The sequence below is a fragment of the Patella vulgata genome, chromosome 9 (genome assembly GCF_932274485.2).
Source record: "Patella vulgata chromosome 9, xgPatVulg1.2, whole genome shotgun sequence".
NCBI classification, from domain to species: Eukaryota; Metazoa; Mollusca; class Gastropoda; family Patellidae; genus Patella; species Patella vulgata.
This window is the reverse complement of record NC_065887.2, coordinates 7,925,837-8,062,455: the sequence shown is the minus strand read 5'-3', so window position 1 is coordinate 8,062,455 and position 136,619 is coordinate 7,925,837. Positions and strand designations below refer to the sequence as shown.

General features: G+C 35.9%; 2 protein-coding genes and 2 long non-coding RNA genes across 11 annotated transcripts; all 4 read left to right on the top strand.

Moving 5' to 3' along the window:
- The first annotated feature begins 14,997 nt into the window (after nucleotides 1-14,997).
- On the top strand, nucleotides 14,998-114,357 carry LOC126831682 (uncharacterized). 8 transcript variants are annotated; one of them, XM_050562314.2, is made up of 8 exons: nucleotides 14,998-15,177; nucleotides 33,996-34,059; nucleotides 76,909-77,050; nucleotides 104,683-104,792; nucleotides 107,507-107,608; nucleotides 108,480-110,423; nucleotides 111,408-111,524; nucleotides 112,456-114,357. In XM_050562314.2, exons 1-8 carry the CDS (start codon nucleotides 15,164-15,166, stop codon nucleotides 112,681-112,683), a joined length of 2,721 nt encoding a protein of 906 aa, XP_050418271.2. In that variant the 5' UTR covers nucleotides 14,998-15,163; the 3' UTR covers nucleotides 112,684-114,357. The 8 variants fall into 8 exon arrangements, with proteins under 8 accessions (XP_050418271.2, XP_055959189.1, XP_050418272.2 ...); XM_050562313.2 differs by lacking the exons at nucleotides 14,998-15,177; nucleotides 33,996-34,059 and adding exons at nucleotides 63,061-63,249; nucleotides 72,866-73,282; XM_050562312.2 differs by lacking the exons at nucleotides 14,998-15,177; nucleotides 33,996-34,059 and adding exons at nucleotides 63,061-63,371; nucleotides 72,866-73,282.
- On the top strand, nucleotides 53,929-55,154 carry LOC130014260 (uncharacterized). The gene is made up of 2 exons (XR_008789246.1): nucleotides 53,929-54,036; nucleotides 54,827-55,154. It is a non-coding gene; the product is annotated as an uncharacterized LOC130014260 (long non-coding RNA).
- Nucleotides 114,358-119,294: 4,937 nt separating the features above from the next.
- LOC126831702 (uncharacterized) lies at nucleotides 119,295-122,962 on the top strand. Its single transcript, XR_007684263.2, has 4 exons — nucleotides 119,295-119,504; nucleotides 120,268-120,421; nucleotides 120,813-120,921; nucleotides 121,575-122,962. It is a non-coding gene; the product is annotated as an uncharacterized LOC126831702 (long non-coding RNA).
- Nucleotides 122,963-125,644: 2,682 nt separating this feature from the next.
- Nucleotides 125,645-128,528, top strand: LOC130014380 (uncharacterized). Its single transcript, XM_056103495.1, has 2 exons — nucleotides 125,645-127,268; nucleotides 128,447-128,528. The coding sequence occupies exons 1-2, from the start codon at nucleotides 126,075-126,077 to the stop codon at nucleotides 128,453-128,455; spliced, it is 1,203 nt and encodes a 400-aa protein (XP_055959470.1). The 5' UTR covers nucleotides 125,645-126,074; the 3' UTR covers nucleotides 128,456-128,528.
- Nucleotides 128,529-136,619: the final 8,091 nt, after the last annotated feature.

Genomic DNA, 136,619 nt, shown 5'->3' with positions numbered 1-136,619 from the left:
GTTGGTGACTTGGTTGATTGCCCGTCAGTCTGCCCACTGAAGGCCGGGCTTCACACTCCCAAGTGGGGGGAACATGACCCCCCGCTTCTGAAAATCCTGGATCCACCCCTGGGTTTTACATGACAAGGAGTAGGGTCGCCTGTCCATCCTTGTGGGTTTTCCCCGGGTCCTCCGGTTTCCTCCCACTGCTAAAGTAAAGACCCATATGCGCAAGCGAATTATTGAAATAAAATTGAACCATTTGTTAGACCCGAAATGACCTAGTTTATGCAAATGGATGTTAAACCCCATTTCTCACTCTCTCTTCAAAGTAATGTACTACAAATTTTACCAAACAAACTCCAGTCCGTACGATTCCTATAATTTAATACACACCAGATGATTACAGAAAATGTGTCTAGTTGTTCGCATGGTACGAAAAGAAGTACATTGTCCATGCATGTACACATGATAGAATCCTTTACTGTTGGAATTCAAGCAGAAACCTTACTGTCCAGGCATACTTCAACATTCCAATTTCTTTTAGATATAGATATGTTTTAATGCAGTTTAATCTGTAGTATGAATGGGAGCAAATTAATGATTCTTTTTCATACGTCCACATTCATAATGCCGGCACCCCTGTCTACGGGGGTTGTGTTTGGGGGTGTCTGTGCAATTCTTAACGCGTCGTCTTGAAACTTTGCATACGTATTACTTATACCCTAAGGATGATATCTATTGTTTTTGGTGCATGGCCGATCCCCAGGGACACTGCCACGCCCCCATTTTTTTACATGTGTCTGTTACCTACAGCCTGCAATTCTTAACGGATCGCCTTGAATCATTGCACACTTATTCCTTTTATCCTAAGTATGATCCCTGTAGTTTTTAGTGTCCGACCCACAGGGGCAAAGCGAAGCACAATTTTTATATGTCTGTTTGCCACCTATATATGTAGACAACAATTCTTTAATGGATGGTCTTGAAAACTGTGTGTTGTCTACAGACTGCAATTCTTAGTGGATCGTCTCGGAACTTGGCATATGTATTTCTTATGTCACATCCACCTGTTTGTTAATATTTAGTCTGTAAATTTGGCAAAACAAACCCAACACTTAGCCTTCTTTGCCTCTTGTCATATCACAGTCATTGCAGACCTTTTTTTATTTTATTCTCTTCATTTTATAAAGTACGATATCAATTAAAGCAGGAATGTGGACGTATACAATGTATTGCAGCGGCGACAATGCTCTTGCTAAATTGAGGAAGTGCATGTGCTCAAAAACTGCAGAAGGGCAATTTGGCCTGGACAGCAGTGCTTTTGCCTATTTTTATATCAAATTCCACCTGCCAAGGGTTCTTTTACATCCCATCCGAACGACTATACATTGTAACTTGCCAGGCCCTCTGAAACTTTCCCAGGCCAGCACCGGGATTGAAATGAAATGGAGTTTAACGTCCTACTGTTTTGCTGCAAACTGGGCTAATGAAGACAGGCATACGCCATACAGAGTGCTATGAGGGAAATTTGGCCCGGACAGCGGCACTACAGCCTACTCGAATTCCAACTGTCAAGTGATCTTTTACGTGCACACCAATGTGTACATGGGACCTCGTTTTTTTGTCTCACCAGAATGACTAGACAGCTGTCCTTGTCAAGCCCTCCGTCCTGCATCACTGACAAGGGGGAACCATGCCACAAAATCTGGATATACTTTCTCGGCCAATGCAAGGATCCAACACCCGACCTCCAGGCTAGCGAGCCAGCGTCTTACCCACTTAGCCACCGGGATCGAACATCGGACCTCCAGGTTAGTAAGCCGACGGCTTACTCACTTAGCAACAGTGGCTCCGTCTATCTTGTACATATTTATTCACATATTTTCACTAATCTATGAGATGCATTTTACCCCTTGTTATCTTTTTAATCCTATATTTTTTATTTCTATTCCAGTCTGGAAATTAACATCTGAACTTAGAGGAACTTGTGTCTTGGTTGTAAAATGACCAAGAACTGTTTACAAAACTGCTGGAATCTGATTATGAAGGGAATGATGCTAAATGCCACATAAATGTTATATGCTAATTATGATGTAAAAGATATATGCTGGTTATAATTGAAATGTTAGATGCTATTACATGTTACATGTATAATGGAAATGTTATGTACTAAGTTAATATTTTAATTATGGGAGAAATGCTTTAAGTTAATATTCTAATTATAGAAGAAATGTTTTAAGTTAATATTTTAATAACAGTAGAAATGTTTTAAGTTAATATTCTTTTATGGTACATATGTTTTTAAGTTAATATTCTAATTATAGTAGAAATGTGTTAAGTTAATATTTTTAATTATGGGAGAAATGCTTTGAGTTAATATTCTAATTACAGAAGAAATGTGTTAAGTTAATATTTTTAATTATGGGAGAGATGCTTTAAGTTAATATTCTAATTATAGAAGAAATGTGTTAAGTTAATATTATATTTATGGTAGAAATGTTAAAAGTTACTTTTATATTTATGGTAGAAATGTTTTTAAGTTAATATTTTATTTATGGTGGAAATACTACAAGTTAATTTTATAATTATAGGTTTATAATTATAGTAGAATTGTTGTAAGTTAATTATATAATTATGGTAGAAATTATTTTACTATAAATCAATAAATCAGCATGTTTGAGTGTCCTTTCGCAAGTTTTAGCAAGTTTAGGAAATAAAAAACTATTAAATGGAAGAATTTTGCTGAATTTTTGACTTTGACTGGTATCCTGCTGGACAAAGTGTCTCTGATAGTTCGAAGTTGACATGCAGTTTATTACAAACAATTGCTATCCTTGTTGCCCAAAAACTGAAGTGTGTGTGTTTTCGGTAACTAAACTTGCAAATATGGGAATAAAAGTACTTTGATAAAACGAAGCTGATAGAATATAGACAAAATTCTGTATTTTGGCGACACAAATTAATGGTGGTCTACATCCATAGGGCCATGCGTTCTTATATCGAGTTACCTCCCTTCATTACTTGGTCCAATAACATGTGGCCTTACCAACCCGTTCCTTACTGATAAATAGAAAAATCATCATCTGAACGTTACTTGGCGGAAATCAATCAATTTCTTTCGTGAGAACACGGAATTCGAGACGATCATATTCACGTTAAAACTTTAATTCACAATTCTCCTATCAAGGCCAATCGGAGTTAAGCTGCATTTGACGCGTCGGGCATTTGTTGTGCTTCCCCCGATGTGGGAGCTATGGTGAGCCCGATGCCCGTGTCCCACTAATCTCGACCCGGTACTGGATCCGCTAATGATCGGATGTTTTCATAAAAGGGAGCCGCGGAAATCGAGTTGTTGGGCACTATAAAAAAAAACTTTCGACTAAAATGTTTCGGGTTCGAGTCCAAGCGAGGGCTGAGAATAATCTTTTGGAATTTGCTGACTACTAGAGTGACTCATATAGGCTACTGATAGGATCTTTATCTAAATGGGTAAGGGCTGTTTTGGGGGTGGGCGTCACTGTCCCGGTCCGCTACCGTTTTAAGTACCCATAAAAAAGATTTACACACAATGTTCAATGAAGTACGTGTATAATAGTCAACAATGGCTGAATTAGAAATGGATACGGTTCGTATTACATTCTCGGATAAAACGGGACATTAAAAACACGTAAAGATGTTTAAGACTGACAAGGGTTTAGTATCCTATGTTTATCTAATACTCTGTAACTCTTTGATTTCAGCTATAAACAAATCTATGAAGGATGTTTACAGTCGCGGATTTATTCTCCTGAGAGAGAGAGAGAGATTTAACGTCCACTCGACAGAAATTAAATCATTTCGGGAGTAACATATGGTTTAATTCTATTTCAATAATTCGCTAGGGATCTTTAGTACTGAGAGGAAACGCTACTCGAAATAAACTGCACGGGACCGAGTTTTCAAAACACCACACTTCAGAGTTGTCACCCATTTTAAATCTATCAAATTGAAGCAATTCGATTTTTCCTTTTGTTTAAGACCATTCATCATCAAAGTTACACTTACTAAAAAAACATTGATTCGCACCACACGTTTCTGAGGTATTTGAACAACCAATGCATGTAGTTAGCTTGCGTGTAGGGGTCTTTAGCAGTTGGAGGAAACCGGGGGACCCGGAGAAAACCCACGAGGTTGGACAGGCGACCCTACTTCTTGTCACGTACAACCGGGGATTCGAAACCACGCCAGTTGACTCAATGACAGACTTAGTGATACAGCGCGCACGTGCTACCCATTCAGCCATCCAACCCCATCTTAGCGCAATAGGAATCCATTGCAATATTGTGAAAGATGAATCTCTAATAGGATATCCAGTTCAATCCGGTTCAGTATTTACAAAGATATGTTAAACATTTTGATTTTCTTTTCTTAATTCATTGTTAAAAAATTTATCTGAGTACATTTTAGCGTGCGAATTTGATATTTTAGCGAAACACGCCAATAACACAGTGTTACTTTAATGGACCAGCGACATATTATACAGACCGATTGATTATACAGACCGACAGATTGTACCGATCGATATAGACCGATAGAGTATACATAATACAGACCGACAGATTATACAGACCGATAGACAGATTATATGGACCGACACATTAAATAGACCAATAGACAAACTACCGACAACAAGTGGTGATAAGTCACAAGACAAACTACACATTTTATGCATTATAAATGAAAACAAAAAAAAACCCATTAATTGTGGCATTTTGACACTTAGAGAAGTATGCATCTATCTTATTTTATGTACATGAGTGTCCATTATTGTCCATTTAACTTGGTTTTAATTTTTTATTTGAAAACAAGGGTCTGGGTGGCCGAATGGTTAAACGCGTGGTGTGGTTTAGCTCTTACATAGTGCATCTTTAAGGGAAGGCCATAGCCCGGGTGGGACAGACGAGTAGGAAGTTAAACCCTAGTTCATTTCATTTCATCCATACTACAATGTACATAATACTCGTTGGTGTGAATAATAATACGGAAATTTATAGCACACACAAACACTATAGCAGTGGTTCTCAACCTTTTTTTTTGACAACAGCACAATTTGGAACACATGATACAATAGCAGGACACCTGGCGTAATAAGCATGAAAAATATTTGAATTTTGGAAAATAAAAACATGGCAAGACCTATACGGTAGACAACCGTAGACAGAGACTAGTTATAGACATATAGAATGGTTCAAACTATGAACTTATCAGTGGACATTTAGTAAATATTCAATTAGGTTCACGTGGTTTTTTCGGATTTTTTTAGTGTGCCGTTCGAAATTTCGCGGCACACTTAGGAAGATCTCGCGGCACACCTGTTTGTCACGACACAGAGATTGAGAATCACTGCACGTTTGTAACAAGGTCCCTAGTGCTCTTGAAAAGTTTATGATTGATCTTCGGTTCCAAAGTGTAACAGGAACAGATATGTTTAAAGCCTACTTTTAAAAATGTCAGTTGATTTGGATTTTTTAAGGGGATGATTAGGATCGAACGTAAAAGAATCCTTAAAGAAACATTATGGGAGATTCGATAACGAGTTGGCAGTTCTCACTATAATAGTTAAAAACTAGATAACGTAAAGGCAATTTGCTGAAAATTTCATTTGAATTGATCCACTATGAGAACGTTAAACAGCATAGTCTCGATTATCTATTTAATCGTTTAATCGAGAAGGAAAGTTATGCAGTAAATCGGATCACAATCCACTTAAGATCGCAGGCTAGCGATGCCATCTAGATTAGATTATGGTCTGGATAAGTTAATTAATGTCTAATTAATAATTTAGATAACATTTCAGGCCTAAAGAAAGACCTGCAATAGACAGATTTAGCTCTTGCATAATGTATGTTTAATACTATGACATCATTATTAATGTGACGTCATAATGTATGTTTAATATTTGGGAAAACTGTATCTCATAGCTCACTGTATGACATATGCCCAACTTTTCTATAGCCTTGTCGGTGCAAAAAGGTAAGACGTTAAACCCCATATTTCATTTCTCTCCGTCAATAAACAACTTAAATTTGATATGAGTAGTGTAAAAACACGTGACCCTATAGACATGAGATAATTATGTATACCTGACCATCAATTACTATAGAGACATTTTAACACGAATCATAAAACTTAAAGGGTTAATTTAATATACTATTGATGGACAATTAACATTATCTATACATCAATCGAGATTATAGTCACTGTGAAATACCATCTCGCTTAACACGAACATCTTAATGTCGAATTTATTGTAACTTGAGTCGACAGAACAATGACCACCTCGAATCAAAATGGCGGTTTATGGCGACTATATATTTTAATTTTGTTTGGTTAACATGGATTCGCTTCGGTTAACTGCGATTTATTTTCTGATAAAATATTTCATCAATAGGACAATGTCAATGGCGGGTCATTTTCTCCATCCCACAAACACTGATTTCTGTGTCAACAGAAATATGAGGAGAGCCTTTAAATTGAAAGCGAGAGATAAAAGGCCCAGTTTAATCGCTGGGTAAATATTTTGACGAATAATTCAGTTAACCTATTTGAGAAAGGAAACGTGATACACGGTGGCTCGGTGAGTAAGACGTCGGCTCGCTAACATGGAGTTCCCCTGTTCGATCCCTGCGTTGGTGGTGCAGGAGAGCCGGACTGGCAAGAGACACCATATAGTCGTTCCGATGAGACGAAACGCCGAGGTCCCGTATGCACATTGGCGAGCACATAAAAGATCCCATGGCAGTTTAAATTCGATATAAGAGTAGGTTGTAGTGCCGCTGCCCGGGCAAAATTTCCCTCATCATATCATACTATATGGCGTATGCCCATGTGCATTATCCCAGTCGGCGCAGAAGAGCAGGACGTTAAGCTCCGTGTCATTACATTAAAGAAACGAAAAGATCCATTATTGGCCAGGGCGAACGTTGTGTGTGTTTTTGATAAAAATGTGTTATTTCTAAGAGGACTAGACTCTCTACCGAGAGGCACAAATATAAGGGGTAAAATGGAAGGCCAATATTCTAGTAAATTATAATATAGCTATCATATACCATGTTCACGGCGATTCTAAGTTTGTCCGTTCCCTGTACGGGACCATGGTGACTTGTGGCTCAGTGGTTAACGCGCTGGCTTACTATCCAGGACGTAAAGGGTTCGATCCCTGTGTTTACCAAAAAGTACCCCGGGTTCCCCCTTATCAGTCGTTCAGTACGGGGGCCTGGCAATTAACAATGTCTAGTCATTCGGACAGGACGAAAACCAAGGTCTCGTGATTGTGACGTGTTGGCGTGCACACGAGAGAGAGAGAGAAGGGGGGGGGGGGTAACGTCCACTCGACAAACTAGGTCATTTCGGGACTAACATATGGTTCAACTTATTTAAATAATTCGCTTCAGCGTAGGGGTCTTTAGCTGTGAGAGAACGCTAGATCGGCGACGGCCCTGCACATTTTAGCACATATGGCGTCATAAGTGGATTGTGGGTTAGGACCTGCAGATTTCGTCAAAGTCTCGAGATGGAAACAGGGCTAGCGCTAACCCTAACCCTGGGCGAAGTGCAATCCTTACCCTAACCCTATCGCACAATCCACATCATGACGTCATATGTGCAGGGCCGTCTTCGATCTAGCGCTCTCCAACCGTTTGACATGACTTGTGGAATATGTCTGACCACTTTCTTCGGGTCCCGTGTTACAAATAGCGCTGAAGGTGAAACGCAATATGGTACACGATTCGTGTACCAATGTTAAAATGTTTATTTTGTCTTAAATATTAGATATCAGAGGCCCATCTTTTCCAGGTAAGATCAACAGGTCAATGTTGATTTAAACTGACAAATAATTCCTGTTTTAAATGTCGAAGAATTTGGATGGTACAGAGTTAAAGACTTAGCTACTAGAAATCGACAAATACTTCGTATGTTCAATGTCAAAGACTTTGAATATGTTGAGTTAGAGACTTAGCTACTTTAAACATTCCCGTCTCCCACTTTAGTTGTTTACCCGACATAGTTCATGTTTCCTGGAAGATTGAGTAAAATGATGTCATAGGTTAAAACTGCTGTAATCAATCATCAGAACGACCCATTGTCCGTGACTTAATCTCTGATCAATTTCAGCGACTTAAAAACACACCGTGGAATGTCGCCCATTTATAATCGTCTCTGAACCACTTTTAAATCGCAGTCTTTTGTCGGAAAATCTGGGGATCGGGACGACCATTGACCCCGTGTAGAGACAATTTGTTTTTAATTAAACCCGACTCAACAACCATTGTTAAAAACAGCATGTCGGTCAACATGTGATTGTTATGTTTTAACGACCGATTCGATTCTCTCGCACGGCAGACATTGTTTAAAATGTTACAATTTGAATTGTTTGGACATGAATGTTACAATGATGCATCTGTTACCCAATGATTGATCCGCGCGTGATCTGGATTTTATTTTAGGGATAACAAATTTAAAAACACGTTCCATGTGCTTTGTAATTTCTCCATATTTCGTTTAATTGTGTTTTTTATCCTCTTTTTAATGTCTTCTGTAAAGAGACAAACAAGACAATAATTCATTTCGCGGTGAACTATTTGTATTAAAAGGGGCTAAATCGCTAATATTTGGGACCTAGAAATTGACACAAACGGGTAGCAACCCATATAATAATGTAATATGAATGTATATAAACTGATTTACATTCAATCGTTTCTGTTTCCACTGTAATACCTAATCAGTTATTTTCGGCGAAATACGCCAGAAGACTTAATCGAATGGCAATATCTAGTGTCTGGTTATTCCAGTCTACACCTTTACTATTTATTGCGAATGCTCTCCAGATAAGAATATGTGGAATATACCTAGCCTCGTTTTTTGATTCCCTTATTACAAATGGCGCTGAAACGCATAATGGTACACGATTCGTGTACCAATGGTAAAATGTTTATTTTTTCTTAAAATAAGACCACACCATCAAAGTTGATTTAAATTGACAAATAATTCGTGTTTTCAATGTCGAAGATTTTGGATGATATTTAGTTAGAGACTTAGCTACTTTAAAGAGACTGTTCAAAAGCACAAAAGGGGGGGGGGGTCAAGTAGTCTAGAGTGTCATTCTTCGACCTCTAGCTGGCTGGTCACCTCTGGCTTGCGGTTATGGTTTCGACCCCTGTCGTGATCGTATGTGGGTTGGAGATAGGGGCGCCTTCTCAACCGCGTGGGTTTACTCCGGGTACTCCCGTTTCCTCCCACAGAAAAGACCCCTGCGCGTGCGCTAAGATAATAAATATGAAAATAAGACAACTAATTGTCTGCGATATCATCTTCAGTGGAAGCAGAAGTTAAACACTAGGTACAACAACAACAACAAGCAGAAGAAGCAAGATGACTCGCATATATTCATGTATTTCAATGTCAACACTGTTACTATCATGTAATAAAGCAATTGCCACTATAATTAATACTATAACTTGCGCTTGAGGTCACAAGGTCTGTCATTCGGTCAAGTGGCGTGGTTTCGTTACCTCGTGGGTTTTCTCCGGGTCCTCCGGTTTCCTCCCACAGCTAAAGACATCTGCTCGCAAGCGAATTATGGAAATAAAATTTAACTATATGTTAGTCCCGAAATGTAGACCACTATAGCTCCCAACCCACTGCCTGTATACACTGTTTATTCTATTTTTTGCTGGGTATTTTATTTACTTAGTTTAGTAACCAATGTTTATTTCCTGGGAATTTGTTGAGTTGTCAGCTCGAGCTGTTACTGACGTAATGTTGTATAATACTGACAGTGGGTTACAGTCTAGTTCAACAAACATGTAAATAATCGTAATATGTCATAATGCTTTTAACATATTAACAATCACCGTCTTTATTCAACGATTTAACAGGTGACACTTCCGTCCCACGTATCTTTTCATCTTATGTGTCAACACAAACTCAGAGAATGAACTGGGGTTTAACGTCCATTCCACACAAACAAATTAAATTCGAGACTGGTACATTTGTATTTAAATAATTCGCTTCCGAGTTGGTGTCTTTAGCAGTGGGAGGATTGGAAACATGCGAGGGATCGACATCACGCCACTTGACACAATGTCAGATCTTAAGATCTAAAGCGAATGCGTTGGACCACTCGCCCCCCCCCTCCTACACACACAGAGATAACTCTTAAACGATTAGTGTTGGCTAACGCCACTGCCTTGGTAGAATTCCTTTACATTATTTTTGAGATATGCAAAAGGAAATTAAAGTGATTAGACGATATACAAAGCCTAAATAGTAATACATATACTTCAAAGATATATATTATCTGAAGATCATATTCTAAAACTATATCTTATCTGAAAACATTATTCTAAAACTATATCTTATCTGAAGACAATATTCTAAAACTATATCTTATCTGAAAACATTATTCTAAAACTATATCTTATCTGAAAACATTATTCTAAAACTATATCTTATCTGAAAACATTATTCTAAAACTATATCTTATCTGAAAACATTATTCTAAAACTATATCTTATCTGAAAACATTATTCTAAAACTATATCTTATCTGAAAACATTATTCTAAAACTATATCTTATCTGAAGACAACATTCTAAAACTATATCTTATCTGAAAACGATATTCTAAAACTATATCTTATCTGAAAACGATATTCTAAAACTATATCTTATTACCGCCGAATAACGAATGTCAACGACCGAAAGGGGAGGGGGTGAAGACTGGGGGAGGAAAACTATTATTGAAAGAATGATCTACATACAAGGGTACTAGCTGAGATAGGGAAAGTAATTGGTGGTCTGCTTCCATATATACTGAACTAAAGAGTGAAATGGGGTTTAACATCCACTCGACACAAAGTAGGTCATTTCGTGACTAACACATGGTTCAATTGTATTTCAATAATTCTCTTGCCTGTATGGGTCTTTAGCCGTGGCAGGAAACAGGAGGACTTGGACAAAACCCACGAGATTGGACAGGTGACCCTACACCTTGTCACGTACAAGCGGGGAATCTAATATATGTTAGCACTAAGCCATTATATAAATGACCTGCTGTATACGACCATAATATTTAACACATTATACAACGATTGTCTTTGTTCGATGTTGAAGGGTGTGAGATGGTCAAGGGGTTAACACTTCAATTTGACATCCGTGTTGTAATCGTCTGAAACCATTAACATGGCGATGTATAGGGTCGTCATTCCTGGCACGTGAACTTCCTTATATTAATTACTAACGTTAAGACAACAAGCGTTGGAGGGTTGGGATGGCCTATAGTGGTCTTAGAGTGTCGAGCTTCGAGAGAAATGGGGTTTAACGTCCACTCAACACAAACTAGGTCATTTCGGAACTAACATAATGCTTCAATTTTATTTCCATAATTCGCATGCGCGTAGGGGTCTTTAGCAGTGGGAGGAAACCGGAGGACCCGGAGAAAACACAGGAGGTTGGACAGGCGACCCTACTCCTTGTCACGTACAACAGGGGAATCGAAACCACGCCAGTTGACTTAATGACAGACTTTATGATACAGCGCGCACGTGCTAACCATTCGGCCATCCATGTGTTTGTGGTTTTATTTCTCCTTCATGCGTAATGAAAATGAAATAGGGTTTAACATCCTACTGTTCTGCTCCGACTGGGCTAATGAAGCCGGCCATACGCCATACAATGTGCTATGAGGGGCATTCTCCCCAGGCAGCGGCACTATGGCTTACTCTTATATCGATTTTCAACTGCCAAGATATATACGGGAATTTTTCACACCATCCGAAATACTAGACAGCTCTTCTTGTCAGGCCCTCCGTCCTCATTTGTAATGTATTGGACGTTAAAAACATACAAAAAAGTTCTTGTATGTTGAAATGTTACTTTAAAACACGGTATTAAAATTCGCTGTCGTGACAAGAGCTGGTGGGTCATCTTCTTTCCAGACGATTCACCATTTGACCATTTATGGAAATCGTCGGTTTCTATCTCCTCAACCCAATTATCAAGACCAGACAGAGTTAATTACATTATTTTATCGTAACTTAATTAACGCCTCCACTTAATCAATCATTCATTAGATCCATTAGGTTCACAGATTCGGTGCGAAATGTTTTCTCACTTTCTGATCGCCATTTTACCCCGATTCAATAACCGTGACAGTTATAAGCTGTTGTTTAACCAATGAACTGTTAATTGCCGACATATTGTGTGACAATAATCAGCGATATGGTTGACTTGTGGTTAGTGTTTGCACCTATCAAATCCTGTTCTTTGATCTTGAACTACGGTGCCCTTTTAATTAACAATAAGCTCTTTTATATGAATTCTTTATACGACCAGAGACCAGAAGTTTATCAAGTCAATGCATTTACCGGTAATAATAATAGAACAAAGGAGTGGTCTAACGTGTTGAATCGTGTCAAGTAGCATCGTTATGACCTAAAGCTTGTATGTGACAAAGAGGGTCGCCTTCCAAACTTCGTGGGTTCTTCTGGGTCCCCCAGATTCCTCTTAAAGCTAAAGTATCATGTCAATGCATTTAATAATAGAACAAAAGAGTGATCTAACGTGTTAAATCGTGTCAGATGGCATCGTTATGACCAGAAGTTTGTATGCAAGGAGGGTCACCTTCCAAACCTCGTGGGTTTTCTCCGGGTCCTACACTTTTCTCCTACAATTAACCGCCTCTTTACTCTATAAGTAGTCCCCTGATTTCTGTTCGTTACGGTCCGTCAAGTGTAACTGAGAAATGCGTCGTAGTTGGACGGCGAAATAACGTAAACATGAACACATGTCCAATTAGTTTTTCCCGATTTTACAAAAAGCTTTTCCATTTGTCAATGTTTATCTTCTTCAACCAATATACCTGGTGATTTAATAACCTGTCTATCTTCTACATATTCACTCAACCGCGACGTGAACAAAGCGGTTTACTTTGATCTTACCAATTACAGGTGAGATCGTATATAGGTGTGCTAAATGAAGTTTTTGTTTGCATGAAGGTAAGTAATGATTGTATACGTTGAAATCCCCCTCCTAGTCAAGAGGTTCAAAAGCATGATAGACGATCTTTGTTTGTTCACCTGGGTCACGAACGTCGGAGGAGCTGATATGGCTGAAGTTTAGTTTAATGTAAAATTAGCTCAGGTAAACGCAGGTAAAGTACGTGGGTGTGGGTCAATATTTAGACAACATTCATCCACAGCGGTTATTAAAAAACATTCCCGTGTAAAGTGAAAATAAAAAAAAAAGACGTAAATATAGTCAAAGTAATTCTTTAAGGCAAGAATTGGCCAGAAATGTGTATATAAAGATTTATATATTAATATAAAATAATTAGCATTAGAACTTATAGAAGCGTATATATTGGAACGTGTGAACACAATGTTCTAATCTTAGTCACAGGTTTCGTATAAATCCCACACATCTACCCTACCCCACCCCACCCCTCCTCCGAGAAAACAATATAACCAATATATATTAGAATAAAACGTTGGGTGTCGGAGGTGAGGTTATCTCGATATATAGAGGATATTTGTCGTTTTAGAGTGAATAACATATTTTATTTCATCGAGAAGCAAGAAAACTTATATTTTCACGAATGCGTAACATGAGTGAAAATATAAACGTTTTCTTGCTTAGAGATGAAATAAAATATGTTATTCACTCTAAAACGACAAATGTTCTATTTATTTTATGATTTTACAATCATTTTAGGTAAAAACAACATGGACTACTGCTAGCCAGTGGAATAACACTTTTATTTCACTGATAAAACGCGGTATTCCACTACTGATCATAAAATAAAAACGAATATACTCTTCAGCAGGATGATTTAGCCTCAAAATATTAGTAAGGCCAAGTTCCCACTATTACAATTCGTGGTACGATTGAAATCGTGGTTTTAATCGTGGAGTACTCGTGGTGATCCTATCATGTCTTATCATATAAATTATTGAGGTCAGTCCTAGCAATCTTGTTGATCGTATCGAAACGTATCCGAACGCATCTGCACGTAGCAGATCGTGGACTCAATACATAGAATGGAGACAATCCTATCGTAACGCATAGCACGACAGTGGGAATCTAGCATAAGTTTTAAAAACGAGGTGTGTGACATAGATAGCATATTTTACCTTCTCATCAGATGTGACTACCATGGTAATTTACTTACTAGATTTCAAACCACCTACACGGTTTAATTTTATGCGAAGGGCATATGGGCCATGAGGGGTCGCAATGAAATGACATGGGGTTCATCGTCCTACGTACGTTTCTAAACCAAGTAGACCAGGTCATGCAACGTGTTATGGGGAAAATTTACCCAGACAGTGGAGCTACAGCCTACTCTTATTTCGATTTGCAACTTCCATGGGATCGTTAACGTGCTGTTAAAGGTATACACACAGATGCTCCATATTTTGTCCCATCCTAACGACTAGACAGCTGGCCAACACCCGGATCGACCACATAGCTAACCTTTATATTTGTTTCACGGAGGGCGCCGGGGGTGGGGGGGGGGGGTAATTGTTATTTAAAATAGAACAATCGTTTATTAATATAATATGTACTTTTAATGGGTAATACAGAACTGTAAACGCAACAATCACAGCCATAACGAGCAACAAAATGAAATACGGTGTATTTATGTTAAATAAAGATTCATTGTTTGTAACTCTTCACCTGGGTTAAAAAGCAAAATGACAACATGTACATGTATGTCGAAACAGACATCAAGGCGTCGCTTTAAAACCATCAAAAATTTGAACCAAGACGATACTTCTCCTTGGCATATATGTCAGATCGTCATCACGTGTGCCGTTATGGACGACTTCAGACCGTATATTCGCTTGGTCAACGTGGGGATGCTCTGTTATCCAGCCATATCAAATTACCTGTCGTAATTAAACGGTGAATATTTATTAGGTCCTGTAACCGGTGTCTACTTTCAGATGTCAGTGTCGAAGCAAGCGCGCGAAGCTTAGAACGTGACAGAATTGTGTTGTGAATTGAGTGAGTGGTGTGTGTATATCGGTGTTGTGGTGAATACTATCAAGGGATATATACCTGTATACCGTGCTTTAAACGTGAACTATGTTATAATTTAATGTTATTAATACCAGGGAGTAATGAACGGAGAGTGTTTAAATGGACAGAATGTTGTAAGTATGATTTTATTTCACGTTTTAAATACAGGTGAAGTCTTGCAGGTAAATCTATATACAACCGAAGGTCTATCAGGTGGTTTGACTTGCACGTGTAAGAACCGTTATTTTCAGAGGGCAGCCTTTTCAAAGATCAGTTTTAGAATACAGCTATACGAAAACATGTATTGCTAATATTTTCAATTAACTGTTTTAAAACGTTTAAAGACTCAATACCACTCTTGTTGTAACTGAATAATATGTCCCAATCTTTATTCTGGTCAACAAATTGTACCATTTTAGAATATTTCAATTAATTGATGATACAAATTTCATCTTAACACACCTTATTTAAAAATTTTGAAAAATTCAACATAATGGTTTGAAACGTCTAACGTAAACCTTTTCAAATGAAACTTTGATTTAAAAATATTTTCGAACCCTCTGGACAAGTAAAATAGTATGTAATGGATAATTTACACAACAGGTAGGACACTTAAACATCTAGTGCTTAGATAGAGATATTATTTATTTTCTGGAGCTTTCAAGCCAGCAAGAGTGTTATTGTCCCTTTAATTCAACAATACTTTTTTTGTATTAATTTGTAGGCCTGTCTTTAACTTAACTATACAACTGCATTTCTCAAATAGGCCTGTATGTAATTGAAATCGGGTTTGACGACCGTACATGTATGTACCGGAATATATACTAGTTTACATAATACATACATACATTTTATATCATGTTTAAAAGACGGATGTGTATTATATAATTAATATTCAACACTTTATACAATGTATATCATAGTTTAAAATATATAAACCAGAGGATATGTCACAATAACACAGATATTATTTATGGTTTAAATGGAAAATGTGTTTTAACCAAGTGAACAGAAAACATTAATATCTATGTTTATAAGTAAAGACTCATTCATGGTCAATAGTTATTGACAAACTTAATGGATATGTTTATAATACTATATGATATGTACCATGCTACATCATGGATATGTTTATAATATATGTGATATTTACCATGTTTATAATATTAGTGATTTTTACTATGCTAATGGTATATCATGGATGTGATATTTGCGGTGGTATATCATGGATGTGATATTTACCATGGTATATCAAGGATATGTTTATAATATATGTGATATTTACCATGGTATATCAAGGATATGTTTATATGTGATATTTACCATGGCACATCATGGATATGTTGATAATATATGTGATATTTACCATGGAATATCACAGAGATGATTTATAATAACATTTTGTCTTCATTGACCCAATCTTTCGAAGAATGCTGGGGACTGTAAAAATAGGTTTGACTGTCGGTATGTCTGTCTTTTATAATGATTTCAAGACTGGGTTTGATTGTTGATCATAGTTTATTTGTAAGGCCAAGTACAGATTCACAATTTAATAGGTGGTAAGATAAGAAATTTGATTGGCCTTGATTGTAGAATACAATACCACCTTTGCAGTGGGAGAGGTGGGGGGGGGGAGAGATTGGATGATTGATTGGGTCAGGTGGTGTGGTTTCAATTCTCCGCTTGTACGTGACAAGGAGTATGGGTCACCTGTCCAATCTCTTGGGTTTTCTCCGTATCCTCCAGTTTCCTCCCACTGCTAAAGACCCCTACACGCATCCAAATCGTTGAATTCAAATTTAATCATTGGTTAGTCCCAAAATGACCTAGTTTGTGTCAAATGGATGTTAAACTCTCTCAGTCTCTCTCTGTGTGTGTCTCTCTCTCTCTCTCTCTCTCTCTCTCTCTCTCTCTCTCTCAGCATACTGGTAGTGTAAAATGCTATACATGTATATAAAAATATTTATAAATGAGGGGAAGTAATTAATGAATGTCATCTATTTATTTTGGGATTGAGACAGGTGACATCAGCCCCACTGATTATCTCGTTCCCGAACAATTTTATAGAATTTTAAATGTTGTCATGTAAGGAATGTACAGTTTACGTTGAATGTATGTTTTGTGACATAAAGTAAATAATTGTGAATGTTTTCAATTAAACTTGATTAGTATAAAATGGTGGTAAATAGGCAAGATTAGGTAAAATCAGGTAAATACTGGTGTAAGTTTGTAAACAGGTAATTTAAATAAATACAAGCTGGTATAAAAAGAATAACTGTGACAAATGAAATAAATGGGGTTTAGAATCACACGTTTCTGCACCAATTGCGCATATGGAGACGGGCAGGCTAGATAAAGGGAAGGGGCTGACTGGGCTACAGCCAGGGGCTCCGATAGTAAAGGGACCCTCACCCTGTAGTCCCAAAGAAAGGTTTTATTTATAATTTTATCTATGTATGTTTTTGCCAAATAAATCTGTCTATATCTACCTGCAATTACTCACATGCAAATTGCATTTTTATGAGTGTGACGGACATTAACTAGAATATGTCTCCTTTTCACTGTTGATGCAAGTGCCTCATTGACATTTTCAGCCAGGGACCCCATGGAAGCTTAATCCAGCCCTGCGCATACACCCTACAGAGAGTGTTTTTCCCTGATAGCGGCACCTCTGCTTTTCTCTCAGCCAACACTACATTGGTGGTTACAGTAATGTGTCAACATCATATTGAGCCACTATGTGTACTTGGCTTATACTAATGGATTAGGCCCATGACAAGGTTGGACCGACGACCCTTCCCCTTGTCACACACAAACTGGGAATGCATACTAGGAAATCAGAGGATCATTGCTTAATTTAAGGAAATGAAATTTGTTTTGTAAAATGGTGTCATTATGAAAATGAAATGAAATGGGGTTACTGTTCTGATCTGACTGGGCTAATGCCATACATTGTGCTATCAGGGAAAATTTTGCCCGGACAGCGGCACTACGGCCTACTCTTATATCGAATTCCAACTTCTAAGGGATCTTTTACGTGCACGTCAGTGTGTACACAGGACCTCAGTTTTTCATCCAATATTAACGTTGTCAGACCCTCTCTCCTGCACCACAAATGCAGGGATTGAACAAGGAGACCTCCAGGTTAGTGAGCCAACATCTTACTCACCGAGCCACCGTGGCTCCCCAGTTTCATTTTCACAAAACTCATGAAAATATTAAAATTTGTCTATGAAATTAATTGAAGTTGATTGTGTCCTTTAAAATCACCTGTTTATAAATTACAGGTAGATGTAGGATGCACCTATATATATATATATATATATATATATATATATATATATATATATACCTGTATGCTTTACCTTGTGTTTATTTTGTAGCCAATCAGTATTTTACCTGGTATATGTAATATTTGTATAAATGCACTAACAGAAGACCTTTATGTATAAATTATAAAGATGTACCAGTTTTTATTTTTTATCTTATATTTATATATCATCAACAGGTGCTTGTATTCACACAGTTCTTGTTGTATAATATATTATGGTGTCTGTCATACATGTAATGAGTGTATATTGACCCAGTAGACTGTGGTATATAGTGATAGTATATTCACCCAGTAGACTGTGGTATATAGTGGTAGTATATTCACCCAGTAGATTGTGGTATATAGCGATAGTATATTCACCCAGTAGACTGTGGTATATAGTGGTAGACTGTGGTATATAGTGGTAGTATATTCACCCAGTAGACTGTGGTATATAGTGGTAGTATATTCACCCAGTAGACTGTAATCACTTGTGTCAACTGGCGTGGTTTCGATTCCCTGGTTGTAAGTGACAAGGAGTAGGTATGTGGGTTTTCTCTGTGTTCTTCGGTTTCCTCCCACTGCTAAAGACCCCTTTGTGCAAGCGAATTATTGAAATAAAATTCAACAATATGTTAGTCCCGAATTGACCTAGTTTGTGTTGAGTGGACATTAAACCCAATCTCTTGGGTTTTCTCCGTATCCTCCAGTTTCCTCCCACTGCTAAAGACCCCTACGTGCAACCAAATCGTTGAATTCAAATTTAATCATTGGTTAGTCCCAAAATGACCCAGTTTGCGTCAAATGGATTTTAAATCCTCTCTCTCTCTCTCTCTCTCTCCCACAGGAATAACTTGTATTATATATACCCACAGTATAGTCATATAAAAGCTGCCCATCACTTGTAAATTGTGAAAGTTGAATCTCTTAAAGTAATATCAGTTCTGTTCAATATTTACAAAGATTATCTACGTTGATATTGTTTTTTTATTATTCAATGTTATATAATCAAATACAGTACTTTATTAAATGTTATATAATCAAATACAGTATTTTATTAAATGTTATATAATCAAATACAGTATTTTATTAAATGTTATATAATCAAATACAGTATTTTATTAAATTTTATATAATCAAATACAGTATTTTATTAAATTTTATATAATCAAATACAGTATTTTATAGCATGGATTAGACCATGAAGAATTAGATATTTTTTGAACAATGAAAATGACAATCTGTGGCTTTAAGAGAACAGCAGGTATTTTTGATCAAACATCATACATGTGTTTTAAGTAAAGAATGTACACGAATAAACAGTGAATATAATGATAAAAGGGAATTAGTTTTCTGGCTGTCTGTGTTGACGGGAGAAGATTAACCTTTCCTTATCTATAGAGATTAGGATTTGATCTGGATTATCTTTATCCCTAAGGTACATAGTAGCGATGAGATGGTATTACTGTAGGACCGATTGTTTGACTTGGCAACATAACTTTAATGTTAGTTTGTCTATTGTTATTTATTCTATCAATATCTATTGACCTGTTCCAAGTTTATTTGATTTTTCGGCGTGGTTCCCCAGATGGCACGAAAAACTGAGGTCCTGAGTACACATTAGTGTGCACGTAAAAGAACCCTTGATTAACAGTTGGAATTCGAAATAAGAGTAGGCCATAGCGTGTATGCTGGGTCTTCAATAGCCCAATAGGAGTAGGACATGAAATCCCATTTCATTTTGGGGGGTTGGATGGCCGAATGGTTAGCGTGTGTGCATCGTATCATAAGGTCTGTCATTGAGAGTCAACTGGCATTGTTTCGATTCCCCAGTTGTATGCGATAAGCAGTATGGTTGTCTGTCCAACCTTGTGGGTTTTCTCTAGGTCGTCAGGTTTCCTCCCACTGCTAAAGACCCCTACACGAAAGTGAATTATGGAAATAAATTTGAACCATATGTTGGTCCCAAAATAACCTAGTTTGTCTGGAGTGGAGTTAAACCTCTCTCTCTGAGTTAAACCTCTCTCTCTCTCTCTCTATCTCTCTCTCTCTATCTCTCTCTCTAATTAGCCCTGATGATACAGACAAGTAGGACATGAAAACCCCCTGTTCCATTTCATTTCATTTCATTTCATTTCATTTCATTTCATTTCATTTCATTTCAAACTAGATAGGATTCATCACTTCTTGGTAATGTGTCTTCTTTAAAGTAGGTAAATCGCTAATATTTGGGACCTAGAAATTGACACAAATCGCACGCAACGCCTATTATAATGTATTATGAATGTATATAAACTGATACTCTAATTTCAAATCACTTATGATCGGTGAAATACACCAGAAGTTTCAATCGAATGGCAATCTCTAGCGTCTGGTTATTCCAGTCTACACCGATAGTATTTATTACGCAAGCTCTCCAGACAAGAATATGGCGTCCCCGTTTGACATGACTTGTGGAATATATCTAGCCTCGTTCTTCGAGTCCCTTGTTACAATTGGCGCTGAAACACACTATGGTACACAATTCCTGTACCAATGTTTATTTTGTTTTAAATATTGGATATCAGAAGCCCATCTTTTCTCATCACCAATGTTGATTTCAATTGACAAATAATTTGTGTTTTCAATGTTGAAAACTTTGGATGATATTGAGTTAGAGACTTAGCTCCTTTAAGATAAGTTGTTATTATCATCATGAAATGCTGTTAGATGATACAGGTACATGTACCTGAGGTCTTTTACCTATTGTTCATTTTCAAGGTTTTTTATTACACATATCATAAAACCCCCTCCGTTTGTTCGTGAACTCCTACAATAAGGTTTATATTATCTATGATAGATAAACGATGGGGGTTATAATAAGTAGGAGATTATCTTTCTAAAATATACTTCCATCATTCATCTCGTGTCAGGATTAAAATACGTCATCCTACATCGGGTTCTCCAGTATTATCATTGACAAATATGTAAAGAATTTTTTATATTAGATTCGGAGATTAAAAAGATTAAAAGATACAAATTTGTGTGTACCGAAAGACCTGAAAATATTTCTATAGACATGTATTTTAATCCTCGGGTTAATCATGCCATTGATTATAAGGGGCACATTCTTACCTGTACGTGCTTTAAAGTTTGTGATCGTCATTTGAGTGATTGTTAAAGATACATTATTTAAACATACATTATGCAAGAGCTAAATCTGTCTATTGCAGGTCTTTCTTTAGGCCTGAAATGTTATCTAAATTATTAATTAGACATTAATTAACTTAACATGACCATAATTTACTCTAGATGGCATCCCTAGCCTGCGATCTTAAGTGGATTGTGAGCCGATTTACTTTCCTTCTCGATTAAACGATTAAATAGATAATCGAGACCATGCTGTTTATCGTACTGACTTTAGTAATGATTACCGAGGCTAGGCATAAATTTCATTTGCTTAGTTTTCGGTTCATAGTGGATCAATTTGAATGAAATTTTCAGCAAATTGCCTTTACATTATCTAGTTTTGAACTATTATAGTGAGAACTGCCAACTCGTTATCGAATCTCCCATAATGTATCTTTAGTTAAGAGATTAATAAAGAGTTGGTCATTCTTGCCATAACAATTCAAAAATAGATGATAAAAAAAAGAAAATATTTAAGATTTCAGTCAAATTACTGTACATGTACATGGAGGTACAATAACGCACATATTTAGCATATACATACAATAAAAACGGAAAATCTGCATCTAAATATATTAATGTCATTTCCTGATTCATCAAGTTTTATTTTGTTTTATTTTCATTTTACACATTCATGTTGTTTATGACAAGATATATTTTTTGTTCTCTGTCTCACTGAACAATAAGAATAATGACGTCTGTTTGAAATATGAAAATATTTAAATGACGCTGGATTGTTCGTACTTGGTTTTATTTTATTTAATCCTAATTTTCTGCTACAACCAGAACCCCCCCCCCCCCACTGACAATTCATCCCCCGGACAATTCATATCAGGACTAATCGTCCTCTAGGGTTATTGGTCCCTGGACAATTTGTCCCCATGCACAATATGTCTCTGGACAATTTGTCCCTATGGACAATATGTCTCTGGACAATTTGTCCCCATGGACAATATGTCTCTGGACAATTTATCCCCATGGACAATATGTCTCTGGACCAGACTATCCCCAGACTATACGTCCACTAGGACATTTCATCCCCTAGGACAATTCATCCCCTAGACAACAATAATAGTAGTTCCATTATCAAAAACTGAATTAATCTTTACTTTTTATCCTAAATCTCAGTTTTGATGCTAGTTTTACTTCGTTTTACATTTAGTATTAAATCTAGGCCTTAACTTAATGGTTCCTGAAGTTTTTTCTGGCTAATTGATATGCATGTAGTAATCAGCTATGATCATTGACACCTTTTGTGAGTTAGAGAATCCATTTATCCCTTCACTATGGGTATTGTCCATTTTCAATACTGCATTTGACTTATAATCAAAATGCATTATTGTGTATGATAAAACAATGTAGACCAGACATCAGTTAGTTTCAACTTCTTCAATTTCTTTAGAATTAGCTGCTGATCATAATTAGGGGACGAATAGACCTAGGGGATGAATTGTCCTCGGGGACGAATTGTACTCGTAATTCTTCCTCGGGGAAGAATATTCCTAGGGGACGAATAGTTCTAGGGGACAAATTGTCTGGGGACGAATTATCGGGTGACGATTAGTCCCAGGGGATGAATTGTCCGAGGCTATAATAGTTAAAAACTAGATAATGAAAAATGAATATTGAAAATTTCAGTCAAATTACTTCATTTTGAGCTTTATAGGGCTGTTTGCTACTGTTGTTACGATAGTAAATAAATGAAATAAAACCAAGTACGAAGAATCCAAACCAATAATCAAAAATTTGAAGTCCTAAGAAAAACGTTATACGCAATCAGCTTCAATTTAACTGCCAATCCTGTTTACATCAGTTGAAAAAATAGAGAATTCAGTGACCTGGATAATTTAATTAATGTCTAATTAATGATTTAGATAACATTTCAAGCCTAAAGAAAGACCTGCAATAGGCAGATTTAGCTCTTGTATAATGTATGTTTAAGCTAATATCTAATATTTCAGTTTTAAAACTGCAGATCATCGTGTTTAATATTAAAATTACAATCAAAAAAATTTAAGATGGGGGGAAAAAAACAGATCCTATTTTGTTTCGTTTTTTTATAGTTCAAAATTTTGTTTTACTTGTCTTCACAACACTAGGATCTGGAAGAGTTGTTATATTACTAGTGGTCTGGATAGCATGAGGAATTAGCCAATGAATCGGTCTGTTAAGGTGGGTTCTTGGCATGCTCTGCACGGAACTGTAGGTAAACCACTAGAAACGTTGGTGCTGATTGATTAATCAATGTCTGATGTCATAGGGTCAAAAGCCGCTCGTATGATCCCTGATGCGTTTCTGGTCAGATCTTCATGTAGTGTAGGCCATTGAAACCGAAGGACCCAGAGAAAACCCATGAGGTTGGACAGGCGACCCTACTCCTTGTCATGTACAACTGGGGAATCGAAACCACACCAGTTAAATCAATGACAGACCTTATGATACAATGCGCATGCGATAACCATTCAGCCATCCAACCCCCTAAAGAACCAGGAAGCAACCATGACATTATTGCAGCCAACTTGGAATTATGACGTCACATCAAAAATCAAATACCTTTAATCGATGGACAACGATTGATTGTAAACCATACGCTTTCTTTAAGGTCATCGCCCCAAGAACATGAAGAAGAACAAGAAGAAGAAGAATAGGTTCTCTGCTGGGTTGAACCACCACATGCTTTATTTCAGTCAAAGAAGATTATATAATAAACATTTTACAAACTTAACACTATTATGTGTTTTGTTAGGCTTTTTATGTGTTTTTATGACCAGAACTCAAATTACAAAGAACAAGGATGGATTACTAGTTATCTTTCTATTAAAAAAACAACAAAGAAAATTTAGTTATCGTTTGAAAAAAGTAATAAAAAAATCACACACTAAAAACATGACAAAGCAGTAAACTTGAGTGATCTAAACTTTTTCATAAATGATAGAATTAATTATAATCTTAGAACGTCACACGTGGTGGAGGGAATTGAAGGCCTTGACATAAGATATATTATCACAGAATATAAATTTTAAGGATGAATTTGAATTAATATCTGTCAAGGTCAGAATATTTAATGGTCACAGTGCCAGATTTGTGGTCTACGTATATTTTCATGCCTGGGTCTTCACTTGTCATAGGTGGTATGTGCAGGGGTGACAAGGATAACATGAAAACAACAAGGTCTTCATGTGCACGGCTGACAAGGATCAAGGATAGTATGAAAACAACAAGATCTTCATGTTTATAATTGGCGTGCTCTTAAAGGAAACCTTGACAGTTAGAAATCTAAGAAAATTTGTCGGAATTGAAGACACCAAACAAAGAAATAAAAATGACTGTGTGTTTGTTTCAAAATCAAAAAAGGTTTGTGCTGACATGACATTAAACTCCATTCCATTTGGCCTATAGAGTGCTCCAACCTCTTTTTCATGAGTGATATAATCCAATAGTAAATCATTTATCAACGTTGTTCAAAGATGATGATTATACTATTATTATATGTTTTATCATGTTAAAATGATTCATTAGGAAGTGACAGGTCACTGAATCAATACATACATGTACATTGAACAGAACAAAGAAATCACATAGATGTACTGATAAACCACACGGATCAGATTCTCGATAACGGAATGACAAATATTTGACCTTTAAATAAAAAGACGTTTTTGTTCTTCATGGAATGCAGTGTTAATTCAAATATTTCTTTCAATGTATAGTCACTGAAATAAATAATAAATTAATGTTTTCTTTGTGATTGGTTGATTGAGCAAAAATTTTGTAATCCGTACAAATCAGAACCATAATTTAATTAACTATTAAAAGAGCACATAAACATGATCATAACAAAATTGGTATGTACTTAAAGTTAGTGTTTATTACATGTATATACACTTACTGCAGTTTAATTCAAATCCATTCATAATGAATTGAGACATCAAAGTTGCAAATATAGACCTCCCCGATAAATGATTTTGCCAATTATCGAAAACACTGTTAGTTCCATAATACTCGCCCCCCCCCCTCCCCATGGGATCCTTCAAAAAGTTAAAGTAGTTTGTGATGTCTTGGTGACTGTACTTGCATGTATAGGGTGCATCTCGCTATTCTAGGCCTGCGATCTGTCATTGAGTCAACTGACGTGGTTTTGATTCCCCAGTTGTATGTGACAAGGAGTAGGGTCTCCTGTCCAACCTCATGGGTTTTCTCTGGGTCCTCCGGTTTCCTCCCACTGCTAAAGACCCCTACATGCAGGCGAATTATTAAAATAAAATTTAACCATCTGTTAGTCTCAAAATGACCTAGTGTGTGTCAGGGGACATTAAACCCCATTTCTCTCTCTCTATCTCTCATTTAAGATATTTTTTATACCCATCACATCAGAAATGAAATGAAATGGAGTTTAACGGAAATTTTGCTTGGACAGCGATACATGTACAACATGTACATTGTATATCGAATTGCAACTGCCAATGTGTACACAGGACCTTGGTTTTTCGTTCCAATCGGAACAGTTATATATTGGAGAAAAGCCATGAGGTTGAACAGACGACCCTACTCCTTGTCATGTACAAGTGTGGGCTCGAAACCACGCCACATGTTCAGACCATTCAGCTACCCAGCCCTCCCAAAATTGTTCTGAAAATGTAGTGTTCAATTCAGGTGCCTTCAACATAGGTATTTTTCAATTTTAGGGTTTCTGAAAACTTGCAAGGTCATCTAGATCTATCAACACTAGTTTTAAATATCTAGGGAGTAACATTCTCCGCAGGTTCATCATGTCATGACTAACTTTCAAAAACAACTAATATGTATGGCATGTGCCCTTTAAGGTATACTACTATGGTATATTTCCTGGTGTATATTCAATATACCACAACGGATGACATACTAATCTTGATCATTATCATATACAAGTTGATCCTGACTAATCTTGTCCGACAGGGAAATACGACTTGTATATACCCTCTAGGTATTGACCATTGTGTGTGGTCAGTCATGTATATATAGTAGAAGTATATCAGGGATTTAAAGGGGTGATATTCACCAGGTATATAATGTGATCTGTTATTACCTATATTCTATAGATCTACTGTGGTATATAGACCGGGATTATACAAATACTGAATAAACCAGAATTAATTAAATCTTCTCTAACATACTATAACCTGTAGATTTGTTGGTACAAGTTTCATGTTATCTCCACCAAATATTATCCTCTATGCTCAACCTTCCCTCCAGATTTTACACAGTTTCATCTCCACTAAATATCCTCTATGGCAAATCTTCCCTCCAGATGTCACCATTCTCTCCATGCCATACATGTATACTGACCCATCAAATCTCCCAATCATTCTATCAGTTCTTTCCCAGACATCTCCATATCTGTTGCTACCACCCCCCCATTTTCCCAGGATCTCCTCTCCTTTCTTTTCCTCCAGTCTTCCTTCTTTCATACTAATCTCCCTATATTTTGCCCCAACTGCCCTATCTTTCCCCCCCCCCCCCAATCTCCCTATCTTTCCCCCCAGTCTCCTATCTTTCCCCCCAATCTCCCTGTCTCCCCCCCCCCCCCAATCTCCCTTTCTTTCACCCCCTTTTCCCAATCTTTCCCTCCAATCTCCCTATCTTTCCGGCCAGTTTCTCTATCTTTCCTTAACTACCCATCTCCCTATCTTTCCTACCAATCTCCCTATCTTTCCTACCAATCTCCCTATCTTTCCCCCCCAGTTTCCCTATCTGTTACCTCCAATCACCCTATCTTTCTTCACCCGTCTCCCTGTCTTTCCTTTTGATATCTCTGTCTTTCCCCCCAGTTTCCCTCCCTCACATACCGGTATTCATCACACTGATCCACAGTGAATATTCGCTAGGCCGCGACAATCACTGATAAGGTTGACATCGATGCAACTTAATAAGGCTGACCTTAAAAATATCTTTGTTTCGCCTAACGCGACCGACTAACTAAAACCACCCCCGACTTAAATTATTTTATTGCACTTTTCCGCGATCTTTTTATTTTATTTTATTTTGTGTGTCAACCTGAAATATATCACGAGAGTTATTTCCCTTTACTATGGCTATGGTTTGATTCATTATTGAAACTGGTTGATCAAGACGAAAGCGTCATAGGTGTCGCTTCTCAACAAAATGGTTGCAGACGAAAGCACGTCCATTCCCACGAAATGATTCTGCCTCTATGTCTGTGGGGCGTCGTTTTAAACATGACGACGATATTTTCAATATCCGTTTTCGAGAAAAATAAAGGCACAACCCGCACGATCGTTAAAAACGTGTTGAGGGAGTTTCAAACGTGAGTTTGTCGCAATTTGTGTGCGAGTCGTGCATCAAGAAAAATCCCGATGTCATTGATTTGTTTGCCAATAAAAGAAGACGAATGTTTGCACCCGGAAAATTATCAAGCTGTCAAATTAGCTCTTAAAAAAAAAAATCTGAAAAAAACCCGACCTACCGACCCTTCTCCTCGATTGTGGGTCGGGTTTGGTGAAACAAAGATATTTTTAAGGTCAGCCTAAGCCACAAATATTAACTTTTTTCCTCCGACAAATTAAATTCTAAAACATGTTTTTTATGTATTAGAAAAATAAATAAAGACGTTTGAAGTATTTGTAGGTAAAAATGATTTTCTATTTTAGTGTAAATGGGAATTAAAATGAGTAAAAAGCACCATTCTGCTCGAATCAGTAACGTTTTATGTAAACAGCGCACGCGTCATTGAGCCAATGATTGACGCCACGTGATATGATGTCATGTGTTGAAGGCAGTCATCTTTTACAGAGATATTAGAAGACTTTCGTAATACTCTGTAAAGCAGATTGGGTATTCATATGTTAATAGGGGGTGATTTATTTTCCATCAATTTACCATATGACAGCTGTAACAAGCACCCATCTTTAATCATTGGACATTTAAATTTTATGATGTGAAATGTTCTATTCTATATCACTTGTTTATGATAAATGGTCGGACATCATGCTGAGTTATAGTCTGCGTACCATCTTGAAATGTAGACCTTAGATAGAGAAATAACTGTTATCATTACAATGATTGAGTGATAGAGAAATGAGGTTAAAAGTCCACTTGACACAAACAAGGTCACTTCAGGACTAACATATGGTTGAGAATCTTATTTCAATAATTCGCTTGCGCGTAGGGGTCTTAGCATGAAATATAAATACACATTGGTAGAATGTCTAGTTATATATATACACTAAACATGGTAGAATGTCTAGTTATCTACCATAAACATGGTAGAATGTTTAGCTATATATATATACATTAAGGAATGGTAGAATGTCTAGCTATATATAAAAACTGAACATTGGTAGAATGTCTAGCTATATATAAAAACTGAACATTGGTAGAATGTCTAGCTATATATATACATTAAACATGCATTATGCAAGAGCTAAATCTGCCTATTGCAGGTCTTTCTTGAGGCCTGAATGTTTTCTAAAGTATTAATTAGACATTAATTAACTGATCCAGGCCTTAATTAATCAACTCTCAATGGCATCAGATTTCTCCGATATTAAATAGATTAGAATGGTTCAGCGATACTTTGATTTAATCAAATATGGAGGACCGAGACTTAGCTTCGATCAACCAGTACGATGGATGAAATTATTGCACACGTCTGTCAAACCTTCATAGGCTAATATCTTCTCTTGCAATAGGGTAACTTGAATGAAATTTTCAAATTATTCATTTTACATCATCTACTTTCGAACTATTATAGCAAGAATGGCTAGCTCTTTATCTAAATCTTACATAATGTATCTTTAAGGAATGGTAGAATGTCTAGATATATACACCAAACAATGGAATGTATTTTATGATGTGAGATATATTACAGATATATGTTCTCAGGTACTTTACCTGTACTTCATATTTTATAGTTAACACTTAAACTCTGTTTAAAACTTTTAATAGGTCATATTTAAAACTGAATTTGAAACTTCTCATTTTATGACACTTGACTTTGATATAATTATAACCCACCCCATACTTGAGATGATTTGACAAGATTCTATAGTTTGTGGTGAGAAATTGTACACTCATGTCTTTTCTTGGGGGATTGGATGGCTGAATGGTTAGCACATGCGCACCGCTGTTATTGAGTAAACTGGTGTAGTTTTGATTCCCTGGTTGTATGTGACAAGGAGGAGGGTTGCCTGTCCAATCTTGTTGGTTTTCTCCGGGTCCTCCGGTTTCCTCCTCCTGCTAAAGACCCCTACACGGAAGCGAATTATTGAAATAAAATTAAACCATATGTTAGTCCTGAAATGACCTAGTTTGTGTTGAGTGGATGTTAAACCCAATTTCGCTCTCTCACTCTTTAATTGTAAGAATAATTTGTGTATCGCCTGTTTAATGTTGGTTGAGGAAGTTCCTCATGGGCAGTATTAGACAGTCACCCATTATCATCTGTGCAGGACAGAGGGCCTGACAAGGACAGAGGGCCTGACAAGGACAGAGGGCCTGACAAGGACAGAGGTTAGTTGTCTGGATGAGACATTAAAACAAGGGGTCTCGCTTACACATTGGTGTGCATGTAAATGAACCCTTGACAGTTGGAATTTGAAATAAGAGTAGGTCGTAGTGCCGAATGAAATGTCCCACATTATAGCACACTGTATGGCGTATGCCTGTCTTTTTTAGCCTGGATGGAGCAGAAAAGTAGGGTTTGTAAAACCACCAACGGGCAGATTTAACTTTACATTATGTATTTTTAAGACCAAACATAACAAAAACCTTTGCCCAAGAAAAAAGTTTTTATTTATTTTTTGTCAAGTACATGTGTCAGAGGTTTGATGAATTCAAGTCAGGAAGGGAGTGGGTCGATGGGTTGGACATTAAGTGGACAGTATGGGTTAGGGTATGATAATTAAAGAATGAGTTTTTTTAGACAGGTATTATATAGACTGAGTTTATATTTACCTGTGATATATAACATACAGGTGAGAATTACATACTACTCTAAAATCTCTTTATAGATATACAACACTTGACCTCTTTTATATACAGACTTCAATAAAAACACTTAGTTGTACTAATAAACATCACTTATAACACAATGAATGGATGAATGAATGAATGAATGAATGAATGAAATTAGGAGATGGCTGGCAGTGGCATATTTAAGGGGAAGAAAGTTGTGCCATTATAAAATATATTTGACCAAACAGAGGAGTTTTTAATCTCTGACAGAATACAGTATGGTGAAAGTTGAATCTCTTAAAGTTGAATCAGTCCATGTATGGTTCAATTCTGTTCAATATGATCGAAACAAGCCGACTATAATCTTCGCTATAATCTGTTGCTGATCCTACTAAATCCAGGAGATTATATACCATTGATAATCTGATATATTTTTAAGTTAAAGATACATTATGTAAGATTTAGATAAAGAGCTGACCATTCTTGCTATAATAGCTCAAAAATAGATACATGTAAAATGAAAATATTGAAAATGTTATTCAAATTACTTCCTTTTGAGCCAAGTTATCACTGTTTGTAGTTTTGACAAGATGTGTGCATTGTGGTAACCAGGGCAACAGACTTAGCCTCGCTTTCCCATTTGTAAATTAAATTTTTAAATTGCGAACCATTCTAATCTAGTTAAAATCTTGAGTATCCTATACCATCTAGAGTTGATTATGGTCTTGTTTTGTTAATAAATACCTAATTAATAGTTTATAGAACATTTAAGGCCCAAAGAAAGACCCGCAATAGGCAGATTTAGCTCTGACATAATGTATGTTTAAATGTTAAATAATCAATCTGAGTATGTATTAGTGTGGATTATAAATCAAGAGATGTTAAATATTGTCTTAAAAATGATGAGAAAGTTGGAGTTTATAGTCCACTCAACATACAACACAAACTAGGTTATTTCGGGACTAACACAGTCATTTTTTTTATTTCAATAACTTGGTTGTGCGTAGACGTCTTAAGCAGTAGGAGGAACCGAAGCACATGGAGGAGAGCTTTGGAAGTTGTACCACGCCACTATACTCATTGATAGAGTGGGAGAGAAATGCGGTTTAACCTCCACTTGACACAAACTAGGTCATTTCATTTCGGGACTAACATATGACTCAATTCCATTTCAATAATTCGCTTGTACGTAAGGGTCTTTAGCAGTGGGAGGAGACCGGAGGACCCGGAGAAACCCACAAAGTTGGACACGTGACTTACTCCTTGATAGACCTTGTGATTTAAAGTGCATGCATTAGCCCACTCGACCACCCACCACCCTGAATATGTGTGTAATGTTTGAGAAACTTGTTGGAATGATGCCATTACGATCTGAGCTGATATTTTAATGAATAACAGGTCGGGCCACGCCTAAATCATTGTCTTCTGATGGAATGAGAAACAGATTCTTTTAGTAAATTATCACCCATTTAATCTCTTGTAGAAGTTCAGCATACCAGATAATTATATAATGAAGATGATTGTTGTCTGTTTTCTTGATTTTACTAAGATAATCCTAATGATTTAGACAGAATTATCTCCATATACTATTGATTTAGTACATTTTGTATAATATACTATTCAAAAAAAGTAGGGGATATTTGATTTTGGGGGCATAATACTAAAATATGCAAATGACTACGAAAAAAGTCACTATAGAACCTAACAGAAGAAACATTTCCAGTTACATGTAATGCACCAATAGCTACCACATGGAATGCAGGTGATGCTTGGGATCATCATGGGGGTCCAACCCAAGATTTGCACGACTCTGACTTTGAATGTTACAGTCATTGTGGCATTGAATTCCAGGGTGGAAACATCAGTTTAATTGTTTTAGTGACCAGAAAACAAATTTTGATATGCGTCGGCTTACCCAAAATGAAAGGTTACGTGCCCTTGGCATGCTACAGATCGGCACAACACAGGCGGTTGTGGCGCGGACGATGAATGTTTCTCAGTCTGTCATAAGCAGGCTATGGTCCAGATACCGTGATACACAATCTGTACAGGACAGACCACGCTCAGGTCGACCAAGGGCGACAACTCAAGCCCAGGATCGATTTATCCGTACCTTGGCCTTGAGAAATCGTGTCATCACAGCAAATCAGATCAGCGCTCGTCTTCAAACAGACACTGGTGTGAGAGTGAGTGGCCAGACGATTTGGAATCAACTGCATAGGGGTCACCTTCGCGCCCGACGTCCTCGCGTGATCCCTTGTTTGAGAGATCATCACATTCAGGCAAGACGTCGTTGGTGTAGGGATCGTCAACACTGGGATAATCGACGCTGGAGCAATGTGATGTTTTCAGATGAGTCAAGGTTCACTGTTGATTTTTTGGACAGACGTAGGAGGGTGTGGCGTCGTCGAAACGAGCGCTTCCAAGACGTTAACGTCATCAGACATGATCGATTTGGGGGTGGTTCTGTTATGGTGTGGGGAGGCATCACTGTTGCTGGAAGAACGGCTTTACATGTTGTTGCAGGGCGTGTTACAGGCCAGTACTACCGGGACAACATCTTGGCAGTCCATGTTGTGCCGTTCGCACGACGTCATGGCCGCCGTTTCATCTTCCAGGATGACAACGCAAGATGTCACAGGGCCAGGATCGTTACAGGTTACCTCCAACAACAGAACATCACCACATTACCTTGGCCAGCACTGAGTCCCGACCTCTCCCCCATCGAGCATGTCTGGGACATGCTTGGACAGAGGTTACGTCAATGTCAACAACGTCCTGCCAATGTCCAAGAACAGGAATGGGACAATCTGGAGCAAAATGACCTTAGACGTCTCATTAGGAGTATGCCACGTCGGATCAATGCTTGTTTGGCAAACAGAGGAGGATTTACCCGTTACTGACTTGGTTGTGATGCTGTGGTAACTTTGCTGTTTGACCCCGGGTATCATTTTACCCTTATAATGGTCAGTCTGTGCCTTACTTAGTCTAACGATCATTTGGAATAAATCGATGAATGTGAACTTCATTTCATTTTGTCATTTCTTTCTTCGTCAGTTTCATTAGGTGACTTTAATAACACTTAAAAATCAAATATCCCCTACTTTTTTTGAATAGTATAGAAAGGCTATAAAGTTTAAAGTTTATAAATGAGAGAGAGAGAGAGAGTCCACTGGGCACAAAGGAGGTCATGTCCGCCTATGGGGAAACATAAATACATGTATGATACAATTTTATTTCAATAATAATCTAGCGCTTAGGAGTATTTAACAACAGTGGACAGAGACCAGAGGACCCAGAGAAAATCCACGAGATTGGGCAGGCGACCCTAACTCCTTGTCGAGAACAATGTTCACTAAACACAAACTACAGAGAGAAAGTGGGAGAGAAATGGGGTTTAACGTCCACTCGACACAGGATAGTTTATGTTTCAATTTTATTTCAATAATTCGCGGGTGGGGAGTTAACCAATTTTTGTTAAACTGATGTTTTGGTACATTTTTCATTTTGTCTTTTTTCCAGGTTGAGTTTAAGACATCGTAGGTCAAAGGTCGTGGTAGTCTACGATGGAAGAACCTGGCCAGTGGTGAGTTTCTTTCCTTTCTTAACAAAAAAACAAAACAACAGAACATGATTTTAGTTTTTCTAGACAAAAGATTGGACACCATAACCAACTGGTATATGAGAATTTTCAAATCTGTCCCAAAATATCAATTATAAAATTGTGCGGTAAAAAAAAGTGGCAGGCGTCTGTGGGATTGTGCCTGACAAAGAATGGATATTGTGCCTGGCATTGTCTTTTTTCACCGTGATTCTTTTTTTTTTTTCACCGAAAGAAATCATTTTTTGCCACATCTGACACAATCAACACTATTTTCAAGTAGAATTTTGCAGTCTGAGCATTATTCGAGTCTTGTAATAGCTGATCAGTTCAAACATATTTTGTGTATGTTTTTTAATTGCCAAATTCTACTTGCAAATAGTGTTGACCCATAGAGACCCACTCCTAAAGGAACTACTGCAGATACACCCTAGGATGCCGCTGGGATTCCTTATATGGGTGTTTAATAAGTTACGGCTGCCTACTGGATATATTACATGTATAATATGGTCTTCAAATCAGGGCTCTGAATCCATTTGAAACGAACAGGCGATAATTGGGTCAAAAGCGGCCCCAGTAAGAAATAGGGTAATTAAGCTCCCATTGCCTTTAATATAACCAGACTTAAAAAAAAAAAAATTCTTGGAAATTTTTATGTAGAAATGGGTAATATATGATTGTGGTTTTGATTCCCTGGTTGTGCATGTCAAGGAGTAGAGTTGCCCGTCCTACCTCGTGGGTTTTCTCCGGGTCCTTCGTTTTCCTCCCACTGCTAAAGACCCCTATGCATAAGCGAATTATAGAAATAAAGTTAAAACATATGTTAGTCCCGATATGACCTAGTATGACACGAGTGGACGAGTGACGTTAAATCTCGTCTCTCTCTCTCTCTCTCTCTCTCTCTCTCTGTGCTAATCTGCACAGTATTACTTAATTCAGTATTGGGTCGAAATTCACCCTATGCAATAAGAAAGTACATCAAATGTATGTTGAACACTAATGAATAAAATTGCGTCGCATTTTAATTAAAACAAATAATTCAAAACATTCCGCACTCCAGATATTTCCGCGTAAAACCATAAAAAGAATGTAACGTCATGAAGCCATCACGAACATTTTACTGACTTTTTAAACCATTGTGTCAATTCCACTTGACTCTTGATAACATTTGTTTTTCTTTGACCAGCCGAGGCGGACGTCATGAAACAAATTCACACGTTCTTCTCAAAGATGTCGTACAAATAAAGTGACCAACCTAAGTCAACTTACATTCCTCCAACATCAACTTTACTTGGGTTGAAAGTCGACAAGATTTGAAGTTGCTTTTACAGTCTTAAGGCTAATCTGTTGACAAGAGTTTTACTCCCCAAAAAACAGCCAATGTCAATTTTAAATTGTGTGTTAAAAATAATCTTATAAAGATTGTATCAGTTTTAAACTTCTTTGTCTTAGTTTGTTGATCAGAGCAGACGGACATCAAAAGCATTTAGAAGGATTTAAACAACTTTTTGTCCAATAAAAAGACGAAGTTTTGTTTATTTTTTGATTTTTTAGAATGGTAAAGCTTTTCTAAAAAAATGTATCTGAAAGCAGGCTATGTGAAATTGTTTATGGTTATTTTTTTAAAAGATTAAAACGTTTTTAAAACAAGTACAGATGTATGAACCAGGAAACAAGTTTGACATCATCATAGCCATCTTTCAGGGTTTGGGTGGCCAAATGGTTAACATGTGCGCGTTGCATCATAAGGTCTGTCATTGAGGCAAGTGGCAGGGTTTTGATTCCCCACTTGTACTTGACATGGAGTAGGGTCGCCTGTACAACCTCATGGGTTTTCTCCGGGTACTCTGGTTTCCTCCCACTGCTACAAGACCCCTGCTACAAGCGATTGATTAGAATACAACTGATTTTTATGTACTTTTCCACCAAAGTTAGGTACCGGTATATCTAATTCTCAACCTTTCTGATCGATGCTTAGCGCCTAGGAGATCATTGACATCGTTTATATAAAATTCAGTGTAGAGAGTGATAGGGTTATAATATTATGAATGGCTCTGTTTATAATTATTTGTGCTTATGACGTTCCTTATCCATAACTTACCCCAAATTACTGGGAATTTTTGAAAATTTTCCTAATGAACCATACTGTACATCAGGGGCTGGCCAAGTTTTTGTTGAGTGAATATTAAACTCTGTTTATCTCCCTTTAGATAGGTTAACTGAGGATGGACAAATGTGAGATTGAACCCATGACTTGCATAGATGACAAACATGTAAAACAGAGTTGCTTATTAATAAAGTTACTTTGACATGGAGCAATGCCTTTAGGGACGAACATATGCTTCAATATTTTTTCAGTAATAATAATTCACTTGCGAGGAGGGGTCTTTAGCAGTGGGAGGAAACCAGAGGATCTGGAGAAAACCCATGTGGTTGGACAGGCAACCTTACTTCTCGTCATGTACAAGCTTAGGCAACGAAACCACAATACTTGAGAATCACGAGAAAACACACAAAACTTGACTCAATGACAAACCTTATGATCTAAAAAACACCAGGTGGACCATTAGACCCTCTGTATGTTTTTTTTTTTTTTAGAATAAATAAATAAAATAATATCATTTACAATGTTATATTTAAAAAAATAGATAAATGAAAAAAAAAAAACAACCCAAAACTCCTATAATTTTTTTTTTTTTAGAATAAATAGAATATACAAAATAATATTTAACAATGTTATATTACAAAAAATAAATAAATAAATAAATAATAATTTTTTATTTTTTTTTTAGAATAAATGAAATATAGAAAAAGATATCATTGTTATATTAGAAAATAGATAAAAAAAAGAAAACCCTCCTATGTCTTTGTCATTCTGTTTGAATGAATAGTTCACAGTAAAAAAAATCTGACAGTATATTTTGTATCGACTTTCTATTTTGATGTGGAGATAGCGAAAAATAAAATTAAAAGGAGTAAAGAAAAGAAAGTCCCTATTCATATATTTCTTTCAAGCTTGGAAGAAATGATAAATAACATCACTTTTTACTGCAAATTTTTAAATTATTTAAAAAAATATTAAAATAAAAAACATCAAACCTTTGGTTTAAACATATTTTGTTACTATAAAGTAAAAGGATTGGAAAAAAGTTACTTAAAGTAAGAAATAATATCTGAGGAATATTTCAATGAGTCCAAAAATCTTGAATTTAGAATGGCCAAGTCTTTAACTCAATATCATCCACAGTCTTCGACATTGCAAACATGAATTATTTGTCAATTTAAATCAACATTGATGTTGCTATCTTACCGTGAGTAGATGGGCTTCTGATATCCAATATTTAAGACACAATGAAAGTTTTATCATTGACACACGAATCATGTGCCAGAATGCATGAGAGCGCCATTTGTAATGAGCGACTCGATGATCGAGGCTAAACATATCCCACAAGGGAAGACTACTGGAGTACACTCTAATAACCAGACGCGAAAGACTGCCATTACATTTGCACTCTTCCCCGAACAAACTGATTAGAAATTACACGAAAAAAAAAAAGAAACTGTAGAATGTAAATCATTTTCTATTCATGATTCATATTACATTACATGTATATATATGTGAGAGAGAGAGAGAGAGAGAGAGAGAGAGGGTTTAACGTCCACTCAACACAAACTAGATCATTTCGGGACTAACATATGGTTCAATTTTATTTCAATAATTTGCTTGCGCATAGGAGTCTTTAGCAGTGGTAGGAAACCGGAGGACCCGGAGAAAACCCACGAGGTTGGACAGGAGACCCCTTCTCCTAGTCACGTACAACCAGGGAATCGAAACCACGCCATCTGACTCAATGATAGACCTTTTTGTGTCCATTGCTACATGCCAAAGAATGGGGATTTAGCTACTCTACTAACCCTTTCTTTATCCAGGTTCCTTAACAATTTTTTGAGAAAAGTGATATAGTTCATACAATTAGTGTGGAGGTCGGGAGACGGAGGGCCTGACAGGGACAGCTGTCTAGTCATTCGGATGGGACAAAAACCCAAGGTCTCATTTATACAATGGCGTACACGTAAAAGATCTCTTGCCAATTGGAATTTGATATAAGAGTAGGCCATAGTGTTGCTGTTCGGGCAAAATTTCCCTCATAGCACACTGTACGGCATATACCCATCTTTATTATCCCAGTCGGAGCAGAACAGTAGGATGTTAAACCTCATTTCATTTCACTTCATTTCAAATACTGCTTTCTAGAACACCTCAGATCACTTGATTCACATGAATTAATAGCTCCTCTTGCCTGTGCCATAGTTATTCACATTAGGGATGGTCCAAGTGTGACAGGGTTGAATCATTGTAATATATCAACTTGTGTTTTTTATTGATATTATTAATACATGTCTGGCACTAAGTTGAAAATGTCAGGTACTATTTCATTAGTGTTGACATTTTGTCAGGTACATGTACATGTAAAATTGTTATTTCCAGGCCTAGATATAAGTAAAACAAATCTTATTAATATACACCTGTATTATGAAACCATGCATGTCCTGTGATATATATGCTTGATCGATCACGTTAAACCTGAAAATATTGTTAATTTTTTTTTTTTTTTAAAGTTGAGTGTTGTTGAGAAAGAAAGTTGCAGGTCTAACAACCAATGGGCCATTTTACGCCCAGTTTTTAATTTATGTTAAAGGGTGTACTGCTCTATTCTTTGGAACCTTAAATGGGTCTAAAAGTAAACATTAAAGAAACATTATGGGAGATTAGATAAAGAACTGACAGTTCTCACTATAATAATTAAAAACTAGATAATGTAATGGGAATATGCTGAAATTTCAGTCAAATTGATCCACTCTGAACCGAGAATAAAGAGATTGAAATTTTCGGTTTGCCTCGATCATCAGTACTAAAGTCGGTAGGATAAAAAACATAGTCTTGATTATTCATTTCATGATTAAATCATGAATGGAAGTCGAGCAGCAAATCGAATCATAAGAGTTGATTATGGTTTTGATAAGTTAATTAATGTCCAATTAATAAATTAGAAAACATTTCAGGCCTAAAGGAAGACTTGCAATAGGCAGATTTAGCTCTTGCATAATGTATGTTTAAAATGGACGAAAATGGGTCTAAATTAATGCACATATTAATGTCAAGTAAAGATTTGTCTGATTCTTTTCAATTATTCTCAGATTCTTGATCATATGATTAGATTATAGTCTGGATTATATTATAGATTATATTTCGGGACTAACACATGGTTCAATTTTATTTCAATATTTCGCTCCCGCGTAGGGGTCTTTAGCAGTGGGAGGGAACTGGAGGACCCGGAGAAAACCCACGAGGTTGGACATTAAAACCTTGTGGGTTTTCTCCGGGTCCTCCGGTTTCCTCCCACTGCTTAAGACCCCTACGCGCGAACGAAAATATTGAAATAAAATTGAACCATGTGTTAGTCCCAAAATGACCTAGTTTGTGTCTTGGACATTAAACTCTCTCTCTCTAAATATTGAATATCAGGATCCCATATCTTAAGAGGAAGATAACAAGATTAAAATTAAATTCAAATGCATGTTTTTAATTTTAAATTTAGCCCCTTTAAAGATATGTCGCTTGAGAAATATGTAACTGGTACAACACACCCTTGATCGCGGCTGTTAAAAGGTGTGCAGTGGATGATTAATCACGACAGTCTGTATCAATATTAATCAATATTGTATTCTATGGCCGACTTGCTGTATTCTATGGTCGACCTGAATCATATCTTCCCCAAAAATATGTTTATGATTTATTAATTTTATGAAATATTTGAAATAAACTTCATGGGGTGCCTGTCGCACACACACGCACCGAAAGTCATCTGTTTTTTTTTTCTTTGTTAGTAAATTGATCATTTATAACAATTTTGAGAGACAAAATGCCGTCTAACAATCAATGTGGATCACAGATTCGTTAAAGGCGCTGATCCCGATTTTCCATTTTTTGGACCATATCTAATTTATCAAATGTACTCAGATTGATTATTTAAAGTAGCGGAGTCCGTAACTCAATATCATCCAAAATCTTCGCCATTGAAAACACAAATTTTTTTGCAATTTAAATCGTCATTGGTGTTGTGATCTTACCTGGAAAAGATGGGCTTCTGATATCCAATATTTAAGACAAAATAAACATTTTACTATAGGTACACCATAATGCGTTTCAGCGCCATTTGTAACAAGGTGCTCAAAGAATGAGCTTAGACATATTCCACAAGTCATGTCAAATGGTGATATCATGTTCTTTTTTGGAGAGCCTGCGGAATAAATAATATCGGTGTTGACTGGAATAACCAGACGCTAGAAACTTCTGGTGTATTTTGCCGAACATAACTGATGCCAATTCACAGTAACACGGACACGATTGAATGTAAAACAGTTTATATAAATTCATATTACATTATTATATGTGTTGCGACCCATTTGTGCCAATTTCTAGGTCCAAAATATTAGCGATTAAGCTCCTTTAACTTTTAATGAAGAAAACAAAACAAAAATCATACTAAACTTTTGCTGTCTGTCTACAGTGACAGTAACTCCGCTTGAGAACAGACTTTAAGCTAGTTGACCGACATTTTAAGTCCTGAATTGGGGATTTTAGTCGAAAAGACTAAGTATATTTTGAGAATTTTGAGAAGTATAATATTCTGCTTTCATTTGATAAAATTGAAAAGGTATAATTAGTCTTTTTGTGTATAACAAAACAGTGTACTAATTGTTGGATATGGCGGCCAGTTAGGGTAGAGGTCTGTTCTGGAAGTAGAGGAGATAATCTGCTTAGATTCAATCGGAATCAAGAGCAGTCTGTTAAAAGATTTTACCAAACACTTATTATTGAAATAAAACTGAACAATATGTAAGTCCTGAAATGACTTAGTGGACTTAGACCCTCCCTCTCTCTCTCTCTCTCTCTCTCGCTCTCTCTCTCTCTATAAATATATAATAGTACAGCCAGTGAGGTGTTAAACCTACATCAAAGTTCTGTGTATGGTGTAACTTTACTGAATGGCTGTGGTGTTTTCATTGATCAATGAAAAGCTTAAGAGAGCTGCGAAATAACTGCAGCTTGTGAAATATGTCATGCATGGATGACAAATAGGGCAAGGTCAGGATAACTATAAGGGGTCACAAAGAACAAAGCACATGGGAATAACTGTTGGAGAGGATGCTGTACATGTCGAAGATCCTGAATTCACGGATAGGATTGAATTTCATAATTTAGTTTGTATTTCATTTCGAAAGTTTAAAGTGTGAGTATTTTTGTTATTTAAGTGGTTTTTTTCCCTAACATTCTTTAACTTTTTAACTGAGTTGTTTTCATTGATGTAAACTAATATGTCTATTCTATTTATAGACGTAAACATCATGGTGTTATAACATATCAATGAAAACTTGTTAACCAAGACTTAAATATTATAACACATCATGGTGTTACGACATCTTCAATGAAAACCATGATTTGGCATTAGATTTCACACTTCCAAGGCTAATTGATTTAAAAATAAAACATTGAACTACAAGTAGGCCCAACAACACAAAAATTGTATTAAATTTTTAAATACCGTAATTAGTTTAAATGGGTTATAGCTATAAAATAAAACCAAGAAATGGTAACCATATAAAAATTATCTAATTAATCAGATGAATATGCTTTTCAAATTGAATATGTAGCCTACGGAAAGAAATAATTTCAAACATTATTATAATTGCCAAGCATGATTATTGTCAATATTGTTTTATATATGATAATTGTTATGCTTAACAGATTTTATAGTATTTTTACATCAGTAAGACCACTAGAAGAAACCGTAAACAACTAATATTGGCATCGATCATGACCTGTTTTGTTTACATGCAAAGAGTTGTGTCCCTTAGTTCCATAGCTTTGCCGAGAATATTGAATATTTGTTTGAAAATGCAGTAGAAAACTATTACCGTGCAGTAGAGCGGCACATAAGGCCTTTTCATGGCACTCTACAGCGTCAAGCGCTAGAGATGACAGGTCTTGGCAACGTTTCGACATTGGTTCTGTCGTCTTTATCAAGCAAAGAATATTCTCATTCAGTTATTAAATAAATGCCGCTTAAGTCATATATATATATATATTAGTTATTTCTTCCAATATTGCAATATTGTTACAGTTTACTGTTCTTCCCAGAAAAAATATTACATTTTTTTAAAAAATTTTTTGGGCGGGGTGGATGGCCGAATGGTTAGCACGCGAGCACTGTATGACGAGGCCTGTCATTGAGTCAACTGGCGTGGTTTCGAATCCCCGGTTGTATGTGGCAAGGAGTAGGGTTGCCTGTCCAACCTCGTGGGTTTTCTCCGGGTCCTCCGTAAAGGCCCTTACACGTAAGCGAATTATTGAAATAAAAATTAACCATGCGTTAGTCCCGAAATGACATAGTCTGTGTCGAGTGGACATTAAACCCCATTTCTCTCTCTCTCTCTCACATTTTTTTTTACATAGATTATAATCCCCAAGCGAACAAACTCGACAAGATGGTATATAAAATAGCAGGCCTTGACATAAGGTTAAATAAGGGGATCAACGAATCGTTCTCCTGGTTTTTCAATGAGGTGATCAGTTTTATGATCGCCTCAAGACACAAGGAGATCAATTGATCTCCTAAAATGATCACCAATCGTGCAGTCCACCTGCCTTGATATGACGGAATAAATTTCCACGCTGCACACACTCGACACCGTCTGCAAGGTTAACAATTCCCTTGAAGGCGATACCTTTGACATATCTCCGACCGGCTTCAACACGTATCACTGACAGATGACTTGAACATATTTTGCACTGAAGTTTGGTTATATTACCGTCATTATCCAGTTGTAAAATTGTGAATTCGTTTTTAAAAGGCAACTTATTGAAAGTTTTCAGATGCACAGTTTAAGGCTTTTTCGTAGCCATATTTGGCGGACTTCGCAAAGTGTAAAAACGTGATATTTCATTGGCCATGTGTATTCCAGCTGGCCAATCAAACGCTTTATAACTTACGGGTCACTCTGACTTCGGCTCCGCGAAGCTCGTAGTTCTTGCGGAAAAACCTGATTGAGACCGAACCATGAATTTTTATACTATAGATATCTATGGATCGAACACGATTCGGCTAATTACTTTCAATCTTATGTACACGAAAATTGAATGCTGAATTTTGTTTTGAATAACACAGGAATTGATGTAAAATAAGGTGAACTATTCGTCACTATCCGTTCGCCTGCTGTTCATATCGTGATCGAAATTTTGATCCCCCTTATTTAGATTTTGGTGATCGGCAGGCGATCGACCGGTTCGATCTCCTCTTATGTCGAGGCCTGAAATAGAGTAGTTTTAATCCTCTACTTAATCCTTTGATCAACTCGTTATAGAAATAATCAGTCAAATGACATTAAAATTTGAAAATTTGGGATGGAGGTAAACGTATTAAGCCTCTCCTAAAGCTAATGTGTGTGAGATGACAAGCCGATATCCTCACAGTAAATATGCTATAAACACATGAATTTGAAGGAGCTGCAATGGCTCAGTGAGTAATGCACTGGCTCGCTAACCTGGAGGTCCAGGGTTTGATCCTGGTGTTGGCATTTTCCTGCGTGGTTTCCGTACGGAGTGTCTGGCAAGGAAAAGCATCCAGTTGTTTGCATGGAACTAAAAAAAATAGTCCTGTGTACATGTTGGCATGCTCGTTGGCATGCAATTGCTGTCCGGGCAAAATTCCCCTGTTTTCAAATCTGATCATAAATGATAGAAAATTAGTTTTATATCGGTGCAAATCTTAATCTGATTTGTCTGCCATCTATAAATCAGAAGACTGGAATTTGATTTAAGAAATTAAAGGACCAAAGAGGTCAAATATTTTGGATTCTTTTCTTCAATCGTAATTTTGAGAGCTAGACAAATATTGTTTTATTTATTTAATACATGTAAGTACTCAGTGTCCAGCAGTATGAGATTAAAGGGAAATAACTCCTCCTGTCTTGTTTATTTTATTTCACTTGACTATCTTTAATCAGTGTTAGCAGATACATTTAGCTAAACCCAACGCAAATTTGGAGCTGGTCGAAAAGACATTAATGTCAATATGGAAATGAAGATCGGTGATCTGGGGTTTTTTCCGTGTCTTGCCACTGCTTTATACCTCAACATTTGTCCCAAAATAACGTTTCTTCTTACAATATTAGTTGATTGCCTTGAAATAAAATAGAATATTTTCCTACTGGAGACAAAGAAATGAAATGAAATGGGGTTTAACGTCCTACTGTTCTGCTGCGAACTGGGCTAATGAAGACTGGCATACGCCATACAGTGTGCTATGAGGGAAATTTTGCCCAGACAGCAGCACTACGGCCTACTCTTATATCGAATTCCAACTGTCAAGGGATCTTTTACGTGCACACCAATGTGTACACAAGACCTCGGTTTTTCGTCCCATAAGAACGACTAGACAGCTGTCCTTGTCAGGCCCTCCGTCCTGCATCACTGACAAGGGGGAACCACGCCGGAAAATCTGGATGAACTTTCTCGGCCAATGCAGGGATTGAACACCTGACCTCCAGGCTAGCGAGCCAGCGTCTTACCCACATGATCCCCCTACTGGAGACAAATAAAACAGATAACATTACTCAAGTTTTAACTGATATGGAGCCATGGTGGCTCAGTGAGTAAGATGTTGACTCGTTAACCCGGAGGTTGCGTGTTCAATCCCATCCTTGGTCGAGAAAGTTCATCAGGAATTTCTGACATGGTTCCCCCCCTTTTCTGTGGTGCAGGACGGAGGGCCTGGCAAGGTTGAACGTGTAGTTGTAAAGATGGGACGAAAAACTGATGTCCCATGTACACATTAGCTTGCACATGTTTAGTTTTTGATTGTTTAATTTTTGTTAATGAAGCTGATTCTTTTAAACTTCGTTTTTTTATTTTTGAACTCTACTTGGTGTAGGTGTTCATCAGGTAATACCTCGACTGAGTTCAATATAGAGATTAGCCGGTTGATTTGTTGGATATAAACCTTTGAATAATAGCGCCTAACAGGCAGCTGTGTTTAATTATGTTCTCCTGATTTTGATTGTTTCTGTGTGTTTGAAATATATGTTTGTGATATGCGCTTAGAAACACTTCACGTGTAATGAAGCGCTATATAAATCGAACAATAATAATAAAAGATCCCTTGACAGTTGGAAATCGACATAAGAGTACAGTTGCTGTCCAGGCACAATTTCCCTGATAGAACACTGTATGCCATATGCCCGTCTTCATTAGCCCAGTTGGAGCAGAACAGTAAGACATTAAACACCATTTGTTTCATTTAATTGATACTCGATATCAAATTATTGAAATAAAAATTGTACCATATATTTAGTCCCGAAATGAATTAGTTTTTGTGGAGTGGATGTTAATACCTCTCTCTTGTCTGGAGAAGACATATACTTAAATTAATCTTTTAACTCATTTTTATATTTTTTTTTTTTTCTCTATTGTAAATTATTGTGTGTGTGTTATTTAATTTATTAGCTATATCTTTAGTATTATTATATTTTCTAGAAGGGCAGGATGTTAGAAAGTCTATTATAGCCTACTCTTCAACCCTTCTTAAATAAAGTCATTATTATCTCTCTCTCTCTCTCTCTCTCTCTCTCTCTCTCTCTCTCTCGGGGGGGGGGGGGGTGGGTGGGTGGATGGCCGAATGGTTAGCAAGTGTGCGCTGTATAGGCCTGTCATTGAGTCAACTGGCGTGGTTTCGAATCCCCGGTAGTACTTGACAAGGAGTAGGGTCGAACCTCGTGGGTTTTCTCTGGGTTCTCCGATTTCCTCCCACTGCTAAAGACCCCTACGCGCAAGTGAATTATTAAAATAAAAAATTTAAAAAACATGTGTTAGTCCCGAAATGACCTAGTTTGTGTCGAGTGGACGTTAAACCCCATCTCACCCGCTCTCGCGTTCTCTCTCTCTCTCTCTCTCTTTCTCTCTCTCTGGAGAAGACCTAGTTTGTGTCTTATTATAGTGTGTCTCGGCTTGAATCAAATGTTGGCAAGACTGTAAACATTTTGTTTATTTGAAAAAAATGTAAAACAAATGTTGTAACGACAACAAAATGAAATGGGTGAAGATTTAAGCGACTTAACCGAGTGTAGGAAAACAAATAAACATCTTCCTTGGTCGCCAAACTTTGTTTATTCTCACTTTGAATTTTTTGAATATCCTTCTCTTTTTATTTTTTAAAATGCGTCATCAATATCAGACCAAAATTCTGTGATTCTTTCATGTACATGATGTTGATTTGTAGACATTTAATGACAGTTGTCACGGTTACGAAAGAGGCATTGACTTAACACAGGGAATAAAACCTTAAACAAAGTTTTCGCATCGATTTTCAAACTTTGCATGTCTGCCTTTTCGAAAAAAAAAATTAACTCAAATCCTTTAACATATTGTAAGTTTGAGAGTTAGCAGGAGTGTCAGAATATTATACGATGTACGATAAACACGTAGCAAGAGGCTTAGCGAGTGTTTCATCCATTTTGTTGACAACATTTTGTAGTTTAAAACCATTCGTGTATGGAACTTTCTGAATACACAAGTTTATATACATCATATTATTGTGTATGGAACTTTCTGAATACACTCGCATGTTATTTGCCGTATAACACCAGAAGGATAAGCATCTCAAGTTTTCCGTACTTGTAAAACAAGTCTACTAACTTCCAGTGCGTATTATGGATATAAATATAAAAGACGAGCAATGATAGGATATAAAATGGCTGCTCGTAAGTTTAGTGTGGTTCTACACAAAGGGCCAGCAGAGGTTTGTATTTTGTTTTAATCAATTTAATTAATTACAAAATGCCGGTAATTGAAGGGAGTCACAGTGATTCAGTGAGTAAGGTTCTGGATCACTAATATGGATTCCATGTCGGCCGTATATTCTGGTCATGACCGACGGCTATGGAAAATGACTGAAATTAGATCTGACCCATTGCCAGAAACATAGTATATTTTTCAAAACCCAATTTTCAAACATGGCTACGATTGGTGTCCCCCATGTAACTAAAAGATTCTATGGCCTGTACAGAATAATGCACACGTATATAGAGAGAGAAATGGGGTTTAACGTCTACTCGACACAATCTAGGTCATTTCGGGACTAACATATGGTTTAATTTTATTTACATAATTCGCTTGCACGTAGGGTTCTTTAGCAGTGGGAGGAATTAAACCGGGGGCCCCGGAGAAAACCCACGAGGTTGGACAGGCGACCCAACTCCTTGTCACGTACAACCGGGGATTCGAAAACACGCCAGTCGACTCAATGACAGACTTTATGATACAGCGCGCGCACGCTAACCATTCAGCCATCCAACCCCCCCCCACACACACACGTATAGAAGCAACATAGTCACATGATTGGTGTTGTATACATAGTCGTCAAGAGAATATACTGAGTGTTGTGTTGATAATTAATGATGAATGTCTGGTACAGTAGAACAATAAAAGTTCAATGTTATGTGAGAATCTTATCAAGTCACTAAGATCTCGGGTTCAATCCTGGTGTCGGCCGAGAAACTTCCGCAGGATTTTCTAGCACGGAGCAAGAAGGAGGGCCTGGAAAGAGAAAAATGGGATGAAAAATGGAGATCTCATGCATTGATGAGCACGTTAATAAACCCTTGGCAGTTGTAATTTGATGAAGTGGAAACGTCGCTGTCATGACCAAGATACCCACAGTCATAGTATACTGCATGGTGTACTGGCCCCAAGTTCATAAAGCATTCTCAGACTTAAGATAAGAATTTACTCAACTTTCAATCACTGTTTATGAGAAACTTCTTTGATCCAGAAACACAAAACTTTAGTTTCTTATTGATGTATTTGATACATTAAAACGACAAAAGTTTTATAAAAGGGCTATATTTTAGTTAAAATAAGGCGAATAATTTTGAGTAAATTCTTAACTTCAGTCTGAGAATGCTTTGTGAACTCGGGGCTAGTATGTCCATCTTCTGTTGACCAGTTGGTGCAGAAATGTAGGACGTTAAATTCCATTTCATTATATTACATAATTTATAAGTGGTATCAGTTGTTCTAGGCAATATAAGAATACTCTGCCTTATGCAAGTACTTGTGACTACATATAGAAATATACATACATGCTTTTATCACATACAGGGGGGTTGGATGGCCGAATAGTTAGGGTGTGCGCACTGTTCTAAGGTCTGTCATTAAGTCAACTGCCGTGGTTTTGATTCCCCGGTTGTACGTGACAAGGAATATAGTCGCCTGTCCAACCTTGCAGGTATTCTCCAGGTCCTCCAGTTTTCTCCGACTGCTAAAGACCCCTATGCTCAAACGAATTATTGATTGAAATAAAATTGAACCATATGTTAGTCCCGAAATGACCTAGTTTGTATTTCAATAATCATCAGCTGTAGTTGAAGCCAGACAACTCGGAAATCCTGCCACAAGGTCCGACAGGATACTCCGATCCTTAACCATAGGATGGAAATCACAACACTTGCATCTATGACAGACCTTATGATCTAAAGCACACGCTTTAACAGTTAAACCTCAGGTGTTCCCAACACATGTTTAGACTTCGGGGTGAGACCACTGTTGTTAAAGTAGATTAATGGCCGAAGAAAAACACATTTTATTCTCTTCTCTTGTAACAGATATGATTTTGTATTTGCCGTGGGTAGTGTGATTCTTGTGGAGAATAAATTGTTCTTTTATAAGGTACGATGTCTAAGCCTTCTCAAACATCCTAAACCCTTGTTAAAACAGCCTGGACAATGAAACATTAATAACATAACATGCCCCGTTATTGACTGGATAAACATTACTGTAACATTTTATACTGGATAAACAAGTACAACACAGCAGAGGGCACAACCAGTCTGTTCTTGAATATAACAGGTATGCGATACTCTTAATTCCGGGTTCTAATACTTCACATAGCTATAGCTAGAAGAATAGTTTCTGTCATAGTTTAAAGTAGCTAAGTCCGTAACTCAATATCATCCAAAATCTTCGACATTGAAAACACAAATTTTTTTGCAATTTAAATCAGCATTGGTGTTGTGATCTTACCTGGAAAAGATGGGCTTCTGATATTCAATATTTAAGACAAAATAAACATTTTACCATTGGCGTTCCAGCGCCATTTGTAACAAGGTGCTCAAAGACTGAGGCTAGACATATTCCACAATTCATGTCAAACGGTGATATCATATTCTTATTTGGAGAGCATGCACAATAAATAATATCGGTGTTGACAGGAATAACCAGATGCTAGAAAATGACTTGCGATTGAGACTTCTGGCGTATTTCGCCAAACATAACTGATGACAATTCACAGTAAAACGGACACGATTGAATGTAAAACAGTTTATATAAATTCATATTACATTATTATATGTGTTGCGACCCATTTGTGCCAATTTCTAGGTCCAAAATATTAGCGATTTAGCTCCTTTTAATAATGAAATGAAATGGGGTTTAGCATCTTAGGTTTCTGCACCAACTGGGCTAATAGAGAAAGCCATATGTCATCAGTGTGTTATGAGGGAAAATTTGTCTTGACAATGGTGTCTATTTCCAACTGTCCAAGGAACTATAATGCGCTTTCCTATTGTATACACATTCCCAGCCCTAAGGGTTACTTTATATGCACGTCAGTGTGTACAAGGCACCACGTTTTTATGTCCCACCCGAACATTTAGACACTGCCAAGGGGAAACTATTCCAGAAAATCCTGAGAAATTTTTTCGGCCTACACCAGGCATGGACCCGAGACCACCTGGTTAGCAAACCAGCATCTTATTCACTGAGCCACCACGGACTTTATTCTCTAAGTAGCATACGTAATTACACAGTGACTTTTTAACTTCTCTAATAAAATACGGAAATTATGGGGATTCATTTTTTTATCCAGATTAATGTGCTCGATAGCACTAAAAATGGGGTTTAGCGTCCTACTGTTTTGCTCCGAACTGGGCTAATGAAGACAGGCATACGCCATACAGTGTGCTATGAGGGAAATTTTGGCTGGACAGCGGCACTACGGCCTACTCTTATATCAAATTCCAACTGTCAAGGGATCTTTTACGTGCATACCAATGTGTACACGGGGCCTCGGTTTTTCGTACCATCCGCACAACTAGACAGCTGTCCTTGTCAGGTCCTCCTCGAGTTTGTTCAAGCACCTTAAAAAGCTAATGACTGTGAGTGAAACACCCCAGAAAATATGCGCTAGTTGAACGGTGCTGTATATAGAAATCAAGAGACACACCAGACAGTATATTTATACAGTTGAAATCATTTACACCTGTTGGTTTATTGGCACAGGGAATAAAACACGGACTTTGTTTTATTTGGCATAATTATTGGTTGAGGTTGTGAAATCAACATGGACTCTTTGTCTTGATGTTTAAAAGGTTATTTATTTTGGCCGACTGTGGTATACGGACTGTGGTATACGGGTGTGATGTATATACAACAGGAAATGGTTTAACCTAACAATCTTACTCTTCTCATCTATACCCTTTTAACTTTCTACTTTATATTTACAGAGAGAGAGAGAGAGATCCATTCAAAACACAAACTAGGTTATTTTGGGACTGGTGTAGGGGCAATTTCATTTTTCATTTCAATAATTTACTGGCCGATATGTCTGTAGCAATGGGAGAATCAGGAGAGAGCCCAGGGGATTAGGCAGGCAACCATGTTTTATTATACTGTTTCATACAGCAGGCTATGCTTACACTTTCTAGAACACCTGATACCACTTGGTCACATGGCTAACAATTTCTTTTGTATATTTTGAAGAAGATCTATCCAAATATTGATATATTAATATAATGATTGAATAATTGCTTAAAGAGGAGTCAGAATGTGAAATTGTGCAGTGTGTACACAAAAAGTTCACAAGTCACAATTCTATGGAATACAATTACAGCTTAATACTGAGCGACATTTCGACTAGTCAAACAATGGTCAGCCTAGTCGAAACGTCACTCAGTAATAAGCAGTAATTGTATTCCATAGAAATGTGACCTGTATACTCCAGTTCAATTACTAAATGCCATTGAAACAGTTTAAGAAGTTACACAAAACAAGAAAATCCAGCAAATTAAAATTTAAAACTTCTTTTAAAGAGAAGTTGAATTAAAATTCCAATTGAATGATTTTCTTCAAGTTTTTCTGCCTTTTATCCAAGATAATTAATTAATTCCTGATCAATTTTTTATTTTTTATTTTTTATCTCTTTCTTTAAGTACGTTAGCTTACCAACAAAAGATCAAATCTGTTTGAAACATTCCCAAGGGAAACTTTTCAATTCTTTTTAAAAGATTTTTAAACAAATAGAAGAAACTATTGATAGAATGTTACAACTGTACAAACAATGTTTGAGTTTACTTGTCATTTCAAAAGAAATGTTTTTTAGCTGCTAACTGCTCATAAAGTTTATTTATACAGATTCTTGCAATATTTTCACAATGGTTTTGTAAGGATTGGATTAACGATTACGAATGAAATGAAATGAAATGGGGTTTAACTTCCCCGTTTCTGCACCGACTGGGTTAATGAAGACGACAATACATTGTGCTATATGGGGGCCATTTTGCCCAGGCAGCAGTCACTGTAACCCAGGTATCATTTAATCTTGTGTATCTACATGTAGCACTAATTTCTTTCACATTTGTTTAATATCAAAACTTTGTTTAAAAATTCGTAAAAATCGTTTAAAATCACCAAAAATCATCTAATTTGTACTTGTGTCCAGTTTAAAGCTGACTGATTAATTTTGATAATGAGTGTCCAGCTTATAAGGAATAACCTGTGAGCCATAACTGTGGCTCCCTAAGGAGTGACCTGTGAGCCAGAGCTGTGGCTCCCTAAGGAGTGACCTGTGAGCCAAAGCTGTGGCTCCCTAAGGAGTGCCCGTGAGCCAGAGCTGTGGCTCCCTAAGGAGTGCCCGTGAGCCAGAGCCATACTCACAGTGGCTCCCCAACTTAAAAGGAATGAACAGTAACAAAAATTTAACAAAAAGAGAAGTTTGTGAATTGTTGTTAAACATGTTTATTTGTTTTGTTAACAACATTCCTAATTGACTTTAATCTGGCATATCGTCATTTACTCAGACATCAAGTAGCTGGTAGGAAATCTGACAACCAACAGACAATAGAATAGGATATTGGTTTATAGATATTGTATCACGTTTTTGTATTAAAATATTTGTATAGTTCTTATACCAAGGTTACAAATTTGTTACAGAAGGATTGATATTTTTGTTGTTTGGAAACTTTTCTTAAATTGTATCCCTTCCTAGGATTCCTTTCATACCTCTAGCTATTTTTGTGTTTTTTCTTACAACCTCGTGGGTTTTCTCCAGGTCCTCCGGTTTCCTCCCACTGCTAAAGACCCCTACACGCAAGCGAATTATTGAAATAAAATTAAACTATATGTTAGTCCCGAAATGATCTAGTTTGTGTTGAGTGGATGTTAAACCCTATTTCTCTCTCTCTTGTGTTTTGTTTTGTGTTTAGTTTCTTTTTAGTATAGCTTTCAATAATAAATCAGGAGATCACGTGGCTAAGTGGGTAAGACGCTAGCTCGCTAGCCTGGAGGTTGGGTGTTCGATCCCTGCATTGGCCGAGAAAGTTCATCCAGATTTTCCGGCGTGGTTTTCCCTTGTCAGTGATGCAGGACGGAGGGCCTGACAAGGAAAGCTGTCTCGTTGTTCGGATGGTACGAAAAACCGAGGTCCCGTGTACACATTGGCGTGCACGTAAAAGATCCCTTGGCAGTTGGAATTCGATATAAGAGTAGGCCGTAGTGCCGCTGTCCGGGCAAAATTTCCCTCATAGCACACTGTATGGCGTATGCCCGTCTTTATTAGCCCAGGTTAGGAGCAGAACAGTAGGACGTTAAACTCCATTTCATTTCATTTCATTTTCAATAATAAATCAATGTTTTGTATGACTTAATGTAATTCTAAGATATGATATTACACATGATATTACAAATAAATAACAGTAAATCCCCCCCCCCCCCCCCCGCGCCAAATAATAGCTGTGTTTACGGCTACATGACCCCGCAAAATGGGGCTGCTCAGTGGGAAGATTTTCTAGCTTAATTACAGAGGATGATTCTTGATAATAAAGCTGATTAAGACTTAAGTGTTGAAATTTATGTCCAGAAATCCACACCAAGGCTGGTTTATATATATAAGACCTGGGAAGTAAGAACATTTTTTAGGGTCAAGGATTTTGATAAATAAAAGTTAGGGTTATTCAGGAAACTGTAATCGTGGGTATTATTAGATTAAGTTGCTGAATTTTTGAGAGAAACATTTATCCATTGTGTCCTGATTTAATAAGAGAGAGAGAGAGAGAGAGAGAGAGGGAGAGATATGGGGTTTAAGGTCCACTCAATAGAAACTAGATCATTTCGGGACTAACATATGATTCAATTTTATTTCAATAATTCACTCAGGCATAGGGGTCTTTAGCAGTGGGAGGAAACCGGAGGACCCAGAGAAAACCCATAAGGTTAGACCATAGAACTAAATACACTGGAACGCCAACGAGCGTCTACTTCTGGTAAAATTTGTGGCTTGTGGCTTCGAAAAAGTGCCCAGTTTACTTCCAGTATATTGTTATTATCACGTAATTTTGTTAGCCTGATAATGTTGAAAGCAAGCGAGTGAATTGGATTAAATATTTATTCATTTGTGCCTCACTTTAAACAAATGTTGTGATCTTCGCTCATCATTTATTATTGATATAAAAAAAAATGTCATAAATAATGCAACAGGGAGAGTTGTAAAATGACGAAGAACTGGAAGCGATGACGTCGACTGGCTGCCAGCACAGTACAATTTACAAACTGCGCACTGTCTTTATAAACAGGTATGTTGAAAATTCACTAATGTCATTAGGCCTATAATTCATACAATCAAGTCATCGTTTTTTTTTTGAGAAAACATAAATGAATCGATTTACAAAATAATAATGTAATGACTGGTTTAAGTCGGGGACGGAATTACGTACCAAACCCTTTTGTTTACTATAGACTTATAGGCCTGTCAGGAATGTGAATGAATTTCAAAAAGTTGATTTAGTAATATTTCAGTGAGCACAACCATACTTCTAATTTTACAATATTGGGAAACTAATAAAATAAAAGTACAAAAAAATGAATACTGGTATTTTGTTTTTAAATTTAAATTATTTGATCTAATTCAAAGAAAAATGTACAAATGGAATTTTCCTTTTGAATATTATTTCTTTGTGAAAAAATTCACATGATAATCAAGAAGAAAAGGATATCAGATTTGTGTCATTGAAGGAGTGGATTTGTATATAAATTAAGGCCTTGTTTGAGTAAAATTAAAAGAGCTATCAAGTGAATAATGCTGATTGAAGAAAGTTTTTCTTGTGCCAATTCCCATGGCATTACCTGAAATCGGTGGTACTTTCTTGGTATTGAGTCTGATTTGAATATAAACCCATCTGTAAAGGCTGACACCAACTGCCTTTTTAATTTATGCATAAATTATATTAGTATAACTAAAACTGCATTTCTCTTTATTCAACTGTAAAATTTATTTGTAATTTGTAGACACAGAAATCCCTGAAGAAACTCTATTTTATGTTCAAACATACTACTACTAATAATTAATACGTATTTTTTTTTCAGACCAATAATACAAAAGCTATTGTATTTAATTTTATGAAGAACTTTCATTTGATGTGAACAAGGAATTTCTAACATGGAAGAAGGACAATAAAATATAATTCCTAAATAACCACCCGCACTGAGTGTTGATTCATCCCTAAATCCTAACTTTAAAATAGTTGTTGCACTGAATGAAAAGCAGGCTGTTATGCGAGTGCCTGAAAGACTTTGAAATATATTTCTTGTGAAAAATTGGAATAGACTCAGCTATCAACTGACTGTACATTATACACTTTCAGTTACACATTCTATTTTTTGGAAATAATTTTAATAAATATAATGAATGAAATCATTGGATTATTGTGAATATTTTGAAAATGTACTAGGGATAGAGACTGTCTATCTTGTCCACTCAATGAAATTATGAATTCTCCTCAATGTGTTTAAAGTCAATTTCTATTCAGTTCATAAGATATGCAGCTCTTGTGTGTACTGGTACAGGTGTATTCAGTAAACTGTAAAATTTACCCACTCCCTCCTCTATGATTACATAAAACCATTTATTGTAACTTTGACACACGGATCACAATTTACAATAGGGTGAATGAAAATATGCATAAATCTGGTAACTTTTCTCTCTGATCAAATGTGTGAAATTGTCATAAATTTATACAAATTTAAGGTTCAATGTGAATGCAACTATGGTATATTTTCTTGGGCAAATTTTCGAGATCCTAAAAACATTAGCTTCACACAGTGTCTCTTCACTATAAGCATAGTTCAGAATAGTAATGTCTTTACATTTTGTGGGTCTCTATTATATTGCAAATACACATATTATAAACGTTTAAATCCACAACTTTTCATATTTCAAATTTATTATTTCCTTTTAATAAAGGGGGGTTGGATGGCCGAATGGTTAGCACGTGCGCGTTGTATCACGAGGCCTGTCATTGAGTCATCTGGCGTGGTTTCGAATCACCGGTTGTACGTGACAAGGAGTAGGGTTGCCGGTCCAACCTCGTGGGTTTTCTCCGGGTCCTCCAGTTTCCTCCCACTGCTAAAAAGACCCCTACGCGCAAGCAAATTATGGAAATAAAATTGAACCATATGTTAGTCCCGAAATGACCTAGTTTGTGTGGAGTGGACGTTAAACCCCATCTCTCTCTCTCTCTCTCCTTTTAATAAAAAAAAAATTATTTCATTCTGATCCACAGTACTTGGTGCCAATCCAAACTTAGTTTTGATATTTAATGCACTCCTTCATGCTTCCATAATACAGTATATGCAATGCTACCTGATGCACCACTGACAAAAAGGGAAAACAGGCAATTTTCTCAACGAACATCTGAATCAAAATCCAAATCTCCTTGATAGTGGGCAAACGCCTTCCTCCCTGTAAATGGCAATTTATTTTAATTTTATAAATCTTCATAACATGCTCAGAGAATTCTGTCTGATTTTGACTTTTTTTGACAGCTGATCACTGTTTTAGAAATAAGTAGGCCTATATAAAAATGAGGCCTAGTAGGCCTATATTATTTTAATTTTGCAAATCTTCACAAAATACAATGAAATTTTCTACCTGCATATTTTGACCTTTTTTTTGACAGTGTTTTAGAAATAGGTAGGCCTATATAAAAAATGAGCCCTAGTAGGCCTATATTATTTTAATTTTGCAAATCTTCACAAAATGCAATGAAATTTTCTGCCTGCTTATCATGACTTTTTTTTGACAGTTGATCACCATTTTTTTTAGAAATATGTAGGCCTATATTACAAGGCCTAGTAGTATTTTAATTTTACAAATCTTCATAACATGCTCAGAGAATTCTGCCTGCATATTTCGACCTTTTTTTGACAGCTGATCACTGTTTTAGAAATAGGTAGGCCTATATAAAAATGAGGCCTAGTAGGCCTATATTATTTTATATCATTTATATAAAGCGGCCATTTTGGTATCCGGAAACACCCGAACCTCCCCAACCGGCCTACAATTAGCATTTCCCAAAGCGTCAGGCCTACCGGAAGTAAACATGGCACTTTTATCTTCGCGCATGCGAGGACGAGCATAATTCGCTCTAACGGGCTCGTTGGCGTTCCAGTGTATTTAGTTCTATGGTTAGACAGGCGACGGTACTCCTTGTCATGTACAACTGGGAAATTGAAACTACACCAGCTGACTCAATGACAGAACTTATGATACAATGTGCACACGCTAACCATTCGGCCATCCACCCACCCCCCCATCCACCTCATATAAACAACTAAACAAAGTTTGAATATTCTAGATCAATTAGAACCAAAGTTATTGTGTCACAAATACTAGAGTACTGGGTACACTATAATCACTATATTCAACCGTAGCAGGCATGTATACATTGGGGTGCACGTAAAAGAACCCTTGACAGTTGTAATTAAAAATAGGAGTAGGCTGTATATATAGTGAAATAAAATGAAATGGGGTTTAACGTCCTACTGTTCTGCTCCTTACCTGGGCTAATAAAGAAGGGCATACGCCTTACATTGTGCTATGAGGGAAATTTTGCCCGGGCAGCGGCGCTACGGCCTACTCTTATATCGAATTCCAACTGCCAAGGGATCTTTTACGTGCACGCCAATGTTTACACAGGACCTCGGTTTTTCGTCCCATCCGAACGACTAGACAGCTGTCCTTGTCAGGCCCTCCGTCCTGCATCACTGACAAGGGGGAAACCACGCTGGAAAATCTGGATGAACTTTCTCAGCCAATGCAGGGATCGAACACCCGACCTCCAGGCTAGCGAGCCAGCGTCTTACCCACTTAGCCGCTGTCTTGGCAAAATTCCCACCATAATACATTACATGTAGGACATAAGAGATTTTAAAAAAAAAACAACATTTCATTTGCCCGCTACCTTAATATGATTGAAACAAAGGAGTGTTTGTTGATCAACAGGAGTTAAATAAGAATGTTAAGACTGGTCGTTATTTCCACCCAAGCCACGGAACGAGAGAATTTACAAGTGAAGGAATGCAGAGTAACGGTAGCAAAGAAAGACTGGTCGTTATTCCCACCCAAGCTACGGAACGAGAGAATTTACAAGTGAAGGAATGCGGAGTAACGTTAGCAAAGAAAAACAAAGAGGGGTGTTGTCTTGTTTATACAAGACAACAAGTGTAACTGGTATAAGATGTATGAAATGACCAGTGTGTGTAGTCCAGTACGTCATGATTTAGGTACTTGGTGTACAGGTTGACTATAAATCTGTGTGTCTTGTGTGTTAACGTGTTGTTTCGATTTGTTGGATTGTTAGTAAAGGTTTGTTACTGTTAGTACTATGTACGATAATACCAAGTGACAAGACTAAGACGGGATAGGTTCAAATCTGCACAGTAAGAATTGTGTCCATTTGTTGGATTTTTAGTAGATGTTTGTTTCTGTTGTTAGTACTGTGTACGATTATACCAAGCCATAATATTACTGTATCAATCAGTTACAAGACTAAGACGGAATAGGTTCAAATCTTCACAGTAAGAATTGTGTCTATTTGTTGGATTGTTAGTAGAGGTTTGTTACTGTTCGTACTGTGTACGATTATACCAAGCAATAATATTACTGTATCAAACGGTGACAAGACTAAGACGGGATAGGTTCAAATCTGCACAGTAAGAATTGTGTCCATATGTAGGATAATACCAAGCGATAATATCACTGTATCAACCAGTGACAAGACTAAGACGGGACAATTTCCAATCTTTACAGTAAGAATTGTATTCATTACTTTATTTATTAGATAATGTTGATAGTTTTGTTGTTTGTGAACTTATCAATTTGATTATATTTTACTGTTGAATAATTAAGCCATGAAAATTGAGGTATAGTCTTAAAAAATGCAAATGACAATTGTAGTGGCTTTAAAAGTGACGAAGGCTGTAAGATCTTTTATGTTGTTTTACACAGGGATCATTTTTTTGATAATTTTGATAGTTTGTGCAAAATTCATCTGTAACCGAGAATTTAGTAGTAAGAGCTTCCATTCCAGTGTAGTCTCATTCCAGTGTAGTCTCATTCCATTGTAGTCTCATTCCAGGTTAGTCTCATTCCAGTGTACCGGTAGTCTTATTTCATTGTAGTCTCATTCCAGTGTGTAGTCTCATTCCATGGTAGTCTCGTTCCATTGTAGTTTCGTTGGAGAATAGGCAATCCTGCTTTGATTTTTAAGACTTAAGATAGCGTGGAATCGATAGACTAATGATTATAGAATCATTTAATCGAATTTCACAAATTGCAGAATTTAATCCAGTTTCATGACCATTGCTTTGATGAAAATGTAATTTCATCCAACGGGCCTTTTAAATCAGATAAAAATTTAATTTCAATCATAGGTCAGATAAAAATCTATTTTCGTTTAAATTCCTTGATATTTTTATAACATATTATGATGTCAATGACATGACAAATGTATATTATAACACATAACAAGAATATACAATGTCAAAGGTCGGCGTCTACTGTGTCAATTTCTCCTTCAGAAGCTCATTATTATATATGATTGATATCTCTGTTATAACCTTACTGCCTTGGTGAAATCCCCTCAAGCTCTATTAGATAATTTGCACAGGTATCATAATGATATTTTCATACTATCAATCAAGATGTAATGAGTTTAGATCTTCAGGCTATATATGTTAAGTATATGTTTGTATATAAATGTTGTTCTTGCTGCCTTGGTTAAAATACCCTCTAGGTATATATATTACATAAATTACATAAGTATCATCATGATATGATCATACTCTTACCATCCCAAGGTGTAATGAGTTCAAATCTTTAGGCTTCAACAAGTTTAGCTAAATTAATTTTAAATCTTGAATATTGGTAATTTGCTTAATAAAAACCGCTTGCTGGTATAGTGTTAATTGTCTTTGGTTTAGAATCTTATTAGGGGATTCATATAAATTCAAACAGAACCATCAGAATTCTGTAGTTATGTTCAGGATTATTTCAAAATTAAATGGTTGTTTTGCTTTTCTTTACCCTTCATCAAATTGATGGATTAATGTGTCCACACATTTGATCGATAAAATCCCAATATTTTTTTTTAAGATGTATAAAATCACATTTGGAACACACTGTATTCTGTTTTATGAAGATTGTTTTGACTTTTTGACCACCATATTTGTTTAAGTCTATTAAATTGATTTTTATCAAGTAAATGTTTGAACTTGTCAACAGTTTTTTTTACAAATTAAGAATCGATAATAGAGTAAATGTGATTCTGGTCATTTGTAGATAAATAATAATGATTCTAATAATGGCCGTACTCTGCTGATGAATATCTGGTTATTTTTACATATTAAAACAAAAATGGTAGTGTGTGGAAGGGAGATTATAAGCTAGCCCAGTCGGAGCAGAACATTAGGACGTTTAACCCCATTTCATTTCAATTTTACCTTATGATTGAAAGATATACCTTTCATTGTATACCAAATGCCTCACCTGGTAGCTATGGCGATTGCTCACTATCTAGGAGGTCCCATGTTCGATCCCAGTGTTGGTCATTTTTCTCTCTCTCCCTCTAAATCTTGAATTTAGATTGAAGGATAATAAGGACTGGATGAATCTCTCTCTCTCTCTCTCTCTCTCTCATAATATATATATATAAAAGAGTAGGCTATAGTGCTGCTGCCCAGGCAAATTTCTCCTCATAGCTCAGTCGGAACAGAACAGTAGAACATTAAACCCCATTTCATTTCATTTCATTTTTCTCTCTCTCTTAAAGGTAAGATTGGCCATCTTGAACATTAATGTTGTTAATTAAACAGATAGTAATCCTACTAATGACTGCATTTCATTGATACTGGATGTTTTTCAGGGCGTGAGAAGTGATAATATTGTTTTAATTGGACCAAACATACCCTTTATGTTAAACCTATAATTTGTGGACATTAACGATTCGACTGCTGGCTATTTTCTTTGGCTAGTGAAGTAAAAAAGTGTTTGCCATTTTGGCCTGAGGCAATCAGGTGAACTTTTGTCTTTCAGTGAAAGGGATATTTTTTAGATTAAACATCCAAGAGTTTTTTCAGGTTGTTGTCCGAGACAGGATCATGATAATTTGATGATAAGTTGAGGAGCTTGTCAGAATGTCGTGGAGCTTGTCAGAATGTCGGTGTTTAGAATATAAAACCAATCAAGTCCAGGTGAACATAGGAAATGAGTCTGGTATAAGTGGAGAAGCTTAGAAATAAATATTTGCAATACATATTACCATAAAAATAAGCTATTACAAAATAATTTCTAAGGCTAATAAAATAGATTAATCAAACTCTGTTTCTTCAAATCTTCATTACGCATCTATCATAGCAATGCTCTCTGTGTTAAAATTATATTTGGAACGTGTTTGAGCGGTACGTTCTATCACATATGTGATAATGACTGACTCAATATTGTTCTTTCAAAAAGAATATTTTGGAATTTTGAATATTATTCACCATATCTTGATGTCCGAGTGGGCATATTCCTGGCCGGACAATTTTGGAAGTTCAGAAAATAGCGTCAGACATGTCCGGAATATACGGGCAAAATCCCATCACTGGTTTGTACCACCCTAGAATATGTCGAATTTGGCTAGTCATGCAGTGGCATCAAAGATTAAAGACCAAAGACAAAATTCATTTTGAACTTAAGGAATATATTTTTTTAAATCTTCTGGCTGTTAAGAATTTTTATTTTAATAGTATATTGGGAAGGAATGAAATAGAGATTATTGTGTTATTTTGTTCAGGATATCTGTTCAAAAGAAATAATAATTGAATATAATATGTAAATATTATTATTCGTGATAATCAAGTATGTTATAGAATTATACATGTAGAAGGTTAGAGTGAGTTAAGTATTTGTCAATATTAAATCAATTTAAAACTCATTAACTCACAGTTTATACAATAAAATACTGAACTAGTTGAACTTATATCTACTTACAAAATACACATGGATTGAACTATACAGGTACAAATACAGGTACAAATACAGGTAATAATAACTATGAGCAGTGATATCAGATGTTCTGTAAAAAGTAAGCTAACTCTGCGAAGTGTGTAACACTGATTGCTATGATGGAATAAGCTAACTCTGCCATGTGTATGACACTGATCACCATGATAGAATAAGCTTACTCTGCCCTGTATATGACATGGATCACCATGATAGAAGCTCTGCCCTGTGTATGACACTGATCACCATGATAGAATAAGCTTACTCTGCCCTGTATATGACATGGATCACCATGATAGAAGCTCTGCCCTATGTATGACACTGATCGCCATGATACAAACTCTGCCCTGTGTATGATACCAAGCACTGATAAATTATCGCCTGTGTGTAAATCACCATGTATTTTAAAATAGAAAGACTAATGAACCTCTTTTATTTGTGGCAACATTAAAGATTTTTTTTGATATTTTATGTTGATTTTTGTAGAATGAAAATCTCTCTTTGTTGACTAATTTTTTGTTCCACTGCCAAAAATTAAACTAAAATTTTTTAAAGATACATTATGTAAGATTTAGATAAAAAGCTATCCATTCTTGCTATACTAGTTCGAAAATAGATAATGTAAAATGAATAATTTGAAAATTTCATTCAATTTACTCTATTGCGAGTGAAGATATTAGCCTTTGAAGGTTTGACAAGACGTGTGCAATAATTTCAACCACCGTACTGGTTGTTCGAAGCTACGTCTCGCTCCTCCATTTTTAGCTTAAATCAAAATATGGCTTAACTGTTCTAATCGATTTAATATCGGAGAAATTCGTTGCCATTGAGAGTTGATTATGGCCTGGATAAGTTAATTAATGTCTAATTAATAATTTAGAAAACATTTCAGGCCTAAAGAAAGACCTGCAAGTCGACTTCTTTTTATTATTTCGAACTTTGTTTTAACTATACAGTGTTAGTCGACTGATACAAATAACATATCAACCCTATTCAATATTTTATTTCAACTTTAATTAAAGCAGTTTAGTAAAATATTTTTAACAAAAGGTTTAATCTAGATAATCCAAAGAATTTCATTATGAATCGGACATTTTTAACTATCTGTTAAAGGATATATGAATGTTATTATTGAGTATAATGTGGTAACTAATGAAGCATGCTAGGTATTTTTACCGGTGGTTGTTGATTGTACACCTGAGGGTAGATTTACCTGTACAGGTAAACACATTGATAAACCTATAGTGACTCACACACACGACATGACACAACAACTGGTGTACACGTTCGCTGGTCTTCAGCACACGTTTTGTTTGTAGCTGAGAATCACAGCTGAGTAATATCATACATGGCAGGGATACCTTGCTAAACTCACACTGTGTTTTTATTTTCTTTGACTGTGGCACAAGAAGAAGGAGTTAATGTGTGTAGAAATGTTTTCTTTTTTTAGTGCAAGAAACACAATGTGAGTAATGTCTTACACAGCGAACGGTTTGATGTGTACAGAGACCTTTACAACTGTTTTTGTTTTTTTTGTTTTACTGTGATACAAAACGAAAGAGTTGATGTTGAGACGTTTGTTTTAGAGTGAGTAATTTCTTACACAGAGAATGGTTTGATTGATTTGTAGATGATACCTTTCCAATTTTGTTTTAACTGTGACAAAAGATTAATGTGCTACAAGACCTTGACCAGTTACAAGTGTAGATATGTTTTTTAGTGTTAGAAGTAGAACAGTGTTATAGGAGGAGATATAGGGTACAATCGTGTGGGGATAAGTTTACAAATGTTTTCATTCATTGTGACAACCAGAGGATATTGGATATAGTATAGTTTGTAAGAATATGTATAGTTTTATCAGAACTGATGTTTTGGGTTTTTTTGCTACTTTTTTCATGACATGGATTATAAAATGTGATTTTTTTTGTTTATTTTAAATCTAGAAATTAGACGATCTTTAATTATCAAATGTTATATTTATTTATCAAATATTGTTTTTATAATATTATTTTGTGTTTTAAATCAAATATTGGAACCATGATAGTTTTAGTGTATAGCTCTTGCTGATATTAACCGGGTATTTTTGAGGAAGTTTCTCTGGATTTTCCGGGCTGGTTTCAAATTGGTCAGTAGGACAAGATGGACAAAGGGCCGGACTTGGAAAGAATATGGATAGATATTGGTGTGTAGTGGTGTTGTTCTGTTGTTGTGTAGGGATATTTTAACTGGATTTTTTTATATCTTGTTTGTCTTACAGTTTGTATTAATGAGCGTGGAGGGGGGGGCGGGATATTGTGTGTCTTGTCCACAACCTTGTCTAATGGATTTTGTTTGTGTGTGGTGTCGTCCTCCTGTACTTACTATATTATAACCAGTTTAAAAAACCCAGCTCGCAACCTGTCTTCAAGGAAGCTTTTTATTTTAACCTCTAACCGAAGAGATCAGAATAGTTAAACTGGTTTGGCTTATAGTATGTGTGAACGCAACACAATCCTGTCTTAAAAGACCCAACGATTTTGAACTGGTTTAAAAATAAGCGTCTGAACAGGGTATAAATTAGAATAGGAATTATACTGCTTCTTTTCACAATGCTATAGGGTTGCTGTTGTTATACATGTACTTTGAATAAAATTTGTGCTGGAGAGACAATATTTATAATGTCTGTGGTCATTAAATATATTAAAAAAAATTTGGTTTGGAGAGACGATATTTTAAATTTGTGTGGTCATTAAGTATATTTGGAGAGCCAATATTTTGAATTTGTATGGTCATTGAATATTTTGTTCTGGAGAGTAAGTTTTAAAGAAATTGTACACTTTTCATGAAATTGTTTGCTGTGAAATCCTTCTGCCAGTTGTTGTTCACATGGCAGGCCATGGTGGCTGCCAGTTTGGAAATTTTAGGTATAACTCTAAATCATATTAATAAATGATGAATACTGTTTGAATGGCATTTACTAATTTGGACATCATCAAATAAAACAATATTTATGAAAATATGCATCACTGTACAATACTCTTTTGCAGTACAACATTTCAACGACATTTCACATGAAATAGCTTGTGAAATTGTTATTCATAAATAATGTTTTATTTAAAAATGATGTATGTCGTGATTCCAAGATCAGATATTATATTTTAACACCTGTAAACATGATGAGGTATTAACATCTAATTAACATCTACCTGTCTCACACCTGAGTTTAACATGTTTCAATATTTAGTTGGTAAATAAGCATCTCCACCATCTTTAATATTAACATAATCAGATGTCTTGTGTTTTAATGTAAACAATGGGATGAGTTTAATGTGATTGTGATGGAGACTTCCACATAGGCTTTAACATCTAGATTCTGAGAAAAAAATAATTACCCAAAATTACAGATGATCCACTCTATTTTTGTATTTGGGAAAGAGAGAGAGAGAGAGAGAGAGAGAGAGAGAGAGAGAGAGCTACTTATAGCTACATACTCCACTTTTAAATTTCTTTTAGTTCGTTGTGATGGCTTAATGGCGCCCCACGATTTTTAAAACATGAGAGTTGTCATTAAGCCAGAGTGATGAAAATGACACAGAAAAAGGCACCAATATCATAAAGTAATCGGTGACCTTTTCGTTGTGCTGGTTTAACGACGACAACTCTCGCATTGTATCTAGAAACATGAAGATCTAAATGGGCGCTATCCGCCACCTTATTATATAGAATCATTTTATAAACCGCATGGTTATCTTGACTTGTCGATATATGAAATATTTGATCCATATTTTGTAAGGTATTATTTAGAGTGATATATATATATATATGTATATATATACATATATAACAAGATTAGACAGGATTATAGATTAATGAAGTCAAGTACTGATATACAGTTTATAATGTTATAGTATGTATCATAAGTTGGTCATATGGTATACAGTTTATAATGTTATAGTATATATGGTATACAGTTTATAATGTTATAGTATATATCATAAGTTGGTCATATGGTATACAGTTTATAATGTTATAGTATATATGGTATACAGTTTATAATATTATAGTATATATCATAAGTTGGTCATATGGTATACAGTTTATAATGTTATAGTATATATGGTATACAGTTTATAATATTATAGTATATATCATAAGTCGGTTGTATGTCCTGTATGTAGGTCTGTGTATGAAGATCAAAGAATAGTTATAATAGTAAAATGATAGAGTATATTAATTAGGTTATTAAAATATAAATCATATAATAATAATGGATGTGGATCAATATATTTATTAATACAAGGATGTCGATATATTTTTATATTACAGTTCATATTCACATGTATATTACCTGTAATATTAACACATCATAAAACCTGTCTTTATTAACCCTATAGGTATAAAATCAAATTTCATTCATTGAGCTCGTAAAATCATTGAAATTAGATATATATGTAGTTTACTCTGAGTAATTACCTAGATGTATGTGTTTATGAAATATTTTTATCTTTCAAATGATTTAAATGACTAATTCTGAGTTTGTGCAAACATAATTTTAGACAGTGTTTCAATCTCAGTTACTGTTTATTACAAAAACTTTACATCATTGTCATTTAATATTAATTACATACAGACATATATAAAATGTTGACAATTGGGGTCTTGAATGGTCACAATTAGGCCTTGCTAACTTAAATTTTTGTTTATCAGAATCAGCCCGTTTTTCATTTGTCAGTGGGTTAGCTCATTAATGGATAAACTCATCACTGTGTAGTATTTCAATATTACTCTTTGTAGAGGGAGTCACGGTGGCTTGGGGAGTAACTGAGGTCTCAGGTAGGATACCACTTTTACCTGAGAAAGTTTGTGGGTATTTTTCAGTCTCGTTTCCCAGTGGTGTAGAAAGGAGGACCTGGCAAGAAACAGTCAATGGCCCTGTGAATACATTGATATGCACATGGAATTTGGTTAAGAACTGTTGACAATACCGCTCCCTTGGCAATATTTCCCTCACACCACACTACATGGTATTAAAATCTCCAATTAATGGCCAAATGGTTAGCATGTGCAGGTTTCCTCCCACTGCTAAAGACCCCCTACACACAAGCGAATTATAGAAATAAGATTGAACCATATGTTAGTCCCAAAATAACCTAGTTTGTGTCGAGTGGACGTTGAACCCCACCCCCTCTCTCTCTCTCTCTCTCTCTCTCTCTCTCTCTCTCTGAGAACATCTGATACTTTAAGATGTTTGAGAAGTTCACATTTAACTACCAAATTATATTTTTGGGATCTGTTTATCATACAGTTTGGAATGTTAGAATCTATGGGATTTAAATGTCAGAAATTTATTTAATATCTTATGAATTTAATTTACTTATGTGTCAGGTTTTTTGTCTGAAGGTTTGTAACTTTTTTGTCTGTGAGTATGAAAGTATTATAGCTGAGTTTGGGGATTAGATGAAAAAATATAGGTACAAAAATGTGAACAATGTATATCTAAGTCAGATATATAGACTGGGTGGGTGTGATATATGAGCTATATTGCCCTGGGATTTTTTTTTCTCCAAAATGATGAAAATATAGTTATTTGCCCTTTGAATGAAATACCAAATGATATACCATACTATTTTTGCCTGTAGTCTTATATAAGTATGCAATATGATGTTTCAGTGGTGTGTTGTTTTAATTGACTTGTGATATATAAGAAATATATACCACAGTTCTACTTGATAAAGTGTGCATTACAGGTGATATTGACCAGTTTAGACTTGAAATGATGTAATACAATGTATCAGTTTCCACCACATGTCTATGATATATGTAATTGTTATACCACAGTTGTTATTCATGAAGTATGGAATATATACTATAATGCCTGGTTTTGAGTTTACAACTGTGCAATATAACCTGTTTTAGCCATGTGTTACAATGTATATACCAGATTGATGCATCATCACAGTTCTAAAGATTAGTATATTTGTTGTTTATAGCTTATAATATCTGTGTAGTTTGTGTCTTGTCCAAAGGTTTGTCTATTCAGTTTTGTTTGTGTGTAGTGTGGTCCTCCTGCTCTTACTATTTAAATTATGATAATACCATGTGTTGTGTTTACTACAGTTGTTATGCTGCTGTTCTGTAGAACATTGTGACTGTGATCACATCAAGTGGAAATTAATTTATGATTATAATAATGATGATGGTTATGTTTTTTCTTTTTTTATTGACAACGTATAATTGTACAAGTTAAGTTGTATTTCCTTAAATGAGAAGTGGTATCAGGTGTTCTAGAAAGTATGTGCATACTCTGCCTCATACACAATAGGCTACTATTATGACATATGGCTATAAAATGGAACAAAGACCACAACCATAGACTATATTCATAAAGTATTCAATAGGAACATGTGAGACTATATTCACAAAGTATACAATAGGAACATGTAAGACTATACAATAGGGACATGTGAGACTATACAATAGGAACATGTGAGACTATACGATAGAGTATACAATAGGAACATGTGAGACTATATGATAGAGTATACAATAGGAACATGTGAGACTATATGATAGAGTATACAATAGGAACATGTGAGACTATATGATAGAGTATACAATAGGAACATGTGAGACTATATGATAGAGTATACAATAGGAACATGTGAGACTATATGATAGAGTATACAATAGGAACATGTGAGACTGTAAGATAAAGTATACAATAGGAACATGTGAGACTATATGATAGGAACATGCGAGACTATAAGATAGAGTATTCAATGGAACATGTGAGACTATACAGTAGGAACATGTGAGACTATCAGATAAAGTATACAATAGGAACATGTGAGACTATATGATAGGAACATGTGAGACTATAAGATAGAGTATATAATGGAACATGTGAGACTATACAATAGGAACATGTGAGACTATCAGATAAAGTATACAATAGGAACATGTGAGACTATCAGATAAAGTATACAATAGGAACATGTGAGACTATCAGATAAAGTATACAATAGGAACATGTGAGACTATCAGATAAAGTATACAATAGGAACATGTGAGACTATCAGATAAAGTATACAATAGGAACATGTGTTATTTACCAGTATATATATAGATAGATAAAGAGTAGCTATATACCTATTATCATCATGTAGACAGGAATCAACTTACCCTATTATATCAATCTAATGGATACATGTAGACATGTCTGTTGAAAGATTTATTGGACTAAAGTGATAATTTGTGCTTTCATGTGTTTGTTTAATGTTAGTAGGGTTTGTAACAGAATCATTTAGAATACCTGAGTGGATGGTATGAAAGCATTTACAGCCCAGTCAATGATTTATCCGTATGTGATAATGTTTTAAGGGGCTGTAGTTCTAAGCTTTGAATATCACAGGATGGCTAGTATATGATTTCCAATTTTGATGTTTCATGTCAAAAGGAAATAAAAGCAGAATTATTTTACTGTCATAGATTTTGTTGACAGTAGAATAAGACTTGTTGACAATTGAATTTGGTCGAATCTGATGTTTTGACTTTTCATTTAACCTGGCAACACAACACAGAGTATGAACACCCTGGTACCACTTTCTATTATGGTATTGTTTACTTGCTGTTACTCAAATCGACTGAATTCGTTCACAGGATTTTGTGTTTAAATCATTAGTTACAGAGTATTAGAGAGTAATTTTATCGCTAGAGTTTGTGGTTTGGAATTCCGTTGATATGATGTGAACAGGATGTGAGATAACGTGACTTGGATTAAATAAGTTACAAGTTGTTGTAATTTACTAAATGATGTAACCACATGATATCAATCATTCTTAATTATATGTACATTCATGCTTAACTTGTAGAAAGCTGGTGGACAAATAGGGAGGGTAATGGAACAGCTATAATTGTTAAATGCATGTTTGATCTTTAAATCTTGTTAAATTCGTAATCCAATTTAACAGTTGTGTTTAATTTAAAAGGTATTCTAAGGATCCGTTTACATTAAACAGTTTAAAGGGACATGGTCAAATATAACTTTTCAAATGTGACTGACTCTGGCTAAATGAGACACGTGGGTAAAAAAACCCAACATTTATCAGTTTGAATTCTGTATTGGGGTTTTAACGTCCTACTGTTCTGCTCCTATACTGGGCTAATGAAGACGGGCATACGCCATCCAGTGTGCTATTTGGGAAATTTTGCCTGGGTAGCGGCACTATTGCCTACTCTTATATCGAATTCCAACTGCCAGGGGATCTTTTACGTGCATTCCAATATATACACAGGAGCTCATTTGTCGTCTCCTCCGAAGGACTAGACAGCTGTCCTTGTCAGGCCCTCCATTCTGCACCACTGACTAGGGGAAACCATGTCAGAAAAAAAAATGGCGGAAATATTGCGCTTTGGAGTGGGTATACAACCTGATTGTAATTTTAAGTGAGTGAAAATTACTTTAATAAATTTCTCATGATTACTGTATTCAAATTAAAACCCCCCAGCAAATTTCATGCATTTATGTTAAGTTTTTGACCTTTGAGCATTAAGAAATTATTACGGTAATAAGGTTAGTTTTGAAGATATTTTGGAAATTAACATTTGGTCAAATTGAATTTGATAGATGTTTCTTGCTGTATGTAAATTGAAGTGCATGCAACGTACATTACATTTAGCCAGCGCTGGTCACAACTGATAATAATCACAACATTCATGAGTAATGTTTTAGAGTCTAAAATTTAGACTGTGATTACTCGATATGACCTTGAATAATGTTTTAGACTGTAATGTAATTAATATATCTGACCTTGAATAATGTTTTAGACTGTGATTGCTGATTACTCAATCCGACCTTGAATAATGTTTTAGACTGTGATTACTCAGATCTGACCTTGAATAATGTTTTAGACTGTAGGCCTAATTACTAAAACTGACCTTGAATAATGTTTTAGACTGTGATAACACGATTTGATACAGAATAATGTTTTGAGGAGTTGACTGACATTAAGATATAATTGAATGTAAAGTTGATATGCTGTTTTTATGGCCTAGTACCTTTAAATGCTCTAATATGTATAAGATTTACAGCGTATAGTCTATTGTTGTTATATACAAGCAGTATATAACACCTGGTTCATATATTTACTGGCTAGATTATATTATATAACCACTTTACACAGACCATGAATTCTTAGGTCAATCCAATTTAATTTCTGGTTCTATGGGATGTTTTTAGCAATATATAGCCCTGTTGGCCCTAGCATGCCATTAAACAACATTTCATTCTTTACTTCGGGTTCGTAATAATAGCCACTTGGGTTTTGGGGAAAGATTTTTGTTTAAGATTTGGGACTGAAATCTTTTGAAAAATCAACCAAGTACTTTTTGTGTTCAATTAATATGGGGAGTCGCGGTGGCTAAGTGAGTATGATGCTATCTTGCTCGCTTTGAGGTCGCGTGTTCAATTCCTGTGGTGGCCCAGAAAGCGTTGTTTCCCCTTGTCAGGACGGAGGGCAGCTGTTTAGTCATACAGATAGCACGAAAAACAAAGGTCCCGTGTGCGCATTGACATGCATGTAAAAGATCCCTTGGCAGTTGGAATTCGATATAAGAGTAAGCCATAGCACCACTGTCCAGGCAAAATGTCCCTCATAGCACACTGGATGGCATATTCCCGTCTTCATTAGTGGAGTAGAACTTTAAATCCCATTTCATTTCATTTACATTAATTTGTTTCTTCCCCCCACCAAAAAAAATAAATAAATAATAAGCAAAATTTTTATAGGTTTTTCTGAAAAACAGAAATTCTTACTGTTATGGCCTTATTGTTGGTGATTTGGCAGTGTTGGTTAATTTGAATAACTTGTTATATTAGACTGTTGGTAGACTAGGTAACTTGTTTGACTGCCATTTAGAAGTTGCTGACAAATCACAAACTTAGATGGATGTTAATAAATTTCTGAATGTTTTATTTCAGCTTTTGATTTTGTGTTTAAAGATTGAAATAACACTGTAGGGAAGTTGTAGTATTGTAAATAATAAAACTATAGTGACATTGTAGTATTCTAAATAAACCATCTGTTATTAATCTACTAGTTTTATTGTGTAAAGTCATAGAGAATGTATGTACTGTTTTTATTTAGTTTTCAAATTGATAAATCATGTATAATAATGTTTCAGGGTTTTTTTGTTCACATTTGTGAGTTACTTTGACCCAATCTTCCAATTTGATATTTGTATGGTTTCTGGATGTAGAATTTACACAAGATAATGTTTAGACTCGGTTTGGTATAGTTTGTATGTGATTCGACTAGGCGTGGTGAATTCTATTACACTTAATACAATGATTGACTTATCAGTTAATGTACTGTAGACCTTCGTGTATGTCGTCTTATTCAGTAAATATTTCTCTTATTCGATTTGATATAGTACTTATTTGGTTTATGGATTCATTGGTACTGGAAATGACTCTCATGTTAAAGGGTAACGTGGCACCAGTGAAATCCATCATCACTGCATTGCACTTCTAGTTTAATTTGATAGTACTTGTTTGGTTGATGGCTAGCAATGTCCGAGTGTTGTATCTTGTCCATGGGTTTGTCTTGTTGGTTTTTCTTTCTTGCAGTTCTCCAGGACAGTTTTATCGGCATATCGTCTGGCAACTTGTTTATGTGTCGTGTTGTTCTCCTAGACAGTTTTATCGGCATACCGTCTGGCAACTCGTTTATTTCATATTTTCTGCAATGTTTTATTTTGAACTTGTGATGCTGGTGTAGTAGTTTACAGTGATCAGATCGACCTCTGGTTGATTGGGATCCAAATATGGTTAATTGTGTTTCTGAGGCCAAACCAATTTAATTTTGAGTTCTTTGTGGTTTTGATAAATAAATAGCAGCTCCAGTTTCAAGTTAGATAATTTGTTTAAAATTTCAAAACTTAAAATTTGGAACTAAATCATTTTAGAAACACAACAAAGTAATTTTTTTTTTTAAATTACTTTTTTTTTGTGGAAGAAATAAGAAGTGAAATATTTATATGTGCTCACGAAAGACAAAAATTCAAATTGGTCAGGCCTAATTCGTACTTTATATTCTTTGTAGAAATTGTTAAACGGGTTGGAAATTTAAAAACTTGAAGTGCTGCCAGTGACTTGAAAATAGATTTCAACAAAAATTACAATTTACTTATATTAAGTGATGACGAAAACGTTAAATGATATTCCAATGATATTATTGGATTAACGATCAGCGGTGGAACTAAATTGGATTAATATGTGAATGAGACAATCAGCTGTTTGCCCTGTTAACAATTATATCTAAGTGGATTTTAATCTGACTACTTGGTATACAAGATTTACCATGCCTAGAGTGTAATGTCTGAGTGGATTTTAACGTGAATGATGATATAATCGTTTGATCATCATGGTGTGGTTTGCCTACACGGCTACGAACCCAAACAGGACATCCGTGGGTTATATTTTAACAGATGGATTTAAATCGTCCAGTTATAAATCAGAGGTAAGTATGTATCATGGGATCGTTTAAGCTTCATGATTATGATGAGGTGGCATGCAGGGGTTTTGGCCAACTCCTTAACATGCATTATGCAAGATCTAAATCTGCCTATTGCTGGTCTTTCGTTAGGCCTGAAATGTTATTTAAATTAGTAATTAGACAATAATTAACTTATCCAGACCATAATCAACTCTCAATGCCATCGTTAGCCTGCAATATTTAGTGGATTGAATACGATTTGTGATGGATGATTTAACGTTAAAATGGATAATCAAGACTTTTTTTATTATCGTACCAACGGTAGTTATGACGATCGAGCCTAGCCTAAAATTGGATCACTAATATCTCGGTTCAGAGTGAAGCATATGTTGTTTTTATTAAATATTTTTTAACTAGCGAGAACTGTCAGCTCTTTGTCTAAACTTACCTTATGTCCCTTTAATTCTATACCCTCAAAACCCAAGTATAGGGCCTAGTATTTAGGGCCTAGATGATATACATAAATGAATTATGGCAGCTTGTACAACAAAGTTAACAGCGATCATTTTCAATCTTTAATAAAACTTAATTTGATTTTGCTCTGATTGGATGCCCACTGAAATGGATGCTTGAGGTCATCACCTCTCTGCACGCTACTGGTGGGATGTGTGACGTATCCATTAATTTGGGGACATCTAGAATCACTTCGTTTTCAAATCAGGTGTTAATGACTTGGTCCAATTGTCCGCTTTTTTTATACCCATGTGTTCAAAACAAAACTAGAAAAATAGAACAAAGCCATTTACAGTTCCAAAAATCATTCTTTTGGAATGGTAAATGATAAAAATGTGCACTTTTTGAATCATACACCTCCCTCCCCAACCCTGTCTAATAAAAGATCAAACATTGAGGTTGAAATTATCATTTGTTTACCTGCTGGATTTCCAAAAGGACGGAGCCACTAAATGAATGTTTTATTATATTGTCAAGTCACAATCTAATTAAAATACTGATCAATATTTCGTTTGGCTTTTTTATACTTTTGATGGCCTCAACTACATGAAGATCTGACCAGTTGTCGTGGAAGGTCACGTCAGGGGTCATATGAGCAGCTTTTGACCCTTTGGCGTCAGACATTTGATTAACCAATCAACGTTGATGTTTCTAGTAGGATACCAACAGTTCCGTGCGCCAAGCTCCAATAACTCAATGCAACAGACCGTTTCATTGACTAATTCCTCACATCAACCGGAACGGGGATATATAACAACTTTTCCAGATCCTAGTGTAGTAAAGACGAGTAAACCAAAATTTTAAAAAAATGAAATGAAATAGGATTTGTGTTCTATTCTGATTGATATTGTCAATCCCTGTCTTTCGCTTCCATCTATATTCAGAGCTTGATTGTCTATATATAATTGCAAGATAAAGATTGGGTATCTCTCTGTTATAGGGAACCACATTAGAGGTCGCGTGTTCGATCCCAGCAGGCCTGACAAGGACAGCTGTCTAGTCCTTCGGATGTGACGAAAAAACCGAGGTCCCGTGTATACATTAGAATGCACGTAAAAGATCCCTTGGCAGTTGGAATTCGATATAAGAGTAGGCGATAGTGCCGCTGGCCGGGCAAAATTTCCCTCATAGCACACTGTATGGCGTATGCCCGTCTTCATTAGCCCAGCATAGGAGCAGAACAGTAGGACATTAAACCCCATTTCATTTCATTTCGATCCCAGCATTGGGTTCATCAGGATTTTTCAACATTGTTTCTCCTTGTCAATGGTGCAGGACGGAGGGCCTGGCTAGGACAGCTGTTTAGTTGTTCGGATGGGAAGAAAACCTGAGGCCCTGTGTACACATTGACGTGCATGTAAAAGATCCCTTGGCAGTTGGAATTTAAAAGAAGAGTAGGCCACAGTGCCGCTGCTCGGGCAAAATTTCCTTCATAGTACACTGTTTGGTGTATGCTTGACTTCATTAGCCCAATCAGAACAGAACAGTAGGACATTCAACCCCATTTCATTTCATTTTATTCGTATTCCACATATACATTACATCACATGAAGACATTTGTAACTCTCCATGATTTTTTTATTTATCTGTGGTAAATATAGTAGAACTTGTGGCTTTATCTACTTTAATCTATATACCAGTACATTGACTGAGATTAATGGGAGGAGATTATGTCAATAGAAGATAACATAGATTATCTCCCCATGAAATATTTTTTAAAACTATTAAACATATGACCGTGTAAAATAAACATCCTGTATTTGATGATTTAATAAACTTTGATCACAGGAAGTTACTCGTTAACTCACTCAAACTATTGACATTTATCTCACAGTGGTTGTAAACAAATTGTGTTAAAAGGTGTTTAATGTCTTTCATTATTTCTCCCAACTGTCATATGCTATTGGATGTTTGAATGGTTAGCGCACCTGTATAATAAGGTCTGTCATTATTGAGTCAAATGGTGTGGTTTCGATTCCCTGGTTGTACATGACAAGGAGTAGGGTCGCCTGTTCAACCTCGTGGGTTTTCTCCGGGTCCTCCAATTTCCTTTCACTGCTAAAAACCCCTAATAAGTGGAAGTGAATTATGGAAATAAAAATTGAACCATATGTTAGTCCTGAAATGACCTAGTTTGTGTCGAGTGGACATTAAACCCCATTTCTCTCTCTCTCTATCTTGTATTGTTAGTGTGGTTCATGCCACTCTGACCTGATCCTGTACTGTAATGTGTTAGGTCTCAATTCCTACAACAATATACAAAGATGTATGGTTAAAATAAAACAAATAAACAAAGATATATGGTTGACATAACAGAAAGAGAGAGAGAGAAATGGGGTTAAACGTCCACTCGACACAAACTAGGTCATTTCGGGACTAACACATGGTTCAATTTTATTTCAATAATTTGCTTGCGCGTAGGGGTCTTTAGCAGTGGGAGGAAACCAGAGGACCCGGAGAAAACCCACGGGGTTGGACAGGTGACCCTACTCCTTGCCATGTACAACCAGGGAATCGAAACCCCGCCAGTTGACTCAATGACAGACCGTATGATACAGCGCGCGCGTGCTAACCATTCGGCCATCCAACCCCCCGACATAACAGAAACTTATAATTGGATTCTACTCATTTTTATACATCTGTGATATAAAGGGAGAGCACTGCAGCATTCAAATGGAGGCAAACCAGCATTTTCCCATAGACTTCAATGTTAAATTAAGGTCTCTTTTTTCCCCAAATTTTTCTTTCACTACAGACAGAACAACAAATGGTCATGTCTTTGTTTCAAAATTTGTATGAGGTTGACCTCTAGAATTCTCCCTTGTCAGTGGTGCAGGAAAAAGGGCCTGGCAAGGGACAACGTATAGTCATTCGGATGGGATGAAAAACCCTTGACAGTTGGAAAAAATACGAGTAGACCATAGTGCAGCTGTCCAGACAAAATTCACCTCCTAGCACGCTGCATGGTGTATGCCCATCTTCAATAGTCCAAACCCCTTTTCATTTCAGGTAATAGGAGAAATATTATAGTCGTTTGCCTATGTTGTTCTGTGGTGTCAAAATATCCCGAATCTGACAGATGATTACCGTATTGGAGTCAACTTATTTTCTAAAAACCTTTACTTTTTATGTTTCAGGTTCGTTGTGGGAGTGTGTACGTTACCTCCGATGACACTGCCCAACAGGTGACCAATAATATTCTCTCGGCCACCTGTCTAGCAGAGAAGAAGAAACGGGGACATAAATTCACGGTGGCTGTTGGAACTACACACGGACATGGTAAGTCTGATGTTTTTATAGTTTCACAGATTTTGCATTTGAAATGTGTAAAATATTATCATCACATCATCATCACGTCATCATCACAACATCATCATCATCATCATTATCGTCATCATCTTCATCAACATCATTGTCATCATCATCATAATCATCTTCATTAGCATTATCATCATCATCATATTCATCAACATCATCATCATCATCATCATTTCATCATAATCACCTTCATTAGCAATATCATCATCATCATCTTCATTAACATCATTATTTCATCATAATCATCTTCATTAACATCATTGTCATCATCATTTCATCATAATCATCTTCATTAACATCTTTCTGTGGGAAACAAATCTGAACTAAACAAAATACTTTAAACATTTCACTGACTGGCATAATTTTGAAGTTAAAGCCCTGTTCCATATGTGACTGTTTCTCTAATAATATATTTTACAGGTATATTACTGACATGTTTATATTTTGGTGTTAATTGTTTTACCTGTCTACTTTCACATACATGTATATTATATACCTACATACATATATAACTGACATGTTTATATTTTGGTGTTTATGGCTTTATACCCCCCACCACGTTTCACATCTTCTAATGTCGCTTCACAGTTGTTGAGGTATAAAATTATAGTTATTTGATCATGTTAAGTTATATGAGGTATAAAGTTATAACTGTTCATGTGAAGTTATTTAAGTTATATAGTTATAACTATTTGATTGTGTGAAGTTATTTTTTATAATTGATGTTTTAACTGGCATTTAGTTATAGTTGTATTGTTTAGGTGTGAAGTTATAACTGGCATTTAGTTATACCGATAGTTGTATTGTTTACGTGTGAAGTTATAACTGGCATTTAGTTATACCGGTAGATGTATTGTTTAGGTGTGAAGTTATAACTGGCATTTAGTTATACCGATAGTTGTATTGGTTAGGTGTGAAGTTATAATCGTTATTGTGGTATAGTTGTTGACATCAAATGATGGGATGTTTTCTTCATGTAAACAAAACAAACCTGTCTTAGGTTTGTTTTGGCACAAATCACAAAAATGAGGAACTATTTTAATTGTGTTTTATTTATATCACAATATAATATTTTGATTGTTTTTAGAACGAACTTTTGACACAAGGTTAATTTTACTTTCTATAAATTATGTTTAAAATAAAGTAGAGGATTTTACCGGGACACCAATTAAATTCCAAAGATTCTAGGAATTTTAAAAGCTTCTGTGACCAGTTTCAGTTCATGTTGGCTTGCACTTAAAGATACATTATGGGAGATTAGATAAAGAGCTGGCAATTCTCACTATAATAGTTAAAAATTAGATAATGTAGAAAATTTCAGTCAAATTGATCCAGTCTGAACCGAGAATTTAGCGATCGAATTATATGCCTAGCATCGATCATCATCGTTACTAAAGTTGGTATGATAAAAACATAGTCTCAATTATCCATTTTTTGATTTAATCATCAATGAGCGTTAAGCAGCAGATCGGATTCCAATCCAGTAAATATCACAGGCTAGCATTGACATCGCGGGTTGATTATGGTCTGGATAAGTTAATTAATGTCTAATTAATAATTTAGATAACACTGTAGCTCTTGCATAATGTATGTTTAAAAAACACTTGAAGAGTTTGTGAAAACGCCACTGTCTTTACAGTAGACTTCATGGTGTATGCCCATCTTCATTTAGCTCGGTATGCTGAAAATAAGGATGCTAAACCCTGTTTTATTTAATCTATATCTTTACTCGTGATTTTCTTCTACAAAAAGAATAACAAATGTTTAACTATGTTTTTCTTCTTACAGCATTTTTCCACAATCGTTTGTTTTCCGTGTCAACATAACTCAGTGTTTAAAATGGTGACTGTTTATGATTTGATTCTTTAACAAAAACTATAGAAACAACGTTTGTTTGTCCCATCTGTTTACATTACGCTCATACTGTTTGGTCATGTGACCTCTTTTCGAATTCCATAAAGTCACAGCGCAAACTACAATTGTTTGCGGAGGCACAAAATTTTTGTCTTGGTACATGGAGACGCCATCTTGGTGTCGTTACTCGTCATGGGGAGGTTTGTAACATTTATTTTTATATTTTCGCAATTTTTTTTTTCACATTAAACAAAAAAATCCATAGTTTATTTTGAAGAATGTTTTACCTTGTTCTAAAAAATAATCAGTTTATTGTCTTGTTTGAAATAAGCATTAGAGTAAGCTCCCCTTGTTGATTTGTCTTGAGTCCAAATCTTCAGATATTTTGTGTTATTTATTTAGCTTTGAAAGTATTTTATGATCGAACAAAGAAATCTCAAATATGTTTTTAGAAATATTGTAACTATGGTTTTTGTTTTGATAATAACCATCCAATCTCGTGGGTTTTCTCCGGGTCCTCCAGTTTCCTCCCACTGCTAAAGACCCCTATGCGCAAGGGAATTATTGAAATAAAATTAAACCATATGTTAGTCCCGAAATGACCTAGTTTGTGTCGAGTGGACGTTAAACCAAATTTCTCCTTTGATTTGTGGAATATAGTACTAATGTGCTGCTATGTCAAAATTCTCCTGATATATTTTTGTTCTCTTGAGTATATATTTTTATTCTAAATGTAACCAAATGGTTTATTAAATTTTCTAAGTAGTTCTAAAGATAGCCAGTTTATCGTGCACCTGTGTTTTTTTGTGAATGAAATGTGTTAAAGATATAAACATGGTGAAATTTTGAAATGTTGGAATAATCAGGGTTGTGGCTTGTCTAAATATATACCTGGGATATTGTTTACCTTATACCATGACTCACCTGCATCTTTCTTCTTATATCATATATATATATATATATATATACCTGGATCTGTTTATATCTAAAACAGTCAAAGGATATAATTCCAGGGAGCATGTATATTGGATCAAGTAGGATATAAATCCAGGGAACATGTATATTGGATCTTGTAGGATATAATTCCAGGGAACATGTATATTGGATCTTGTAGGATATAATAATTCCAGGGAACATGTATATGGGTTCTTTAGGATATAATTCCAGAGAACATGTATATTGGGTTCTGTAGGATATAATTCCAGAAAACATGTATATTGGGTTCTGTAGGATATAATTCCAGAGAACATGTATATTGGGTTATGTAGGATATAATTCCAGGGAACATGTATATTGGGTTATGTAGGATATAATTCCAGAGAACATGTATATTGGATCCTGTAGGATATAATTCCAGGGAACATGTATATTGGGTTATGTAGGATATAATTCCAGGGAACATGTGTATTGGGTTCTGTAGGATATAATTCCAGGAAACATGTATATTGGATCCTGTATAATCTAGGGAATATGGTTATTGGATCCTATAGGGAGTTGGGTGGCCGAATGGTTAGCACGTGTGGGCTGTATCACAAGGTCTGCCATTGAGTCAGCTGGCATAGTTTTGATTCCCCGGTTGTACATGACAAGGAGTAGGGTCGCCTGTCCAACCTCGTGGGCTTTCTCCGGATCCTCCAGTTTCCTCCCACCGCTAAAGACCCCTACGCTCAAGCGAAATGTTGAAATAAAATTGAACCATGTGTTAGTCCCAAAATGACCTAGTTTGTGTCGAGTGGATGTTAAACCCCATTTCTCTCTCTCTCTTTTATTGGATCCTGTTGGAGTATGTATCTAAACATACAGTGAGACAGTCATAGAATGTTATTACACTATACTTAAAGTAAGTTGAGTGACATTTTACACCATTTTACAAGGAACTGATTCCAAGGAACATGTTTATTCGATCTGCGTATGTTTCTAAACAGTAAGCCTTTTCTAGAATGTTATTACACTGTACTTGAAGTAAGCTGACAGAGATGTTACACCATTTTATAAGGAACTGATTACAAGAAACTGATTCCAAGGAACAAGTTTATTTGATCTGCGTATGTTTCTGAACAGTAAGCCTATTCTAGAATGTTGTTACACTGTACTTGAAGTAAGCTGACGGAGATGTTCCACCAGGGGAACAAGTTTACTGAATCTTGAGTTTATATCTAAACGATGAGTCTAATTTAGAATTTTATTATGATAAACATTAGCAAAGAAATCTACTTGTAGATGAGGCCTGCTGATTTGGAATCAGTCTGCCAGGAATATTTCAGAAAATTGATAGGATATGATGCTTGGGATTAGGTTTTATATACTTGTGTATATCCATGTGTGCCAGGAATATTTGTACTGAATTATCAGGTTTACAGGAAGCAAATCTATTTGTGAGGTAAGCTGATCAGTAAATTATCAAACTCTTACTTTGTTTATATTTCCTTTTTTAATCATGCCAGGAACAGTTCCGAGAACAGAACGGTTAAATTTTGAGTAGTGTAAACTTAAGTGTTCCGTTCTGGAATCGAGTTATATTTGGATCACTGAAGTGAATAGTTTCTGAACATGTTTTAATTTTGTGATAGAATAAATGTATATATAGCTACATGTATATTATACTTATAAATCAAGTTCAGACCTGATCATAATATAATATTCATGCAGGACTCAGGAGCTAGAATAGAATAGATTTTAATGTTTTAACATTTGATTAATTGATTTTAAAATAATTGATAGAATTAATAAAAAGATTCATTATGGTTAGTAGATTTTTTCGTATAGAAGAAACTTTATGGAGTAAGAAACGTAACAAGGTGATATGATGTGTACTGGAAACCACACAAACATCCATCTTCATTAGCCCAGTCGGAGCAGAACAGTAGGACGTTAAAACCTATTTCATTTCATTTCCAAACAAACATAATAATAGGACATGAAATAGAGTTTAATGTCCTACTGTTCTGCTCCGACAGGGCTATTGAAGATGTGTGCTATGAGAGAAATTTTGCCTAGACAGTGGCGATAAGGCCTTCTCTTTATCAAATTCTAACTGCAAATGGATCTTTTGCATGCACACCAATATGTACACAGACCCTTTGTCCTACACCACTGACAAAGGGAAACCACGTTAGAACATAATAATATGAACAAATTTAAAACAGACATAGTTGCAAGAACATAATTAATTGGAATACAAAAGCTCCTATAAGCATTTTAATTATACATTTTTGTTCAACATAACTATTAGCAGACTAAGAGTTATAAATCTGTTGAATAGTCTTAGAAATATTTGAGCAACTTTTTTTCTTTTTTTTTTTATAGACAATATTTTTATTCAGATTGGGGAACAGCCTATGTAAAACCCCTCTCCCTAAATAATTTATATGCTGTATAATATTTTAGCTACTTTAATACTTGAACAACTTTAATTTAAAAAGTATGATAAGGAATCGATTAACAGACCTGAATTAAATTAATGGTCTGGCTGTGTGAAGGGGATTATAGAATGTTTTAAAAGTTGAGAACAAAGGTAAAATGTCTTTAATGAGCAGAAGAGACATGGCAGACGGGTATGACTGGAATGACTGGACAATGTCTTGATTGTTTACTCCATGTGGTGTCCATTCAGGGGTCGTAGGTCAGGGGGCACTTCAATTTGACCTTAATTTATCACTTTACACTGGGTGTAACTTGAAACTCTGGGTTCACTTATTAAATTCTCCAGACAGCCGAATTCAGTAGCCATTTTGTGTTTGGGTTGTAATCTTAACAGTTGATGATGTGAAAATGAAGGAGATATTTTGAGGTATGAAAAAAGTCACATTTTACAAATGAATCATTGAATTACCAAACTGTTGAGTTTGACCCATCAGTGAATTGTCTAACAGTTGGGCAAGATACATTACTGAATTGCCTAACTGTTGAGCTAGATGCATCATTGAATTGTTAACTAGAAAGACTTATTTGTCAACAGTTGTAATTACACCAGTATCTCAGCTGTATCATAGATACTGGCATGTTTTCTTTCACATAGAAATAGTAGCACTCACACCAAATGCTGATTATTTTATTGTAATATTATGCTAAGATTTATTTGAATGCCACTTCAACTTCAACTTCAACTTCAACTTTTGTATTTGCATATTACGTCCATTAAGAACATTATACAAAAACATACACATACATCAATATACATGCATACAAAAATATATTTTACATGGAATAATATATTGGAATAACATGATATAATGAAATGAAAATATTATGAGATATATACATGTACCATTGGGATGATACAATGAAAATATAGCAATCAAAGTATAACAATGAAATGAAAATATGAAGTATAACCTGGTACATACATGTATAATGATCAAATAGACTAAGCAGGTGCCCCCCCTTTCCTTAAAAGCATGATGTGTATACATTGCCAATTTGTTTGAAATGGTCAATGCTTGGACCATAGGCATAGGAGCCGAGGGGTGGGGTTGAGAGCACAACCATATTTCCGTTTTTCGGGGCACAATCATCAGAGAATGAGACAATATATCATAGAAATATAATTGTTTAATTCTAAAATGAAATCGCTCACGGTTTACGTTTTGAATATAATAATGTTTAACACCTCACGTAATAACATTTGTGGAAAACTCGTTTTAGTTAATGATTGATTCATTCATTCTGAAAATTCGGGTGACAAAGAAAATTTCTGGGCAAATAGCCCAGCCGCCTCCGCTACAACTGAGATTGACCCCCTACGCCAATGGGTTGAACCTTTTTGTTGCATTTTTAATACAAAGAATCTCCTTCATATTATCAATTTATGTCTTTCGAAAAAAAAAATACCCTGTGAAAGTGGCCAGATGGTATATTCAACTATATTTAATGTCTAGTAATATACGAGCAATTAAGCCTTAACCTATGCCAGTCCCAAAATCCAATAGTCCTGAATATGCCTATTTGACCAGCATATTGATGTTGGAGTTCAGATGCTCTATAAATTCATCACTTTACATTTTTACAATTTGTATAATTTTACATTATGTATAATATTATATACTTGACACTTAGGTAATATATGGTCTAGAGTGAGACATTAAGTAATATATTGATACTGCACTTAAGTGTGGTTATATATGGTCTAGAGTGAGACATTAAGTAATATATTGATACTTATATTGATACTGCACTTATGACTTATGTGTGGTTATATATGGTCTAGAGTGAGACATAAAGTAATATATTGAAACTGGCCTTATGACTTATGTGTAGTTATAAGGTCTAGAGAGTGTAACATTAAGTAATATATTGATACTGCACTTATGTTTAGTGTGGTTATATGGTCTAGAGTGAGACATAAAGTAATGTATTGATACTGCACTTATGTTAAGTGTGGTTATATATGGTCTAGAGTGAGACGTTAAGTAATGTATTGATACTGCACTTAAGTGTGGTTGTATATGTTCTAGAGTGAGACATTAAGTAATGTATTGATACTGCATTTACATGTATGTTAAGTGTAATTATATATATGTTCTAGAGTGAGACACTAAGTATAATATAAATAATATATTTGCACTTAAAATACAGTCACTGTCTGTCCTACATGTGCATTTCACTGAAATCGTTGTGCAAGTCCAATATATGGTTGAGTACAGACAAAACCCAACACATGCAGTCCAATATTTCATCGAGTATAAATAATGTATTTGAAATAATGGTACACGAACATCAAAGGATGACCCTATAGTATATACTTCAGTCCCATCTATCAACAAATTTGGGTGGTCATCCCACTTCAAGATTTTTATCAGATACTTGTGACATATTTCAATCTCTATGGAGAGATTAGAATCCACAGAATATTAAATATAAATTTATGGACCTCGACATATTTGCTAACATGAATGTAACTGAGGTCTCACTGCCCTAACATGGAAATGAACTACCAGTAAGTGAATAAGTTGCTGACGCACTAACAAGGAGATTTGAAAGGTGTTGGCTGAGAAAAGGTCTGGCAAGGACAAGCACCTACCTAGTCATTCGTATGAAAAAAAACCCGAAGTTCTGTGTACATATTGGCATGCACATAAAAGAACCCTTGACAAATGGGGGGGGGGGGGATGGCCGAATGGTTAGCACGCGTGCGCTGTATCATACGGTCTGTCATTGAGTCAACTGGCGGGGTTTCGATTCCCCGGTTGTACGTGGCAAGGAGTAGGGTTGCTTGTCCAACCTTGTGGGTTTTCTCCGGGTCCTCCGGTTTCCTCCCACTGCTAAAGACCCCTACGCGCAAGCGAATTATTGAAATAAAATTGAACCATGTGTTAGTCCCGAAATGACCTAGTTTGTGTCGGGTGGACGTTAAACCCCATTTCTCTCTCCCTCCCTTGACAAATGGAATTTGAAATAGACCACTGTCTGGGCAAAACTTCCTTTATTGCACACGTCTTCATTACTTCGGATGGACCAAAAAAAGTAAGATATTAAACCAAGTTTCATTTACTTTTTAATTGGTCACATGCTGCACTACGGGATACACATTTATCCTTTTAAACGTAATAAAATGGTGATTTATGACATGTCGGCACCAATCGGGTTATATTGTGCCAATCAATCCATGATCTGGAGACGAAAGGGAGGTAATTCAATCAGATAAATGTTATAATAATAACGTAGATATTGATTAGTGTATGATATAACAATTAGCACCAACCGGGTTATAAACACAAGCTGATTAAAATACAGATCTATATTTCGTTTAGTTTTTTTATACTTTCGATGGCCTACACTACATGAAGATCTGACCGGTTGTAGCGATAGGTCGCATCAGAGGTCATTCGAGCGTCTATTCACCCTATGACGTCAGACATTTGATTAACCAACCAGCATTGATGTTACTAGTGGATTACCCACAGTTCTGTGCAAAACATGCTTAAAGCTCGTCGTAACAGACCGTTTCATTGGCTAATAGTTCACACTATTCAGAACACGATAATGATAACAACTCTTTCAGATCCTAGTAAAGACAATTTAAAACGAAATTTTGAAATATAGAAACGAAACGAAATAGGTAGGATCAGGTCGCATTATTCACGAAAACTTAAACTGAGATAAAATCAAAATTTTAACAAATACTGCAATTCGATTGGCTGACCAGTAAAATCAATTTGCATATATCCAATGAAGTTGCAGTATTTCTTAAAATTTCGATTTTATCTTAGTTTAAGTTTTCGTGAATAAGGGCCCTGTGTTTTAATCAGATTGCTATAAACAGTGATTGGAGTCAGGGGTGGGGGCAGGTTATTCAGTCAGATAAATGTTATAATAATAACGTAGATATTGATTGGTAATTCAGTCAGATAAATGTTATAATAATAACGTAGATAATGATTGGTAATTCAGTTGGATAAATGTTATAATAATAACGTAGATAATGATTAGTGTATAATATAACAATAAACACCGACTGGAATATAAACAATGATTGAAGACTAAGGGGGGTAATTCAGTTGGATAAATAAAGATAAGTGAGGAACATGATAAAGGTGTATAATATAGGTATAGGTTGTATATAATTACCTGGGCTACCTGTAGCTCGTTATATCTATGTTACACCTATAAATTATATACCTGTTTGGGGGGTCAATAACCTTAAAATCACCTAGTTACACAGTGCACAGTGAATTTGATACGCACTACAGTCAAACTGTGCAACGATGCATAAAAGAAATATATTGCACTAGACTGTCAAAAGTTAAAGTAGCATCATTCTTATTAATTTATTTGGGGGTCACGGTGGCTAAGTGGGTAAGACTCTGGCTCGCTAGCCTGGAGGTCGGGTGTTCAATCCGTCCGTGATGCAGGACGGAGGGCCTGACAAGGTCAGTTGTCTAGTCGTTCGGATGGGATGAAAAACCAAGGTCCTGTGTACATACTGGCGTGCACGTAAAAGATCCCTTGGCAGATGGAATTCGATATAAGAGTAGGCCAGAGCGCCGCTGCCCAGGCAAAATTTCCCTCATAGCACACTGTATGGCGTATGCCCGTCTTCATTAGCCCAGTTTAGGAGCAGAACAGTTGGACGTTAAACCCCATTTCATTTCATTTTCATTTCATTCTTATTAATTTATTTAATCCAATACCATCCAGTATTGAAATTAAAATCTATATGTGTCTGTACGTGGGTGGGTGTTTGCCCATCTTGCTTCGTTGCCATGATCCACCCCCGCATAATATGTGGTATTTGGGTCCCGGTATAATCACGCAGCCGCTCTCTACCCTTACATATGACCTGGTGAATATTTTAAATCTTCGAATTTGGGCCCGGGGCAAATTTGGGCTCTGTGTGCGAATTCGGGCCCCAGGCATAGGCAAGTTTTCTATTGTATGGCCGGCTACAAACTTGTTGAATCTTACAAGAGAGTGAGAGAGAGAGAAATGTGGTGTAACGTCCACTTGACACAGACTAGGTCATTTCAGGACTAACATATGGTTTAATTTTATTTCAATAATTTGCTTGCGTGTAGGGGTCTTTAGCAGTGGAAGGAAACCAGAGGACCCAGAGAAAACCCATGAGGCTGGACAGGCAACCCTACTCCTTGTCACGTACAACCGGAGATTTGAAACCATGCCAGTTGACTCAATGACAGGCCTTATGATACAGTGTGCACATGCTAACCATTCGGCCATACAACCTCCCTGAATCTTACAAACCTCCACATTTCTCAAATACAATGTTTGAAAACTCTAATTCTTTTATTAGTTGGTCAACCTGCAAGAGAATTTTTGAAATCAAACTAAACCATATGTTAGCTGCAAATACTGTCCGCAAAATTTAATGAAATGAGCAGACACTAAGCAATCTGAAAATGGCAATCATAAACTGAACGTTTCTGACAGTCACTGTCATCAAAGGTTATAGTTAATTATGTATGCAAATATGCTACTACTTAATTGGAACAAAGTTTCTTTGTGGGAGAGTTGCAGGGGACAGCAATAAAAAAATGTACACATTGCGTAAAAAAAAAGCAAAAACTAATTTCCTGACCAAACAGTTTCTATCTTGTTATTTAAACATACATTATACAAGAGGTAAATCTGTCTATTGCAGGTCTTTCTTTAGGCCTGAAATGTTATCTAAATTATTAATTAGACATTAATTAACATATCCAGACCATAATCAACTCTAGATGGCATCGCTAGCCTGCGATCTTTTGTGGATTATGAGCCGATTTACTGCATAACATTCCTACACGATTTAACGATTAAGTTGATAATCGAGACTATGCTGTTTATCGTACTGACTTTAGTAATGATGATCAAGGCTAGCCAGAAATTTCAACCGCTTAGTTCTCGGTTCATAGTGGATCAATTTAAATGAAATTTTCAGCAAATTGCCTTTACATTATCTAATTTTTAACTATTATAGTGAGAAATGCCAACTTGTTATCGAATCTCCCATAATGTATCTTTAACTATGTTCATTATTTACATATGGGACAGTTGCCAGGTAACAATAAAAAAATAACAATTAACTGACCACAAGCTTGGTTTTTTTCTTGCTTGCTTTTAAAATATTTATTTACGTAATACTTCTTGTCTTGCTGTGAACTAAGCTACCTGTAGATATTAAACTAATCTTTTATGTCTTCCTTTGAATCTTGTGGTATACGAAGATTTATCTCATAGTTTGGGTTGTTAGGTGATCTTTAAGTGATTTTAATCGCAAGATTTACACAGAGCTGAAAAAATTGATACCGTGGGGGTCTCATATATAAACATAACCATCAAGTAGAGGTGACAGGTGTGCTTAGGATTATTAAATGGATACCAAGATTTAGATATCATATCGATCTAATTGTTTTAAAATCAGAAAAACTTCCATATTGGTCGGTCGCATATTGTGGATTTTAATTCTCTGTATCAGAGTGTAACTAATTTTGATTGGAACATTTGACTTGTATGCCTTGAGTGAGGCAAACTTTAATTTGAATTCTCACAAATTTTTATGTTTTAAAATCCTACAAGTACAACTTTGTCGGTCGTATTATATACCCGTAATGTGAGTTTTAAATCTCTGTGTCAGAGCTTAAGACATTTTGACTTTTATGCCTTACTTGAAGTTAAATTTTTAAAAATTGGACAAACTTTGATTAAGATAAATTCGTACAATTTTTTTATGTTATTCGTCATATAGTATACAGAAAAAATTCGCAAAGCAGCAAATGTGACCAGACAGTGTTAAGACTAAAGTGGTTTAATCCCAGAAATGTATGTTGGCATCAACTTTAACTACTGACAATTTCAGTAACAGGTTATTTTGTCACAGTTTCATAAGGTATCATGGATTAAAGATTTGATGTGTGAAAATTCTGATATGATAAAAATTTTATGTGGGTGGTATTAGTACCCAGGTTGTCAGTCTTGGATTAAAGATGTGGAATTTGTCATATCGACCTGCTCAACGACCATATTATTCATGTAAGTAGTGTTCGAATTGGATAATATTCAATATTGTAGGCCCTATTTAAGATGTAAAATTGAACAACTTGGTTGGTTGTATTTAATACTGTAGATTTTGTGGTGGTTGGATGGCTGAATGGTTAGTGTGCGCGCTGTATCATAAAGTCTGTCATTGAGTCGACTGGCCTGGTTTCGAATCCCCGGTTGTACGTGACAAGGAGTAGGGTCGCCTTGTCCAACTTCGTGGGTTTTCTCCGGGTCCTCCTCTTTCCTCCACTGCTAAAGACCCCTTTGCTCAAGCGAATTATTGAAATAAAATTAAACCATATTTTAGTCCTGAAATGACCTAGTTTGTGTCGAGTGGACGTTAAACCCCATTTCTCTCTCTCTCTCTCAAGGCTAGCGAACCAGTGTTCTACCCTCATAGCCACCGTGACTCACGATGCAGAAGAGTTAGATGTTAAACCCTATTTCATTTCATGCACGGTTTTTGTTGCAGACTGGCAGAAGATAAATTAATTTATGAAAGCACCGTGAAACATAAGGTCTTTATTACCTGTTAATCAAAATTTATTGAGTTGCACCTTTGAATATAATTTGTATTGATTGCTTTAATCTATAACATATAATTAAGGTAATAAGATTGCCCAGGTATTTCTTGGATAGATTTGCTAATTACATGCTGGTCATGAATTATTTTCACCTGATAATTTTACTATGTTTTACCTGATGAAAACCATGTTGATTATGACGGGTAGAAATGAGATTAATCAGTATTCAGCAGACGTACTTCCTACTCCGGTATTACTTTGATTAATACAATCAACTAAATTACCTGTTCATTAAAGATAAATTATGGGAGATTAGATAAAAAGCTAGTAGCTCTCACTATAATAGTTATAAACTAGATAATGTAAAGGGAATTTGCTGAAAATTTCAGTAAAATTGATCCACTCTGCATCGAGAATTTAGCGATTGAATTTTGGGTCTAGCCTCGATCATCATTACTAAAGTCGGTACAATGAAAAACATAGTCTCGATAATCCATTTTTTGATTTACCGGTAATTATCAATGAGCGTTGAACAGCAGATCGGGTTCTAATCCAGTAAATATTGCAGGCTAGCAATGACATCAAGAGTTGATTATGGCCTGGATAAGTTAATTAATGTCTATAAATTAATAATTTAGATAACATTTCAGGCCTAAAGAAAGACCTGCAAATTGGCAGATTTAGCTCTTGCATAATGTATGTTGAAATACAGGTAGAAAAATGATCAAAATATAAAATATTATCCAAACTGCAAAATAAGTTTGTGGTGGGCCTGGATCAGGGCTCTGCTCATTTCATTCATGTTTGAGAGAAAAGGTAGTTATTTTACACCTTAGATTGCATTAACAATAGGGTAAGAGATAAGAAATAACCAACCATTGTTTGAAAGCATAAACCAGTGAATAGTAGAATTGTCTACCAGTACTATATTGTTGTAAAGTTGAACCATTGTTTAAAAGCATAAACCAGTGAATAGTAGAATTGTTTACCAGTACTTTAAATAATAAAACCGTCTAGCTACAGGCCCCAGACTAATTATATATCTTTATCTAAACTGTAATACATTGTTTTATTTTTGTTCACAATTAAAAACTACAGTCTTATTTTTTTAAGTAAGCTTGGTCTTGTAATCCCTTCTTTGATTCTATAAAAATATTGTTCTGGTCTGGTAGTAATGATATGTCAAAAGTTGTTGAAAGTCTAGCTCTTGGAGAATACATATCCATATTTTTCTTCCTATTGTATTAAAAACTGAATTAAAGGGACATTGTTAAAAGATATAATCTTTGAATGGCATTTAGCGATAATATGGATAACAATCTCTATATTATATACACAGGACATTTCAACAAGATTTCACTAGTCCTTATCAAGCATACCAATTATCCATAAAACTGTGTTATGTTAATAGATGTTTTCTTGATGGCTTTATTTGTTTATGGATGGACGAATGTTAGAGTGTGTGCGTTGTATAATAAATTCTGTCATTGAGTCAACTGGTGTGGTTTCGATTCCCAGGTTGTAGGTGACAAAGAGTAGCCTAGGGTCACCTGGCCAACCTTGCAGGTTTTCTCCAGGTCCTCTGGTTTCCTCCCACTGCTAAAGACTGCCCCAACGTATAAGTGAATAATTGAAATAAAATTGAACCATGTGTTAGTCCTGAAATGACCTAGTTTTTGTTGAGTGAACTTAAACCCTCTCTCTCTAATTCCATTCTATACTATTTCTAAGTTGTTTGTCAGAAGGTGTAATAAGGTGACAGGGACCAGCTAGTCTCTGTGTTCTATAAAAATAACAAACGCTATTGTACTTATTTTTTTATATGTTACCTGTTAATTATTACAGGTGTGTTAATGTTTCTATAGCAGGTATTAATTACCTAGGCTCCAGGTGTACACACATACACACACTGATATAACAAAACAGGTAATAGGTCTGCAGGGGTCACAGGTCAGCAGGGGTCACCACAAACTCATTATGTTAGGGGTGCTAAAATGTTCCATTTGTTCCTGGAATATTTTATGATGACCTTGTGAAAATTTAAATCACTTTTTAAGCTTTACTAAATTTAAATGTGGTTGCTGATGTAAGAACAGGATTATTAATGGAAATTTTATTTGTATGAATTGAAAAATTTTGGTTAGTTATTTAAAAAGAGATTATCAATTGAATATGTATAAGAAATTATATTTTGGGAGTTGGGGTGGGCGAATTCGGTATAAATTGTAAACTTCTGGGTAATATTTTGAAACGAGTTGTGTGCAGTGGTTTTGTGATCCCCAGGGCCAGCTCCTTGAATGTACAACCTGAGCAAGTATTGGGCCTAGTACGAGACATGTGACAAGAAGGTATTTTAAATATGTCACCGCAGATGAAATAAATTTTTTATTCAATTATACAGCTTATACAATGAAGTTTACAGTGATAATTTAAAATTTTGAAATTTTTTGAAAAATGCCCATTACCTCCAACCTTAAATGGGTGACAGGGGGAGGGGTGGGGGTCCCCTACTCCCCCCCCCCCCCATCACTATTTATAACATAGATTTTATTGAAAAAATCTGGTTGTATCGTTAATCAAGGTAACACACATCGGGTCAAACAAATTTGATATTTAATTCTACCTGCATCAAATAGGTTTACCTTTTATAAGTAAAATAATGGGGAGTGATAGGTGTAGGGGGGAGGGGAGGCCTAACTGCACATGACTATAATTTCCAATGGGGATTGTTAAATTGTTAATATGGGAGGAGTGAGAAGGAGGGACTTGTATTATATATTAACCCTTTGGCACTTGAGGGGGGTGGGGGTGGTATCATGTTTCGGGCAGTCTAAGGAGTCAGAGTAGTTTGGGGTGGTCTAAGTGCTAACAGGTTAAGGGTTAGAGTTAGGGATCAATCCAATAGGGAGTATATTCTATAAGCCCATATAACGGTATATATATATACAATCTGAACTCTATAATATGTTATATAAATGTATATTGTTCAATAATCAGCTTCATTATCGCAACAACAAGATTATTACTCTACTCTTAGGCCACCTTAAATACATACATTGATTTACATAATACTACTCAACAAGTGGATATTAAATAAAGCTATTTCACACACACTACTCAACAAGTTCACATACAGATAAGCAAATAATGGGCATTTATATGGCTGTGAAACCTAAAGAAATATTAGGAATATTTTCTCCTGTTTTTTTATAGTTTTCCAAGTGCATTTGAGAATTATTTTCTGATGAAAAATGCCAGAAAATATTTAAGAAAGAGTTCAGCAAAATTTAAAGACTAGAACTCCTTGCAAGTGTTAGCAATTATATAGTTTGTGTCGAGTGGATGTTAAACCCCATTTCCACCTCTCTCTCTCTCTCTCTTAAAGGAATATCAGTGCAGAAATGGTTAGATTCCATAATGCATTCTCAGACTTAAGTTAAGAATTTACTCAACCTTCGATCACTGTTTATGAGAAATATCTTTGATCCTTAACCACAAATAAATGAACATAGTTTCTTATTGATGTATTTGATACATTAAAACAACAAAAGTTTTATAAAGGGCTATATTTTAGTTAAAATAAGGTGAACAATTTTGAGTAAATTCTTAACTTATGTCTTAGAATGTTTTGTGAAACCGGGGCCAGTATTTACAAAGATATGATGAATTGAAAATCTCATCCATCTATGATGCTACCCGGCCATGTTATTTGAAGTGAACCTAATTGATGGGTCTGTTTTAGATCTGATTGAATCAAAGCCATTGGTATTTTGATATTTGGTGGTGGAGTGGGTCTGAGGCATGCACTTAAGATCATAAGGTTTGTCATTGGCTGGTTTCGATTTCAAGCTTGTACATGATATAGTTTGTGTGTGTATCTCCCTCCCACCCCCCTCTCTCCCTCCCTCCCACCCCCTCTCTCCCACCCCATCTCTCTCTCCCTCCCTGCCACTCCCCCTCTCTCTCTCTCCCTCCCACCCCCCTCTCTCTCTCTCTCTCCCTCTCTCTTTCTCTCTCCAGTTTCTAAAGGCCTCTAATAGATTATGTATAAATACAAGCTAGTTTTAAAAAGTGTGTTATCAATTTGGTTGGGAATGTTTTTGTTGTGGCCTAAATAAGTAAAACAATGGAGTGATTGAGTATTATCTCATCAATTGGTCTAGAACCTATATATCTTTTAACAACCCAGTGTTAAGTGGTTTAGTTAGGAGATTATTGGTTGGTGGAAATCTTTCAACTAATCTCAGTTTGTCAAATCCAGATCTTTCTTGATATATCTGTACATTAGTGAGTTGTTTGTTGAACGGCAAACATCACCAGAGATAACTTGTCTGCGATATCACCGTTGGTGGAAGCGGATGTTAAACACAAATAGAAGAAAAAAAAGGTTGTTTATTGAAGGGTAGACATCACTAAAGATAATTTGTTGTCTCTTTTATAGTTTGTTTTCTTATTGTAACAGATGATTTGGGAGATCAGGAGCTTAAAAAGAAACTTTTTGTTTAAAAGGAATTTAAAGATCTATGATGTTTCTGAATGTTAGTTAATAGAACTGAAGTGTCGAAACTAGTAAAGTACCAAAGTTTTTAATGATATCAGCCAGAAGTGTTTAGGATATACATAGTTATCATACTATATTTCTCGCCTTGATATGTTATTTTTTTAAGAAACTTGGCAGATTAAAGTCGTATTATAACCATCTAGAGCCAATTGCTGGCCAGTTTTCATAGTATTGTATAGAACTGATCTAAACAATTGAAGGTGTACGGACATCGTTTCACATGAACAAATCTAGCTGTGAATGGAACGAATCCAGAAACTGGAATGGACGAAATGAATAAACAGTGAATTGAAGGAATATCAAGAAAGTTAGTTAAATTGACATAAAATGGATACTATGATAGTTTGATAAGTGTAGACCTGGTTTTGAACTTGAACTGTTGGTTTTGTTTTTGCGCTGGTTTTAAACTGTGGTATCTGCACAATTGAATAAAGTTATAGAAGATTGTTAATGACCAAACTGCTTTATGTTGTTTTGAGCTGGTTTTCAACTGCTACATCTGGATTTGAGCTGCCGTATCTTGAAGATAGAATAAAGTGATAGAAGATTGTTAATAACCAAACGTCATGAAAGATGACCACTAGTGAATAGAATTGTTTCAACTGACCGATTCTTAGCTATAGTCCGATCTCGTTGAGCTCTGGAGTGTTTTTGTCTCTGGAGATTGTAATGACAGATGTGACAATCTGAAGACTACTTCACGAGATGAAAATGATCACAAGAGTCTGTCTAAGGAGTATTGTTTCTAAGACCAGAAGTTTGTCCATGAATAATTAAGCTGATAATTGTCACTGGATATTCAAGGATTATTTCTGACTGGGTAATCTGATCATCAGGTGGACAAAGAACGAATATTTTCTCTATTCAAGGACAAATTTTTATTAAATGGCTATAAAATTTTAACAAGTTGTTGGTCAAGTAAAGGAAAGAATTAAAAGAGTTAACAGTTTCAGTTATTAAAAATACTGACATTAAAAGAATATATTCTAAGCTTTAATTCTGATGATCATGTTTACGATCAATTAAATAAAAAACATTTAATTTGAAGGATTGCTGACAATCAATAAATAACAGTAAATCAAGATGGAGACAGGTTTTATGAGTTTACGACCAGAAATGAGTTTTGACAGCCATGATGAGGATGATGGACAGGTTGTAATCTCATCAGGGGAGGTACATCGTGTTCAGTTCTGTTTAGACATGATACAACAATGTGCTGGACAAGGTTAGTGTTCTAAACATGGTTCGGTTTGGGAATCATAAACTTTAGATTATTTACTTGATTTGATATTTGTTGTTTATTTCTTGCAATGTCTGTAGTTTTATACTTTAAGTGGCATTTAGTAACTGGGCAGATAAATAAACTATAAATATACTTATGGAAAACAACTACCGTAGCTGTTTTCCATAAGCTTGTATGTTTATAGTAAAATTGTTTATAGTTTTGTTTTAACTGCAGGTTTATCTTGTCAGATTTATTTTGTGTGTAGTGCTGTCCCCTCTGGTCTTACTATTAGAGAAGGCAGGGAAGTCATGTTGATTCAGTAAGGAAGTGAAATGAAATGGGGTTTAACGTCCTACTCCGGCTGGGTTAATGAAGACGGGCATACTCCATACAGTGTGCTATAATGGAAATTTTACTCTGACAGCACCGGTTTGACTTACTCTTATATCAAATTCCAACTGTCAAGGAATCTTTTATGTGCATGCCTATGTGTACACGAGAACTTTTTTTTGGTCCAAACTATACATAGTTCCTTGTCAGGCCAGACCGTCTGTCTTTATTAGTGCATTTGGTGCAGAAATGTGGTACATTAAGGCTCATTTCATTTCATTTCATTTAAAATGTATTCGATTATTTTTATGAAATATCTCGCAAGAAGTTTGCCAAACTGTAAAAAAAATGCTTACTCATATTTTGATTATAAATATATACAAGCAACTGAAGGATTCTTAAACGTTATAGCCCGTTTTTAAGACAGCATTTAACTTTTATGACCTCTTCGGTCGGAGGTTAGAGTTAACTACGCATGGGTAGCTTCATATTCTTTATTTGGTTCTCGCACGCTTTCGATAACATATTGGCACTGTCTGACCCCGATATTTTCACAGGAATGTAACTTACTGCATACTGCGCATGCTCAAAGCAAGCTGGAGCGGGGTTTTTAAGCCAACCCGTTCAGACATCTAAGATGAACTAGTTTAAAATAAAAAGCCATCTCAAAGACAGGTCGCGAGCTGGATTTTTTAAACTGGTTTATTTGCCCCACATTTGCGTTCAGACGCTTAAGTTAAACTGGTTTAACAGGTTTTAAACCAGTTCAACTTAAGCATCTGAACGGGCTATTACATACACTTCCAAAACTATATGGAGCCATTTTATGGAACCATTCCACAAACTGTTCTCAGTCCTCACGAATTGGGTTCCCTCACTTGGTGTAAATAGGGTTTAATGTTCCAGATCGGGTGTTGTCAGCCAAACATTCCCAATTTTAACTTTAGATTGAAGATAAAGGGCGATGTTCTGTAGATTCCTGGTTGTATATTTAGTGTAATTAAAGGAAAGTTATAGAGTCTGGTTTTATGATTAGGGAGATTAGTCAGAGCAGACCAATGTAGCACTTGTTATCATGCCACATCCTTGATAAGACTTAATGAACCATAATTATTTCTAGTAGACATTTAACATATGATTCCTCTTATCAAGCATACCAGTACCTAAAACCATCGGCCATTTATATTCCTAATGGTGTGTTTAACAGTTCAATGTACCAGATTATTAAACCAAAACATAAACCCTATGTACACATGGCTGTGATAAGCGTTCCATTCCATTCTCGGAACTGTTCTAGGCTGCAGTAAAATTAGAGAGAATGCAAATTTATATTGCTATACAAACTGGCACACTAAAGTTAATTTCAGTCGACCCAGAGTATGCTATACCCGGTAGAAAATGAATTTCTGCGAAAAATGTTACATTCGATTTGTCAAAACTTTTTTATTTTCCTTATTTTGATTTTAAGCGTTGACCTTTTTAATTCATGATTTATTTGTACAGAAAAAAATCGTTCTGCTTTGTTATTAAATAGTTGAAATGATATCTGGACCAATGAAAATAGTTTTCTAGTTTAACTACCGACCGGTACTTGTTCCCTGCCTTCCAACAATTAAATTGGGTTTGTCCATCTGTTTGTCTGTCCTTCAAACTGTTTGATGGCCGAATGGTTAGCGTGTGCGCACTGTATCACAAGGTCTGTCATTGAGTCAATTGGCGTGGTTTCGATTCCCTGGTTGTACGTGACAAGGAGTAGAGTCGACTGTCCAACCGTGTGAGTTTTCTCCGGGACCTCCCTTTTCCTCCCACTGCTAAAGACCCCTACGAGCAAGCGAATTATTGAAATAAAATTAAACCATGTGTTAGTCCCAAAATGACCTAGTTGTGTTGAGTGGATGTGAAACCCATATCTCTATCTCTTTCTTTATATTAGGTGAATGTCCTGAGTGATTGGTCGATGCTCTTTGATTAAATAAATTTGATTCTAATTTTGTGAGCGTGATGAACATTGGCGTATAGTTTCACTATATCAAAACCTTGACTAAGTTTGAACATAAGCATTTTCGGCTTGGGCTAAGTAGAGATAAGCAGATTGATTTCCTCTGGTAACCTCCCACTGCTAAAGACCCCTACATGCAAGAGAATTATTGAAATAAAATTGAACCATGTGTTAGTCCCGAAATGACCTGGTCTCTCGCTCCATCTCTCTACCCAATGCTTTACAAAAGAGATAAATGTAATTTAATCAATTTGTCATTTCTTTATTTTGGAATTGAGGTGGAGGACATTTTTGGCTTGGTGAGATAATGTTTATAAGAGTAGGAATTTATCTAACTAAATATTTGACATTTTGTTGACAAAATAAATATTAACCACAAACAAAATGGTGTAGAATAATTTATAAATTGTTGACATAGTTGTAGGAGATGAGTTGTGATGTATGTACTTGCATATCATCTCATGTATAATTATATAGATGGTTATTGTCTACTGAGTGGGTGGGTGTACCTTACTTTATATTGAATGTGAGAAATTATACCGAGATGTAATGGTGAGGTTACTATTTTATTTCGAGCTAATGAATAAGACTGATTGTTCTTCAACCAAGTGCTGGCTTTAAAGGGGAAGACCAGTGATTTTCAACAGGGTTTCCATAAATTTTAAAAAAAATTTTTTGGGCTAAACGTTGGCGTGAGAATAAAATACAGCGTGAAACTTGTGCCAAATCTGTATACGCTTACCATAGTGACCAACGAGCAAGGTAAACCAATTACATCTCTTCCGGTTTTATTAAAAAAAAAAATTAATTACTCGCTTACAAAAATATATTTGCTTGTATTACAGGGGGATTATTTTTAAATGTTTGTTCAAAATTTATGGAAACTTTGTTGAAAATCGTTGGTCTTCCCCTTTAAGCTAATTGGAGTAGTAGTCCCATTCTAGGGTACAATAATCTACTCCAGATTTGTCAAGTAAAAGTGCTTTCAAACGTAAGTATTTTTCTTATCAATTCTTGGGAAAGGTCATGTGACCATTTGTAGTTGATTGTGGTATCGCAAACCAAATTTTATTTGGCAATATGTTAACATAAATTATTATCCACATTAAATGTATTTGAATACAGCCTGGAACACATGTTTTTGAATTTACATTGGTATAAGAGGTTTTTTGTATTTGATGCTAGTATACACTGTAACCTGGGTATCATTTAATCTTGTGTATCTAGCACTAATTTCTTTCACATTCGTTTAATATCAAATCTTTGTTTAAAAATTCTAAAAATTGTTTAAAATCACCAAAAATGATCTAATTTGTAAAAATCATTTAAAATCACCAAAAATCATCTAATTTGTACTTTTGTCCAGTTTAAAGCTGACCATTCAATTTTGATAATGAGTGTCCAATTTACAAGTGTTTAATTTCTCAATCATTGTTAAAAAATAAACAACCCAATTGATTATGATGTATAATGATTAATTTTTGAACAGTGATCAGGAAATTAAATACTTGTAAATTGGACACTTATTATCAACATTAATCAGTCAGCTTTAAACTGGACACATGTACAAATTAAACGATTTATGGTGATTTTAAACGATTTTTACGAATTTTTAAACAAAGATTTGATATTAAACGAATGTGAAAGAAATTAGTGCTAGATACACAACATTAAATGATACCCAGGTTACAGTGATAGCTGGAGTATGTTGATATTTGATTGTCAACCAGTATGGGTGTTAACCTGAAACTTTTCACTATAATTAAAATACTAGACATACCAACTATAGTGTATCTATATTGTATTCACAATAAACATTGACGTACAATATATCCCAAGTTATTATCTCCGTATCTGGCCTTGTTATATTCTTCTTCTAATTGAGGGGAATGTTTGAGGGGTCTGGATGGCTCACTAATTGAGGGAAATATCTTCTAAAGTTCTAGTGAGGGGTTTGGGTGGTCGAATAGTTCAACATGTGCATGTTAGATCACAACGCCTGTCATTGGATCAAGTGGTAGGATTTAGATTCACTGTTTGTATGTGACGAGTTGGGTCACCTGTCAAACTTACGGGTTTTCTCCTGGTCATCCAGCGTCCTACCACTGCTAAAGATCCGTACATAGAAGCGAATGAGTGAAATAAAATTTGTGTATTTTGTAGTAATGAGAATGATTTAGAGTTTAATGTTTTGTGGAGACATAGGGTTATTTTTATAGGCCCACATGGAAATGTGGACGTATATTGCCGTCTTGAAAACATATTGGGGCTGGGTGTTGGGTGGCCGAATGGATAACACGTTAGATCAGACAGTCTGTCATTGAGTCTAGTGATGTGGTTTCGATTCCCTGCTTGTACGTGACAAGGAATATGGTTGCCTGTCCAACCTTGTCGGTCTTTTCCACGTCCTCCATTTCTCTCACATATGTTAGTCCCGAAATGACATAGTTTGTGTTGAGTGGATGTTAAACCTCTCTCTCTCTCTCTCTCTCTCTCTCTCTCTCTTTAATTACATATGTATACTTTAGTGCACAATTAGATATATATATATAAGATGGAGGGGGGTAAAAGTGTGTATATCATAAGCAGGTAAACGTGATAATAACTTGTATAGTCGTAGATACATTGTATCTTACCTGTTGTGATTCACGTGGTTTAGTTAACTTGTATAGGCGTAGATATTGTATCTTATACTGTTGTGGCATTCACACGGTTCAGTCAACTCATACATTCTTAGTAAGTGTGAGAAAAACTCTATTAATTAGTTCACAGGATGTTGCATCAATAAATTGAGCCGTTGAGTGTTTTTTTAGCATTTTGAATTCTTGGTAAGAGTGAATATTTACGTTCTTGTTGTTGTCTACATTATTATCCCCCCCTCCGGGACTGTACAGCGGTGTGGACGCTCACATACGGATGGAACTTGGCTATGTTGTTTATTGCCGGCAGTGTGTGTAGTTTATGTATCTGGTCAGCTGTTTTTGTGTGTCGTGGGGTCCTCCTGCACTCAACCATATGGGACTAAGATGTGATTCTTATGTTTAGATATAAGATAAAAACCAGGAGAAATTTGGGACAATTTTCAGATAGCTGATGCTGTGTGGATGGTCATTAATAGAGCTTATTGGAAACTTATTAAACATACATTATGTAAGAATTAAATCTGCCCATTTGCAGGTTTTTCGTTTGGACTGTTGTTTAAATTATTAATTAGACATTTATTAACATCTTAAACCTGCATTATGTAAGAACTAAATCTTCCCATTTGCAGGTCTTTTTCGTTTAGTCTGTTGTATAATTATTAATTAGACATTTATTAACATCTTAAAGTGAACATCCGCACAATCTCACTTAAGCCTGATGAGTTCGAAATGGACGAAACTAGTCACTTCAAGAGAGTAATCTGGGATTTCTAATCTTAAAGATGTAAGAACTAAATCCGCCTATTGCAGGTTTTTTCTGGCTTCAAATGTTTTATAAATTATTTATTTAGAAATTAATACATATGCCAAGCCCATTCATTTTTAATTATCTTTTTCTCAACTATTATAGCCAACCTGTTGATATAAATCAACCTGTTGATATAATGTCTAAATAATAATTCATATAACATTTGAAGCCAGAAAAAAAGCCTGTAACAGGCAGAGTTAGCTTTTACATAATGCACATCTTTAAGAATAGAAATCTATAAGTGGCAAGAACGATTTCTTCATATAGTCATAACAATGACAGGGGGGTTGGATGGCCGAATGGTTAGCATGCGCGCGCTGTACGTGACAAGGAGTAGGGTCGCCTGTCCAGCCTCGTGGGTTTTCTCCGAGTCCTCCGGTTTTCTCTCACCGCTAAGACCCCTACGCGCAAGCGAATTATGGAAATAAAATTAAACCATATGTTAGTCCCGAAATGACCTAGTTTGTGTCGAGTGGACGTTAAACCCCATTTTTCTCTCTCTCTCTCATAACAATGACTGAAGTTTAGTTAACATGTGGTTCCTGTTTAAATTGAGTTTAGTTTGTAAAAGTGTTGATAGTTTATGTTTTACGTATTGGAGACACCTGCTTTATATATACATAGATATATTTATTACCTGTTGGTCATTGAGTTCACCATTTCAAACATAACAGGTGCTCTTTTAATGTGGAAGTTCACAAACTGTATCAAAAGTTATACCACCAACCATCTTATTGAGGCCTCTTTACACTGGTTCACTGCCAGATTTAGATAAAGGGATGCTTCCACTGTAATATTTTAGTTTATTATTTACTTGTGTAAGAATTGGGTTGTTTGCCAATCTTGTGAGGTTCACACCACAGCTAAAGACTCCTCCAATATGTGAATAAAGCTGTATCATATTTAAATATCTTACCTTCCATTTCTATATCCAATCAGATGGAATGGAATGTTTAAGTCTGTCAACATAATATTTTGATCATTTTGTGACTCATATACAGTAATTTCCTTTTCTAAGAATGAGCGCGCAATGCAATATAGAGAATTTTGTATGGGTTGTGGCATATCTGCCTATTTTCATTGAATTCTAACACAGGTGTATTAAACAACACTATCTTTGCCAATGCCACAGGCGCCATCAAAGGTTCTTCTCAAGTCTTATATGTAGGGGAGCCACAGTGGTTCAGTGAGTAAGATGCTGGCTAGCCAACCTGGAGGTCTCAGGGTCTGGCAAGTGACAATGTATAGTCGTTTGGGTAGCATGAAAAACAGAGGTCATGTGTACAAATAGGCATTCACGTAAAAGAACCCTTGATATATAGTTGGAATTCAAAACAAGAGTAGGTTGTAGTGCTATTGTCTGGACAAAATTTCCTTCATAACCCAGATGGAGCAGATATTAAACCCCATTTCATTTCTCATATGTAGGGAGTTGCCCTTTAATTGTTGTTGTTGAGATGATGTGTAAGAGAGAGGGTATATTTAGAGCTACTACATGTAATATGTGTGGGTAGTGGTGTGTTATTAATCACTGAGCCTAAAACCCCTGAATGTTATAGTGTGGTATATAGCTAGTATATTAGTATCTATGTATAACAACTGAATATTAAAGCGTGGTATGTACTGCTAGTATATATGCATGTCTGAATATTGAAGCCTGGTATACACTATTTACATTTACATTAAATTGTGGTATATAACTAGTATTAGTATGTACCTACCCTACTGGATATTAATGTGGGGTATACGACTAGTATTTGTATCTACCTACACAACTGTATATTAAAGTGTGGTATACGACTAGTATTAGTATCTACATACACGACTGGTTATTAAAGTGTGGTGTAAGGCTAATATTGGTATCTACATGTACATCTAGATATTAAAGCCAGGTCTAGTATTATTATTTACATGTACAACAGTATATCTTAAGTGTGGTATACGACTAGTATTAGTATCTACATGTACAACTGGATATTAGAGTGTGGTATACGACTAGTATTAGTATCTACCTATACAACTGTATATTAAAGTGTGTTATACGACTAGTATTAGTATCTACCTATACAACTGTATATTAAAGTGTGGTATACGACTAGTATTAGTATCTACCTATACAACTGATTATTAAAGTGTGGTATACGACTAGTATTTGTATCCACATGCACATCTAGATATTAAAGCCAGGTCTAGTATTATTATTTACATGTACAACAGTATATCTTAAGTGTGGTATACGACTAGTATTAGTATCTACATGTACAACTGGATATGAGAGTGGTATATGGCTAGTATTTGTATCTGCAAACACAACTGGATATTAAAGTGTGGTATATGGGAAGTATTAGTATCTACATGTACATAGATATTAAAGCGTGGTATACGACTAGAATTTGTATCTACATATACAACTGTATATTAAAGTGTGGTATACGACTAGTATTAGTATCTACATACACGACTGGTTATTAAAGTGTGGTGTAAGGCTAATATTGGTATCAACATGTACATAAACAACTGTATATTAAAGTGTGGTATACGACTAGTATTAGTATCTATACACATATACCTGCATCCTGTAAATCAAATGTTATCCTGATTAATTTAAAGGTGAACCTGACTTATCTTTAGCCCCTATTTAAATGTTTGAATGTCTAGAGGTGAAACCAGCACCACACATTTTCAGAATTTATCTCACTTTTAAATAGCAAAGTGTTGATATTTATGCCAGGAAAAGATTGGAATAACATGTTACACTGGGGTATTTATAATAAGATCTTCTATAAAATTTCATCATCATCATCATCATCATCATCATCAATGTGCTAGTTCAAGCAATAAAAATCAATCTTCAGCATTTTCTGTTTCCTGAAATTCACAGCTCTTTATATTGACATCTTATTTATGAATCAAGATGTTATTGTTTTTGGTTTTATGACTGTTATATATAATAATACACATAATGTTGTATTGTTTTCTATATTTTCATTTCAAGCACTTCTAGCTGATATATAGGCCTATAATTATAATGATACACAATTATATGTTTAAGCATTATTTTTTCGTTTCAAGCATTTTTTTGGTATATTTTCATCTGAAGAATTTTTAACTGATATATGGACATATATTGATAGAGATAATGTTTTATCGTTTAATTGTTTTGTATATTTTCAGTTCAAGCGTTTTTAGCTGATACGGATAATGTTTTATCAGCGTTGGATACCTGTAAAGTGGATGAGAAATGTTTAATGTTGATAAAACGACCCAAAAATTCATCAAAACAGGTAATTATATTGTACTTTGTGATGGTGCGTTTATGTTATTTGAAAAATTGAATAACTTTAATACCCCCCCCCCCCCAGCTAAAACGTACCTCATTATTATGATGTGATTCTTAGTCTCTTTTGGACGGGAGGGGAGGTTAATGCGTGCGCGTTGCATCATAAGTTCTGTCATAGAGTCAAGTGGCATGGTTTTGATTCCTCGCTTGTATGTGACAACGAGTAGGGTAGCGGTAGCCTGTCCATCCTCGTGGGTTTTCTCCAGGTTCTCTGGTTTCCTCCTACCGCTAAAACCCCCTACGCTTAAGCGAATTTTTGAAATAAAATTGAACCATATGTTAGTCCCGAAATTACCTACTGTTTGTCGTGTGGCCGTTAAACCCCATTTCTTTCTCTCCCAGGAGGTCTGGGGTTGTAGCCTGATGTTGGCTGAGCAGGTTACCCAGCTGTCGTATAACAATTTCCCTCAAACCACAGTCCATGGAGTTATTTCAGTATCCATTTCATTTCTTTTTTGGGAGTGGCCACGGCAGCTTGTTCTCGTGTTGTCTCTTTTGCCACACCAAATAAAATGTTCGTTCTTCAGGGCCTTGTTAAACAATTAGCCTCATGTGAATGATATTTTGTTTAAAACTTTAAAAAAAAAAAAAAAATGAAACTATATGTAATAGCTTTTAAGAAGAGCAATCACATAATTTTTTGTTCTTGTAATAGAAGTGTTCAACCCTATTTATTTCATTCTGTTGTAAACTTCTAAAGAATATAACAGCCTCTTTAAAATAATGAATTTAGTTAATCCGGTAAAACAAGTCTTGATTAATGGTTTCTATAGAATGTCAAGTTTGCTGAACACGTTACATTCAAGGTGTAATTACTGTAAACTTTGTACAAACGCCGAACCCAACTTGTTTCATATTAAAACATTTTTTTTTCACCGTTTGGCAAACTATCTAATTTAAGCAGGGAGTTATTTTAAACAAACTACAGAGTAGAGACAATTCACAACTTAGTAGACTTAAAGTGAGGTTTTATAACGCTTAAGAAAAAGTATTATGTATAGTTTGAAATATTCTAATATGGTAAGATTGTCTATGTTGTTATTTATATGTTTATTGCTGAGTGTACGGACAATGTTTAAAGATGCGTTATTGAAATACTTAGATAAAGAACTGGCATTTCTTGGTATAATAGTTCCAAAATGGATAATTCAAAATTAATATATTAAAATTTTTATTCAAATTACTTTATTCTGTGTGAAGTTCTATCACTGTTTGAAATTTTTTACAAGATGTGGCATAGATTGTTTATAATCAGGAAACACTCCTGATAAGAATATCGGAACGCTGCTATCCAGGCGAAATTTCCTTCATAACACACTGCACAGCATGAGAGAGAGAGAGAGACAAATGAGGTTTAACGGCACTTGACACAAACTAGGTCATTTCGGGACTAACACATGGTTCAATTTATTTTATTTCAATAATTCGCTTGCGCGCAGGGGTCTTTAGCAGTGGGAGGAAACCGGAGGACCCGGATAAAACCCACGAGGTTGGACAGGCGACCCTACTCCTTGTCACGTACAACCGGAGAATCGAAACCACACCAGTTGACTCAATGACAGACCGTATGATACAGTACAACGCTTGTCATGTGAATAAATGTCTAAATGATAATGTATATAACATTTGAAGCCAAAATTTGAAACCCGCAATAGGCAGATTTAGCTTGTACATACATAATGCATCTCTGATATGCAGAAATTCCTGCATTTAAGGAGTGAATTCTGACTATTTAAGGTTTATGACTGTTATAAACTAAAGTTGGTTGCTTTAAACAGTGATGCACTTGGGATCCACTGACTTTTATACAGTCAGGAATCTCAAACATGCTGCATTCAATGTACTGTTTGAATTAACATTTTATTACGATACAAAAATAAAAATGGTTGGAGTGCCCAAGTTTAGATTTGTCGTTGATTCCATGAAGTAGTTAGGTTTTAGAACGTTAAATACTGTGTGATTCAACATGGCGCCCGAGGGGTTTAATATGAAAAGGTACGAAATAGTACCAAATGGTTAATTGATATGAGAGTCAAGGTTTAGACTATAATGCCTTGGAAATCGGAAGTTGGAGGCGACTAGCTAATATGTGTCTCTCTTTTGTGGACCGATGTGAGTTTGTCCGTTGTGTTAACCTTTTATTACCGTTAAAGATCTTTATTTTAAACATACATTATGTAAGAGCTAAATTTGCCTATTGCACGTCTTTCTTTAGGCCAGAAATGTTATCTAATTTATTAATTAGACATTAATTAACTTATCCAGACCAGAACCAACTCTCGATGCCATCATTATCCTGCGATCTATAGTGGATTTGAATACATTTTGTGATGGGTGATTTAATGTAAAACTGGATAATCAAGACTTTGTTTATTATAAAGAACCAACGTTTGTAATGATGAATTGTTAATATCTTGGTTCAGAGTGAAGCAATTTGGTTAAAATTTTTAACATTTTCTGTTTTCATTATCTATTTTTGACCTATTATAGCGAGAACTGTCAGCTCTTTATCAAATCTCACCTAATGCCCCTTTAATAAATGCTGTTAGATTGTGGTTGGAAAGAAAGTCTTATTCTTGCTTGAATTTACTAATTATGTATTATTGTTTGTGTATGTATATATTGGTTATTATATTATTCTGTCTGATGATATTTCAGATGTTAAAGGCCCACAGTTGGGCGAATCTCAGTGTTTCTGATTCACATTTAAATCGTCCGTTAGACTTGGGTTTTAATACAAATAAACACAGTAAACATAAGGTGAGTTGTAATACTATAACTGGGTTCATCACTCTCCCCATGGCCTCCGAAATCATGTTCTACCCTATAACTTTGGGTTATCCTCTATTTTGGGTTCTGAAAACCAGGTCCAACCCATTGCTCCAGTTAGCTAGATGTAAGGACGTGTGTCATGCATGAATCTGATTCTGCTCATGCTTTCTAGAAAACTTGAAACTTGATACCACTTCTCAAAAAGCTACATGATATTCCCAATAAATCGTAATTGTACCCTTTTCATCATAATTCTTACCACATATCGTTAGATTTCATATAGGAGCCATGGTGGCTAAGTGAGTAAGAAGCTGGCTAAAGACCCCTACACACATTCGAATTACAGAAATAAAATTGAACCATATGTTAATCCCGAAATGACCAAGTTTGTGTCAAATGGATGTTAACAAACCCCCCCCTCTCTCTCTCTCTCTCTCTCTCTCTCTCTATCTCTCATCCCTGCATTGGCCAAAAAATGGGATTTTCCAACATTTTTTCCCCTTGTCAGTGGTGCAAGGACAGCTGTCTAGTCATTTGGATGGGACAAAAAATGAGGTTTGTGTATACATTGGTGTGTATGTAAAAGATCTTCATTAGCCCAGTATAAGAGTTAAACATCATTTTATTTCATTTCAGATTTCTTATGATATGAAATGATTTTATTACATGTTCTGAGATTGCATTATGGTATGATGTTGCTTGAAATGGGCACGGTGTGGGCGCCAACCTAAAACAGGCTATAAGGAATCCCATGAAAAACTGAATTCCCATCTCCTTGTTCACATGTAACCATAAAAATCTTACATAATAAAAATTAATCTTTTCCACTTAAAAATATTTTTGATAATTTCTTTTTCAGTGGCGAAGGAGAACTGATCAACAGTCAGTTATGTCTGAAGGGGATATAATGACGAACATGCGGGAAGGATTCAACAAGGAAAATATTCATCAACGATATAATCGTCATGGTCCTAGAGCTGTTGTACCTCCGATGGTTAACGGCACAAACTCGCTGGATCGTCAGGTGATGAGTCATCCAGACTTCAGTAAATGCCAGGAAATCAACAACAACAAATTATCCAGTAATCGCGACGTTTATATGTATCACAGTTGTTTGGATATATCAACGATGCCAACCGTTCACGAAACGGAAACGGAACAAAATGGCCGCTTACAGAGTGACGAACTTTACGCCAGACCTGAAGTTGACCCAAACACAGAAGTCGACGTATCTCGTGCTCAGAGTCTTGGTGATTTAACACAAGGCTTATCATTATCTGTTGCCCAGGATAGGAAATCGGGGAGCATGATGAACTTGTCGAATGTTCCTCCACCTCGTGCCCGGAGACGCAACCGTACACCAGGGGGCTCTCATCACGAGCGTTACAATACGTTAGAAGTGTTTCAGGAAATTCCAGAACATTACACTCAAAAAATGAATTTAACAAGTTCTAGTGATTACAACTATAGTGCTTCCCGACATACCCCTGCGGACATTCCCCGTGAGCAGTCCCCACTCAAACAAAAAAGGAGTCTACCTCAAGTGCCTACAGTTGAAGCCAACGAACGAATAAAACGCTTTACGGAGATGATGAAGTCGAGAATGTCTGCGCATAGCAGTAATGGTTATCGAACCAACTCCCAGAATTCCAGTTATTCGGAACATGGACGAAGTTTATCTTACACGGGGGACACACCCTCAGACAACGAAGTATTTGAACTTTTACAGACAGTTCCAATCAAATCCAGTCCACAAAGTTTTAAAAATATAAAGTGCAATTCTTCTTTAAATAAGGAACGTGACTCAGGAATTAAAATAAATTACACCGAAAAATGTAATACAATCAATCAGTCACAAAACGGTCATCCACAAACTACCCCACTGCCATCTGGTGACCGTAGCAGTGATTCGGGGCAGATAACTTTGCTATCACACTGTAGCACGATAGATTCAGGATACACAACTAACAATGACTGTGAGTATGAATACGGCCAGAACTGTAAAAGTAATTCCCATAACAGAGTGCAACAAAACGTCCACGGACAATATCCAAATTATTCCACACCCCAAAAATCTTACGGAAATTATGCCACTGTGAAATCCCCAAAACACAGGCAACCAATCATCAACGGTTATCAAAAAAATGAGGTGACTGAAAAACCAAAGACACCAACAACTCCGCGAAATGTTAAAATAGAAACATTGCCTAATCACCATCGATGGAATGATGTTAAAAATAGTCCACATCAGAGACGTAGCTGGGATACATCAATGGCATTGGATAATTCAAATTGTCATGTCACCAAAGTTACGGAGAACAATCATCCAGTAATGAATGGCTATCCGATTCCGGATTCGGAAATAAATGGAAACAGTACAAGACACGGATTTGTTAGTAACACTTTACCGGGTCATTGGAAATATCCAACCTCTCCTATCAGTCAGATTTCTCCACCAATCGGGTCGCCAACTGCAAAACACCCAACGATGTATCAGTTATCCCAAAGTTACGATTTTTATCCTATTAGGATCTCTCTTCCGAGTGTCGCTCTGTTGATGGAGTCTGTGGAACTGAAAGATACATTGATTGATTTGCCTGAAAATAGGGACAGTCTGGATAATTCTTCCTTTCCTCAAGGTCGTTATGCTAGAATTGGTGGACCTGGTAGCGCATTTCGTCCAGTGCGGCCAGCGAGTATAACACCAGCTATGGGTAGAATGGTTGTTATGACAAAGTTAACAGAAGATATATTGCGGGCATGTATTATGGGTGAATTGAAGGAAGGAGATGTTATGGTTGAGGTATGTTGTTTTAATATATAGGGGGATTCGGGTGGTCGAGTGGGCCAAAGCATGCGCTTTAGAGCATAAGGTCCGACATTGAGTCAAGGTGTCATTATTTATCTGGGTCCTTTGTTTTCCTCCCATTGCTATAGACCTCTACGCAGGGCCTGTGAAAGGGGGGTGTGGACAGCTGGGGCACTTGTCCCGGGGCCCTTGGTTATGCCGAATAAAGTTTTAAAAGAAAATTGTTGGTATAACCTAATAAAAAGAATACGAGAGAGAGAGAGAGAAAGAGAGAGGGGTCCACCCTGCACAAACTAGGTCATTTCGGGACTAACCTACGGTTCAATATAATACCAATAATTAGCTTGCAATTATGTGTAGGGGTCTTTAGCATTGGGAGGAAACTGGAGGAAACCCAAGGGGTTGGACAGGCAGAGTGGGGATTCAAACCACACCACTTGACTCAGTGACAGACCTTGTGATTTCCCGCACACACTGTAAACCACCACCCATCGAACCAAGTTCAATACTAACCAGATCATTTGAGGACTAACAGATGGAATATTGTTAACCAAAGCTGACTCGCTGGCCTGGAGGTCGCATGTTCAATCCCTGTATTCTCCCGAGAAAGTTCATTGTGATATTCTGATGTGGTTTACCCTTGTCAATGGTGCACTACAGAGGGCCTGACAAGGACAGCTGTTAATTTTTTGGATGGGATGAAAAACCAACGCTTGGTGTATACATTGGCGTGCATGTAAGAGTTCCTATGGCAGTTGGAATTTGATACAAAAGTAGGCCATGGTGCTGCTGCCCGGGCAAAATTTCCCTCATAGCACACTGTATGGCGTATGCCCGTCTTCAGTCGAAGCAGAACAACAGGATGTTAAACCCCATTTCATTTCATTTATTTTGAGTGTGAGAGTACCCGGAGAAAACCCACGTACAGATGTGGGTTCGGGAAATGGAAGTTGTAGTTTTATTTCATTGTGATTCCAGATCAATGGGCAGCCATTATTAGGAGCAGATGTTCGGGTGGTGAAGAAAAATTTAGAAGTCTGTCAAGGGGATATAACTCTCACTATAGCTAGGAAGAAACTTCCTATACAGTCAATGGTAAGTTATGCAGAAAGTACACCTTTTGATTTGTATGAGATACAACTCTCTACGTCATAAAACTGTCTAGCAAAATGTCCATGCTGCATTCTGCGGCATGTGGAGGAAATTCCCAACATCTAACCCAGAATACTTGACCAACTGAAGTGACAATACAAGTTCAGTGGCCGACCTTCATATTTGAGGCCCTGAATCTCAAAATGTTATTGGGGCTCGTTACAACCAGCTTCGTAATAACTGATGACCACAGTGTTATTAAAACACCAATCCTCACCCAGTTATAGTATAGTAACTGTTGGCGCTTAAACATCCCTATTCTACCTGTGATCAGGATACCTAGTTATAGTATATTAGCTATGGGCCCCTAAACATCGCTATTCTATGTGTAGTAACATAGAAGTCAAATTAGAAGCGATGTTTCTAAAAATTTATTAGTTTCATAGTGTAGATCCCCCTCTGAACCAATTGCATAACTAGAAATAGAGAAAATGGAGGAACTTAAAAAAAGACAGGATTGTCTCCCTTTAGTCTTCAAAGTTTACAAAATTAAGGCTACAATAAAATACTGCATGTAATTATTAGTGTTGTCATACATATGATCTCTATACTATTTCTAAGGCCACACCAATGTGAATTGTTTGTCTTCGGTAAAAGTTTAACTTCCTACAACTTGGGACAAAAAAACTAATTTAAAACAAAAAAAACCAACCTTGGTTTACTCAAAAGCATTTAGTCCGAACTTTTATGTTTTTAAATTTAAAACAAAACACTGTTCACGAGACTAGAATGGTTATTTATTTTTTTTATCTATTTATCATGTCCCCAAGGAACTTATAATCAAATGGCTGTGGCCTCGGGTTGAATCAAGGCTTAAAATATATTTATGGAGAGAGAGCAGCTAATTCATATCTTTTATTTCTTGATTTTTCAGACAGAGAAGAACTCTTACGATAGTTTATCAAATAAAGTCATGCTACTGGAGAAAGAGATGAGAGTACTTCGTGTCGAGATGAAAAATAAAGATTTAAAAATAGAACAATTAACGGACATGTTGCCGGAACCCCCGCGATGTAACAGTTCTCCGATTCGCGAACATGAGGAGATCGGACTTCCAAACTTTGACAATATCGTCATTAGTGATGATGAATTTATAGTGTGACATAGGAAATATATTATATATACTGATTGTTCAGTTATGGAATTTAAATAGGAGATATTTTCACAAGTGATAAACTATGGATATTTATCTCAGAAGGCAGTAGAAATATGGATAAGAGATACATGTATATACAGATTAGGGATAACAGATATATTCACCAGTCACCAGACTAGGGATAAATAACATATTCACCAGTGACAGACTAGGGATAAGTTATAGATTCACCAGTCACCAGTGACAATCTATGGTTAACACACATATTCACCAGTCACCAATGACAATCTATGGTTAACACACATATTCACCAGTCACCAATGACAATCTATGGATAACACATATATTCACCAGACAGCTAGACAGATTAGGGATACTTCTGTGGGAAGCAAGTAGAATAACTGGTTTCTGACAATATTGTAGTCATTGTTGATAAATTTGTGCCGTGCCGTGGGAAAACATTTGTTAATATCAACTTACAGGTGATGAGGATTTATCAGGATTGTAAACTGATGTTTTCAATCAGTGAAACTGTTTAGCACAATATAAGATCTGAAAGTTGTTTTTTTCTCAGACTTCCTGATGTTAAAATAACCCAATTCTTTCTAGACTGCTCGATATCATTTGATAGCGGTTGTTTAATGCCAAAATCAAACCGAAAATTATGTTTCTAGGTTGCCAGATTTCATTTGATAGTGGTTGTGTAATGCCAAAATTAAACTGAAAATTATGTTTTTTTCACTTTTGTATGAAATAAAATTGTCATACAGAAACTGTTGCAAAATCCTTCAGGACTTTTAAACTTTTTCACGGGTGATTGCCATTATTTTTTTTTAGAATGAATGATTTAAGTTGCTGATAGAATTTCATTGTGGTAGAAGTCTCTGTTTGTATCATGTGCATTTTTCAGAATATATCAAATTTTCTACAGTTTAATCCATGCTAAAATGTACTAAATTTGATTATTAAACAAGGCTAATTCAAAGAGTTTAGTGAAAACCATAGATGGTGCTAGGTTGTGATGACTATATCCTACTAACATCATCTGTATAGTGGATGCCGAATGTTCACAAATATTCAGTTGATCATATCTTTGTAATTACTGATGTATTTATTTAAGTCACATAGATCTTCGCATGGTACAAAAAATCAAATATATGAGTAAAATACTAGTTTTTCAAGGCCCATTAAACAACATTCAAACTAATACAGTAAATATTTTAGGAAATTACTAAGTTCCCAAGGACCATTTAAAAAATGACAATAACACAAAGAAATTGGACAACCTGCTGGCCTTTTAATGGTAATGTAACTTTATTGGCTAAGCAAAATGTATATTTTAATAAGCTGTTATTTAATGAACAAGAAATCATGTTAAGTATTTTTACCATTATATGTTCCCCTGCATGATTTTTTAAAAAAATCACCTAGGTAACTTAGCTGTTGGGGAATTGTTTTTCAGCCGTTGGGCATTTGTCCCACCCTACTACTTACAATACTATATAATGCCCTGAATATAGGTTGAAGATATTTGTTCATGTACTTGTAGAAATCTAAGTGTTTTGTTATACAACATTTACATTATAGACAATATTAAATATTTGTAAAATATACAAAATGATAAATGAATGTGCATTTATCCAGTTTATGACTTTGATGGTATTAAATATTTACACCAGATGAATTTCTTACATTTTCATTCAAGATATGTGGGGGCGGGGTGATAAGCTTTAGATTTTTAAGCTTAAAGGATGAGAACTAAAGGGGAGGTAACTGCATTTTGAAATCATCTTTTGGAAAAAGGGTTAGGGTTAGGGATCCGCCCCTGGTTATGATCAACGACCATTTTCAATTTCTGTTTTTATACGCCCACATTTTCATGTGGACGTATATTGTCGTCGCCCCTGTCCGTCCGTCCACAATTGTTTGAGAACACTCTAGAGGTCACATTTTTTATCCGATTTCATCGAAACTTGAAATATAGGTTTATCACCCTAAGATCTCGGTTCCTTTCGATATTGGCATGTATCGGACTGTAACTTCATGGATTATGGCCCTTGATTGTACGAAAAATCACGTTTTTAGCTTGGGAACACTGTAGATGTCACAATTTTTATCCGAATTGGTTTAAACTTAAAATATATGTTTATAACCCAAAGATCTCAGTTCCTTTTGATCTTCGCGCATATCGGACCGTAACTTCCTGAATTATGGCCCCTGATTGTACTAAAAATCGCGTTTTTAGCTTGTGGACCCTATAGAAGTCATAATTTTTACCGATTTAAAAAAACGTTTTAATATATCACCGCTTTACCGTAAGATTGGTTGAGTTCGATTTTCGTGAAAATCAGCCCAAAACTTACAGACAAAATGGCTGCCCCTCGTTCTCAAACAGAGTAAAAATATGGTATATCAAGGTTGTGGACCTCTAGAGGTCACAATTTTCTTCTGATTTTGATGGAACTTGAAATGTAAGTTTATAACCAAAAGATCTCGGTTTCTGTCGATATTCGTGCATATCGAATCGTATCTTCCTGAATTATGGCCCCCGATTGTACGAAAAATTGCGTTTTTAGCTTGTGGACCCTATAGCGGTCATAATTCTTATCCTATTTAAAAAACGTTTGAATATATCACCGTTACATCCTAGGGATGGCTGACTTCGAATTTCGTAAAAATCGAACCAAAACTGCGTGACAAAATGGCCGCCCCTTGTACGCAAATAGTGTAAACATCTGGTATATTAAGGTAGTGGACCCTCTGGAGGTCACAATTTTGTGCCGATTTTGATGACACTTGAAATGCATATTTATAACCCAAAGATCTTGGTTGGTGTCGATATTCGCGCATATCGGATCGTAACTTCCTGAATTATGAAAATGTGGGCGTATACATGTACAAAATCTTTCTTAAGAAATATAATAAGAGTAGTCTGGCTATAAGACACTGGTGTGTCACAAACTGCTATTATTAAAGGGTTAATGGATGTAGTTATATAATTTCGATTGTCACATTGTTGTATGTTTATGGTATGTACCGTTTCGAACTTATTGCGTCTCCAGTTATCCCAGTATGCCACATTGTGGTATGTTTATGATAGTTTCGATTCGATCTTATTAGTGTTACCCGCTCACTAGACAGGATAGCTTCCAAATAAAAATATACTAAAATATCTCCAAAACAGCTTTATTTATACATTAAACATGAAAATAATATAATTCGGTTGTTGGGATGGCTGAACAGCACCGGGTAATCAGATATGACAGGTTCGGGACGCTTTGTGGGCGTCGCTAACAATATTCTAACACTAAATTTATAAATAAAAGAAAATTTACTGTACAAGAATTAAGCTCCTTTATAATTCTATTTATCAGTAAAGTAAAAATCTATTAAAACTCACACTAAAATATCCAATGTCTACTGTTGCAATAACAGGGATTGACTTAAAAATCAGATCAAATCAAATAAAATCTCTAATTTCTACTGTTGCAATAACAGGGATTGACATAATAATCAGATCAAATCAACCAAGTAAAAATCTATTAACACTCCCACTAAAATTCTTAATTTCTACTGTTGCAATAACAGGGATTGACATCGCAATCAGATCAAATCAAATCAACGGGCTTAACGCGCAGGCAACCTATATTAACTGTCTTTAAACGACTGGCAAGCCCAGACCTAGGAAACATTCTAAAATCATAAAAGAACCCTCGCCTCAACTACGAAACCTAATACAAAATTGTTAATATATATTTCCTACATTTTGACACTAAAAATCTACAAACATATTAAAGGAGGTACTTAATATTTAAGGAAAACTGTATTTGAACAATAATTAATAAAAATAGAGTTATGTCCCCTAGATTTACATGAAATATGAAAGGAAAGTATTAAAATATGAATAAAGTTCGGCAAGTCATAGGCACATCAAAAATAATGATAGGCAAGCGTTCAGAATACTAATTTGCAATAATAAAACAAAAAAAAATATGACTCAAAGATATTCTGTCGATGCCTGCCGATATCCAGAGAGAGAGAGAGAAATGGGGCAGAGCCTCGTTTTTTGTCACTTTATCAACTTGTGTTGATATTTTTTGATATCAAAAAAGACTGGTAGGAGATTCTCTATATAAGGTTAACTAAATTATTATATAATACAACAAGCACTGTCCTGTCTTATACAGTGGTATATGGTAAACACATTATTATATAATACACATTATTAGATATAACTCACATTATTATATATAACTCACATTATTATATATAACTCACATTATTATATAATACACATTATTATATATAACTCACATTATTATATATAACTCATATTATTATATAATACACAAGCACTGACCTGTTATCATCTGATTCATCAGACGGCCTGGCTAGTAGGGTTTAACGTCCACTTTAATCTAGGCTTATATGACAGTCTGATGAATTTCAGATTTTGGTCAGTTTCTATATTCAACAAAAACTCATAGCCTTCCAGCTTCTTCATAGTTACGTTAGGACACCATGAAAAAAATAGACAGAAAAGGGGTTTAACGTCCACTCGACGGACGGGGGCGACGATAATATACATCCACATAAAAATGTGAGCGTATAAAAACATACAGCGAAAAACAAAAATAATATGGAATACAAATAAAAAACAAATCTGTATAATTTATACTATTCAAAAAAAGTAGGGGATATTTGATTTTGGGGGCATAATACTAAAATATGCAAATGACTACGAAAAAAGTCACTATAGAACCTAACAGAAGAAACATTTCCAGTTACATGTGACGCCCAAACGCACCAATAGCTACCGCATGGAATGCATGTGATGCTTGGGATCATCATGGGGGTCGAACCCAAGATTTGCACGACTCTGACTTTGAATGTTACAGTCATTGTGGCATTGAATTCCAGGGTGGAAACATCAGTTTAATTGTTTTAGTGACCAGAAAACAAATTTTGATATGCGTCGGCTTACCCAAAATGAAAGGTTACGTGCCCTTGGCATGCTACAGATCGGCACAACACAGGCGGTTGTGGCGCGGACGATGAATGTTTCTCAGTCTGCCATAAGCAGGCTATGGTCCAGATACCGTGATACACAATCTGTACAGGACAGACCACGCTCAGGTCGACCAAGGGCGACAACTCAAGCCCAGGATCGATTTATCCGTACCTTGGCCTTGAGAAATCGTGTCATCACAGCAAATCAGATCAGCGCTCGTCTTCAAACAGACACTGGTGTGAGAGTGAGTGGCCAGACGATTCGGAATCGACTGCATAGGGGTCACCTTCGCGCCCGACGTCCTCGCGTGATCCCTTGTTTGAGAGATCATCACATTCAGGCAAGACGTCGTTGGTGTAGGGATCGTCAACACTGGGATAATCGACGCTGGAGCAATGTGATGTTTTCAGATGAGTCAAGGTTCACTGTTGATTTTTTGGACAGACGTAGGAGGGTGTGGCGTCGTCGAAACGAGCGCTTCCAAGACGTTAACGTCATCAGACATGATCGATTTGGGGGTGGTTCTGTTATGGTTTGGGGAGGCATCACTGTTGCTGGAAGAACGGCTTTACATGTTCTTGCAGGGCGTGTTACAGGCCAGTACTACCGGGACAACATCTTGGCAGTCCATGTTGTGCCGTTCGCACGACGTCATGGCCGCCGTTTCATCTTCCAGGATGACAACGCAAGATGTCACAGGGCCAGGATCGTTACAGGTTACCTCCAACAACAGAACATCACCACATTACCTTGGCCAGCACTGAGTCCCGACCTCTCCCCCATCGAGCATGTCTGGGACATGCTTGGACAGAGGTTACTTCAACGTCAACAACGTCCTGCCAATGTCCAAGAACTTGCTGCTGCGTTGCAACAGGAATGGGACAATCTGGACCAAAATGACCTTAGACGTCTCATTAGGAGTATGCCACGTCGGATCAATGCTTGTTTGGCAAACAGAGGAGGATTTACCCGTTACTGACTTGGTTGTGATGCTGTGGTAACTTTGCTGTTTGACCCCGGGTATCATTTTACCCTTATAATGGTCAGTCTGTGCCTTACTTAGTCTAACGATCATTTGGAATAAATCTATGAATGTGAACTTCATTTCATTTTGTCATTTGTTTCTTCGTCAGTTTCATTAGGTGACTTTAATAACACTTAAAAATCAAATATCCCCTACTTTTTTTGAATAGTATATTAAATAAACTGAAGATTAAAGCGCCTTTCTTGCTCATCTTGATTAGATAAGATTTAAGTTTTTTTATTGATTGCACATACAACAAACGTTTATAGTTATAACAATATTTATAAATATAAGATTATAATAGCTTACAACTAAATGTTATTATTATGTGCATATGTAGAATTTCCTATTGTCGAGAGCATTCCCATTATGTTTACGTTAAAAACCAGTTGGCCTACTTACTTTCACCCACCAACGGAAGTCAACACTGATTGGCCATGGCGTCTAGTTAGTATCAGATTCATTGGTGTAAACCAATGTAAACTAGTTTACTTTCAGTTCACCTTTTATTTCCAAGAAATGTTTAGTCTCGGTCACCCAGAACCTCGTAGTCTTCAACGTAGAAAAGAATATTTGTCTGAATGATAGAGACTAAGAAATTTTCTGTGACGTGGCCAACAAGGAAGGCAATAGTAATAATTAGCTTGAAAACAAATTACAAGGTTGCCAGAACCGTGACTCTTCTGCTACTATTGCTAGCCGACACACAAAAAACATATTTACGATAAAGTGAAAGTACCGTACCTGTCAAAAAGATAAAGAAGTCTGAAAGGATGGCAGAAGCATCATATGGTAACGGATCAGATTATTATAATAACTCTTAAAACTTAGACTAGAAATCCAATGCAATTTTCTTTGTATTCCATCACTATAGCTCAATCATTGCAAGAACTTTTGCTAAGGAATCCCACACACAAAGTATGATTAACAATATCAAATGAATTCATAATAATCTTGCTGTGGTTGTGGGGTGGTCGATAAACTATAGCTCAATCATTGCAAGAACTTTTGCTAAGGAATCCCACACACAAAGTATGATTAACAATATCAAATGAATTCATAATAATCTTGCTGTGGTTGTGGGGTGGTCGATAAACTATAGCTCAATCATTGCAAGAACTTTTGCTAAGGAATCCCACACACAAAGTATGATTAACAATATCAAATGAATTCATAATAATCTTGCTGTGGTTGTGGGGTGGTCGATAAACTATAGCTCAATCATTGCAAGAACTTTTGCTAAGGAATCCCACACACAAAGTATGATTAACAATATCAAATGAATTCATAATAATCTTGCTGTGGTTGTGGGGTGGTCGATAAACTAAGACTAAGGAGGGATAAAGGATGGGTTTATCAATTTGGATTTAACCCTATTGTACTTCGACCAGTACCTTCTAAGAATATGACAGTTGCTAAATTATTTTTAACATTTATTACTTTATAAGAGGGAGCAGCAATATGTAAGGCATCAGATTTTCATTTAATTACTTTTATAAATCAAGCTGTGTTGATAATATATCCTTATTGCTTCAATTTTTATTTATATTAAAAGCTGTGGATGAAAGAAAGTTTCCAGGATGGCTTTATATTATTATGAAGGTAAGGGGACTGAAAGTAAAGACAGAAGGAGGATGGTTAGGAGCACTCCTTGGAAAGAAAAAAATTGCTACAAATGCACATATTGAAGAGCCAGAATTTGGTGTAAGGTAAATTTTTACCTCTGAAAGATAGCCAAGGCATTCCCCTTCAAATCATGATTGCACGCATAGACCTTGTAAGAGATTCACGAAACTACAATATGGCTATGCACAAGGTATCATGCCATTCAGTGTTCAATTATCTTTTTTACAATGCGAATTACATTATTGTAAAATGATAAACATTTCTTGATATGGTTTTAAAATATACCATTTGAGGACCAAAAAAGGTGATTGTAAGGCATTACACAGAGAACAAGACATTTCTACTTCCTTCATTTATACTCCCAGCTAATTCTCTTAAATTACAGGATATAGGCTAATTTAAGACTTGGGCAAGCACGAAGAAAAATATTTTTAATGGAGAGAGAATATTTATTTCATATATTTATGTTGACAGGACAGTAACAGTAAAAGTAGTTGGTAAAGGTGATTTATCTGGTACCAATACAGAGTTGGCCATAAAGCAACTGCCGTTGGATATCGTACCGTCCAGCTGCTATATAGAGGTACATTATAACACTCAATGGTTTGTGATATTGTCAAAAACAATAATGAATTTCAGTAACATGTCTGTATTAATGATCAGTTGAAAACATAGAAGTCTTATGAGAACCGAGAATTTTAACCCAAAATATTATACTTATATGTGTAATAAGTTTTACACCAAAGCTATATAGCGAACACAAACGGCTTGAATTCCGGCTGTGACAGTGTTGTGCCCACAGTACAAGTGACCTGTTTGTTTTCCACAGTGGTGCAGGACGGAGGGCCTGACAAGGACAGCTGTCTAATCATTCGGATGGGACGACAAACCGAGGACCCGTGTATACATTGGCGTGCACGTAAAAGATCCCCTTGCAATTGAAATTCGATATAACGTATGCCCATCTTCATTAACCCAGTCGGAGCAGAACAGTAGGACGTTAAACCCCATTTCATTTCATTTCATTTTTTATGTCCAGACATTGGACATGTATGTCAACAATGGCTGGTACCACTGTCACAAGGTGAAATATAGAAGAAATATAACCTCATATTGCTGAAATATTATTTTTTACCAACAAATGAAACGGTGAATATATATTAATGTGTGTACCTGTGCATTGATTATTATTATATACAGATGTATCTTAATGATATTTTTATCTATTTTGTTTAGCCAGAGGATAATCGGATTTTGGTTTATCTTAAGAAGGCAGACAGTAAACAATCCTGTAAAACCTATATGGAAGGCAGTGGTATTGAAACAGATTATTAAAACCTTTCTATGGTATAAATAATGGTTATATTGAATATATATGGAAAATATATATATATAGTATAATCTTTTATGGTTTTTTTCTTATTTTAAAGAGGGATGCATATAAAAAAAATCTGTAATGAAAGTATAGTTTTTTTAAATATATGTAATAGACCAATATTGAAAATTATTTAGTTTTTGTCACAATATGTTAGAGTAAGATTTGAAAAGCATAAATAATGTACAATTTTTGTCAGTAAATGAATTAATTATATCTTTATATAGATTTGGATATTTCATTTTTTCAAGGTTTAATTATCTTATATTGTCACAGAAACTTTTATTACAAGGCATTGTATTTCTATACTTTGAAGGCTTGTAGATTTTCAGATTTATTTTTTAAAGTGCTCAATATCAATTTCTTTTTTATACGCCCACATTTAAATGTGGTCGTATATTGTCGTCGCCCCCGTCCGTCCGTCCGTCCGTCCGTACGTCCGCCGGTCCGTCGGTCCGTCGGTCCGGCATCCACAATTGCTTGTGGACGCTCTAGAGGCTAAAGTTAATATCCGATTGACAGTGTTTAGGGTCATGAGACGAAGAATCCTATTGATTTTCAGCGATTTCCGATAATTACTGGCAGAGTTATGGCCCTGGATCACTTCACAAAATCTTGTGGACGCTCTAGAGGCCAAAAGTAAATTCATACATAGTGTTTAAGGTCATGAGACGAAGAAGCCTATTGATTTTTAGCAATTTCTTATAATTACTGCCAAAGTTATGGCCCTTGATCACTTTGCAAAATCTTGTGACGCTCTAAAGGCTAAAGTTATCATCCGATTGACTTCAGATTAACACACAGAGTTTAAGATCTTGAGACGAACAAGTATATTGATTTTCAATGAATTTTTATGACTTGGAACAGCTAAATCCATGATATTAAAAGTTTTGTATACAAACCAAACAAATTCTAATGGTTTTCTGAGTTGTTGCTCTTAATCAGATTTTAGTGTATTATAAATGTTTCATTACCGAAAAAAGTAAAAATATGCGACAACTCTTATTGACTGCCGGACGATTTAGCTGCTGTGGGCGTATGTTTCGCTGCCTGGCAACCTATCTTTTTAATATCCGTCCTTTTATATTTTGGGGTATCATTTCTTTGTGCTCAATATCATTTTCTTTTTTTTAATATCTGGCCTTTTATATTTTGGGGTATCAAGGTGTAATTTTATTTTCTTATTCTCTGTAACTTGAATCTATTAACCACTTTTATCTTTTAGAATAAAACTCTTTGATAAAGTTTATGTCACTCCTTTGTTAATATTTTCAACATAAATGAATAGGATTCAACGTCCTTTTTTGGCTCCATTGAAGGTAGATAGAAGAGGGAGTATCAACAAAGAACTGTTGGCAGAGAGCGAGGGAGAGTGAGAGAGAGAGAGAGAGAGAGAGAGAGCCTTACTGATATTAATGCTCTTAAAAATAGCTTACAATTGATAAAAGGATCTTAAATGTAACTAAAGCGTCACAATATACAGAGAAAATGTGTTTAAATATCCAAAGCACCAGAATTGACCATTAAAGTCTGGACTGTAGACATTCTAAGAATTTACCCCAAAATACAGTTGAATCCATTCTCGGACTAATTCTTCCAGATCCACTAGTTCACGAGCCATTTTCACCACGTAAAGAATTTGAAATATTACTATTGGTTAGTGTAGTGTTCTGAAAAAATGAAATAATCAATTTTTAACCGAAAACGTCACAACCCCCCCCCCCCCACTATGTTAAACTATATATTTTTAAGGACAGGTAAAACTGAAGGAGCCCGTTAAGATCATTCCATTTAGAAAACATTATGGCTTCCATAAGCAGGGGCGTACATATCGATTTTGTTTTGGAGGGTGTTTAGCAAAAATGCGAGAGGCTCCTAATACGAGCGACGCAGCCACGAGGCGAGTACCACAGGTGCGAGCATTCTATTGGTCTGGGGGCATGCTTCCACGAAGAAATTTTTTAATCTAAAACCCCTGAAATGCTATTTCCTGGATTTTGCAGAATTCTACATTAATAAATAACTGTTATATCGCGATATTGCACCGCACATCAATTATAAACGGTTACATTGTCGTTCGTCCCATGTGTGGTCAAAGGTGGGGGGGGGGGACAAAAACGTTATTTACAGGTTAAAGACCACAATGAGGGTCAAGTCCACAAGTCCTCGATTGTTCACATATCGTATGTACTTCCTCAGTCAGATTGGTTTAGAAAATTAAAAGTTTTAACTGGCTGCTCCTTTGTCAAAGGGGGTCTGTTCTCGGATAGAATGTTGAACCCACTCAATTTATATTATTGATATACACTTGTAACGTACTCGGATGTGAGTGTGTGTGTAGTCGGTTTTTGGTGTTCACCATACACAAAGTCCCCATTTGTCGGAATTAAAACATAATATGCGTCCTCGGTTGATCACATTAATAATAACTGTTCTATCGCGATATTGTGCCATACATCAATTTGAAACAATTATATTGTATTTTGTCCCATGTGTGGTACAAGGGGGGTTGGGTGCGGGACAAAACCTTTTTTTATTTACAGATTAAAGACCACAATAAGTGTCAAGTCCACAGTATGATATAGTATAGAGCAAATGACCTCGTTTGGCGGCGTTCACATACTTCGATTAGGCGTAACTAGCATAGGGACTCGGTCGATCGTATTTCCCCAATTATTTGCAAACTCCAGTGTGTCCGCATTTCTTCCGTAAAAAGTCAAATGCATAAAATATATAAATTGAGGTATAATTTGTATCTTTTCATAGTAGTTTGATGTAATAGAGTTCATAAATAACCGTGCTTTTCAGCTACATGCAATATTTATCAAGACCTCGATTAGGAGGATCCATTCAAAATCCTCGATTTACACCATTTACATGTATGTGTGTGTGTAGTGTAGAACATTAAACCAATTCAGGTGGAAACTAGTTGCCATTTCCAGTAGTGTAACCTGCCTAATCCACTCAGACAGTTTGTTGTTGTTTTTAGTGTTTAACGTCCTCTTCCACGCAAGGTGATATCGCAGACAAGTGTTATTTTTATTATCTTAGAGCACGCGCAGTGGTCTTTCCCGTGGGAGGAAACCGGAGTAGCTGGAGTAAAGTCACGAGGTTGAGAAGGCGCCCGTATCTCCAAGCCACATACGCTCACACCATGGATTGAAACTACAACCGCAAGACACAGGTGACCGACCAGCTAGAGGTCGAAGCGCGGCACTGTAGACCATTAGGCCATCTCGATCCCCCACTCAGACAGTGTAATGTAACACTTAAATGGTTTACACATGTGGGTGTAAATTAAACATTACCCCTCAAGGATGTTTTGTAAATTACACTTCCATTTTAATTATTACACCAACGTAGGTTTAATTTGTTTTGTTGGATATTTATTTCAAGCCAACGACTTCTAAGTTCAGAAAACTTGAAATAAAAAAAGAACTCCGTTATTCATTTTTAACAATTACAGATACACAAAGAATAACCCGATACATAAAAAAACCTTCTTTATTAATACTTAAGCACTTTTTATTCGCCCACATTTTATGTGGACGTATTGTCTAGTATTATGCTGTTACCATTGTTCATTCGGACGTCTGTTCACATGTCACATTTTTTTTATCCAATTTAGATGAAGCTTACAATATATGTTTAAATCCCAAACAATTTGGACACATGTCGAACCTTAAATTCCTTGATTATTACCCTTGATTGTTCGTTCATGAGAGGACGAACTCCATCGATAATCAGTGCTCCACCAAACTCCTTTCCGGACTTATGCCCTGAAAACCTCCGAAAAGCAATAGAGGCTACAGTTTTTAACAGATTTATATCAAATGTGGTGTTGTCCCAATCTCCGAACACGATAGAGGCGACATCTTTTAACAGCTGGGGTTTATCTCCTATTTTTCTGTATAGTTTGGCTACATGGGTCCTGCACCAGAGGAATTAGTGATACACGTCGGGCTCAACAACAGGGAGGAAAGTGGACCAAGGATACACGAGCAGATGCTAGATCTACTCAAGGTGACCAGAGCAGCTTTCCCAACAACCAAGCTCTTCGCCACACAGATCCCCACTTCTTCCCGACTCCGACAAGAAAATCCGATCGCTTACCAAAACATCACCAGCTACAACCAACTGATCTCCACTGCACCTTCACCAAACGCCACCACATTACCAACCTTCAAGGGCAAAATAGAACTGAAAGGTAACGACGCAATCCACTGGAGCCCAGACACGGCCAGAGAGATCATCAACTGCTGGATGAGGAATTTAAACTAGGATTAGGGAAAAGGAATGAGAAGCCGTCTTTAGGACAGACAGTTGTCAATTTGAGCGACAGACTTCTCAACCCCCTAGAAATGAACATTCTTGATAAAGGCCTTAAATTCATCCCAACCCCCACAATAACATCCATAGACCCCATCACCCAGGCAACCGATCGCTTCCAAAGAACACTTTCGTTGACTTATTTTTTTAGGAACAAACCCGGCAGAGGTAAAAAATTATTCACAGTAAAATCCACATGGAAACCACCTAAAAAGTCATTATCACCAGCCATCCTAAAAACTTTCGACGAAATGAATATAGAAATATCATCCATTCAACCACAGTCACAAAAACCAAATCTCAACCGAGCAACTAAAACGGCATTAAACACCCTTAAAAAGGACAAAAACATAATAATTAAGAAAAGCGACAAAGGCTCGTGTTGTGTCATAATGAATCGTGCAGACTATATCTCAGAGGCAGAAAAACAATTAAGTAATCCTATACATTACACTAAATTAGACCAACCAATCTTTAAGGACACCGCAAATTTAATAAACAACATCTTATATGAATTGCAGGATAAGGAATACATAACAGCAAAACAATATGATTATCTATCTGCTAAATCTGACTGCCGACAAAGACATCTCTATACACTACCAAAAATACATAAAAATCCAGAAACAGAATGGTTTATACCTAATAAAATACCCAAGGGACGCCCAATAATATCAGACTGTGGCAGCGAATCATACAACGTATCACAATATATAGACCATTTCTTATTACCCCTAGCATGCCAACACCCATCCTACCTTAAAGACACTAACGATTTCATTCAGAAAATCAAACAGTTAAGAGTCCCCGAACACACCGTTTTAATATCCATCGACGTACAAAGCATGTACACGAACATTGATAATAACATAGGTATTGAAGCAGTTAGGAAAGCATTTCTTAGGAACCCGCAAGCATCCAGGCCGGACGAAGAAATCCTCAAACTACTCAACATTTGTCTGAGGAGGAATGACTTCGCTTTTAACGACCAAGTATACCTTCAGTCTTCCGGAACTGCGATGGGAAAACGATTTGCCCCGAGTTATGCAAATCTCTTCATGGCGGAGTGGGAAAGGGAAGTTCTGCCACTCTGTCCATTAAAACCAGATTTCTATGGGCGGTTTTTAGATGACGTTTTCATAGTCTGGACCTACACACTAGACGAATTTTGGACGTTTTTCAACATCCTGAACAATCATCATCCATCTGTCAAATTAACCGCAAATGTAAGCCATAACAGCATAGATTTCCTTGATACTACCGTTTTTAAAAGTAACAACACCAAAATCACAGGCCAATTGGAAACTAAAGTATTTTTCAAAGAAACCGACACACATCAATTATTGTTCAAAAGCTCCTTTCACCCAAAACATACATTCTCTGGCATCATAAAATCTCAGATTCTCCGTTTTCATAGGATATGTACTCAGAAGACCGACTTTGAGTCAGCATGTACATTGGTATTTAGCAAACTACGGGAAAGGGGATACTCCAAACGCTATCTACGACGTATAAAAAACAACACTCTAGCTGAGCTTGCCGCCAAAGAAACAAATAATATACAATCAGCACATAAAACCAAAATTTGTGGCCATCCAAGATGTCAAACATGCAAAATCTTAAACATATCCGACCATTTCCATAACAAAACATCTGGCACAAAATTCCCAATATTAGACCAACTTTCATGCAGTAGTTCAAACATAATTTATCTAATCTCATGCAGAAAATGTGACAAGCAATACGTAGGGGAGACTCAAAATCCACTTAGGGAAAGAATTAACGGTCACCGGTCTGACATAGTCACCAAAAAAGACAAACCTGTCTCAATTCATTTCAACCAACCAAATCATGACATTTCTGATCTCATTGTCACGCCAATAGAAAAGACCAAGAGCGACTTTGAAACTTCAGAAGAAATTAAAACGTTTAGGCTAACAAGAGAAAAATTCTGGATTGACAAATTGAAAACAACAGCCCCCCCTAGGTTTGAATATTCATACGGCTAGCGCAATAGCTCCTTTTGTAGTTCCATTTAGCGCAACAGCAGCAAGTGCGTCCAAAATCATCAGAAAACACTATACTGATCTCCAAGAAAATCACCCGAAAATATTCACACAGAAACTTATAATTGCATATTCTAAAAATAAAAATCTGAACGACATCCTAGTGCACAGTAAATTAGATTAAATAAGACCAGTCTCCACCCTGACCCAAAACAAACCATATATCAAATCCTATGCCTAACCGTTAGTAATTAAAATCAATTAGATATAAGAATCCCTAGCCGTAACCCGGTGATGTGGAACAAACACGATTTTTTTAGAAAATCCAATCCGTTGTAGGAAACACACTGATGTGGCTCTCTCCCGAGAGCCTAAAATTTATTTTCTTTTCTCTTCAGAAACAATAATACCAGAATACCAGAAGCACCACCCAAGGAAGACCATCAGCGCCACCAACACCAATAAACAGTGAAATCGCCTTTGTATATAAATCTAATGTATTGTATGTATTTTGATAAAACTAGGAAATATCACGAACTAATTTTTCATCATCCTAGGTCAGTGCTTATGTGGAGACTTAACCTCTCCCCCCAAATTCTTAAACCTAACCCTAAGACTGAACTTGGGTCTAATTTAGTTTTTACTTCTCTTAAAAGGGTTAGGGTTCGGGTTAGTATTCCCCTAAATACTCATTTGTATAAAGCGGCCATTCTGGAATTTGTTGCTTCTAGTGGTGATAATATTTGTACCGTGCGGTAAGGACGGTCAGCCCTCGATAAACTACTAGAAGGTTTTATTATTCAACAAAATACCTTCTCGAAGTATGTAATAAAATCTAATCGGGTGAATGATGACAGGTGTTTGTCATACAGTGTGCTATGAAGTAAATTTTGCCCAGACAGCAGCGTAATTACCTACTCTTATTTCGAATTCTGTCAAGGATTCTTTTACATGTACTCCAACGAATCGAACAGACAATCTCTTTGCCAGGTCCTCCACCCGAAGTTACTGACAATAAAGTCTTTTGACCCGCAATAAAATCTTTTTTTTAAACTCTGTTATTCATGGAGGGTGTAGAGGGAAGAGCTCATCTTATATTCAGAGGCCTACAAAAGAAAGAAAGTACAGGGTTTAAAGGGGTATTAACATATTCATAAATAAATTGAGGAGTTTAAAGGGGTATTAATATATTCAACATAATCCTAACAGACAGTTTTCAGATCCAATAATTATGTATCTTTATATTATATAATACTGATTAAATAAATATTGTTAGAAGGAAAAAAAACAGCGTCACTTTATGATATTTAGACTTACATTCATGCAAATTTTATAATGTCAATACGACCAATATTTAACTTGCATAAAAAGTCTAAACACACTATATCTGGCTTGAAAGTATAACGAAGCATTATACCCATTTTAGCTATTGAGCCTACTTTCGAGTATTTTCTATGTTAAAATACACCAATACAACTGGATTTAAATGAATATGATAATGTTTTCAATATTAAATCAGGGATTAGAAACAGACACCCATTCAAATGATTTTTAAAAATGTTTTCGTTGAAATTTCCGTTTGCATACATATCTTTTTAAAATACCGGTAGCACATTTGAAATTGGCAAAATGCCGAGACCATATTTATTAAGGTCTGGATTTTATACAGAATTTCCTTAGAATCTTAAATGAATTTTCCTACATATTTAATGAAGTTAAATATAACATATTTTTTATTTATTTATTTATACACGTATACGGTATATCTAATAATGTTACAGACAAAACAATTTTTCTTAATCTAAAAAAGAAATTTTAGCTATTAACATACTTTAGGGGGGGGGGGGCTATGATTATGAAAAAAACCTTGAATGTAATGAACATGATATACCAAAACAACCCCAAAAAACGTAGGTCTAAATTAAACATGACTAGGCCTATATAGGCCTGTATAGTTAGAAAATTGTAGATTCTAGACTAGCTGCACAGGTTTTATTAGGTTCGACGAAATATTACATCAAATAAAAACAAATTAGGTTTCATAATACATGTTCCAGGACGCATTCTCACAGAAAATGATTATTCAATAATAACTTATGTGTTATTTTTGTTAGGCTTGTGTACGTTAAAATCCTTTTATACGAACGAATCATTTAACTAATCGTATTGATACAAAATAACTTACACGTTTAAACATTCATTTCGGATATATCTTGGTGGTTGCTAGTTGTGCAGACGAAGTTTTGTTCTTATTTTATTCCGAAGCTCACACAACTCCATACTCATTTCTTCAGGTTTTTATATAACCGGAAGTAAGTTTAGGTACATCTCGTTCGCGCATGCGATGTATAACATAAACGACCAGTCGGACTTCCTTTCTAGTACAGTTCTAGTGGTGATAATATTTGTACCGTTCGGTAAGGACGGTCAGCCCTCGATAAACTACTAGAAGGTTTTATTACTCAACAAATACCTTCTCGAAGTATGTAATAAAATCTAATCGGGTGCATCATTAGCTAAACTATACAGAAAAATAGGAGATAAACCCCAGCTGTTAAAAGATGTCGCCTCTATCGTGTTCGGAGATTGGGACAACACCACATTTGATATAAATCTGTTAAAAACTGTAGCCTCTATTGCTTTTCGGAGGTTTTCAGGGCATAAGTCCGGAAAGGAGTTTGGTGGAGCACTGATTATCGATGGAGTTCGTCCTCTCATGAACGAACAATCAAGGGTAATAATCAAGGAATTTAAGGTTCGACATGTGTCCAAATTGTTTGGGATTTAAACATATATTGTAAGCTTCATCTAAATTGGATAAAAAAAATGTGACCTGTAGAGTGTCCACAAACAAATGTAAACAGACGTCCGAATGAACAATGGTAACAGCATAATACTAGACAATACGTCCACATAAAATGTGGGCGAATAAAAAGTGCTTAAGTATTAATAAAGAAGTTTTTTTTATGTATCGGGTTATTCTTTGTGTATCTGTAATTGTTAAAAATGAATAACGGAGTTCTTTTTTTATTTCAAGTTTTCTGAACTTAGAAGTCGTTGGCTTGAAATAAATATCCAACAAAACAAATTAAACCTACGTTGGTGTAATAATTAAAATGGAAGTGTAATTTACAAAACATCCTTGAGGGGTAATGTTTAATTTACACCCACATGTGTAAACTATTTAAGTGTTACATTACACTGTCTGAGTGGGGGATCGAGATGGCCTAATGGTCTACAGTGCCGCGCTTCGACCTCTAGCTGGTCGGTCACCTGTGTCTTGCTGTTTTAATCCATGGTGTGAGCGTATGTGGCTTGGAGATACGGGCGCCTTCTCAACCTCGTGACTTTACTCCAGCTACTCCGGTTTCCTCCCACGGGAAAGACCACTGCGCGTGCTCTAAGATAATAAAAATAACACTTGTCTGCGATATCACCTTGCGTGAAAGAGGACGTTAAACACTAAAAACAACAACAAACTGTCTGAGTGGATTAGGCAGGTTACACTACTGGAAATGGCAACTAGTTTCCACCTGAATTGGTTTAATGTTCTATACTACACACACACATACATGTAAATGGTGTAAATCGAGGATTTTGAATGGATCCTCCTAATCGAGGTCTTGATAAATATTGCATGTAGCTGAAAAGCACCGTTATTTATGAACTCTATTACATCAAACTACTATGAACAGATATAAATTATACCTCAATTTATATATTTTATGCATTTGACTTTTTACGGAAGAAATGCGGACACACTGGAGTTTGCAAATAATTGGGGAAATACGATCGACCGAGTCCCTATGCTAGTTACGCCTAATCGAGGACACGCATGGTGCAAGTATGTGAACGCCGCCAAACGAGGTCATTTGCTCTATATTATCATACTGTGGACTTGACACTTATTGTGGTCTTTAATCTGTAAATAAATACGTTTTTGTCCCCCACCCAACCCCCCTTGTACCACACATGGGAAAAATACAATATAATTGTTTAAAATTGATATATGGCACAATATCGCGATAGAACAGTTATTAATGTGATCAACCGAGGACGCATATTATGTTTTAATTCCGACAAAAGGGGACTTTGTGTATGGTGAACACCAAAAACCGACTACACACACACTCACATCCGAGTACGTTACAAGTGTATATCAATAATATAAATTGAGTGGGTTCAACATTCTATCCGAGAACAGACCCCCTTTGACAAAGGAGCAGCCCACTGAAAGATTCGGCCACTTAAACCTTTAATTTTCTAAACCAATCTGACTGAGGAAGTACATACGATATGTGAACAATCGAGGACTTGTGGACTTGACCCTCATTGTGGTCTTTAACCTGTAAATAACGTTTTTGTCCCCCCCCCACCTTTGACCACACATGGGACGAACGACAATGTAACCGTTTATAATTGATGTGCGGTGCAATATCGCGATATAACAGTTATTTATTAATGTAGAATTCTGCAAAATCCAGGAAATAGCATTTCAGGGGTTTTAGATTAAAAAATTTCTTCGTGGAAGCATGCCCCCAGACCAATAGAATGCTCGCACCTGTGGTACTCGCCTCGTGGCTGCGTCGCTCGTATTAGGAGCCTCTCGCATTTTTGCTAAACACCCTCCAAAACAAAATCGATATGTACGCCCCTGCTTATGGAAGCCATAATGTTTTCGAAATGGAATGATCTTAACGGGCTCCTTCAGTTTTGTCTGTCCTTAAAAATATATAGTTTAACATAGTGGGGGGGGGGGGGGTTGTGACGTTTTCGGTTAAAAATTGATTATTTCATTTTTTCAGAACACTCCACTAACCAATAGTAATATTTCAAATTCTTTACGTGGTGAAAATGGCTCGTGAACTAGTGGATCTGGAAGAATTAGTCCGAGAATGGATTCAACTGTATTTTGGGGTAAATTCTTAGAATGTCTACAGTCCAGACTTTAATGGTCAATTCTGGTGCTTTGGATATTTAAACACATTTTCTCTGTATATTGTGACGCTTTAGTTACATTTAAGATCCTTTTATCAATTGTAAGCTATTCTTAAGAGCATTAATATCAGTAAGGCTCTCTCTCTCTCTCTCTCTCTCTCTCTCCCTCGCTCTCTGCCAACAGTTCTTTGTTGATACTCCCTCTTCTATCTACCTTCAATGGAGCCAAAAAAGGACGTTGAATCCTATTCATTTATGTTGAAAATATTAACAAAGGAGTGACATAAACTTTATCAAAGAGTTTTATTCTAAAAGATAAAAGTGGTTAATAGATTCAAGTTACAGAGAATAAGAAAATAAAATTACACCTTGATACCCCAAAATATAAAAGGCCAGATATTAAAAAAAAGAAAATGATATTGGGCACAAAGAAATGATACCCCAAAATATAAAAGGACGGATATTAAAAAGATAGGTTGCCAGGCAACGAAACATACGCCCACAGCAGCTAAATCGTCCGGCAGTCAACAAGAGTTGTCGCATATTTTTACTTTTTTCGGTAATGAAACATTTATAATACACTAAAATCTGATTAAGAGCAACAACTCAGAAAACCATTAGAATTTGTTTGGTTTGTATACAAAACTTTTAATATCATGGATTTAGCTGTTCCAAGTAATAAAAATTCATTGAAAATCAATATACTTGTTCGTCTCAAGATCTTAAACTCTGTGTGTTAATCTGAAGTCAATCGGATGATAACTTTAGCCTTTAGAGCGTCACAAGATTTTGCAAAGTAATGAAGACGGGTATACACCATACAGTGTGCTATGAGGGAAATTGTGCCCCGACAGCGGCACCAAGGCCTCCTCTTATATCGAATTCCAACTACCGAGGGATCTTTTATGTGCACGCCAATTTATAACCTTCGGTTTTTCGTCCCATCCGAAAAACTAGACAGCAGTCCTTGCCAAGTCCTCCGTCCTGCACCACTGACAAGGGGAAACCACGTCGGAAAACCCCAATGAACTTCTCGGCCAATGCAGGGATCGAACATGTGACCTCCAGTTTAGTGAGCCAGCGTCTTACCCACTTAGCCACCGTGGCTCCGAACTTTAATGATGTTAGAGAGCAAACGTCCTACTCACTGAGCCACCCTAGCTCCCTCTTCATCTCGATTCCGGACAAGTGGTCCCTTGCCAGGTCTTTTATCCTACACCACAGAAGTAAGAGAGCAAACGTCCCACTCACTGACCCACCGTAGCTCCTACTTCATTTAGATTCCCGATACGGAACATCGTTTTTTTTATGCCATCCGAATGACTATACGTGGTCCCTTGCCAGGTCTTTCCTCCTACACCACAGAAGTAAGAGAGCAAACGTCCCACTAACTGACCCACCGTAGCTCCTACTTCATTTAGATTCCCGACACGGAACATCGTTTTTTTATGCCATCCGAATGACTATACGTGGTCTCTTGTCAGGCTCTCCGTTCTACACCACTGACAAGGGTCCGCCAGAAAAAAAATCACGCTGAAATTTGATGAAGTTAGAGAGCAAACGTCCTACTCACTGAGCCACCGTAGAACGAACCTCATTTCGATTCCGTATACGGGACCCCGTTTTTTTTAAATCTCATTCGAACGACTATACGTTGTCCCCGCACATCAAAAAACCCGATGAACGTTGTTGAAGTTAGAGAGCAAGGAAAGATTCGACTAAAGATTTAAAATCGATTACAGAATACAATACTATCTGTGCAAGAAGAGATTAAAATTGTTTAGGACTATTAAATTTACTAGAACTTCAAACATTTCCGTCTATTAAAATCCATGTCCAAATATAAATGCCGATACGGTAGTCAGTGGACATGCGCATAAACTGCATTTCCGAGGCGAGAACACGAGAAGTCGAGATTGTGACGAAGTTAGGGAGCGAGAACACGACATTAACTCAAAGGCAAGAACGCAAGGGAGCGAGAAGTCGTCGATTTTCAAAGGCGGGAACACGAGGGAGCGAGAAGTCGGAGCGAGAGTGCGAGAATTTTCAAAGGCGAGAACACGAAGGAGCGAGAAGTCGAGGTGAAAATAATCTCGTGTTCTCGGGGCGAGATCCTCGTGTTCTCGCCCTCTCGTCCTCGACTTCTCGCTCCCTCGTGTACTCGCCTTCGGCGAGAAGTCGAGATTTTGAAATGGCCGCAATAGGCTTCCATACATATCGGATATTGTCCAATGTATCTCTAGATAATATATATATATATATATATATATATATATATATATATATATATATATATATATATTGTAAAAGGTTATAGTTAAAGCTACTCTTATAATAAGCACGATAAGATAATATTGCATACATTATGTATCATTAACAAAATTATTGATTAAACATTTATACTTTACACAACTACAATGTTAATATAACAAAAATCAACACCTTGAATTATTGAAAAATTCAAACCATTGCTTAATTAAAGGTGTTGATTTTTGTTATAATAACATTGTAGTTGTGTAAAATATAAATGTTTAATCAATAATTTTGTTAATGATACATAATGTATGCAATATTATCTTATCGTGCTTATTATAGCCATTATAGTTCATTGTTGTAACCATGACGTTATTACGTCACATCAATTGTTGGAAATGGTAAAATTTGCCTGAAGAAGCTTAATAAAGCGGAAAGTACTCGCAAAAACCTAGTTTTTTTCCTAAAACATCTTTATTTCGAATATATATATATATTCTAAAAGATTAAGTAGAAAATACCATTAAAGAAATTTTATTTAAATGCCTACATGTTTCGCCGTAAGGTTTTCAAGGCAATAATAGATAATGGCGTTACGTCATTATGTAGCGTCATTATGGAGAGATAAAATTTCTTTAATGGTATTTTCTGCTTAATCTTTTAGAATGTATGATATCCTTTTACGGTAAGCCCCCTTTTAATATATATATATATATATATATATATATATATATATATATATATATATATACACACACACACACAATTATTAATCTAACACTTTCGCTTATTTTATTTAGCCCTTCAAGTAAACAACATTTAGATAACACAACAATGACTATGGCGCCATAGTAACACAGTGGTACAAAGATGGGACATAATAGAATATCAAATCAGACAACAATAACTAGGCCTATATACAATGAAACTACTACAATTTTGCATTTAAAGCTGGCCGATATTTGTCAATAAAATATGCCTATTTGGCTTCTAACAAATCATTATTATTGTTATTTAGCTTGTACATTGGAAAAACGCTCAATTTGCAGCCACCACGAACATCTATATGTCCACTAAGTGCTATCATCCTATATTGCAGCCACCACGAACATCTATATGTCCACTAAGTGCTATCATCCTATATTGCAGCCACCACGAACATCTATATGTCCACAAAGTGCTATCATCCTATGTTGTTGCCGATGGAGGTTCATCCTTGTCTTAAGGATCCTTATAATTTTTCCAATGTACCGTCTATTACAGCAAGAACAAACAATCACATGTATGACATAACATTTGCTAAGACCCAATATTCTAAAATAACAATTGGTTTAAAATGAGTAAATGTATATTATGGCAAACCAAATTCCACATAACTCT

Coding starts and splice junctions, on each gene's coding strand:
- LOC126831682 (XM_050562313.2), top strand. CDS start 73,187: ATGGTGTGGTTTGCCTACACGGCTACGAACCCAAACAGGACATCCGTG. Junction 77,051..104,682: donor TGGAACTACACACGGACATG/GTAAGTCTGATG, acceptor GTATATTTTCAG/TTCAAGCGTTTTTAGCTGAT. Junction 110,424..111,407: donor AAGGAGATGTTATGGTTGAG/GTATGTTGTTTT, acceptor TTGTGATTCCAG/ATCAATGGGCAGCCATTATT.
- LOC130014380 (XM_056103495.1), top strand. CDS start 126,075: ATGAACATTCTTGATAAAGGCCTTAAATTCATCCCAACCCCCACAATA.